At 36.6% G+C, this 141,245-nt stretch overlaps 16 protein-coding genes and 1 long non-coding RNA gene across 18 annotated transcripts; 10 read left to right on the top strand and 7 right to left on the bottom strand.

Annotated features, from left to right (window-relative positions):
* Positions 1–561: 561 nt before the first annotated feature.
* LOC133860684 (glucose-1-phosphate adenylyltransferase small subunit 2, chloroplastic) lies at positions 562–4,506 on the bottom strand. Its single transcript, XM_062296258.1, has 8 exons — positions 4,007–4,506; positions 3,610–3,906; positions 3,031–3,480; positions 2,410–2,513; positions 2,170–2,281; positions 1,887–1,985; positions 1,380–1,499; positions 562–929 (listed from the first exon to the last, which is right to left on the bottom strand). Exons 1-8 carry the CDS (start codon positions 4,274–4,276, stop codon positions 813–815), a joined length of 1,569 nt encoding a protein of 522 aa, XP_062152242.1. The 5' UTR covers positions 4,277–4,506; the 3' UTR covers positions 562–812.
* Positions 4,507–12,942: 8,436 nt separating this feature from the next.
* LOC133861134 (cytochrome P450 724B1-like) lies at positions 12,943–30,379 on the top strand. Its single transcript, XM_062296850.1, has 10 exons — positions 12,943–13,276; positions 13,382–13,706; positions 13,812–13,964; positions 14,173–14,269; positions 27,949–28,091; positions 28,188–28,274; positions 28,399–28,477; positions 28,612–28,718; positions 29,765–29,886; positions 30,025–30,379. Exons 1-10 carry the CDS (start codon positions 13,068–13,070, stop codon positions 30,116–30,118), a joined length of 1,416 nt encoding a protein of 471 aa, XP_062152834.1. The 5' UTR covers positions 12,943–13,067; the 3' UTR covers positions 30,119–30,379.
* Positions 16,644–20,862, top strand: LOC133861493 (uncharacterized). Its single transcript, XR_009899026.1, has 3 exons — positions 16,644–17,079; positions 17,221–17,267; positions 20,540–20,862. It is a non-coding gene; the product is annotated as an uncharacterized LOC133861493 (long non-coding RNA).
* LOC133861492 (uncharacterized) lies at positions 20,962–25,469 on the top strand. Its single transcript, XM_062297279.1, has 6 exons — positions 20,962–22,893; positions 22,986–23,243; positions 23,329–23,434; positions 23,530–24,176; positions 24,354–25,239; positions 25,419–25,469. The coding sequence occupies exons 1-4, from the start codon at positions 21,092–21,094 to the stop codon at positions 24,160–24,162; spliced, it is 2,799 nt and encodes a 932-aa protein (XP_062153263.1). The 5' UTR covers positions 20,962–21,091; the 3' UTR covers positions 24,163–24,176; positions 24,354–25,239; positions 25,419–25,469.
* LOC133861135 (uncharacterized) lies at positions 25,952–27,299 on the top strand. The gene is made up of 5 exons (XM_062296851.1): positions 25,952–26,001; positions 26,107–26,199; positions 26,314–26,415; positions 26,508–26,928; positions 27,036–27,299. Exons 2-5 carry the CDS (start codon positions 26,122–26,124, stop codon positions 27,206–27,208), a joined length of 774 nt encoding a protein of 257 aa, XP_062152835.1. The 5' UTR covers positions 25,952–26,001; positions 26,107–26,121; the 3' UTR covers positions 27,209–27,299.
* A 225-nt stretch (positions 30,380–30,604) lies between the features above and the next one.
* On the bottom strand, positions 30,605–36,191 carry LOC133860898 (subtilisin-like protease SBT5.3). Its single transcript, XM_062296555.1, has 11 exons — positions 36,029–36,191; positions 35,839–35,948; positions 35,658–35,755; positions 35,408–35,572; positions 34,728–34,842; positions 32,678–33,212; positions 32,371–32,468; positions 32,000–32,245; positions 31,769–31,883; positions 31,464–31,677; positions 30,605–31,283 (listed from the first exon to the last, which is right to left on the bottom strand). The coding sequence occupies exons 1-11, from the start codon at positions 36,137–36,139 to the stop codon at positions 30,748–30,750; spliced, it is 2,343 nt and encodes a 780-aa protein (XP_062152539.1). The 5' UTR covers positions 36,140–36,191; the 3' UTR covers positions 30,605–30,747.
* Positions 36,192–46,982: 10,791 nt separating this feature from the next.
* LOC133861860 (disease resistance protein Pik-1-like) lies at positions 46,983–47,746 on the bottom strand. Its single transcript, XM_062297676.1, has 3 exons — positions 47,624–47,746; positions 47,418–47,529; positions 46,983–47,290 (listed from the first exon to the last, which is right to left on the bottom strand). The coding sequence occupies exons 1-3, from the start codon at positions 47,627–47,629 to the stop codon at positions 47,070–47,072; spliced, it is 339 nt and encodes a 112-aa protein (XP_062153660.1). The 5' UTR covers positions 47,630–47,746; the 3' UTR covers positions 46,983–47,069.
* A 15,972-nt stretch (positions 47,747–63,718) lies between these two features.
* LOC133861694 (uncharacterized) lies at positions 63,719–65,173 on the bottom strand. The gene is made up of 4 exons (XM_062297489.1): positions 65,046–65,173; positions 64,674–64,938; positions 64,353–64,517; positions 63,719–63,811 (listed from the first exon to the last, which is right to left on the bottom strand). Exons 1-4 carry the CDS (start codon positions 65,171–65,173, stop codon positions 63,719–63,721), a joined length of 651 nt encoding a protein of 216 aa, XP_062153473.1.
* A 2,825-nt stretch (positions 65,174–67,998) lies between these two features.
* Positions 67,999–68,697, bottom strand: LOC133861682 (heavy metal-associated isoprenylated plant protein 46). The gene is made up of 3 exons (XM_062297475.1): positions 68,622–68,697; positions 68,431–68,539; positions 67,999–68,349 (listed from the first exon to the last, which is right to left on the bottom strand). Exons 1-3 carry the CDS (start codon positions 68,625–68,627, stop codon positions 68,087–68,089), a joined length of 378 nt encoding a protein of 125 aa, XP_062153459.1. The 5' UTR covers positions 68,628–68,697; the 3' UTR covers positions 67,999–68,086.
* A 12,685-nt stretch (positions 68,698–81,382) lies between these two features.
* Positions 81,383–82,169, bottom strand: LOC133861731 (disease resistance protein Pik-1-like). Its single transcript, XM_062297528.1, has 3 exons — positions 82,076–82,169; positions 81,876–81,984; positions 81,383–81,752 (listed from the first exon to the last, which is right to left on the bottom strand). Exons 1-3 carry the CDS (start codon positions 82,079–82,081, stop codon positions 81,499–81,501), a joined length of 369 nt encoding a protein of 122 aa, XP_062153512.1. The 5' UTR covers positions 82,082–82,169; the 3' UTR covers positions 81,383–81,498.
* A 10,468-nt stretch (positions 82,170–92,637) lies between these two features.
* LOC133861412 (uncharacterized membrane protein At3g27390) lies at positions 92,638–99,252 on the top strand. Its single transcript, XM_062297202.1, has 10 exons — positions 92,638–92,838; positions 93,161–93,269; positions 93,360–93,552; positions 96,780–96,916; positions 96,993–97,281; positions 97,401–97,507; positions 97,625–97,790; positions 97,871–98,066; positions 98,147–98,387; positions 98,637–99,252. The coding sequence occupies exons 1-10, from the start codon at positions 92,745–92,747 to the stop codon at positions 98,875–98,877; spliced, it is 1,773 nt and encodes a 590-aa protein (XP_062153186.1). The 5' UTR covers positions 92,638–92,744; the 3' UTR covers positions 98,878–99,252.
* Positions 99,253–100,078: 826 nt separating this feature from the next.
* On the top strand, positions 100,079–101,014 carry LOC133861697 (uncharacterized). Its single transcript, XM_062297492.1, has one exon. It carries the CDS (start codon positions 100,079–100,081, stop codon positions 101,012–101,014), a length of 936 nt encoding a protein of 311 aa, XP_062153476.1.
* A 905-nt stretch (positions 101,015–101,919) lies between these two features.
* Positions 101,920–104,013, top strand: LOC133860986 (uncharacterized). The gene is made up of 4 exons (XM_062296675.1): positions 101,920–102,078; positions 102,178–102,265; positions 103,051–103,446; positions 103,683–104,013. Exons 1-4 carry the CDS (start codon positions 101,978–101,980, stop codon positions 103,812–103,814), a joined length of 717 nt encoding a protein of 238 aa, XP_062152659.1. The 5' UTR covers positions 101,920–101,977; the 3' UTR covers positions 103,815–104,013.
* Positions 104,014–104,947: 934 nt separating this feature from the next.
* On the top strand, positions 104,948–113,099 carry LOC133861603 (uncharacterized). Its single transcript, XM_062297389.1, has 16 exons — positions 104,948–105,551; positions 105,771–106,381; positions 106,957–108,300; positions 108,579–109,055; positions 109,173–109,244; positions 109,376–109,456; positions 109,578–109,615; positions 109,728–109,815; positions 109,896–110,045; positions 110,403–110,594; positions 110,683–110,762; positions 110,897–110,969; positions 111,048–111,149; positions 111,448–111,553; positions 112,106–112,193; positions 112,636–113,099. Exons 1-16 carry the CDS (start codon positions 105,200–105,202, stop codon positions 112,841–112,843), a joined length of 4,062 nt encoding a protein of 1,353 aa, XP_062153373.1. The 5' UTR covers positions 104,948–105,199; the 3' UTR covers positions 112,844–113,099.
* A 3,716-nt stretch (positions 113,100–116,815) lies between these two features.
* Positions 116,816–121,317, top strand: LOC133860635 (zinc finger protein CONSTANS-LIKE 9). Of its 2 annotated transcripts, XM_062296205.1 has the most exons (6): positions 116,816–117,010; positions 117,977–118,669; positions 119,577–119,789; positions 120,151–120,455; positions 120,617–120,746; positions 120,857–121,317. In XM_062296205.1, the coding sequence occupies exons 2-5, from the start codon at positions 118,085–118,087 to the stop codon at positions 120,744–120,746; spliced, it is 1,233 nt and encodes a 410-aa protein (XP_062152189.1). In that variant the 5' UTR covers positions 116,816–117,010; positions 117,977–118,084; the 3' UTR covers positions 120,857–121,317. The 2 variants fall into 2 exon arrangements, with proteins under 2 accessions (XP_062152189.1, XP_062152188.1); XM_062296204.1 differs by having other exon boundaries at positions 116,817–117,010; positions 120,617–121,317.
* Positions 121,318–121,506: 189 nt separating this feature from the next.
* On the bottom strand, positions 121,507–131,024 carry LOC133860636 (uncharacterized). Its single transcript, XM_062296206.1, has 9 exons — positions 130,966–131,024; positions 130,360–130,864; positions 130,181–130,282; positions 129,961–130,042; positions 129,814–129,833; positions 129,609–129,669; positions 123,650–123,729; positions 121,848–121,955; positions 121,507–121,702 (listed from the first exon to the last, which is right to left on the bottom strand). Exons 2-9 carry the CDS (start codon positions 130,801–130,803, stop codon positions 121,640–121,642), a joined length of 960 nt encoding a protein of 319 aa, XP_062152190.1. The 5' UTR covers positions 130,804–130,864; positions 130,966–131,024; the 3' UTR covers positions 121,507–121,639.
* A 1,066-nt stretch (positions 131,025–132,090) lies between these two features.
* Positions 132,091–134,697, top strand: LOC133861710 (protein FAR1-RELATED SEQUENCE 5-like). Its single transcript, XM_062297505.1, has 3 exons — positions 132,091–134,336; positions 134,426–134,492; positions 134,575–134,697. Exons 1-3 carry the CDS (start codon positions 132,091–132,093, stop codon positions 134,695–134,697), a joined length of 2,436 nt encoding a protein of 811 aa, XP_062153489.1.
* The last annotated feature ends 6,548 nt before the right edge of the window (positions 134,698–141,245 follow it).

Genomic DNA, 141,245 nt, shown 5'->3' on the forward strand with positions numbered 1-141,245 from the left:
TTTTGTCCTGAAGGGAGGGGGGGGGGGGGGGGGGGTTGATGGGTGCAGGGTGGAATACCATACTCTGAGGTGCTACGAAGTAATTTTTTTAACCTTATGAGCAATTTGAAGAGCATCTAGTTGAAAGTTTTCATGTATGGTACTGGAATGGGTACACCTTATGACATTGTTCCTAGTGTTCCAGATAATATCTGAGCCAGAGGCTTTGGAGGGGGGAAGATGCTGGATAGAGTCTAATGGAAACAAATATTTTGGAGATGGAGGTTTGAATATTACCAAAGTGCTCTTTGTTCCAAGTTTTCAGGGCAGCTTTGACTGCTTTCAAGTTTTTGTCCAAGATTCGGTGACGATGACAGAGCTGGACTGGTCAGAGGAGGTGACTGGGAGATGAGACGGATGAGTTATCGGCACTGAATGAAACAAACAAGACCACTCAGCATTAGCGACTCCCCTATCCAACTGTTCCTTAATGTTGGCGATTCACGACCAGCTCATGCCTGCAAAACCCTACTATACATCTTATAATTATGTAAGCAAAAGATAAGGGGGAACATGCAGACATTTATAGACAAGAGCTTCTTATTCAAGTAGAAAAAGACTTTTACAAAATAACCTTTGAGGTCTCTTCCTCTATTTATACAACATACTACTGGGAAATATACATCATAATTAGAAAACGGAGCCTCGTGGAAGTAGACTTCCTATAACAGCTTCTCAAACCAATAACTAGGAACACGTTTCCATAGTCAGCAGGAACTGGTAAAAGGCGTTTCTAGATCACGGCTCCGCTGGGAATCAAGGCATCCTTGTTTCTAGATTATGGTTCCGCCGGGAATCAAGGCATCCTTGATCACCGTGACAATTCCGCTCTTAATGAAATACCCATCCGTTTCCCTTGCTGCTTCTTGCACATTGTCGCCATTGACAATCTGAAAAAAATAAATCTTTTAAGTAATCAAGGCACCCAGCATAATGAAAACAAGAAAAATGAAAAAGAAGCAAAAGAAAGGCAAGAGGAAAAAGTTAATCAGCATAAATGAGGGGCATAAGATTGCAGAAGAGTATGCATGTGGACATTTTCAAGTAGGGTCAGTGTGTATGTGTGTCTGTCTATCACTAGAATCATTTCTTTTCCATAGCAATTGAAACTGGGTAAATTTCAATTCTTTGCTGTCATTTTCAGTAACAATCTGATGTATTTTCTTGCTTAGGAGGCAGTAAATTTAATACCTAAAAATTTCACCAGTAAGTACCTAGGAACTCCAAGAACTAACTTAAAAAACACAAAACAAAGTGAAAAGAGGCATAAAAGCATCTACGAGGCTTCATAGTAGAAACAACTTAAAAGATTCATGGAAAGTTGATAAGATCATTATTACCTTCACATTGTCCCCAATTCGAGCATTCTTGTCAATTATAGCTCTCTTGATGTGAGAGTTCTTGCCAATACCTATTGGAACACTACCCTTTGCAGCTAGAAACCTCCTGTCTGTATCCGTCTGAAGAAAAAAAATTAACAAATTTACAATTATAATCGGTGCATCACTCAAGTCCACTCAACCCCAATATCATATTAATAGACAAAGCACAACATTTATGGGCGGGGGGTGTAAGGGGGCCTCCACCTAAAAAAAAGAAATAGCCTTTAAATTTGTTAAAAAAAAATTTATATTTCGGGTCTTTTCTCTGTCTTTCTTTTTTTTCTTTACCTTGGCCCCTAAAAAACTAAAAAATCAATGCAATCCAGCACCCACTAAATTATATTCCTAGTTCCGCCCCTGCAGCTACTTATCTTGATTTATACAAAAAAGGAAAAGAAAAGAAAAAGGATAAATCACATCTAAACTTAAAAACAACAGGTTGTAAAAAAATTTATCAGGTATTACCTCATAGTAATCAGCTCCCATCAACAGCGTGTCTTCAATGATTGCACCCTCTGATATGCAAGACCGAAGCCCAACCACAGAATGGTGAATTTTACAATTCTGCATAAGGATGAAAAGTAGTGTAATTCCCATAAATTATTTGGTCACCACCATATTTGCCGCAATAGAAAACATATAGCCTCAGTCATTAATGAGACAAAGGGACAAGAGAGTATGATGCAATGAAGATCCCATATAATACAACCTCTTAGCAGGTCGCAAAAGCAACATACCAATAACTTACCTTTATTACACAACCCTCGCCAATAACACTATCCGTGACATCAGCATCAAGCATTTTGGATGGAGGCAAATACCGAGGTTGGGTGTAGATGGGAGATGAACGATCATAGAAGCTGTAATGGGCAGTCCAGAAAGAAAGTCAAAGTCATGTAGACATATCAAATTCTAATATCAGGGTGTGATAACATGACAAAACCTCAATAGGTGTACAAAAAAATGTAACATCTAGAACAAGAAGTACCTAAAATCTGGCACTGGCTTTTTGGTGATCCCCAAATTCGCATTATAAAAAGCCTCAATTGTACCAATATCTTCCCAGTAACCATCATACAAGTAAGCTTGCACCTACAGAGGTTAAGAAGTTAAAAAATAATTAATCCTCCGGGAGTTGCAACTCTGGAGAAGCGGAAGCAGAAACAGAGGCAAAAAAATAATACTCCATATTGAAAAACCTCCTGCAAACCATGATGCATCAATCTTTCATTCAAGAGTTTCCATATAAAGCATTTACTCTCAGAATCTTGAGTGAGATGGTTGCAACCATCAAATAAATATTAGAATTTATAATGTAGCTCAAATTGCTGATCGTACACATAGAATTCACTAGAACTTGAGAAAATACTACTGGTTTTGCGTCTAACTGAGCACACTTTCCATACTTTTGCAGTATGTGCAAGCCTATCTATGATGGCCATACAACACCCATTGGGAAGAATGGGTGGCCCTGTAAATGCATACTGCAAACCTTTCAGCGGGATTTCTTCTAGAAAGATAAATTAGGAAATAGACAACTTCTTTTCCTTCTTCATTCTATTTGATAAAGAAAAAAATGATATAGTTGAGAGGAAACGATGAAACATACTCTCATCCCAATGGCAGTTGCACCGGGAATAACTTCACTTCCGAAATCATTGGCTCCAGGGAACTTGTTTCGAAGCAGATCCAGCATGACATGTTTGCTTACAACATATATACCCATACTCGCAATGTAAGGCATCTCCTTTGCTCTCTCATCGTCGAGACCTAAGATTGTAGTATCAACCCTCATGGCTTTGAGCTGGTCTCCTTTGGGCTTCTCGGCAAACTCAACGATGCGGCCTTCTTCATCAATCTTCATCAAACCAAAGGCAGTGGCGCGCTTCTCATCCATGGGCAGTGCGGCCACAGTGATGTCGGCATCGGTTTCCCTGTGCGCTTGGATGAACCTCTCATAATCCATTCGGTACAAATGGTCCCCAGCAAGGACCAGGTATTCCAACACGTTGTGCTCCTCAAACAGCCACAAGTACTGCCTCACGGCATCAGCAGTACCCTGTATATGTATATGTAGGTTGTATAATAAGTAAATCGGAAGCGAAAATTCTGATTTGATCAAAACAAATAATTATATCCAACTCAAAAAATCATTCATAATTTCTGGGAGGATGAAAACGCAAGTGACCTGGAACCAATTGGGATTCTCGGGGCTCTGCTGGGCGGCAAGAACCTCCACAAAGCCCTCGTTCTTGTAACCGCCCATGTTGCTTGCGTAGGCACGGGAGAGGTGGCGGTTGAGAGAGGCGGAATTGAACTGCGTGAGTACATAGATCTTGGAAACGTTGCTGTTGAGGCAGTTGCTCACCGGGATGTCTATCAGCCTGTAGTTCGCTCCCAGAGGAACCGCCGGCTTCGCGCGCTTCTTCGTCAGCGGGTACAGCCTCGTCCCTGCTCCACCGCCAAGAATGACACCCAGCACACTCTGAATAATAATTTAATGACACTCATCAATCCAATTAGTTGAGCTCGGATTTATTAAATACAAAAGAGAGAGAGAGAGAGCGAGAGAGAATAGGACAGACTCGGCTGGCGTCCGGGTCGAGACAAGTCTGGGAGTTTTTGGAGTCGGAAACGGCTTTGGGAGAAACGACTGTTGGAGCGGGGTTTGTGTTGCGGCGACGGACGAGTCTGGAAGCGGCGATCCTGTGGTCACCGCTGCAGAGCTGAGAAGCGGAGAAGGATAGACGAGCAGTAGCACTGTGTGTCCTCCTCCGACTGTCATTCGATGAGGAAGCGTTGGATCCGTTGGACGATGGCATTCTCATCACTCTCATCGCTGCCATGGACGCCATTTTGCTCCACTCTCAGGTTCCTCTACTCACTAGATTTTGAGTGAGACTTGAGAGCACTAGCTATCATTGATCATTGGTTTAAACTATTTCTGTTTTTGGCAAAGGGAGAGATGCGGCCTCGGGAATCGTATTGGCCACTCGTTTCCCTTGATATTACGCAACGGACCTTACTGCTTCCTCCTCAGATTTCGCACCTGCTCGCTCGCTCGCCTGTCCTTTCGTTGCCTGGCTGTGGCTGCATCTAGATTCTAGAGGGCAGATAGGGGTGTTTTAGGCATTACGCGCGTCCCTTTATTAATGATTTTCATGAAGAAAGAGTCGCAAGGAAAAAAATCTTCGCGACTGGATTGAGGACCGTCCATTTGAATCCTGCAAAAAAACAAAACTTAATGGATCGGGCTTCAAGCCTCATTCCAAGGCCCAACGTTCAAAACCCATCTCATCTCAAAAACTCCTCTAAAGCTGAAGTTTTCTCTCTCTATATTATAATTATATATGCCTCGTCCAACTCCATCCAAATTGGGCCAATTTAGGTGGGCCAAGTGACTTTAGTAGACTATAATTCATCCAAAAAAAGAAGACTATGGCCATAAGGCCTAGTAACCTTATTATACTCTAATTCCCCTCCCTCGCGGGATTAGCGTTTTCTATCAAATGGATGCAAACTCTAAACAAAAAAGAAACAGTAAATTTTATTTTTTTATTTTTTTTATATCAACGGTGTGTGCACCTTGTGTACATTAAGGGTGAAAATATAAATATCCACGTATGCATATGCATTCGAGAAATGATTAAAACACTCACATTACTCTCCATTGTGCCTTCGTGTTGTACCATTGTTGTGTAGTGTGAGTGTAATGATCACTCCCCTATGCATTCTCTTTAGGGGAGTGATTCTTGCACTCACAGTGTACAACACCAAGACAATGGAGTGGGGTCCAATGTGTAGGCCTACTTCATTGTGTCTTACTGTTGTGCACTGTGAGTATTTATATCATTTTCCTTCTCTTTATATATATATAATTAAATTCACTTAAACTACGTTATTTTGAATTTGATAAGTGTATAACATTTGTGTTATGTTAGGTTTTTTTCATTATTATCTTAAAGTCATACCTTATTGCATTTTTTTTTTTTCTTTGATAATCAAAATAGTCAAAACTCTATGAGGCAATGACATTTATATTGATAATCGTGAATTGTGTAACAAAGTTAAATCTTAATTTATTTAAGATTTCATACAATAATAACTGCATTATTTAATTTTACATATAAATTTAGATAGTAATTTAAAATGCTCATTATCCCATATGCGGATAGCGGATAGTGAATAATAATTACATTTAATAATCACAATAACCATGTACATGAAAATAGTAATCATATAATACAGATACATATATCTAAAATTAAAAATAATAACCACATTTTACGAGAGCGAATACAAATATTACTAATAATCTCATATGAATTTTTATCCTTATTGTATACAACCAGTACATCTGATGTGTGTTATTTTAGCAATTATTATTATTTAAAAAGAAAAAGAAAAGGCGCAAGGGTCGGGACCATATGTGGATTTGCGTCAGCTGCCTTATTAATTATCTTTTGTAACCGCAGCGGCCACCTATATAATTAGAGTCCATACCACACATGTAGCCTTTTCCTAACCACACGCACGCACGCACGGGTGACACCTTATGATTCCCTTTTATAACTCGTAATGATTCTGTGCTCGATCTGGGTTTTGGGACCACATGCTTGCACGTGCAACTACCACTAATTAAGATTGCCATCATAACTCCTCTCTCTCTCTCTCTCTCTCTCTCGTTGAATTTTCAATTGCTTTGTAAACCAATTAATAGATACGACTGACGAGACGTCGTTTATGCAGAGAAGCCATCTCCGAATTAAAGCTGGCGGGGTTAATATATACGTTAGGATCAAGTTTGTATGACGTTGGTCCTATTCTGGTGGTCCTATACGTGGAGAGGAGATGCCAAAATGCTTTTTGTATATATGATTAATTAATTTGATTCTTTTAAAGCAGTAACTAGCCAAGTGATCGAGGAATTTTTATTTATTTAGAACTTGAAAGACCCAAATATACATCGTTTCAATTAATAAGGCAAATAAATTAGCATTTTCTTTCTTTCTTTTCTTTTATAGGAGGCCAGGCCAGGAGGATCGATGATGAAGAATTTTATCACATAGAGACGAAGAAACTGCTACAAATAATAATAATGGTTTATTGACGGAGCACCCACAGCATTATTGGAAGTAATGATGGCAAACAACCAGGTTAACGTGATCGAGGTGGTAGGAGAGTGTCATCATGCCTATTATTATCACCCCTAAATATTGGAAGGATTCACCAAGACAAAACCTACTATATTCAACCCCTTTTTACATCTTCTTAATTCTCAAGTTTTTTTTTTTTTTTTTTTTATTATTATTATTCTTTTTGGTGCAACATCATCTCTCATCCCATCTGTTAGATTTACATGGACTAGAATAGAGTCAAAGAGTTTAAAGAGATGAAAACAAGTTGTTGGTCCAACTGACATCTCATCCTGCCATATATTTCTTGAACAATGTGTACGGTGACTGAAAGAGAGAGAGAGAGAGAGAGAGAGAGAGAGATGGATGTCCCTTCAATCTTCATTGAAGCTGGATATGATACCTGCTGGCTGCTGCAGGCCAGGGACACAAAGATGCATGGGCTAGCTTGCACGTCAATCTCAGAACCATCCCAAACTTGCAAGCTCTTTGAACGTTGAACCTTTTTATTTATTTTTATTCTTTTTGGCAATATGAGTTGATTGTAAGTTACCTTAATGAGTTTTGGTTTAATTAAATATTGCAGAGAGGCAAATAATATTATATAACAAAAGCGTTTTACTGGTCTCATGATATCCATCGGGTCGCAAGTCGATCTCTCTTAGTATAAATTAATATGCATGGTAAGAATTAAAGCAAAAATTAGTTTCCTTCATATTTATTTTAGAAATTATTTGATTTCACGAGTGAAATGATATAAAGGAAGACAATGGTCCCTAGGAAATAATACTATTGAGTATCCCAAGAAGAATATATTGCAAAATGTGCTTTGACTCGGTGGAATCATGTCCCATGGCCATGCCATTCAAAATTCTACCATCCTCGTTCCTTTTCTTTTTCCTATATATATATATATATATATATATATATATATATATATTTTACTTTAGCACTTTTGTCCTTCTTCTTTCTTTCTTTTTTTATTTTCTTTCTTTCTGGACATTTTTCACTTTTGTCTTCGATACGAAAATAAATAGGTGGCAACACGGTCTTGATTGATGGATGATGCAGGTAGATGACAGCTTCACGCCCTAACTGGCGTTGCTTCGTTCACCGTGTTCGTTATGAATAAGGATTCATAATCTCTTCTAACATCACTTGAATATAGACCCTTTATTCATTGAGCAGTGTAAAAAGTGATCATGTTAAAAATGTGACATCTTATCTATTAAATATTAAATATATTTTAATCAATTTCTTACCTTTTATATCATAAAAAAAAGTTTTGAATTAAAAATTATTTTTTTATTTAATAAAAAATAAAGATTTCTTCAAAAGTACTTTTTAAGAAAAAAAATTTGTTGCCTAGATAACAAATCACATTTTTAATAAATAATATTTTTTACACTGTTCAATATAAAAATGTCTTAATTCATATAATTTGAACATCTACAATTTTCTAATCCGTTTGTTATAGTTATATAATTGAGGGCGGCTACTGCTAGCCTGCTACGAGAACTGTACATTTTACTACAATTTTTTTTTTTTAAAATTGATATTGCAGTTTATAATTGATAACAAAAAAATTAAACAAATTCTAATCTATTAATTTAATTATAGTAGTTAATTTGTAAATCATACCCTTTTAATTATTTCAGCTATATAATCCCAAGGGATTGGCTTAAGGCCTCAAGTGGTAAGTTATTTAATCCTTGTACCTTATAAAGTATCAAGTTTACAGTTCGATTTTCTTTGAGTGCAAACAATTTTTTAAAGTTATGTCCACGGGTGAAAGTCCGAACTTTACCCGACCCGTGTGAAGAAAGCACTTAGCATAATAACAGTTTGAAAATCTAGTAGAAGCGAAAGCTTAAATACCCAATTTTTTTATTTAAAATATATATATATATATATTAACATTTTAACTACGTGAATTTATAAGAAATTTATAATAAAAGATCTAACATATATCTCAAACAGTTTTCTATTTAAGTATGCGGCCATCTACTAGGGTAATCATAATTAGTGGTTACCTTTCATGAGTTCATTCTATGTATCTGCTTCTCATAGCAAGTGTTCGATCCAGTCAAACAAATTGGCAATGAGCCTTGACCTTGACCTCCTTTCCGCACCCGAGGGAGAGTATATATATGTTAAGTCCTACTGGCCAATTAATTAAGAACGGGAAGGGAGACAAACAAAAAGAAATAATAATATAATAATAATAATAATAACAACAACAAAGACATTAGTTAAGGCCTCTGAGTATGATTAAAGAAGGGGAACAAGTGCTTCCCAACCCAAAAATCATGCTCTCAGACCCATCCTGACCTCTAGCTAATCTCTCTTTTTGTGCTCAACTTTAACTCCAAAATTTGCAATTATAGAATATAATTATGTCTCTAAGCGACAAAATTTAAAAAATCATTTCGTCGGTGAGAAGATCGTAGGGTTTACCTATCTCAGATAGATGAATTTTACATTTTAAAATGCTTAAAGATATATGAATATCTATCTAATGGATGCTTACCATCTAGAGAAATTTGCTCACCTTCTCTCTAAAAAAAATAAAAGAAAAAAATCATTCTTTGTACAAACCCAACCGCCCCCACACCATGGGAGGAGGTACTTCCCTCCCCCACCTCCTTTGAAACCTGTATTTGGCTGTAGTTTTTCTCTAGCTCTATTCACCTCATTGAAAGTATTTTATCCGCTTTCCATAATTACCATCAACACATCTCTCATCGGCAAATAATCTCTCATCCACTGTGTCTTTAGTGAAATTTGGCTAGGTTCTTGAGTCGAAATATTTGAAGCTAGATCTACGCTCCTCTACCTGATTTTTTACGGTACGTGCCTCTCCATTATGTTTGCCGGCGTCTTCCACTTATGTTGACATAAGTTGCGATCTCTTCGGATGTCCACACACCGAAGCGTGGCATGCATGCGCCAGCGAGTAATTTCACTTGCCGGCACGTGGTGGTCACACTCCTCCTCCTAGCCTTCCCCTACCTTTGTTGTCGGCTGTTTCAGGTAGCTCCCCATGTCCTTTGTTGGAGATAGGTATTCCAGTGCTAGCACGTGGTCTTCACGAGTCGCCACCAGCGACTCCCAGTCCTATCACCTCCGCTCAACTGAATATGTGTTGTTGTTCCTTTATTTTATGTTTTTGTTGTTTTTATTTTGTGTTTTAGGTTACCCGTTTGCAATCTGCCCTGTTAGATATTAGATTAGAATTGGACATTTTAAAGATGATTTTAGATCAAATATGCACTCTCTTAGATCCTTCCACATAACTCATGTGTAAAGATAGGCTAATTTTGTTATCCATGTTTTAGCTTAGACACCTGTGTTTCAAGTCAGAGTTTCAACATGATTGAAAGAAACCCCACCTCTTGTCATTGATTTTGTGTTAGAGAGTCTTTGTGCCCCTAATCATCAAACATCTGGGTCTCATATTTATAAGAATGTCTCTTTGTTAAAAAAAGAAAAAGAAGAGATAGATGAATATCACATTGGCATCTTAAGCTGGCCAAATTTTTATAAAATTTAGACAATTAAATAACAATGAATCCTCCCACTAGAAAGAGACATACGCTACTTTTATAAAATTAGCTTACAAACTTTTTACTATAGATTTATTAGTATATTTTTGTGAAATCATTACTTATCCTAAAAGTTTAAATGGATAGGAATAGGTAAATTATTTAATTAATATTTTAACATCTTTTCTCACGTGTGGGTTCAAACTCCATTTTAATAGATGAGGTACAACACGTAGAATATTTAATCTAAATAGGAGATAAATGAAGGTAACAGGGTTCGAACTTAAGACTTCTGCTCTGGTACCATATTAAATCACCATTCATCCTAAAAACTTAAGCTTTTGGAATTAAAGTCCTGAGTTTGAGCCTTGATTTCGTCATTTATCTTTCATTTCAATAAAATATTCTATGTGTTTGACCTCACCTATTAAAAAAAATGGAGTTTGAGTCAGCATGTGACGAGGAGTACTTTTAAAATATTGATTAAATTATTAAATTTATCCATTCCGATCGGGTTAAGCTTTTAGAACAAGTGTTGATTTAATAATTTTTACTAGAAGGAACAAACAAGTCATATATAGAATAAAGAGCAAAAGTGCTATTATCTAGCTAGTCTTGTAGTAAATTATAGCAGTTATAGCAGCTTATTTTTTTATATTTTTTCTAAAGTTAGAAAATATAAATATTTTTAATTTTCTATCAAAATACATTACACAATAACTTTACTTATGTTTTAATATAATCATTAAAATATTATTTATTTACAAAATATAAGTTATCTATCTATTTTCACATTTTTTATAAAATATCAATACACTTTTAAAGGCAAAAAGAGAATAAAAAAAAAGAAAATTAAATATTTTATGTTAAAATAATATATATAGAAATTAAAGTGGTAGTCAATACATTATGCAGCACTGCAACAGTTTAACCTACACAATACACAATGTTTAATAAATCAATAAGAAAACTGCTATAAATGATGACTTTTTGAGATTTCAATCTTTAGATTTTTTTAGTATATTTAAGAAATGGAAAAAAATTATAAAAAAGTTGTTTTGAGTGCTCTACATAAATTCATCATTTGATGGGAATTTGATGATTATTAGGCTTGGCAATTCGTGCATTCGGGTCGGGCTCGTGTCAACCCGGCCGATCGGAAAACACAACCGGGTCTAACACGAACCCGATCCGATTAATAATCGGGTTAAAACTTCAAACCCGAACACGACCCTATTGTTAACCGGGTTACCCGAACACGACACGGGTAACCCATTGTTACTTCGTCTTCGTCTTCATCTCAAGCTTCTCAGCGCTGCTCCTCGCCTCCTCCTCCTCTCAGTTTCTGTCCTGTACACGCACATCTCTCCCGCCCCATCTTAGCCTCACTGGCCACCACCACAGCACCACTACTTCAACTCACAAAACGACATGGACACCAATGTTCCAACCCCCTCCTCTCCGATGCCCAAGACAACAACGTTTCCACTTTCGAAGACAAAATCGACATCATCGAAGAAGATCCATAGCAACAGGACGAATCAGAGGAAGAAGATGCAGAAGGCGACTGATCGGATCGGACTCGGGTTTCAGGCAACTTTTTCGACCATCTCAGTCGACTCAGCGGGGCCATCAGGAGGGCGTTCAACCAACGCTCGATCGAGTGGGACAACGACGAACGATCGCTCAGGGTTTGACTTATGAGGCTAGGATCGGAGGAGGCATGAAAGTTTTGAAACCTCAAACCACTGAAAGTATGAACGGCTGAAGGAGAGGCGTGAAAGAAACTAAGAAAGTGAACTGAAAAGAAAAGATGCGGCTGTATGGTTTCTTACTTTCTTTTGGATTTTTTTTTTTTTTTTTTAACAAACGGGTTATAATCGTGTCTACCCGATTATGACCCGAACCCGATTACGTCAAATGTTATATTTTTGTGTCGTGTTCGTGTTGGGTTTACGGGTCGTGTCAAAAATTGTTAATCCTAATTATTAGTATAGAATATAATTAAAAAAAGAAAAGAAAAATATGTTAAGTATGACATTGATGCATTTTAAAATTGATGTGCGGATTCCAATATCATTCATCCGGCCTGATCATGTTGACCATCAATCAAAGCAAGTACTAGTAGGCTTTAAGGGCAACAGGCTACAATTAAAGGGTTCATCCTCAATGTTGACCATTTGTCAACTGCTTTTTGCTTTTTGCTTTTTTTCATTTTTTTTATTTTTTTATCTCCATTGTTGCTTTTTTAATTAAATCCTACGCCACTCTTTTTTATTTGAGAAAAATAGTGCATGCATATGTATAGGTTGTCCATGTGCATGCATGGGTCGCTCGTCAAATATATAGGTTGTCCATCTGTTGGGTTTTTAGAAAAAAAATAAAAAATCAAAACATTAACAAATAAATTTTTTCACAAAACACTGGTAAAAATCTTCAAATTACTTTCATTTTAGGTGTCAAAGACTCGAAGCATTTTTGTTTTGATATGTTTGAATGTTATTTTTTACAAATTTTTGTTATTTTTTTTTTAAAAAAATTTATCATTGTAGATGTAAAACAAACATTTTCCTTTTTTCAATAAAAACACAAATAATCTCTTACACACTCTCTTTCTTTTCTGCACACCTAGCACTAGCACAGTAGATCTTAGATTCTAGACCAGCTAGGTGGGTCTATAGGTGGGTTTCATTTCCTATGACCTCTGGTAAAGTTGTTTTTCACTGACTGTAATTATCTGTGGTAAAGCCTCTTTACTTTCCACTTTGGCGTTTGATCATAAGCATAGAATAATATTTGAAGTGTTTCTCTGGGGGTTTTATTTATTATAGGAGTGAGGTATATGGATATTTCTCTGCTTAACAATAAAATAAATAAAGAAAGAAGGTATATCTCAATAGCTCTCTCTCTCTCTCGCTATATATATATATATAGCTAGGGAGCCGAGGTTGATATAACTTTCTTCGATGGCCGGAGGTTTTTGGCTTGTTCTTATAGTTGGCACGTTCGGGTTTGTGTTGGGTCTCATTTTGAACCATTTCTTGCCATTGTTCTTGAGGCTTGGTCCTGTCCCAAGAGGGAGTTTTGGTTGGCCTATACTGGGTGAAACGCTTCCTTTCTTGAAGCCTCATCCTTCTAATTCTCTGGGAGCCTTTCTAAAAGACCATTGTTCTAGGTGAGCAAGCATTTGTTTAAAATATTATAGGCTTCCTTCCCATGAAAGGGATCGACAGAATAAAAAACCAGCAGTGTTAGGTTTTTTGAGATTCATGTTTTTCAGGTATGGGAAAGTGTTCAAGTCGCATTTGTTCTTGTCTCCGACTGTGGTGTCGTGTGACCAGGAGCTGAACTACTTCATACTTCAGAATGAAGGGAAGCTGTTCGAGTGCGGTTATCCGAAACCCATCCATGGCATTCTTGGCAAGGCCTCCATGCTGGTGGCTGTCGGCGACACTCACAAGAGGCTTAGAAGCGTCGCACTCTCCCTCATCACCATGACCAAATCCAAGCCTGAGTTCCTCAATGACATTGACTCAACAGCCCTCCGTATACTCCATTCATGGAAAGATAAATCACAAGTCATCTTTTGCCAAGAGGCCAGAAAGGTACCTTATGTATATTGATCAACTACTTGGAACAACAAATCCAGACAAAAGCAGCAAAATGACGTTTATTTTCTCTCTGACTCTTTTTTTTGGTTCCACATGCAGTTCACATTCAATGTAATAGTAAAGCAGGTGTTAGGTTTAACCCCAGATGAGCCACAAACTAGCAGAATTCTTGAAGATTTTCTCACTTTCATGAAAGGGCTCATATCCTTACCTCTCTACATTCCTGGAACTCCATATGCAAGAGCTGTTCAGGTCCTTAAGCTAAATTCTTGATTTCATTTGTTCTAGATCTTCACTATGCCAAAAGGGAGGAAAAAAAAAAAAACAGCAAAGAGAGAAGATAAGAAAAGTTTAGATAGCTTTGTTTTATACAAAACAAGCATATATAAGCTTCTTTTGTTTTGTTGCGAAAAGAAGGGCATGTGACTAACTTTTTATATTGACCAATGTCTCTTTACAGGCTAGAAGTCGGATATCCTCTACAGTTAAAGCAATTATGGAGGAAAGGAAAAGAAATTCTGGGAATTCTAGAAGGAGTGATTTTCTTGAGATACTTCTGCGTCACTACAAAAACACCTTCATTTTGACGCGTGTCTACAGTACCCGTTACTGTAGACACGCGTCCAAATTGACACGTGTCATTTTAGACACGTGTCAATTTGTGAAGCCGTCCAAAATGGACACGTGTATTAATACACGTGTCCATTTGGACACGCATATGCAATACACGTGTCCATTTGGACATGTGTATTTCATATACGTGTCCAAATGGACACGTGTATTAATACACGTGTCCATTTGGACACGCATATGGAATACACGTGTCCATTTTGGACGCGTGTATATAGACACGCGTCCAATTGGACACGTGTATTCCATATGCGTGTCCAAATGGACACCTGTATTAATACACGTGTCCATTTGGACACGCATATGGAATACACGCGTCCATTTGGACACGTGTATTTCATATGCGTGTCCAAATGGACACGTGTATTAATACACGTGTCAAAAATTTATTAATTCGCCAAATATATATTAAAAAAAAAAATTCTGTGTTGTATTAATTATTTAAAAAAAAAAATCAAAAAAAAAACTCCTTACATTATTAATCATACAAATCTAATCCAAAAATACGGTGTAGATTACCCTAACCTAATTTACATATTGTACTATATGCTATATGTAAATTTGTTGGTTGGAATTTATACTTTTTAGGTTCCTTATTTATATATATATATAGTATACTATTAAGCACGTAAACCCTAACCTAATTTACATATTGTACTATATGCATAATTATACAAATTTGATGCTAAATATATAATTAAACTAAATAGTTTAAATTAGGGTTTAGTTTTGTACACCATCTACGTTTAGAAACCAAAAAAAAAAAAAAATTAAACATAACAAAGTTAAAAAACCTATAATTAATACTATATATATAGATATGCATGCATGTAAACGGTTTAGAAACTATATACAGTAACCTTTTTATTTATGTCTATATATAGTAAATGCAATTATTTTTAGAGTTCTGCGCTACATAATGAATTAAATACTTATAGTTTAGTCCCTCGTAAATTTATGGCTATATATAGTACATACCCTTAGGGTTAGGGTTTATAGCATATAGTATATACACTTAGGGCTAGGGTTTATACCTATATATAGTATATATACTTAGGATTATGGTTTATCGATATATATAGTATATACACTTAGGGTTTGGGTTTTAGGGTTTATAGGTATATATAATATATACACTTAGGGCTATGTGTTATAATTTTATTGATTTTACGTTTAATGAATAATAATGTCAATATATTTTTCACGTGTCATTATTGTACACTTTTAAGTATATATATATATATATATGTTAAATCACGAGCAGTTCAAAATTAGATTGTTCCGATATATATATATAGTTATAGTTATAGTTATAGTTATAGTACATTTACTTAGGGTTTAGTTTTATAGCTATATATATATATATATATATATATATATATATATATATATATATATATATATATATATATATTATATACTTTTGGATAGAGGATTAGGGTTAGGGTTTATGACTAGATATAGTACGTACCCTCATGATTAGAGTTTATAGCTATATATAGTCTAGCACTTAGGGTTAGAGTTTAATTTTATGGTTAGGTTTTAGTTTTTATTTTTTATGGTTTTAGGTTTTAGTATAGTACGTACCCTTAAGGTTATAGTTTATAGCTATATATAGTATATACACTTAGAGTTATAGTTTAATTTTTTGGACCATTAAATTATTATTTTTTAAATAATATATTTATTTCTATATATAATTATTTTTTATTATATATATAGATATATTTATTACTTTTTAAATTAAATACAATTTCTACTATGGGGGACGTGTATTTTAGGGTTAGGGTTTTTTTCTATATATAGTACATACAGTTAGGGTTATGGTTGTTTGCTATACAAAATACATACACTTATGATTAGGGTTTATATGATGAGTTATATATATATATATATATATATGGTGTACTTATAAGTACGTTAACCCTAACCCTAAATTGACATATTGTACTATATGCATAATTAAACCAACTTTGTGAAGCATATATGTAGACCCAAAAAAATAATAATAATAATTAACATGAGTTCATGCAGTGCATGTACATGCAGTACATGCATTGCATGAACTTAGGGTTGCATGGGTTTATATAAAATAGATATATATATATATATATATATAAAATAGATATATATATAAAATAGATATATATATATATATATATATATATATAAAATAGATATATATATATATATATATATATATAATATATATATATATATATTAAATATTAAATATATATAGCATGTGGAGACGTGTATTTATAAACACGTCTCCAACTGTTTGGCCGGATGCCGCGCGGGAATTCTCCCGCGCGCCACCTGGCCAAACATTATATATTATATACGTAAAACTAATTAATAATATAAATATATATTATATTATATAAATTATATACTTATATTTATATATAAGAAATGGGTAGCTTCCAGAGGAAGCTACCCATTTCTTCTCTCTCGCTCTCTCTCTCTCTCTCTCTCTCATTTCTTCTCTCTCTCTCTCTGTCTCTCCGGCGAGCTCAGCCGGCCGGTGTGGTGAGCTCCGGCGTCGTCACGTCTCCCTCTCACCGACTGTCTCTCTCTCACCGATTCCCTCTAGCTCTCTCGCTCTCTCTCTCTCTCTGTCTCTCTCTCTCTGTCTCTCTCTCTCTGTCTCTCTCTTTCTCTCTCTTTCTCTCTCTACTGGGACGTCCCTCCGGCAGGGGTTGGCTAGGCCGTCGGTTCCCTTTCCTCCGGTCGGGTCAGTGGCTCTCTCTCTCTCTCTCTCTGTTCAGTCGCCGGTACTGCTCTTAATATATATTGCAGATAAATTTAGTGTTATATATATATACATTTGCTAACTTTTTTTTCCTTTCTCCATAATGTATATCCGAATATGCAGGTATATATATAAAGAAGGAGCCCTAAATCCACAACCTACCGTCGACAGTGAGTAATTTCCCCTTAAATTTGTATTTCATTTTTTTTTTCAACATGTAAATGAAATACTGATTGAATATATATTGTAATAATTTTTATTGTAATAATTTGGACATTTGTTCTTGATTGATAATTGTAATAATTTTTGGACTGTGTTATATTTTATTTTTTCAATTTTGCTGAATCAGTGTAAGCTTAAATTACTGTTTTTTTTTTTTTTTTTTGGGGGGGTTTTCTTGGAGTAGGTATTTCATTTTTGCTATAGTTTGTGTTTTTTTTTTTAACAATGCTGCATGTATTTTTGTGTTAGTACAGATTTGATATTTAGAAATTGTGTAGGCGTTTGTATTTTTGTGTCATTTAGTGTTATATGTATTTTTATTTTTTTGAAAGCCATGTTCTTTTTTGCCATGTTGTGTTTTTTATGTTTTTAATTTTTCCTATCCTAATTTTTTATTTGAGAGGTTATATATATATATATATATATTTTGAATGTGTTATTATGGATTACAATGTTTTTTTGTTAGTCAAACAAAATCAAACAATGTCCGATATTAGTTTAACGTTTAAACCAACGATGACACTTTTGAAAATAATAAATGGGAACAACCAATAAAATGGGTTTGAATAAAAAAAGAAAAAATATTAAAATTGACCGTCTACTTTTTAAGAAATACTTAAACTCCAACCCTAAACTTTATATCTTCAAATCATAACCATAAAACCAACACAATAATAAACCCTTAAATAAACTTTGAATCCTACACGTTCTTAAAAAAAACCCTTACCCTAAACTCTAAACCCTAAATCGTAAACCCTAAAAAAAAAATTCCTACACTTAAAAACCCTAACCCTAAACCTTAAACCCTAAACCCTAAACCCTAACAAACCCTAAACCCTAAAGCGTAAAAAAAAATATCATACACTTTCTAAAAAAAGAAACCCTAACACTAAAAACAAAAGTCCTATCCTTAAACCCTAAACCCTAAACCTTAAAAAAAAAAAATTATCCTACACTTTCTAAAAAAAGAAACCCTAACACTAAAAACAAAAATCCTAACCTTAAACCCTTAAAAAGGAAATTTCCTACACTTTCTAAAAAAAAAATTCCTAACACTAAAAACAAAAATCCTAACCTTAAACCCTAAACCCTAAGAAACAAAAACCCTAAACCCTAAACCCTAATCCTAGATCCTTTAAAAAAAAAAAAAATTCCTACATTTTCTATAACCAAACCCTAACCTTAAACCATAACGAACCCTATATCCTAAACCCTAACAAAAAAAAAATCCTACACTTTCTAAATTTATACCCTAAACCCTAACAAACCCTAACCCTAAACCCTTTAAAAAAAAAAAAATCCTACACTTTCTAAATTTATACCCTAACCCTAAACCCTTTAAAAAATAATAAAAAAAAATCCTACACTTTCTAAATTTATACCCTAACCCTAACAAACCCTAACCCTAAACCCTTTAAAAAAAAAAAAAAAATCCTACACTTTCTAAATTTATACCCTAACCCTAACCCTAACAAACCCTAACCCTAAACCCTAACAAACCCTAACCCTAAACCCTTTAAAAAAAAAAAATCCTACACTTTCTAAATTTATACCCTAACCCTAACCCTAACAAACCCTAACCCTAAACCCTAACAAACCCTAACCCTAAACCCTTTAAAAAAAAAAAATCCTACACTTTCTAAATTTATACCCTAACCCTAACCCTAAACCCTAACCCTAACAAACCCTAACCCTAAACCCTTTAAAAAAAAAAAAAAAATCCTACACTTTCTAAATTTATACCCTAACCCTAACCCTAAACCCTAACCCTAACAAACCCTAACCCTAAACCCTAACAAACCCTAACCCTAAACCCTAACAAACCCTAACCCTAAACCCTAACAAACCCTAACCCTAAACCCTTTAAAAAAAAAAAATCCTACACTTTCTAAATTTATACCCTAACCCTAACCCTAAACCCTAACCCTAACAAACCCTAACCCTAAACCCTAACAAACCCTAACCCTAAACCCTTTAAAAAAAAAAAATCCTACACTTTCTAAATTTATACCCTAACCCTAACCCTAACAAACCCTAACCCTAAACCCTAACAAACCCTAACCCTAAACCCTTTAAAAAAAAAAAATCCTACACTTTCTAAATTTATACCCTAAACCTAAACCCTAACAAACCCTAACCCTAAACCCTTTAAAAAAAAAAAATCCTACACTTTCTAAATTTATACCCTAACCCTAACCCTAACAAACCCTAACCCTAAACCCTAACAAACCCTAACCCTAAACCCTTTAAAAAAAAAAAATCCTACACTTTCTAAATTTATACCCTAACCCTAACCCTAACAAACCCTAACCCTAAACCCTTTAAAAAAAAAAAAAAAAATCCTACACTTTCTAAATTTATACCCTAACCCTAACCCTAACAAACCCTAACCCTAAACCCTAACAAACCCTAACCCTAAACCCTTTAAAAAAAAAAAATCCTACACTTTCTAAATTTATACCCTAACCCTAACCCTAAACCCTAACCCTAACAAACCCTAACCCTAAACCCTTTAAAAAAAAAAAAAAAAATCCTACACTTTCTAAATTTATACCCTAACCCTAACCCTAAACCCTAACCCTAACAAACCCTAACCCTAAACCCTAACAAACCCTAACCCTAAACCCTAACAAACCCTAACCCTAAACCCTTTAAAAAAAAAAAATCCTACACTTTCTAAATTTATACCCTAACCCTAACCCTAAACCCTAACCCTAACAAACCCTAACCCTAAACCCTAACAAACCCTAACCCTAAACCCTTTAAAAAAAAAAAATCCTACACTTTCTAAATTTATAACCTAACCCTAACCCTAAACCCTAACCCTAACAAACCCTAACCCTAAACCCTAACAAACCCTAACCCTAAACCCTTTAAAAAAAAAAAATCCTACACTTTCTAAATTTATACCCTAACCCTAACCCTAAACCCTAACCCTAACAAACCCTAACCCTAAACCCTAACAAACCCTCCTAAACCCTAACAAACCCTAACCCTAAACCCTAAACCCTAAACCCTTACAAACCCTAACCCTAAACCCTAAAAAACCATAAACCCTAAACCCTAAACTCTAACAAAAAAACTAAAACCCTAAACTCTAACCATAAACCCTTTAAAAGGGAAATAAATTCGTACACCCCATGTTGCGTGACATGCTCAACTTTTTTACACGTTTATTTGTTTGACGTATGATTTGTCTTGTCCTCTTAACCCTATACAGAGGAATATGGACAAGTCTTGGATGTCAGCACCTAGGGGTACGACAACGTATAACGACGGGTGTAGGGCGTTTGTGACATTTGCCGTTCGTAACTGTACGGCCGTCGATGGAAAAATTTACTGCCCATGCAAGTATTGTCGAAATAACCAGCGTCACACTCCTGATTACGTTCTTGCCCACCTGACTGGAGGTCGGGGGATGAATCCGGGATACCATTTGTGGTATATGCACGGTGAGACTACGACTGGATCCGCTATTCCTGGTCAGTGTTCGAGTTATCACAGTGGCACAGAGGCCGCTGACCATAGCACTGAACATGGTGAAGTCACAGAACAGGAGGGTGTCGCTGTGGAACAGGATGATAACATGCACGCCATGTTGCGTGACGCCTTCGGCGTGCACGTTGTTCCTGAAGCCGCAAGTACTCTTCCGCAACAAGTTGATGAAGATACGTCGTGCGAGGACGCATTGAAGTACCAAGAGCTGTTAAAGACTGCCGAGAAGCCCCTTCACCCTGGTACAAAGCACAGTAAATTGAGTGCTACTGTACACATGTACAACTTGAAGTGCGTTGGAGGTATTAGTAACAAGATTTTTTCAGACATTCTGGAATTCATCAATCAGTTGTTGCCTCCTTGCGATGAGGCATTGCCAGATAACACGTACGAGGCGAAGAAGTTCCTAAGTGGCATGGGTCTGGGGTATGAGAAGATTCCGGCGTGCCGTAACGACTGTATGTTATTCTGGAAAGACAATAAAGAATTAGATTCATGTACCGTATGTGGAGAGTCTAAGTGGAGGGCTGATACACATGTAGATGATGATGGTGAGATCATATCAGCGAGAAAAAAACGCCCGGTGAAGATCTTGAGGTGGTTTCCACTCATCCCACGGTTGCAGAGGTTATTCATGTCTGAGCATACTGCGCCCCATATGAGATGGCATGCAGAAGGCCGCACTAGGGATGGCGTATTGAGGCACCCGGCCGACGGTGAGGCATGGAGATCGTTCGACATTTTACATCCAAATTTTATGGCAGAGAGTAGAAACGTCCGGCTTGGTTTGACAGCAGATGGATTTAATCCATTTGGGAACATGAGCACATCTCACAGCACATGGCCCGTAATGCTTGTGCCGTACAATTTGCCACCTTGGATGTGCATGAAACAGTCGTCCTTCATCCTTTCCTTGGTTATCCCTGGACCGAGCTCACCAGGTATGGATATTGATGTTTACCTTCAGCCATTGATTGATGAGTTGGTGGAACTGTGGAATGTAGGGGTACGAACATTCGATGCTTCAAAGAAGGAAAATTTTATTATGCGATCTCAGTTGATGTGGACGATAAACGACTTGCCAGCGTATGCAGATTTATCAGGTTGGCCTAACAGGGGTGCGAAGGCATGTCCTTGCTGTATGCAATCGACGCGTTCTATACGCTTAAAGAACGGGTGCAAATTTTGCTATATGGGGCACAGGAGATATCTGCCGCCTGAACATCTGTGGCGGCTTAACAGGAGGACATTTGACGGTACCGAAGAATTTGCCAGCGCACCGATTGTGCCATGCGGATACGAGGTTCTCCAACAGTTGGACGGAGTTGCGTTTGGAGATGAGACCGCGGGTAAGAAGAAGAAACGGAAGAAGCGGAAGAAGGGTGCAGGGAGTTCCGATGTTATATGGAAGAAGAAAAGTATATTTTTCAGATTGCCGTATTGGAAAGACAATTTGCTTCGGCACAATCTTGATGTTATGCACATAGAGAAAAATGTCATGGACAATATACTTGGCACTATTTTGGATATAAAAGGGAAAACGAAGGACAACTTGGCAGCTCGGCTGGACTTGCAGGAAATGGGGTTGAGACCTAAGTTGCATCCGTTCACGGCCGCCAACGGTAAAACGTATATTCCCGCTGCCTGTCACACAATGTCTAGAGAGGACAAAGAAAATTTTCTGAAGGTTCTTCGAAATGTTAGGGTCCCGGACGGATACGCTTCGAACATTTCACGATGTGTTCGGCTCAAGGACCGTACAATTTCTGGCTTGAAGAGCCATGATAGCCACATACTGATGCAACAGCTTCTTCCAATTGCACTGCGTAAGTCATTGCCTGATAAAGTGGTTAGACCTCTTGTGGAGATTTCTGCATTTTTTAGAGGCATATGCTCAACAAAGCTATCACAAGAAGATATGGACCGACTGCAGGGTGACGTCTGTATCACTTTGTGCAAGCTAGAACAGATATTCCCTCCAGGGTTTTTTACCAGCATGGTCCACTTGGTTGTGCATCTTGTGCGCGAGTGTAGACTAGGCGGACCCGTGCAGTATAGATGGATGTACCCGGCAGAGAGGTAAAATTCGGCGTAATATGTAAATAAATATTTTTATTTAATTGTAATCCTAATTGACGACAATTAAATTGTCGTGTATGTGTTTAAACCAGGAGTCTGGGGAATTTCAAAAATAATGTGCGCAATAAAGCAGCTCCTGAGGGGTGCATTGCGGAGGGGTACATAGCGACCGAGCTGGTAACGTTCTGTTCAAGGTATCTGAATAACGCACCAACATTCCACAACAGACCTCAGAGGAATCCTGATGGATCCAAGGGAGCGGGCACGCGTGTTACCATGAACCGGTTGATAATGCACCAGATTCATCGTTATATTGTGTTCAACTCTGAAGAGTTTCACAATTTGCGGACGTAAGTAGTCCTAACCTTATATTTAGCAGAATTCGAGTAAAAGTATTAATAACAATTATTACATAATTGTATACGCTGAATGTAGGATGCACAAAGACGCGCTTAGGCGATCATGCACTAGGGGTCGCATTACGGAGGCTCTTATTGAAGCACAACATCATGAGCAGTTCTGCGAATGGTACCGTGCATATGTAAGGAAATAGTTGTAAATTTTAAATTGGATAAATTTATGCGGGTTCAGGATTATAACCCAATGTGATGTTTACTATTTGTAATTAAAACATAGGTCGATGGCCTGGACGATCAACGTAGGGAGGAATTGGGCCACAAGTTGGTTATGCGTTGTAGAGGGCTAAAGGAGACAGCGGTGAAGTACAACAGGTACGTGGTAAATGGAAAATTATTTCGCACGCTTGCTCATGATGTGGGAAGGAGGACTCAGAATAGCGGCGTCTGTGTTCCTACCGTTGAAGGCGAAACGTACTACGGACAGTTAACCGATATATTTGAGGTCGAGTACTATGACAGGACTACGTACGTCTTATTTAAGTGCAATTGGGCAGACCCCACAATGGACAGAGGATTCACAATAGACGAGTATGGCCTAGTGTTTGTCAACTTCAATCACCTCGTCCACAGGGGAGAACAGATTCAGGACGAGCCGTACGTGCTTACATCTCAGGTGGATCAAGTATTCTACGTAGAAGATGGAAGGAACCCAAATTGGGTTTGTGCGGTTAGGACCAAACCGCGCAACGTGTACGACGTTGGACAGGGGGATGGGAGTAATGAGGATGGTACAACCTACCATGAGTGCGTACCGCTCGTACTAGCCACTGCTGACCTACCAGATACGAATGACGAATTCGAGTACGACAGGCCCGACGTAGATCCTATTGAAGCTCCCGTGATACAATGATTGATGTATTTGTTGTGAGTATAATTAGCTTGAACTCAATACACTTGACTGATATATATATTGCTTGTACAATTCGCTTGTACTGAATACAAATTTTTATTAATTGTATAAATTTCGCTGTTCTTTAGTATGTTCATTAAAAATATATTAAAAAAACATATTCTAATTAATTTGTCTGCATTTGTTCGCAGGTATTGATGGACCAGAGACCCCCTCATTATGCGTATCGGGCACCTAGCCCACCCGTGCCCCCCATGACCACGCCCACTGTTTCGACGGCATTGTATTCTGCAGCGTGGCCACACCACCCAGACGGGCCTTATAGACCATTGTTGCCGGGTACGGTGGCCGTGCCCACGGCAGATCACGGACAGAGCAGCACAGCTGGACCTTGCAGCTCTCCATTGTCGGAGCTGCCGACATTATCTCAGATAGGGTTCACCCAACCGGGTAACGCATATCGATGGTGGCTGCGAGAAGGGATGGGGTCACAGGGTTATGCGCCGTACTTTCCGTATACGTATAGTGGACCTATGACGTGTAACCCTGATAGTGAGACGCAGGATGTAGGATTTCCACTGTCACAGACCGGGGAGATGCAGATGCCGGCTATGGGGTTGGGACAGATACCGGCACAGGCGGCGATGCCTGGCCAGATTTTGGGGCCGAGACAGATGCCAGCATCGGGGGCGAGTCAGGGCCCGGGCCCGAGACAGATGCCAGCATCGGGGGCGAGTCAGGGCCCGGGGCCGAGACGGATGCCAGCATCGGGGGCGAGTCAGGGCCCGAGGCATGTAGAGAGCCAGATGCCTTTATCTGGTGAGAGCCAGATGCCACTTTCCGGTGAGAGTCAGATGCCACTTTCCGGTGAGAGTCAGATGCCAGATGTGGGGGGGAGCCAGAGTACCCATGAGGAGGACGTTGCGATGTTGGGTACCGATCAGTTGGCCCCCGGTAGTCCCCAGGATATGGATTCAGATGATGATCAGCAGAATCCACAAGCCGGAGGGGTTGGGGAGGAGGTTGCGGGCGACCCAGCGACCCAGCACATACGGATTGAGCAGATTCGGTTGATGGGTAAGTACATATTTAGACATCCTTAAAACTCATATTCTCTTACCAAATTTTTGTTTTTTTTGTTTTGGTTTTTAAATAAATAAATATTTGATTAGAAATTGTTTATATATATATATATATATGTTCTTTAATCTTATGATTAAATTTTTAACATTAATGTTGAATATTTCTTTCATTAGGGTACAACCCAGACGGGACCATTTATTATGAGGTGATTGACGACCCAGCGAGAAATTGGGTCCTCCCGAGGGGTAAGAAGGTTGTATTGCAGTACAATGCTGCTATACAACCTGTAGGACGGGCCTGCAATCGATTTCGGCGGGCTGAGGGCAAGATGATCAGGAGTGGGTCCTACATACACATGCGGGACGAATGGGCGAAGGTAAATAGGCAGATTAAGCAGGCAATGTGGGACGCGCTGATGGTATGTCTATGAATATAATTTAATTATTTATTTGAATTAAACTTGAGATTAATGTATTTCTTGAAGTTTTTAAACCTATAAAAATGTGTTGAATGTGCAGGAGGAGTTCTATGTACCTGTATCAGTAGACGCGCGCAGGGCACAACAGGAGGCTTTATGTGATATTGGCCGTAAGCACCGCTCGTGGAAGTCGAGGTTCAAAACCAAACTACGTATTAGAGACGGTGACACGCCCGAGATTATCCGTGCGAGAATGCCAGACAATTTTTTTGGCAACTATGACGCAGAAGACGTAGAGTTCCTGCTGAGAGATTGGTGCCGTGAGCAAAAAATCGTATGTAAGCCAAGAAAATGTTGTGGTTTTTTAATAACAGTTTATTTAATTTTAGTTTTAATTTAAGTGTGTCAATGCTTACATTTTTATTTTCATGTTAAATGCGTAGGCAACCTCTGAACGGATGAAGAGGCTGCGTGAGCAGAATGACCTTCCTCATTGTACGGGATCTAAAAGTTATGCCAGATTTAATCACGAGGAGGTATGAAAATATATATGTTTATGTTATATATATTTGTTGATAATTGTTTTTATTTTTATTTATACTATTTTTATCGCTATCTGTTTCTTATATATGTCAACTGCATGACGACAGACATGTACATCTGGCACGCCCCCCACTCGCGCCGCGTCGTTCGTGAAGACCCACACAAGGAAGGACGGCACTCACGTGAACGAACGTACACGGGTCCTATGCGTATGCTACTGATTTAATTTACTATTATTTTTAAAATTATGTGTGATTTGTCATTATTCAATATATGACTTGTTCATGTTGACGACGTACAGGAAAGGATGACGCAGAGTTTATCCAGTGATCCAGCCGCCACGCAAAGCGTCTCCGCAGACACGGTGCGTTGGGCACCGAACGACGCTTACGAACAGGCGGTTGGGAGGCCTGAGTATGCAGGGAGGGTTCGGCAGGTTGGGCCGAACGTCACACCTGTTCGGGGGACATGTTTCTCATATAGGCCTCGGTCACAAGGGGGACCATCTCAGGGCACGTCTCGGGATTGGGCCGAAAACACTCGGAAGATGGAAGAGATGCAAGCGGAGCTACAGGCTGAGCGAGCGAGGAATGACCTGTTGGAGCAGCGCCTGCGACAGGTTGAGGTCTTCATGTCCTCCATGGGAGCATCAGCACCATGTCTTGGTACGCCTTCACCTGCACACGTAGGTAGTACGTCGTCTGTTAGTAGTGCATCTGCAGGTATGATTTATACTGTGTGTAGGAAAAAATTAATTTCAATTTATTTTAATTACTCCTTTAATTTTGCAAGTAATATTATATACTTTAATTGTCTATATGATTTGCAGGTAATTCGACAACGGTTGGTACGTTGTCGCCTGTTGGACGACGGCTAACCCAGCATTCCATTGTCGCTACACCTTCGCCCGCTACACCATTCCTTGCTCAGCAATCGCCGGTTGGCGATAACACGCCTGGGACGGTACCTCCTCATTCGCAGGGACGCCCTTCAGATTTGTAGATATTTTGTGTAATTAATTTTTATGTGTAAATATTTGCTTAGTTAACGAATACGTTATTAACTTATGATTTGTGTAATATTATTTTGTGTAGTTTTTCTGTAAAATCAATATTTTGTTATTTGTGGTCGGAAATAATAAAATTTGAAATAACTATTAAAATTATTATACCAAATAATTTTAAATAACCAATACCAAAACTAAATTGAAGAAAAAAAATCCAAATTGGGTTTTTTATTTAATTAAATTTTTAATTTAATTAATTAATCGTATTTTTAATTTAATTTAAAAATACAATTAAATAATTAAATTAAAATTTTATTTAAATGAAAAATTCGATTTGGATTTTTTTTAAAAAAATATAACCAATTTGACACGTGTATCTAAATACACGTGTCAAAACAAGTTGACACGTGTATTGAGATACACGTGTCAAATTTGACACGTGTATCTCAATACACGTGTCAAAGTGTTTTGACACGAGTATTTAAAATACTCGTGTCAAACGGTTTGACACGTGTATCTTAATACACGTGTCAAAACACTTTGACACGTGTATTGAGATACACGTGTCAAATTTGACACGTGTATCTCAATACACGTGTCAACTTGTACACTTAATGTCGTGCACATTTGACACGCGTCTTACGCGTGTCAAAGTGCACGTGTCTAAATGTTTGACACGTGTACAGCACTGTACACGTGTCAAAATGCACGTGTCAAAGTGCATACATTTTTGTAGTGCGTGTTAATAACTTATCTGAAGAAGAAAAAGTGAGTTTCGTTTTGGATTCCCTTTTGGGTGGCTATGAAACCACCTCTCTCTTGATGGCCATGGTGGTTCATTTTCTAGCTCTCTCTCCTCCTGCATTTGAACAGCTAAAGGTGACATTTCCTATTTGCCATGTACATATATATATACCTTCAGTTATATATGGCTACTTCTTGTTGATCACCTCAACTGTTTTGTTAAATATATAGGTAGAGCATCAAAAAATAAGAAGCATGAAGCAGAAGGATGAAAATTTGAACTGGGAAGACTACGAAAGGATGGAATTTACTCAAAATGTAACTACTTTTATGACGTGTTGTTTTTTTTCTGATATGCCTTAAGGTGTCAGACGTTTGCAAAGGATAAGATTTTATCACCTTTGTTTTTTTCTTCACATTTATACTTGTTGTTTTGATTAAGGTCATCAATGAAGCTCTTCGATATGGGAACGTTGTAAAGTTTGTGCACCGAAAGGCTCTCAAAGATGTCAAATTTAGAGGTATATATATTATATATATATGTGAGATGAATACATGCTTTACTTACAATCATGCTTGCATGAGCTTTTTCTACTGTCTAATACTTTTATGATCTGTATTGACAAAAGTTCCTCTTGTTTATTTCGTCTTACAGATTATCTAATTCCATCTGGTTGGAAGGTCCTACCTGTATTTAGTGCAGTTCATTTAGATCCAACTCTTCATGCAAATGCTTTCCAATTCCACCCTTGGAGATGGGAGGTAATTACATCAACCTCAAACCCAGTTGCAATTTCCTAACATGGGTTATGAATTTATAAATTTAACTTCACGCACTTGTCCTTCGGCTGATTTCCTAGTGATCGAAAGGCCTATATATGTTTAACAAGCCCATTATGGGTGATGAGCTAGCCGCTCGAGATCATTGTAAATTAAGACACTTCTATTTCACTTCATTTTTTCTACTCCTTGATGTGGCACTGCCGCGTCAGACAAATTTGTCCCCAATGTCCTTGCTGGGGTCACCCTCAATCTTGAATCGAAAGAACGTCCTAGAGAGAGAATGAAGGTTAAGCACGAAATGTTCTTGATGGGTCACTCAATGTCAACTAGAGAAGGAAATGATCTTAAGGAATTCCCAAAGAGTATTTTGCTAGAATGATGAGGCCCTCATGAATGAGACTCTTTCAGCTCTGCTCTTTATGAAATGTTTTCCCGCACTTGGTTGGTTAGGGAGGATGGCTGATTTAAGGAGAAATGCTACCCTACTTAACTTTTACAAATTGAGCTTTATTAAGATGATGTGTAGCTTATTTATTGATACCTATAACATTTATTTTTATTAGTTGTTTTGATTTAGGGTTTATGGTTTGTTTTACATCAGTTTAGTAAGGCTCCCTTTGTAAAAATTGAAGTACATATAATATAACATTTATCTGATTTAAATCCATAGCTCCCGCTCCGTTATCTGAGCATCCCTTAGCCCTGAGAAGAAAAGGATTTTAGGAGTCCAGCTAGCAGTGGTCCGGAAACCAACACACGGCGTCTTTCCATTGCTTATGTGCCAATCCATTAGGACATGGCCGAGTTCGATCAGTCAGTCTACAGGACTCATCAGAAATGGGCTTGTTGTGCTAACTTTGGGCTGGAAAAGCCCATTTCCAGATGTTTATTCTTGGGTACACCACCACTAAACCAAGACGTGCCAAATTTCATGTGAAATTTTAGGGTAGCTTCAATTCTGTGGTTTATATTGTTGGTAGTGTTACAAGAAAAGTTATTGAAATAATTCTCTCATAAAATCTCAGAGCCAAGATCAAATGCGCAAGAATTTTACTCCCTTTGGTGGGGGGTCTAGATGCTGTCCCGGTTCTGAACTTGCTAAAGTTGAGGTTGCATTCTTTCTCCACCACCTTGTACTGAGTTACAGGTAACCACTTTTGTTGTAAGGAAGTAAATTACTTCACCAACTCTTTGTGAAGGAAGGTATTTTTGAAATTAAGCTTTCATAGTCTATATAATACGTAAATTTGTGCTAAAAATGTGGAGGTTTTGCTTGAACTTGTAGGTGGAGATCAACAGATGATGACCTACCAATAGCATATCCATATGTAGAATTTCAAAGAGGGATGGTACTATATCTGGACCATTGTTCCATTTGAGCCCCCTGCTTCTCTTTATGCTTTGTTCTTTAAGTTGATTACGTGAAGGCTGAGAGGAGTTCCACATCCATGTCTCAACCCCCCCTCCTCTTTTCTCCCCTTGGTTGAAATTCGACATTCTCTTATGGGAGGCCTCTTCCATTCCATTTCTACTTTTCACCTCTGTTCTTGTACTATATAGCAGTGGTTTTAGGGAGAGACATGGATTGAACCAACATTTAATATTTCAAAGTGGTATATGCAGCGTGAAATTATCAGTGATGAAGCTTCCATATGTTATTGTTCTGTTATTTTGTCATTACAACATTATTTCATCCAATGGGTCCCCTCTATGGTTTTTGGAAGCATATATATATATATATATATATAGTATGTTATATGGATCGGGGGACTTGGAACAGATTGTGATACAAGAAATAATATGTTGTCTAATAAAAAGAAAGAATTGAACTCCACAAGATATAATATGGGAAACAAGAAAGTGAATTGAATGGTCAAAAGATTATGAAATATGATTTTTTTTTTTTTTTTCAATTCCTACTTTGCCAAACATTATTAATGTAAGCAATATCGATCCTTGAGGGACAAATATAGAAATACATAGAATTAGCTCGAATACATCAGTTTCTCTAGGCTGCCTTCACCACAATCGGACTCCTCACATGGTGCTTTTTGTCTGACCATATTAAATTTCCAAATACATAGTCCTTAGCGGCATTGGCTTCTTTAACCTTCAGGGTAACATTGAAGCTTTTCTCTTCACCAACCTTCTTAAATTTCAAGCTCTTGGGCTTGACAAGAACTGATATTCCACTTGGTTCTTGGATACGAGCTTTATAAGTTCCTGGGGAACCTACATTCTTTAAGGTTCGGGTCACTGTGATGGAATCTGCTAGTTTAGGGACTGTGATTGAAGGGTAGTTGAAGTTCGTGAGAGTGATAGGATTGGGGCAATTATAGGGGCTATCTGAAAACATTGACACTTGTGTTTCATTGTATCCCAGAGCACATATGAAGCTAAGGTAATCACTAACAGATAAGTCATAAACCAGCCCCGGATCCATAGCACCGTTTGGGTTAATGTGTCCTGCTCCATAACTGAATGGTGTTGCCTTAAAGTGAGAAGCATTAAGCAGTGGCTCCCTGCTGTTGTCCTGTATTTTAGCTGTAAAATTTGAGAAAAGCAAGGTCAAGAAAGAATATTGGAAAAATTAGACCCACAATAATTAAGAACCATCCGCTTTAAGATCCCAAAATTTGTAATCTCCGTACGTTGTCGGGAGTGGAAGGACTTGGATTCCTGGTAAAATAACATGCAATGCAGGCACTAGACTTGCTCTCTTACCCGTTGTCATGATTGCCGACATAATAGCTGCAGGACTCCAAGTAGGATAGAGGGTTTTAAGGAGGCCCGCAACGCCAGCTACATGGGGGCATGACATTGAAGTGCCTGATACCGAATTAAATTGAAGTCGGCGCTTGTCAAATACTTGGTTTGTTGGACCTTGTGCTTCAGTATAGGCTGCTATGACACTAACTCCTGGTGCAGTAATATCAGGCTGAACATACAACAGTTACTATAGAATACATAATCCACACATTTGACCCAGCAAATAAGAAAGACACTAATAGTATTGATGTAAAGGAAACCTTAAGGATCTCAGGCGTTATGGAGTTTGGTCCCTTGGATGAGAAAGCTGCCATGAAAGGTGCTGGCTTTGTGCTCAAAATTGTGGTTGCATGCGTAATGTAAGCTTTTGGAGACCTGTCAAAATTGAAATTTCTCTATATATTAAGAGAAAATAGCTAGGCTCCATGAGCTAAGCTACCCTTTAATTGGCTAATATAAAGTTTAATATTGTTACTGGCGTGTCATCTTACTTGGTTGAATTGCTGTAAGTGAAGACAGTGACCCCATTGGTGAAATTGATGTGGGAAGCAGGGAGGACATGTGCATCAGCAATAATTTCGTTCGCAGTAAGCTCGGTGTTGGCAAGAACCATCCCCACAGCTCCTGCCAGTAGAGCTTGCTGACCCTTGTCGACTCTTGCATTTTGACCTCGAAGACAGACCAAGATCTTTCCCCTCACCTTTCTGGGATCAAGAGTTCCATTCTTACATAGCAGACTGCGCGCATAACCAAGCTAGATCAGCTTGTTGATTAAACACATTTCACATAATTTACATGATTGTGTTGTGTTAAACAATATTAATAAATTTTGCATGATATATAGAAGGAGAATAATCCTTACGCATCTTCAGCTGATACGTTGGCTGCTTTGGCATCTGCAGCGCTAATAAGTGGGTAGAACTTGTTGCTTGCCAAGGCTGTAGATGACAAGCTTTGTCCCTTCATATCAAAGTCAATAAACTTAAATTGTATATATATATATATATATATATATATATATATATATATATATATATATATATATATATATATATATATATATGTAAGAATATATATATATGTAAGAAAGGAAAATGAAACAATGGGTACGTTACACATTAATTAACTACACACAAAAAAACTTGCAAAAGTAAAAACTAATGAGTTACCTCCAAGCGCATCTTGTTCCCAAGGACAACATAACTGCGGAAGTCCCTGTCCATGGTGCTGGCTCCCACTGTGATCTGCCATGGCGCAACATTGGAGACAGTAGCAGGAGTAGGTCCAGAATTCCCAGCTGAGCAAACTACCACAATGCCGTGCTTAACAGCATGGAAGGAGCCAAGAGCTACGCTGTCATTGAAGAAGGGAGTAGACTGCCCTCCCAGTGATACAGACAGAACATCAACGCCATCATGGATGGCCATATCAAAGGCTGCTACTATATCTGCATCAAAGCATTCATTCCCACCCACCGGAGGCCAGCACACCTTGTAAGCTGCCACCCGGGCTCTTGGGGATCCACCCTTTGCTGTCCCATTGCCAAACCCGAACACACTGGCCCCCGCTACAAAATTACCACCGGCTGTTGATAACGTGTGAGACCCGTGGCCTTCATTATCGCGAGGTGTGTCCAAGGTGGAGTTTACTGGACCAAACACCGTAGCATACCCTTTGTTGAAGTATCTTGCTCCAATTAGCTTCCTTAATTTGTTGCACCAATTTGGCACAAAGAATTGCCATATCAGTTAATTGGTGCTTTATAATTAAGTAAATTTTATTTTATTTTATTTTATTTTTAAAAAAACTAATAAAGATTTAGAAAACAAAGCACTGTTTTCTAATAAAGATTTAGAAAACATCTGTAGAGAGTAATTAATATTGTATGGCTTGAAAAATAAATGAATTAAGATAGTATGGATATATTAATTTAAGATATGATCACATGGATGATGCACCCCTAGACAACTAATTTTAGATTCCTTATTTAGCAGTTTTTTTCTTCTTCTTAACAAAGCACTTGTTGACTAGAAGGTACGTAGTGGGATCTTAGAAAATATTAAGTCAACCCAATCTACTATGTGACAACAGGCGCAGCCACAGTGCACTGAACCCCTCGACACTTAATCGAGAGAGCGTCTTTATATGACTTACCTGTTCAAATAAGTTTCGAATAAGTGAGTCCCATTAAAATCTTCTCTCATCCGATGGTTGAGTAGGCCGGTTGCAACTCATAAGTCCACAAATCAAGTGGCAATTTTTCGTGCCACTTACTAAATACTTATGTTCTGTTTGTTTCGACATAAAATGATTTTGACATTTTTTGGTATTTGATAGGTGCAAAAATAATGATCAACGAAAATCATTTTCAATTTAACCGAAAAAACCTCTTTAATTTTTTGAAAACGATTTACCATCAATCGTTTTCTGGATTTAAACTCTTCATTCTTGCACGCATGTTTGTGGGAATTCGTCACCGCCGCGCACTCGAGTTTGTTGATAACTCGACTTTACCACCGAAGATTCTCAAATTTTAGTATATGATTGTCGGAAACTGGCGACACTGGCCAGATTTCAGCGATGATCAACAGATTCCGAGTTTGTTGAAACTAACTAGTACAGTCGGATTCCGGCCGGTTTAGCCAGAATCTACTCTGCCAAAATCCGACGGTAGTTGCCGGATTCCGTTTTACATCGTTGGTAATTTTTTCGTACGAGCTAAATGCTAAAAAATCATTTCAGAAAAATTATTTTTTTAAAAAATAATTTTATCGAAAATATTTTATGACAAAAAATATTTTACGTCAACGGAGGATAATTCAAATAAATGAGCTCCATTAATAGTCTCTGGATCTCATGCAGCTCCAATTCAAACAACTAATTACAGCCAATCCCGCATATTTTTCAGTCTTCTATAAAGAAACGCAAATGACTTTTTTGTGATTTATGAAATGACAAAAGTGTCACCACCGCTTTCGGAGAAAATTTCAAATGAATATGCTTTATGGATACCAGTCAGTCCCCACAGGGCACATTCAAAAAGAGATTATTACCTTTGTGGCTTAGGTTTCATATAGTCAACTTTGTTGAATAGAAATATTAGAACCTTCAAGTTTGAGAGTGATCATAGATTCATATATAGTGGCTACATTTTTCAATGATCTCTAGTGAACCACAATAAACTTAATTACAATAATCATAGATTAAAGAAGGGAGTACCTGTTGCAATGAAAGGCAGTGGTATCAGCAGTGTCATTTTGGCAGATTCCTTTCCACTTTGATGGAATCGGTCCCAAGTGTTCATCAGAAAAGCTCTTGGATTCGGGCCACACACCTAGCATGATCCCATTCATCAAAAAGTTATTCCCATTTCAACATGTTATCCGGATTGTCTACAGCATGCATGATTCTGTTCCATTTCTTCCTACCGCCAAACTCAACTCCCATACCCAAGAGCTGCTTTAAACCCCACACTCCTCTAAACAGCTAAAAGTGATCGACTTCCACCAGATTCTCCATCAATATAGTTTGTCTATTTTCCCATTTTGTTTATGCCAAACTTGAATTATTGTACTCTTTTCTTTTCTCCCTTTTTTATTGGTTGGTTGTTGATATTGAGGTATATTGCAAGAAAAAAAATAAACAAAAAAATTATGACTGGTCAATTTTTGCTATCAAGGGAACGATTCTCCATTCTGACCCACCCATCAACCATGGTTTCAACAATTTCATGATAATTAAAGATCTTATTTGTATTGGTGCAAGTAGATCGAAGTCAAAGGTCCAAATTCAAATTATATAGATAGGATCGATTGAACAAATTAGTAAAAGATGATGTGGGCTTGAGAGTGAAGTAAAATGAAAGTTCAAAGTCGAAGAAGAAATTAAACACTACTCGCCTGTGTCAAGGTTTCCAATAATTGTATCTTCCCCATATCTTGCCTTGTTCCAAATTGAGTTTTTACCAATCACCCCATCATGCTCAAGTCCCAGGAAATCCCATGAACGAGTTGTGTGTAATTTTCTTCCCTTGTTGAGGAAAATGGACACCACTTTCGGATTCTCTGCATTTTGACAAGTTATATATATGTATATATATAAGCAACTCGAGCAGAAGAGAAGAGAACCAAGGAGACACGGATTTCTCACTAGCTATCTGAGCTGCTACTTCATCGTCTAATGTTGCAGCAAAACCATTGATGTGCCTTGTGTATGAGTAAAATATGGATTCTTTCGCCATAGCATGACTGCATGATCATTAAGATTATGTAAGGAAAGAAATGAAAGATGCTGAAACTAATTCAGTAATTAACTATATACGACAGTATACCTTCCCAGAAACGATCCAAGAAACTCATAGTGAGACTCGGTTGCTCGATTAAAATCAATGGAAGAGGGTTCTGGGCCATGTGAATGCGCTCCCAAGTATACCACATATGACTACAAGAAATCATGGAAAAGTATTACTTTTTTTATATATATATATTTGGAAGAAAGAATGCATATAAAATAATGGTTACCTTTTTGTTGGCAAAGGTGGATCTCTGCAGTAGAGCAAAGATAGATCTCTGCAGTAGAGAGAATAGAAGAAATGACAGGAGGAAAAGGGCAGGACCTGATAAGAGTCTCATTGCCTATTTCTTTTGGTAATATTACTCCCCTGTTTTCTGGCCCTTCTTTGGGTCTGAGCGCTCACTCTATATATATATATATAAAAGATCTCTCTCTCTCTCTCTATATATATATATATAAAAGAACACTAAACAGTAGATTTTTAACTATTTTTCCTAATTTAATGCTCCGTTTGTTTCGGCGTAAAATGATTTTCGGAAAATGATTTCGGTATTTTACGGGATTTGGTAGGGGGGAAAATAACGGTCAACGAAAACCATTTTCTGTTTGACCGTAAAACCTTCTTTAATTTTTGGAAAACGATTTACTGTTTTAAAAACCGTAAATCGTTTTCCAAAATTATGTTTTTCGTCTTTACACGCACGTTTGATATCTGACTGGTCGAATCCGGCAATAGTTGGTCGTTCAAAAATAGGCAGCACTGGAATCCGGCATCATCAAGTCACTAGAATAATGCCGGCGTCGGAATCCGACCCCCGGAATACTGCCGGCTGCCGAAAAACCGCCGGCCACCGGAATCCGGCAACTGCGTCGAATGCCGGCGGAATTTGGCCAGAATCCGGTCATGGACAGAAACCGGCCGGAATCCGGCCTGATCTGGCCAAAATGGCCGGAATCTGGCCGGATATGACCGGATCCGGACATTGATCTGGCCAAAATGGCCGGAATCCGGCCTGATCTGACCGGATCTGGCCACTGATCCTGCCGAGATCCGGCCAAAATGACCGGATCCGGCCGGATCTGACCGGGCCCAGAGGTGTCTTGCCGGAATCCGGCAATTTTGGCCGGATACGGCCAAACATGCTCGCCAGATTTCGGCGATGGCGACCGGTCGTCGCCGGATTCCGGCGACATTTACATTTTCAATTTTCGTAATTTTTTCGTGCGAACCAAACGCTGAAAAATATTTTCGAAGAAATAATTTCTTTTGAAATTGATTTCATCGAAAATATTTTACGACAGAAACCATTTTACGTCGAAACAAACGGAGCATAAGAAAAATTTAAGGGATTAAACTACTTATTTTTTTTCTTACGAAGTGTTTTTATATAGGATGAAGCCCTAAGACAACTGTTATTAGTGCTCTAAGAGTATTCACACCAGCTTTTTAACCATTTTTCTTAATATAAGAATAAAACTATTTTTTACTTTCCGTTAAAAAAATATCTCAAAGTAACTTTTCAATACTTTTTCCTGTAACATTAAAATATTATTTTTAATTTTTTTGTTTTGTGTTTTTATTCATTTATTTTCTTCTCTCTCTCGTTGTCTCCGTCTTCTCGCTCGCTCATCTTCTTCGTCATGGTGGCCATGGAGAGTGTTGCAGAGATTTGGGGATGTTAGATCGTGACTTATGATTTTTCGATCTCAACTGCTGGCGTGAGTCAAAAAGAAAAAGGAGCTTTTGTCAACCGGAGCAATCAACCGATCTCAACTGCTGGTTCAAGCTAAGAGGAAATCAACCGGAGGAATCAGAGAAATCAATCAGAGGAAATCAACACTCTCAGCCACCTCTTTCCCCTCAATCCTCTTCTCATATCTCTTCAAACCCGCCTGCGTCTCCAATACACCATTGCAATGTCATATATCCAACCAAAACTCCAAACGGGTATTTGTTTTCCAGCTGTTGGGGTCGAAGTTTCAGTTCCTTCTGCTCTCAAATTGGTTGAGAGCTTGGTTTTGGAAAGGATTTTTCATTTGGGTATAGGCTGATTAACGAGAATTTCAGGAGTTGTGAGGAAAATGGATGTGGGTTTTTAAGGTTTCAAGGTTTTGTAGATAGATTGAGGAGCTTCACTAGTGAATTGAATCAGGAGTCTATGGAGTATAATGTTTTAATTGTCGGGGCTTCACTAGTAAACTTCATTCAAATCATTTTTTTTTGGGGTCTGGTTCGAGTTCTTTCTCTGCTGGAGGTAGAGGAAGAAGAACCCACTATGGATCTGTCCTCTCTCATCACAACCCTCCAGCAAGAACTCTCATTCGAATCCATCTTCAGCTAAGAAGAAGTAGAAAAAACGATGAAAAAGAAGCAGGATGGCCATGGACGAGGAAGAAGAACGGATGGCCATGGACGAAGAAGAAGAAGAATCGACGAAGAAAAAGAAAGGAACATCGACGAAGAAGAAGAAATGAGCGTGAAAAGATGTGAGAGGAGAGAGATTTGGTCTTTTTTTTTTTTCTTTTTTTTTTTTTTAATTATTTTTTTTTTATCATTATAATAATGTGTTGGAAAATGAACAGTACATTGGGAAGCACCGATCATTCCAGGATATAGAAAATTTTATTGAAGTTGATGGGAGTGTCTTTTTGTGACTTTCTTAAAATATTTCCTAAAATTTAGGAAAAGATCTTCTTTAAGGAAGCTGTTGTGTAGAGCATTCCCAGCAGCTTTTCAACCATTTTTCTTAAATATAGGGAACAAAACTACTTTTTATTTCTCTATCAAAAAACACCCCACAGCAGCTTCCCTTCATTTTTTCCTATATCATTAAAATATTATTATTTTTCTTTAATTAAAAGTAGAAAAGAGAAATAAAATAGAAGATATATAATATATTTTATGAATAAACAATTGAATGAGAAGTAAATAGTGCTTCACAATGGAAACAAAAATTTTAGGAAAACTGCAGTGGAGGGGCTTTTATAACTTTTTTGAAAATTTTTCTAAAATTTAGAGAACAAATCCTTTTAGAGCACTAGCAGCAGCTTCTCAATCATTTTCCCTATATTTAGGGAACAAAACCACTTTTTGTTTCCCTAAAAAAAAACACCTCACAATAGATTCCCTTAACTTTCTCTATATCAATTAAATACTTTTTTTTACTCTTATTTTATTATTTTTTTCTCTTTCTTACTTTTTTGTACCAACCAACTCTCAACTAATTTTCAACCAACCATTCATATCTTTGTTTTTATGTTCATAAAACTATTTAAATGACCATTTAAATTGTTTGATCAAAATAGCTCTGAATGAGATTTTTTTTTTCAAGGGAAGTTTCTAGGAAGGTGGGTTGATTTATTGTGGATGATACCCAACACAGGTGGTGGGGAGCTTTGTTGAGATTCCATCAACTTAAAATGACGTACAGGAACATGCAAAAAATCCAAAAAATTCAATAGCCAAATTCAATAGTCATTAAATTGCATCAGGGTATGGCAAGAGAATGGGTTTTAGATGGAGGGAAATGAAAGCAACAGTGGGGAAATGAAAGCAGAAATGGAGGGAAGCGTGAAAGATGAGAGATATGTCCAATTTTTTCCTATTAAAAAAATTGATTGGGAAGCTAATTGGGTAGCACTGTAGCTATCCAACCAAAATGTGTAAAAATGGGGAAGCTATTGTGGGTCAATTTTTGATGTTTTTTTATTAAATTTTCCATAAATATAGGGAAGGGAACCATTATAGGGAATCTGCTACTAGTGCTTTTAGAGAAGTTACTGTAAATGCCCTTAAAGGGAAAAGAAGTTGGTAATATCGCATGGCCCCATGTTTTTGAACGATATGTAGAAATTGTAGATGTATTGTGTAGCATTTAGTGGAGAGATAGGAAAGTCGGAGAATAAATCTTAGAGTATTCCCAACCGTTTTCCCTAAATATAGGAAATAAAACTACTTTTTACTTACCTATCAAAAAAACACTTCACAACAACTTCCTTTCATTTTTCCCTATATTATTAAAATATTATTTTTTTACTTTTACTATAATTAAAAGTAGGAAAACGAAAATAAAGTAAGAGAGAGATAATATATTTTTGGAATAAACAATTGAATGGAAAGTGAATAGGGAAGCTGCTGTGGAAGGGTTTTTGTAACTTTTTTGAAATTTTTCCTAAAACTTAGGGAACAGATCTCCTTTAGGGAAGCTGTTTGTGAATGCTCTTAGAGTTGGTTTAAAATTGTGACATGTGGCGTGAACCCATTATTTTTAAGGGGAGTGATCCTTACACTCATACTACACAACAATGACACAACACCAAGGTACAATGGAGTAGGACCCATGTAGTATGAGTGTTTTAATCATTTCTCTATTTTTAAACATTGAATCGGTCTTTTAAGTAAAAAAACTGGTGAATTTTAAATGTTGAACCAGTTTTGTCATGATTTTAATAAATTTATTGTGCTTAAATGAAAATATCATGGGTGCGAATCTTCATGAGATCAAAATAAATTTTTTTTCGCATTATAACATTAAGCGGTGAGAATCTTTTTAAAAAAATCTAAAATTAAAAACTTTTCTTTATCATCACACACAAACACACACACACACACACCCACACATATAAAATCCAAGTTCTAACTTAAAAACGTAATACGTATCACACTAACAATATTAGAGATTCTTACTATTAATTCTACTATTAATGATTTGATAATCAGAATTCAGGTTTTTCTCTTGCTACTTTTTTCTCTTTACACTTATTTCTATTTTAAACTACACATCTGAGAATATTTTAATTTATATGAATTAAAACTAAAATTATAGTTTTTTGATAGTAAAACTTTATGTGATTTATATATCCATGCAATGTTCTATGTGCAATGCAGATTTTTTTTAAGTTTTAGAATTAAATTATAATTAATAATGCGCGGGTTATGAGCTATTTCTCTTGAATAATTAATGTGAAGGTTGCTATCAATACTGTAGTGTAGAGCTAGCGAGGGAGGGGAAATGCTTGATGGGGGACACTCATCCGTCCCCCATCACCCATTTATAATAAAAAAATGAATTTTTATTAAAAAGTTGACTTTGATGTGACATCAGAACCAACTTTTTAATAAAAAAACTAATTTTTTATTAAAAAAGGCTCACAGAGGACGGATGAGTGTCCCCTGTGTAGCAAGCCTCAGCGAGGGAGTATAAGGAGAGTTACATCAGGACGGAAAATGATTTGTGGGGGACGTTTTACTATCCCCATCACCCTCTTTTTAATTTAAAAATTAAAAAAATTAAAAAAATGTCATCTGATGTGGAAAGAGAGTGATGGGGGACGGTAAAACGTCCCCATGTATCAGTTCTCCATCAGGACAGGAAGCGCATGCAAAGCATTGGATACAATAACATCAATCGCCGTTGCTGGGGCCACTGCCGCATTACGTACCTTTCTTTCTCCACTCTCCAGGCGTGCAGCTTCCTCTTCCGATCCTCCTAGTGCAAGTGCAAGAGCAACATCCAAGCGAAAAGGCCTGATGCTCTCTCCTTTTGACTGGGCCTTTCTCACAGCCTGGATGCATGCATGTTGAATTCGTAACCAATATCAGATCGCAAAACCTTCCTTGATTTTGGAATTGAATTGAGTCTCAATTAAGTGAAAAAGAAGATTGATCGAATACGTACAATATCTGGTTTGATCTTTTGATCTCATAAAATGAACCCCAAGTGTAACGACTATAGTAAGAAAATAATGACAACCATTCCTGTAACTAGTAGAAGATGGACCCCATATGTCGCAATTAGGGATCAAATCAAAAGGTTGAATGTGAAGAAGAACTAACAGGAAATGAAAGTCTTTCTGTCGAGCTAATGGACATATATATATATAGTACATGAACTTGGATTTGATTCACATGAAATTTGAGGAATGGAAAGATTGCAACAATTTTACTCTTGAATGAGATAAATGGCCCAGTTTATAATTAATGCCAAATCTCATTACAAATTAACATCCTTGACAGAAGTAGAAAAATGGGAAAAAGAGAAAGACTTTGATGTGCATATGGACACTGGATTTTCTGAAATAAGAAGTGGCGGCCGGTTGATGTAGCTCAAGTTTTTGCAGCAATTAGTATAGTCCATCCTTTTTTTTACTCACTCCAATCGTCCTTCATGCTACCAGATTCTGTATAACAACCCACCTCAAACGATACAATATTGTCCTTTTTTGACTCTCCCGAACCAGACTTCTCAGGAGGTCACCTATCCCGATACTACTCTCGTAGTAGTACGCTTAACTGCAGAGTACGTTCTGATAGGTTCATGGCCATCACGGCTTTAAAACGTGTTGTGTCAAGAAAGATGCGTTTATACATATAAGCATATTTTCATTCCTAGGCGATGTGGCATATCACATTCTGTATGAAACAATAGTTAGCAAGAAAGATGAAAAAATAGTTGAGGGTTTTGATGATCTTGCTAGCAGAAAGTAAATTAAACGAAATAGATGGTACACATAAAAACATTTGTAAGAATTAGATGCTCAGAAGGTTTGACTATTCCAATGTGAGTGACATTGGCAAATTGTCCATTTGGTAATTTGACTCGTGTAGAAATTGTAGATGCATGTAATGGTTGTAAACAAAGAAATGGAGTTGATATATGTGATCAACAGTAGCTCCAATATCAATGATCCACGTATTTGTTTGAGAAATATAAGAAAGTGGGGAATCATTGCAAGATGAAAAAACAGAATGGCTCGAATTCAAAGAAGCAAGGGAAAGATTTATTGCAGAATTACTGTAAGGAACGCCTTTTATTTTTAATTTTTAATTTTTATAATTTAAATAATTTTTAAAATTACAATCGAATCAAAATTTAATAATAATTTATTACATATTTAATAATAATTTTAAAATCTAAATCAGTTTTAAAATTATTATTAAATTTTAGATAAATTAATTAATAGTGATTTTAAAAGCCACATCAATTTTAAAATGATATAAAAAAAGAAGATTCCTAGCATTACTAAATCTTATAATATTATATTTATTTTAAGATGTTAATATAATAATTTGTCTAGTTCAGAAATATGTATTGTGTTGTCCGATAATATGTTCGGTCACTTCATCAATAAACTGAAATTTCTTTTCTGTAGGTGAAATCATCAGTGCTGGCATTATATAATTATAAGGTTCTTGTTTATTTTTATTTTTATTTATTTTTGCCTAAATGTTCGTATTAATAAATTAATATTAATAGTAGTAGATGATATTTGAACTTTTCTTTTCGGTAAATTCGTAACTTGGATACGGTCGGTCCAATCCTGTGTTTGGGACCAAAAATAAGAAATTAAAAACAACGGGCCTTGGGCTTAAGCCTAGCCAATGAGCGTGTGATTAGGCATTACCCAACTTCCATAACCTATGAGAAGCCCAACCCAGCTGCATAAGGCTTGGAGTATTGGTCATGGTGTTAGCATATTATAAAACTAAATGCTAATTAATAATGTAAGCAGTGGAATAATTATTTAGTGTCTTATCTATCTTAAAACGGATAGAGTTTTCCTCTAAACTGGGTTTAAGGAACTTCCTCCTACCTAGTCTATAAAAATGCCATGTGTCCCTTTTACGGTGAGTGACCATTTTATCTCACAAAATCATTAGATTATAAATCCACTTCTTTCTTTCCATAAATCATGCAGTAATTAACAACATTTCTTTTCATATATCACCATTTAATAAAACATTTTAAAACATTTCACTCTTCACTCTTCATAAGTAAATACTTATATTAGTTCATAAAATAATTATGCTCCATTTATAAAACAATATCACATATAAAATTAAGTATAAAGTCTCAGTAGGTAATTATGCTTGCCTTTCACTGTAGACCGCTAAATTGGACTCCCACTCTTATTCTTTGATTCTATTATTCACTGCATTTAGTGCGCTCACGCCTGACAGTATATTAGTTCTAAATTATTTTAAAAAAGTTAAATTAACTGCCTCTAATTTTGTTATACCTATATATGTTCTGTCCAAAAATTAGCAGCACGTGACATATTTACAGATTGTAAATATTTCGCGAGCATGGCATTATGATAGTGCATGCATGATACAATTCAAGTTATGGATATAATCCTAGGTATTATTTTATTATCTTAAGCATTTTGCTATATTCTCATTATTTATTTCGACAAGCTAGGTAACAATATATCTATGAGGTCTTAATGTCCCTTAGGCGTGCATTATGACAACTATCGTAGCGTTTACTCATATTTTCATGCATGCATTATTATGACGTAGATATAAATATTATTAAAATATTCCAGTGTTCTCGGGCATTATAATAACGCTATTGTGAAGTTCTCAATATTATTCGGGTATTACAATGATTCTATCATAATTTTTTTTTTATATAATAAATTGAATATAACAACATTATATAAATAAAATATTAATCTAAAGTCTAAACTTTGTATACTAATTTGGGCATTATAACAACTTTTTTTTTTTTTTTTTTGAAGAAATCCCTTTCAATATATGAAAAGAGACCAAACTGGTCAAATGTGCAGGGTTACAAAGAATCCATAATACACTAAGTCAGAGACACCACGGTGAGAGTTTCCTCTACCAAGGTCAAATAGACGAAGACCAGAACAAAATACAGCTACTCAAAAACCTAGACAAACAGAAAGATACTTCTGCGTTAATATATAACGCTGCTAGATCTAGGAGAGGGCTTTTGCAGACCAGGTTTTAATCTTAAATAAACAACATAGTAGCCGCATTAACAACAACCAGACACAAACAAAGAAAAAGAAAAACTACAAATGCACAAGCCGGATCATTTCCCCCACTTCCCCAAATTGCTCGACGGTTTGCAGACTTCAGAAAATCCGGAAATCGCTCTTGGAAGATCGCCCTGATTACCCCTAAAGCCACACCCGAAAAAAACGCCTGAATCACCGTTACAGCACCGCCGAAAACGAAGAATCCAAAATGCCCAAATTGCCGAAACCCCTTTCTCCCTAAACCACCGTTCTAGAGGAAATCCCTAGACCCACACTGCTGCAAACAACTACGAAGAAACAAACAGAGCGAGAGACTTCGTCTCCAGCGTGGCCATCCAAACCACCAGCAGCGGATCAAAACCTCCTATTCAAAATCAAAACTGTCAGGCCGGAATATCCATGGAAGAAACCAAAATCTCGGATCAAAACGATTTCATCACTGGCGTGGCCATACAAAACAGCAACGGTTGATCCCGAACTCCTCGTAGAAATCAGACACTGTGTGCCACAAATTGGGAGAACAAACCCGCCTTTACACCTTACCAAACGAAAAACCACATCTCCATCCCTGACCAGGATGAGACAAAAACCAACCCTTCAACCCCTTCAGTTGCTGACGACCCTTAAAAGGAGAAGGAAAATTATTTATAAACAACAAAACTACCACAGCCTACTGGGGAGGAGGGAAACAGAAGGCTCCTCTCCTCCATTTTCACATTTAAAAGAGGTTTTTTTTTTTTTTTTTTTTTTTTTTTTTTTTTTTTTTTCTGAAAAGAGGAAAAAATCGCCGACGGTTTTTTCTAAGAAAAAAAAAACAGACAAACTTGTTTTTGGGCATTATAACCACTTAATTTGAAAAAATGGACATACGCATAATCGAAGAGAAAAATAAGAAAAACTCACTGAAAAACCAATTTGTAAAAATTACCCTTTTAATTTGAGCCCCGAATACTATATACCGAGCACCACCACATCAGCAGGTCCACAATTACTGCTCTTTCTCTCTCTCCCACGACTCCCTTTTCCTTTTGTATGGGGAAAGTGACCGGCCCCCAAGTGACCATGCGGTGCCACGTTGCAACACTTGCTTGGTGTCATACCCATCAAGTGGCTTCTACCATTTTTTTTTTGGGATTTGATTCCTACACTATACCAGTACAACAAGTGCACAACACCTCCTCATATGGAGGTGGGCCTCACACACTGGGCTCCACTTCCATGTGAGGGGGTGTTGTGCACTTGTTGTGGTGGTGTTGTAAATCTATCATTTTCCTTTTTTTTTTAACCTATGGATATACTTTATTATTATTCACACTCCAATTCTATTGATTCATTCTTAGCCTTCGATCCTCAGGAAATTTTATGAGAATGTAGATCTCTATGAGATGAAGGTTTTGACGCATGGCATGAAGCGGTCTAAGTCCATTTGACCCAAGCTTTAATTTAATTGAGGTCCAGATCAATATATAATTCCATTTCAATTTTCATATTTTATTTAATTAGACTCCAAACGGACTCCTATTACCTCCAAATTTTTATCACGTGCTTTCAACACATGAAATATCTTATGGCAATTTTTACATCGAAGAATTCATCTGAATTGACCTTTAATTTTTGAGTTGTACTCTTTAAATTCAGATGAATTCATCGCAGAATTCATCTGAATTGAACGTCCGTTGTTCGATCTCAAGTTTGCAGCAAAATTAATTGAAAATCCAGAACACGTGAGAAACAGAAGAGAAACGATATATATGGAAATTTAGGGATAATTGCACCGTTGGTCCCTGTGGTATGCCATAATTATTTTTTACTTCCTATAGTTTAAAAAGTTTATGAGAGATCTATGTGGTAAGCAATAATTACAAATCGATCCCTAGCGTCAAATTTCGTTAAAATTTTTAACAGATTTCGTCAAATGCCACGCCAGCGCCACGTGTCACCAATAAGATGGCGACACGTGTCCATCTTAATAAAAAAAAATAAATTTATTAAAAAATAAATAAAAATACTAATTTTTTTTTTTAAAAAAAGAAAACCGGGAAGCAAGGGGTGGCGCACCCCAAGACACTTGGGGGTGGCCGCGTGCCGCCGGGGCCACCCCCATAAGCTGGGTTGCTTCCGGTTTTCTTTTTTTTTTTTCTTTTTTTTTAAAAAATAAGTATTTTTATTTATTTTTTAATAAATTTATATTTTTTTATTAAGATGGACACGTGTCGCCTGGCGACATGTGGCGCTGACGTGACATTTGACGAAATCTGTTAAAAATTTTAACGGAATTTGACGCCAGAGATCGATTTGTAATTATTGCTTACCACATGGATCTCCCATAAACTTTTTAAACCATAGAGAGTGAAAAATAATTATAGCATACCACATGGACCAACGGTGCAATTATCTCGAAAATTAAATTACTCTCCCAATATATTGATAAATAAATAGTTACATGATGGAGCTAGAAGGAGGATTGCATGGGTACTCCTAGTAGATTGAGTAGGAAGGCACACCACTCACGTACGGCCACACCACTTCCCATTTCGCCTCAGGCTTTTTATCTTCTTTCTTGTCTTCCTTCACGCTTACTATCTCTGCATGCCCCACTTTCTTCCGGATCAACGTCGTAAGTTTGACGGTGTCAATCCCTTCCCCTTTCACCTCTATCTGGTCCTTGTCGTTCCCTTTCAAACTTGCTGCTTCCACCCCTGCAAATGGAACATATATATATATATATATATAATTTTTATCATTTCGATCGATCTCATTAATAAAAACTATATATATATATATATATATATATATATATATATATATATATATATATATTGTTACCTGGAACGCTAACTGCAATCTTCATGGCCTTGGTGCGGGCCTTCCGTCCAGCCATAATACAGAAACAAAATCGCTTCTGCCCATCCATGGACACCCTGAGCACCACAATTTGCTGCAGAAAGAATATCAATTAGAAAAAAAGAAAGAAAAGATTTCTTTCTTTTTGATTCATTGATATCAAGTTAAAAACAAAGCCATTTGTATACCTTCATGGTGTTAGTTAATTTGTGTAGGGGGGAGATCGACTGATCGAGAATGGTGAAGAAATTGAAAGTAGAATTGTGTTGTTAATTAACTTGTTATTGCAGGTCGTTTGGGATACGTCTATTTATAGGCCTTTGGAGGTCGTTTGAACAGTTGTTGCTGGGGAGTTTCCCAAGTCAACAAGCTAATTAAGTCATGAAAGGCCTCATGCATCGTACTATATACTCTCATTCATCTACTCCAACTTAGCCGGAGGTTTATGATTTTGCAATATTGTTTTGTAATCATTATACGTGCTTCACTTTGAGCTTGAGTATTTTAAGATTATATAAGTTAATTAATCATAATTCGACTTATTTAATTAAACGAGTCAGACCTTTCAGTTCTATATAACCCGCTAATTTTGTTTAAATTGGTTTGTGTCGAGTATGCAGATCATGTCAATAATTGTCAGCCATAAAATGTTGAAGCATGAGTATAAAATTATATATATAGGCTAACTTTAACTCGATTAATTTAATTAAACGGGTCAGACCCTTAAATTTGTGTCGAACTTCCGAATCATATAAAAAATTATTAACCCTAAGTGTGATCGAGTAGGATTGGAATAGCTAGTGGAGATAGATCCATTTTTTTGATTTATAACTTTTCCACCAATATCCAATGCAAGCCCTTATTCATTAATTTGTAATCAAACTGGATGATTATAGTTTTGTTTATTGTTGTGCAATTAAATTACATGAATAATACCGGTAACGTACATAGATTGATTGGTGTGGGTCTCGTCGGAGCACAGGTCATCGATCATCATCCAGTCAGGCAGCATCGCAGATGATCTCTTCATGCATCGCTTTAATTTCCACTTGTTTATAAAAATAAAGCGACTTTTCAAAATAAAAGCGACTTTAATTTCTTTAACCAAACCAAGATTTTCAACAAACGACTGCTAGCTACCGGCCGGCCACGCGGAAACCTTTTTCTTTTCCACACAAAATTTAATTATATTTATATTTCTGGAACCGTTGAAATAACATTTTCCATAACACGAGGTCTTCGACTTGGGTCCCTTGAAAGCCCATTGTTGTCGTGACTCCCGATCAACGCTAATTAATATTCCATGGAAGTCGACCTAAGCCTACCAGTAGTAATGGGTATATGAAAAGGAATTAGGTTAGGAATTATCTTTTTATTTTTATTTTTTTAAAGTTTACTCGACTTTTAAAATTATTATTGGATCAAAATCTAATAGTAATCCATGCTTTTAAAGTCACTATTGAATTTAAGGTGGATCACTATTGAATTTTGATCCAATGATGATTTTAAAAGCTACATATATAAACTTTGTGATGATAAAAATGAAATAAAAAGATGATCCCTACCATTGCTCATGCAATATGTAGAACGGATAAAGATTTTTAATAATTTTATTGTCCGGATTGAAAGATAATATAATGCGGAATAATAAAAAAATAGACACAGAATTCTTTAGTTCGGTCTATGACTTACGTCGAAAAACTGCAACGAACGGTTGAATCTCACTGTAAACCAATTAGGGGTGATCGAATTTCGCTGCGAAACACCAAGGGACGGTTGGATTGCACCATAAAACACCAAAGCCGGCAAGAGAATAAAGGGACAAAAAAAAAAAAATTGAAATTCATAGGATCGAACACTAAAGATAATATAATGCAGAATAATAAATAAATAGATACAAATAATTACGTAGATCGGTCTATAACCTACGTCCACATGATAAAGCTCAAAGGGCTACATGTTAGTTCTTATTTCTTTGAGTGATGTTATTTATAGTGGAATTAGATAATACAAATAAAATTCAACCACAACTAGGTAATAGTCTTCAAATGTAATTATGTGATAGACTTCAACTGTAGTTAGGTTACAATCACTAGGTGTCTTCAATTGTGACTATATGATAAACTTTAACTGTAGTTAGGTCATAGTCTTCAATTGTGAGTATGTAATAGTCTTCAAATGTAGTTAGGTCACAATATTCAATTATGATAGTATTTAACTGTAACTTGGATTCTTAAACTCCTGATATACCCTAATACGGATTGTTAAACAAATGTGTGAGCTATCTAAACAAGTTTCGAACAATTCGTACACTTGCCAGAATAATTAGATAATACTTTTCCATATTTACTATCTGAATTGCAATCATCTAGTTATCAAATAAGCGGACATGGAGATCTTTGTAGAATATATGGGTCAAATGGCCGTGAGACTTATGCTTGACTTGGGCAAAATACCCCCAGCACCACGGCAATGGGCCAATGGCCAATGGGGTAACATTTTTTGGGGGGCACGTACTTGTTCGTGTTTTTGATGTCTCCCTTTATTCATCAGTAAGCCATTTGATGCTAACTCCAATATTATTGTGCACCTCATTACTCTATTTAATTTTATTTATTTTTCTAAATTTTGTACCAATTGTATTTTTATCAATTTATTTTTGCACAAAAAAATAGACATTGCCATAATTAAAAGTTTGAAAAGACATTACAAATTACTTGTTGATATTTTTGTCATTGAATCTTACTTATCTCCCGCCCATGTTGTTACCTTTTTATTTTTTATTTTTATTTTTTTCCTTTGAGATAAGATATAGTATTATTGTTGTTCATGCTTTAGCAAAAGGGAAAAATAATTAAAACGTGAATAGGACATTTTATTTTAATCATGGCGTATAAGAATGTGAATTCAGAATATTTCTCTCTATCAATTGAGGGATCCATATATTGGTATTTATAATTAACCAGTAGACAACCTTACAACTTCTACATTAATAATGAGATGCTACAACTATTCATCTCCTATTTAACTATACATATTCTAACATATGAATTAATGAGAGGTGAGGTCTCTTCATCTAATCATTATCTTCAACTTTACAAATTCTATGAATGATCTCTTCATTGTCTTCATTGGGATCTTTGTTATTAACGCTGTGAGTTGGAACTTTAACAGTCTTCATTATAGAACTCTACTTTGAGTGGAGTTGTGCTTCAACACACCCCTTCAAACTCAACGGTAAGGGACGAACATTGAGTTTGGTACGGATATTGATAAACCGAGTAGACACAAGAGGCGTAGTGGAAGTGGTCGTGGTCTTCTTGGATCATGCCCTAATTTTGAACACAATCATCTCGTGTGCCAACTCTGTCAGAAACCTGGACATATCCGTCGTGCAGTGTTACCGTCGGTTTGACATCTCTTTTCAGGGCCCTTCCTCTCCCCCTGCTCAAGCTTATTTGGCTGCTCCGCAACATGATGTTGACCCGGCATGGTATCAAGATACGGGTGCCAATACCCATATTACTTCTGACCTTGCTAATTTGACTTTAGGTGCTGAGGAATACACTGGGCCAAACAAGGTTTAAGTTGGATCAAGCCAAGGTTTGCCCATTCACCACATTGGTTCCTCTCTTTTTCCTTCTCTTCATAATTTCCGTCTTCCTCATATTCTTCATGTCCCTAAAATTCAAAAAAAAAATCTTATTTCTGTTAATCAATTTGCTAGAGATAATCGTGTTTCTATAGATTTTCACCCTCCTTGTTTTTATGTCAAGGATCTAGCAACGGGGTCAATCCTCCCCACCGATCCAACTAAGAACGGTCTCTATCCTATGCCTGGGTCGGTCTCCTCGTCAACTTGTCCTCAAGCTTTTTTTGGTAAGCGAACTAGCCTTCATTAATGGCATAATCGGTTTGGTCATCTAGCTTTTCAAGTGGTTCGTTGGGTCCTCTCCAAATTTGGTCTTCCTTTTCAATCTTATAAAGCTTCGGGTGTTTGTTCTTCGTGCCAAGTAGCAAAGAGCCATAGTCTTCCCTTTAATTCTTCTACTTATGTTTCCGTTATCCTTTGGACTTAGTGTTCAATGACGTTTGGGGTCCTACCCCAGTTCTTTCTTCGAATGGTTTTTGTTACTATGTGTCTTTTTTCTTCTTCTTCTTCTTCTTTTTTTTTTTTTTTTTTTTAATTTTAGTAAATTTTGTTGGGTTTTTCCCATTGTTTCTAAGTCCGACGTGCATTCAATTTTCTTACAATTCCAGACCAATATTAAACGTCAATTTGAACGTAAAATTAAAATGCTTCAAATAGACAGGAAATTGTCCCGGTTAAATTTGGTATGAATAGTGTGGTAAATAGTGATGGGATCAGAAACAGTCGACGAAGAATTGGACTGTGAATTCTCTGTAGTGGTTGACAAATAAGTTGTAGAGGATGAAGAGGAAGCCATTAAGAGAGCCTTACAGAGGATGTTAAAAAAAAAAAAAATGACAATAGTGCGCTCTGATACCATTTAAGAAATGTGAATTCAAAATGTTTCTCCCTATCAATTGAGGGATCCATATATTGGTATTTATAATCACTAGACAACCTTACAACTTCTACATCAATAACGAGAGATTACAACTATTCATCTCCTATCTAACTATATATATATTCTAATATATGAATTATTGAGAGGTGAAATCTCTTCAACTATCTAATCATTATCTTCAACTTTACAAATTCTATGAATGGTCTCTTCATTGTCTTCATTGGGATCTTTGTCATTAACACTGTGAATTGGAACTTTAACAATCTTAACTATAGAACTTTGCTTTGAATAGAGTTGTGCTTCAACATGGCGATCAATGATACTTGTAGAATGGAATTTTGGTTGGAAAAAAAAAGGGTTGGGAGTCTTGTTCTTTTGCCGTTGACCTGAAAAAAGCCTATGGTGTTAAACTTCTTCCTCACAGATAAAAAAATGTTTGTAGCTAATTTATGTCCCAAATATTGTCTAGCCCACAAACTTCTTCCTAAGAACTCCCTCCTAGTTCCTCTTCTCAGTTGGTCTCTTCTAATAGAATCCATCGACAACTTCCAGGAAACACCACAATAGCTTTCGACAATCTTTGGTGGCGGCGACTGGCAACAAATTCCGACAAACTCTAGTAGTCAGCGTTCGATGGCGGACTCCATCGACCGAACATGGATTCCGGTGATGGCCAGTGGCAACAGAGAATGATATGCAAGAGAGAGTGCGTACTATAAGAAAAAAAAATTCAAACTCAAAAAATAGTTTACGGTTTTAAAAAATGAAAATCATTTTACTAAAATTAAAGAAAATTTTCATACTCAACCGAAAAAAATTCGGTTTGACCATGATTTTTGATCATATAAACACTGAAAAATAGAAAAAATGTTTTTCATAAAAAAAATATATGCCAAAACAAACAAAGTCGACAATATAAAAACTGTATATATATAAAAACAAAATAAAAACTAGAAGATGGGGGTCGAGCCACCTCTTTTGGCCAAATTGGTGTGGCCGAAGCACTCCCTTTCGACCACCCCTCCGAGCATATATGGGTGGTTCAACCACTCCTCATTTAGCCTAAAGAAGGTGGCTTGACCATCCCTTCTTTCGTTTTTTTTTTTTTTTTTTTTTTAAAAAAAAAATTAATTTTTAATTTGTAATTGATATATTTTATATATTATATTAATATAAATTTTATAGTGTGGATGACACGTGTCATAATTTTGGCTGGTGATTTTATCAAAAAATGACTCAGTTTGTGGGGTTTCATAAAATGTTGTTGTTAGTTGAAGGGGGTAGGAGTGTACAAGTGGTCGGTTATTAACTGCGTAATAACCACTTTTGTAAGTGATTGAAAAAAACCAATAACCGCCTAGGATGAGACAGGTAGCGATTTTAGGAGTCGACGGAGGCAATTAATAAATTGTTGTGCATGCATAAATGCCGCCCTTGCTTCATAAATTGTTATGCCATATAATATGTGGCAAGGGGGGGAAGCGAAAATTCAAAACTAAATAGAACACTAGAGGCTAATAGATACAAGAAGCTTCATAATTAAAGAAAGGGAAAAGTACACATAACCCCCTCAAACTACCACATCATTGTCAATGTACCCCCCAAACTACCAATTGTGTCAATCTTCCCCCTTAAACTACCAGAAAATGTCAATGTCCCCCTAATGACAAAAATGACCTTCATAAAATTATTAAAATAAAATAAGAACTTAAAAAAATTATTAAAAAAATATAAAATAACAAAAAATTATTCCAAAAAAAAAATTAAAATTAAAACTGTTTCTTTTTTTAAAAAAAAAATAATTTTCAGTTTTTTTTTTCAAAAAAAAAATTGTTCTTTTTCGTTTTTTTAATTTAATAAAAACTGGTTTTTTTTCATTTGTTTTATTTTTTTTTAAAAAAAAAAAATAAATTTCAGTTTTTTTTTTTTGTTTTCTTTAAAAAAATGTTCTTTTTCGTTTTTTAATTTAATAAAAACTGTTTTTTTTTTTCATTTGTTTTATTTTTTTTTTTACATAAATAAATTTCAGTTATTTTTTGTTTTTTCGTTTTTTTTCTTTAAAAAAAATTGTTCTTTTTCTTTTTTTAATTTAATAAAAACAGGTTTTTCTTTTTTCTTTTTTTTTTCATTTGTTTTATTTTATTTTTAAAAAAAATTAAGTTATTTTTTGTTTACTTTTTTTTAAAAAAAAAATTAAAAATTTGTTCTTTTTTTTAAAAAAAAATTCGTTTTTTATTTAATTTATTTAATTTTTTTTATTAATTTTTTTTTTAAGTTTTTTAGTTTTAGTTTTAATTTTTTTGAATTTATGAGGACATTTTTGTCTTATTCAAAAAAAATTAGGGTCATTTTTGTCTTTTTGTTGGTCTTAGGGGTGAATTGACATTTTTTGGTAGTTTAGGGAGGGACATTGACACAATTGGTAGTTTAGGGGGTACATTGACAATTGAGTGGTAGTTTGAGGAGGTTATGTGTACTTTTCCCTTAAAGAAAATACAAAAAAGTTACAACTACATGAGCTTAATAGTAGGCGGAAAGACAAAAAAAGACAAACTACTATAAAAGGTGTTAATGAGTTTTTATATATATATACAAAAGTTGTAATATACTCTTTCCCATAACTTCTCATACCAGACCAACCCACTAAAATATAAATAGGGATCAGAAATGTGGTCAATATCACGAAGAATAAAGAGATACCGTCTATACCCACTAATATATATATATATATATATATATATCACAAACTCAAATGTCTCTCATCCCTAATCTTTCCCATTCCAACATCTCATATTTTTACATTAGGCGACTACGCATAAGTCCACTATCACAATCAATCTGATAGACACCATCAGTTTAACTATGTCAAGAGAAGTTGCCCTAACTTGAATCACCTTCCACGCTTTGTCCAAGCCTAGGAAGAAGAGAATTTCATATCATAATCATGTCCATTATAACAATTAGTGAATGTGTAAAAATAAATTATATTGTAAATAGTCTTTGACATCAGAAGTGCCATTTGCATATCTATCTTCTCCTGCATCACCTCCATTCTTTGGTGACACTCTTCATTGTTGTTCACATGGATCGCGTCACGCAATTGAGATGAGGATGAGGTAGGTATGACACCATACCCCATGCCTCTAACGTGGCCAGATCGTGGCCCTCTTAGTACTTGTGTCATTATGGAAGCATCCTCCGTGCTGTCAGTGCCTTCTTCAGCTGATTTCTCCATCATTTGATTATGCATAATCAATATAAACTTTAATTAAATAATTCGTGCAAGTAAGCTAATTATATAAATACATTATGTGAAATCATAATTATCAAATAAATGTTTCATTTACTTACGTATAAAGTTTCACAATGTGGGTTCACAAAAGAACCATTTTTCTTCATTCCTGAGTAGTAGAGGAATCGCCTATATTAGGAACCAGAAATGTCCCTCTATGAACATCGTTTAACAAGTCTTCAATCTCATCAAGGTCCTCTACACTTGCATTGTTTGGAGTATGCTCAACATGCATATTATTTGTAGTAAACGGATCTTCCCCATGAAATATCCATTGAGTGTAACTCAAATCAATTCTGTTTTGATATAAGTGATTCTCCACCATGTTTATACGATCATAATATTGATTTGCACACTTACGGCATCCTCGTCATACCACATCCATCCAAGCAACAAACTGCCATTCTCATGAAATCAACAACACCTTTTTTATATCGTTCAGACAATCCTCTAGTTTCCAGCATCCAGCTCTTATCCATCTTGATATCCCTATAAGAAGTTAGGGTATTTCTAGCAGTTGGTCAAATGTTATATATGTTTATCATCATGGTTTCATTTAATTCATACTTAGAGCCATAAAACATCAAAGTCTTTCAACTCTAATAAATTAATTTTCTTCAACATCAAAGTCTTCTAGTACGTTCTCCTTACCTAGCCTAGGCAATTCTATTCAAAAATTTCATTTAGTATCAAATGCGCAATGGAAATTTCCATGATGACCAACATTTTCTTTCTCTTTAAATGAGATTATTTAATTGTAAGACCTCACCCAATCATATGAGAATAATCTCCATGGAATACATAAGAACCATAACCATAAAACAGGAATCATTGACACAAAATGCAACGAACATTCTTAACATACAACATAGGCCCCAAGCCTCCGCTCCATGGACTAAGCCTCAGAAAAAAAAAAAAAAAAAAAAACCGTAAACACTTCCAACGTCAACCTGGGTCGAACACAAACCAAGATCCACATAATCTAACACTTTCAACATTTCTGAGCTCAAAATCTTTTAGTTTGTAACTAATGAGATTCATCCTGTAGTTTACAAAGAGAAAGGCCAATTGGAAAACAGAATGTGCTTTTTCCTAGATATACTTGTAATTTTTTGGTGTTCTAGGATTCATCACCTGCTTCATGTCATAATATGCAAGAACATATGTTGAGATATCCATTATTGTGTATTTGGTTGAAAGATTGTAAGAGTAAAGTTCATACAAAACATTATTGTTCCTATTACTCAAATAGTAGAAGAGAATACTAAACAATCACTACCAATCTCCATGGAGGAAGAGAAGCCTTATTGATGAGATTGTTAGGATGAGACAACATTTTTCTATAAACACCAGTGGTATATATCTTTGGCTGCTCATTGTAACCAATTACTCACAGGTTTTGCAGCAGCCCTCGTGAAATTTCTGGTGGGGCATGAGGTTAAAAAAAAAAAAAAAAAAAAGACTTTCTACACATAATTTTACCTGTTAACAGAAAAAGAGGAAGCTGAATGAAACTTTTCTGTTCTTTGTCAGAAACAAAATCTCTGCAATCTTGTGGCACCCTGCAAAACTAAAGTTTTCATTCCAAGTCATCATCATCATCATTCAACAACAGCATATTATTGTGGAAGTGGAATCAATGAACAAGCGAGAAAATGGGTTCCAAACATGAGCAGAGTCTCTTCTAACAAATAGGGGATCAAGTAAGGACGCAACTACAAGCCAAGATAATTTCCAGCTCCATTCCCTCCTTCAAGGTTAAAAAAAGAAAAGAAATAAATAAAACAATAACAAATAAAACCAAAGGAAAAAAAAAATATCTTGCTTGAAGACTTTGACACAAGTGTCAAGGCAAGAGTTTAATCTATACTATATTAATTAAATAAGAAGTACCTTGTCTAATTGTATGACTTGGTCTCTTGGAATCGCACCTTAATTAAACCGATAAGTGGGTATGTTTCTCATATTGGTGGTCGATGTTTGAATTTTTTAACTTAGTATTTGGGTGAGGGACAACTAACGTGTTGGAAATTGATCTTTGCCTTAACACAATACAATCCTATGGTTAGCTGTGCATACAGAATTCATCGATGATCTCAATATCAGAAAAATAAATTGTATAATTACTTGAATTCCCTATATTAAGGTAGTGACCATGGCCCATAAATTTTTGAGAATGGTCAATATATATATGGTCCTTTGAGATGGAACAGAGTTTACATACGAAATCGGTAAAGACTATAAATATGAGATGAGACTAGAAACCAAAGTGTCATGCAAAGAATGGAATGCTATAAATGAAAGAGTGGCGGACATGTAGATTGAAAGTTCACAATTAAAAATGAATTGTTTTAATTGTTAAACCAAAAAATGTGCACAACATAGAGCATAAAGAGCAACAAAAATAAAATACGTTAAAAAGCTACAACCTTAAAAACAACTTGATATTGGAGCATAATTAAGGTCATGATTAATCAGTTTAATTGTCAATTCAGCTTCACTTTAAGACCAACCAAAAGACAAGTCCAAGTCAAGGTTAGAAGGTGCTTATTATTCCAGTTTTGTAGATTTTCAAGGTACGTATCTTTGAAAGATTTGATGAAGGAATGCTTGGCCAACTTAGCCAAACCATGTTAATGATAGTGTTAATATATATATATATATATATATACAATTTACAATTGAGAGTTGGGACAAGAATACACCACTTGATAAATTTAAATACAAAATTCAAAATAGATTACAAATTAATATTGTTATCCTGCATGTGTGTGTTGACGTTTGGCATGATGATAAACTCTTGAGTCCTTACTACATGTTGTGCGGCTATATTAGATAAGGGACACTACATTTCCACTATTTAATTTTCGACTTAAAATCATTTAACTGTGTTTGCTGATCAATGTCAATCGCAAATGCCTCACCCCCAGTGTAAGACAACGACCCGTCTTTATTCGTCACAAACTCCCTACCCGACTGACATATCGCCATAATTTTCTTTCCGGCCATGGCCTACCCGAATATTGGAAATTGTAAAAAACAAAGTTACGTAATAATATTGTTAAAGTTTTTACAGAAACCAATGCCTACAGTAGGAAGCATTTAGAACAGCATGTTTAACACACACACACAAATAAAAAAGAAAAGCATAACTAGATATGATATTTAACTGAAATTCACAACATTATTCATAAAGTCTGAAGCTTTTACACATAGCAATGAGAAAATCACTACATCAAAACACAATTCACACAGAATTGCAAATAAACCAGCATAGTCTGCACCAAGACTTCAAATTTACAAAAATACAACCCATAAAGCCAGAATTTGGAACAATCAGACGGAGCATACGAAAGAAATTCACAAGCTGCGAAGATGCAAGGAAGCTCAATTCTCCTATTTCAGGCGAACAGTAAAAAGAGAAAATGAAAAGGGAAATATCATAGTTGATGAAAGTCAAACAGAAAAAACCCTAAAAATTGCTTCTGAAACAATGTTACCTCTACTTCAATCTAAGGCGGTCCGAGAAAAGCAGTTCGTTGCTTCTGAAACAACATTACAGAACAGCACTGTTCATGTACTTTTTTTTTTTTTTTTTTAATATATTTTCCACTACTAATCAACATCAAAACATTCCCACTTTTTTCACTTTTTATATCACATCAATAATTTTTTATTATTATCCAAACAAAAAAATTCACTACAATACAAAACTTTTTCACTTTTTTTATACAAATTCCTTTTATTTTATATCACATCATCACTTTTTACTAATTTCAAAACTAACAACCCCACTACTCTGTTCTGTTTTGTTCTGTACATGTCTTTGCCAAACAAGCCCAATGCTTCTTCCAATTGTAGGATGAGATATATACTTACCTTTCACTGTTGACCGCTAAATTGGACACCTGCTCTTATTCTTTGATTTTAGTAATAACTGCATTTAGTGCACTACCTCGCGACAGTATATTAGTTTTAAATTATTTTAAAAAGGAAAATAATTGTTTCTAATTTTGTTATCCCTATGGGCAATCCATATATAAAAATAATACGTGTCTTTTAAGCATGTGAGAATCACGTATTTTTTTTATTAATGCTATTAAAAAAACATGTGAGAAGTACATGATATTAAAACAACATGTGCTTATCACATGTTAAGAGATACATGTCAATCTTATATGTGGGTTGTAGAAAATTTCCAACAAACCGATTTGTAGGAAATTTCTGTCTTATCCCTATACTTTGTCTTAAAGTTGGCAGCATAATGACATATTTACAAAATGTAAATATCTCACGAGGATGGCATCATAATAGTGCATGCATGATATAATTCACATTATAGCATGGACATAATCCTAAGTATTATATATTTTATTATCTTAAGCATGTTGCTATATTCTCATTATTTATTTTGACAATGTACATATACATATATATATATATATATATATATACACACACCATGAACTGCACCATCCTAAATATCCGCAGTTCGATCACCAATCTTTCAATCCTTCATCCTACAATTATCCGAAACCACAGTCATCACTAGAAGACACTCTTAAAGCATTCGTACAGGAAAGCAGCTAGGCTATACAAGAGCTTAAGAATGCCACTATGAGCAATGACCAGAATCTACAAGAGTTTAAGTAGTTCACACATCAAGCTTTTGCCAAGATTGAAGGACATATTGATTATTTGGTTGCTGAATTCAACATAATAGAGGAAGAAAAGCTTCTAAGTCAGCTAATGGCTCAAGGGCAGTACATGATGATGATGATGAGGATGATGCTAGCTATTCTTGTCATGAGCATGTCCCTGCCACCACCATACTTGAGAGTAAGGAAATTGTGGATAACAATGAGGAGGAAGAGAAAGAGGAGCATGTGGAGTTTGTTGAGCACCTGAAGCAAATTGAGCCCTCGTCAACTCCAAATCAATCCAACGACAAGGAAGTGAGTACTGAAACTCATTTCTTCATCACAGTCCCTTTTGAGACACTTCATGAGCCCCAAGATTCAATTCTCCAATGCCTCAAAGAGCCGTCTTGTGATAAATTTGTTAAGGATCTATGCACACAATGTCACAAATCTAAGAATCATCTTTCGAAGAAGATCCTTCGAAGCAAGCAAGTATGCTACCTAAGAGGGTGAAACATTATGCTAGAGGGGCATCAAATTCTAAAGAAGAAAAGGTGGAAGGGACTGGTTGGGCATCCAAATGATCGGGGAAGGTATAATAATTTTTCCATTTTATTTTCCGCATTTAATTTTTGAGTTCTTTTTCCTTTTTCATTTTATTTCTTGTCATTTTATTATTGTTTCTGACAGCAATTAATCTTTTGATGTTTGTTTCTATTGAAAAATATTGTTGTTAATGTTGTTGACAAGTGTTTTGGTGTTTAGGTTTAGGGGACGCCCTAACCTTTTTCACACCTTGATGTTTTCTTACTTCTGGTAATTTATTTCTATACTACACATTGAGGGCAATGTGTAATTCAAGTTTGGGGGTATGAAAAAACACTCTATCTATTTGTTTGTTTGTTTATTTGTCGTTTTGTTCCAAAAAAATTTCAAAAAAAAAAAAAAAAAACTTGTTTAATGTTGTTGATTGAGCATGATTACATCGCAAATGTGGTTTGCATGTCATTAGTTTGTTTAACATGTTTAACATTGCATGTGATTAAAAATCTGAATCTTTTGACTCATCTGTTGGATTAGAGAGACTTTACTTGTTTAAATTATTTGTCACGAGCACATTAACATTGGTTCTGTGAGGCATGAGATTTGAATTGAGGAATTTGTGTCTCAAGATTTGTAGGATGATTTGTTGATGAAACATTGGCTTAAATTCAAAAAAAAAATGAAATAGAAAAAAAGAAAATAATAATAATAATAATAAAATCATCAGTTTGAGTTCTCATTGAGTAACTAGGCCTTTTGCCTCACTAAGTATTGAGTGTTCGCGTAAAAAGATGAGAAATTCAATTTGGTTGATCGTATGGCTAGTTCGACTTTGTAGCATTTTTTACTTGAGTAATTAAGCCCTTAGGGATGTTTCTACATCTAGTGCCCTAAAACCATCTAGTTTGGGAGTCACTGACCCAACACTCGTTACATAGGTCAATTAGAAAGCTTAAGGGAGTCAAACATTGCACAACCTATATATACATAATAAAAATAAATAAAAAAGAGAAAAACAAATACACATTTTGATTTAAGCCTTGGTTATTTTCATCTGATGAGATTCTTATGAATTTTGGGGTACACAAACTTTGAGGAAAATTAAAATCTCATGAGTCTATGTTAGTCTCACTTTGTACTCATTTGAACATGAGTTGTCTCAATTTTTCAGCTATGAGTTGAATGATTTTTGATATCCTAATGATGTGAGTGTGATGTTAACTTTGTTAAATCGGCTCATGATGTTTGAACCATGTGTTTGTATGGAAGTCATTGTTTGTCAACAACATGGTGTTTTAAAATGTTTGTGAGTATCATTCCTGGCAAACTTTCACGAGACTTCACTCGTCAACTAGGGAGTCGTAGGGGTTTAAAAGGCTTGTTGCATATGATAAATGCAATCGTCTCTCTCACGAAAGAGGAATTATGTTTCATGCTTTGATTTTTTTTATTATTTTTTATTTTGTTTTGCTAAAGGACTAGCAAAATGTAAGTTTGGGGGTATTTGATGAGTGCCAAGTATTGAATATTTAAACCCCTTAATTTATATTAATTAATTCTTTAGACTGGGTATTCGGTTATGTCTGAACTGTAGATTGTACCTAGTACATTAAATAAACAATTGTCAAGTCTAAGAAATAAGCATAACACTAAAATAGGCATAACACCGAAATTTACCTCACTCCTTCCACGTCCTCTATAATTAATTGCTTCTCTTCTTATGTTGAGACATGTTCTGGCATTGTGTCCAGTGGCCCTGCATCTCAAACATCTCATAGCAACCCCACCCTTCCTCATTCTGTATTGATTTTTCCTAGGTTCATCTGGTCCTCTGGTCCTCTAGTCCTCACTACTCGCGGCCTCCCAGGTTGTATCCTCACTACTGGTGGGTCTACATGCTCATTGTTCGTTTTTGTCCGTTGTTCTTCACCAGGCATGAGATAGACGATCAGATTATATGCATTTCTAAGCACATCCACAGTATACCGATCAGAAATATAATCAACGGGCTCAGCACTATCAACCCATATTGCACTTATTGCATGTGCACATGGGATACCGGTTATGTCCCACTGTCTACACCCGTAAGTTCTTCGCACGAGGTTCACCACATATTACTTCTGCTTGAATGTGACTTCAAAGAACCCATCCCCAACATACTCGGCGTAGCAATGTCCAGCATCATGTGATAGTTCATCTAACCGCGCCATAATTTTAGGATAAATCCGACCAATCATGTTTCTTATGCCTTCCCGCTTTTTTTGGTACCTCTTCATCAGTTTTTTCCTCAGCATTTCTAGCAGTGATATTATTGGGAGGTCACATCGTTTCACAATCCACGCATTGAAGCACTCTGAGAGGTTATTCACAATTAAATCATACTTGGGGAAGGTACTAAACCAAGCCCTCGACCTCGAACTTGGGTCAATATCGGACAAGTAAGCATAAGCATTTGGGCTTATCCCCTTCAACTCCTCCATTTCTCTGCTCCATTCATCATCTGTGTTGGATGCAGCTGCTCTCCACAACTTGTTCTTCAACGCCAAACCTTTGTGGCCTACATCTCTGTAGTTACCATACAAATGCCTACAACAAATCTTGTGCTCAACATTGGGAGCCACCACTTCCAAACTTGAGACTAGACCCTGCAGAGAGTAAAAATAAAATAACAACCAACTATATATACACCATAAAAAATTTATTTGATCCATAATAAACATTGATTAAATGAAGAGCATAAATATCATACTAAACAACTTTACCTTCTGACGATCAAAAATGAATGTCCATCCCTCTGCGGGAGGAGTGCCAAGGTCCGAAAGCAAAGCTTCTAAAACCATGTCTAGCTCTCGTTCATTTCAGCTTCCACAACTGCAAATGCTAATGGGTACATCTGATTGTTTGAATCCTTTGAAATTGCGACCAAAGTTGGCCCTTATATGGGCCTTTTAAGAAGCATCCGTCCAAGCCAATGATTGGATGGCAACCAGCAAGAAAGCCACTTTTCATGGTGGCTAAGGACAAGTATAGCCTCTGAAATTTTGCTGGAATATCAGGTACAAGCCTGTCTACCTTCATCATCACACAACTTCCAACATTTGTTCTTCTTATTGGCCCCGTTTACTATCCCCCTTCCCCCTCCCCTCCCCCCCCTTTCCCCCTTTTTTTACTGTTCATGTCAGTACGAAACTGACGAACGTTTGAAATGTCTGGCTTCTTGAATAAGCCAATGCAATGCATTTTCCTATTTTACCCCTTTTTTACTGTTCATGTCAATCACTTGCGAAGAACTTCCTGCATCTTCACTGCTCTCTGTGTTTTGTGATTTTCTTCCAACCTTTTTCTATCTCCCCATTCACTTCCCTCAACCTTTAAACAGAACCCACAACAATAGCCCAAAAAGCAACCGAAGAGATTCGGTTGTGGATTTTCTTCAACTCTAAAAAATCGAAGTTCCAGCTTTTTGGGCGTTGAATAGTCCAAGCTGTTGTACCGTAGAGGGAGAGTGAGAGAGAGAGAGGGTCGCTTTTTGGGTTGGGTTCGGAGGGAAGTGAATGAAATGCAGAGAGAGAGAGAGAGAGAGAGGGGAAAAAGGTTGAAATGCCGAGAAATATTAGAGGGGGAAAAAGTTTCCTCATTGTTGCAGAAGGGTAAAATAGGAAATGAAATGTATTGAAGAAGTCAGGATTTTCAAAAGTAAAATTTTCGTACTGAGGCTGAACAGTACGGAAGGGGGAAGGGGGAGGGGAGGGGAGGGGGAGGGGGTTTAGTGAACGGGGCAAATTGTCTCCATATAATCCCAAAGTTTGTTGTACTGTTCGTTCATTTTGCCACAGATCTTATCTTTTGCAATTCTTCTAGCTTGATGCAACCTATGGTCTTCAACATCAACACCTCATCTATCATTTACCTCCTCTACAATTGCCTTCACAAGCATATTGGGTTGTGCCCTGAACTTGTCAATCAGCTTGTCCGCAATCCACTTTGCTTTCACAATCGAATTTTTATGTTTCCTCTTGCATGTGTGTTTGGACTGAAATGATCTAACTTCAAAGGATTCCTCATCCTTGCATTGCTGCCCATAAATCCTATTCTTACAACTTGTATCCCTGCATACTACTATACACTTAGCGAGGTAATTTTTCTTAAAATTCACATCTTTTCCCATATTTACATTGGACTCCCTAACTGCATCTCTGAACACCTGAATCGATGAGAATTTCTAACCTACCACAAAATCTGGGTTACCCATATCAGTCATATGGAACTCAGGCTGCCTTGACACATGTTTCCTCCGACTCTGGGAGGGTATCTCATACTCCTCATCACTCTTGGGAGGAGATGTAAGAATGTCACTGCGTGCCATGTTTGAGTTGGCATCATCATCAGATCTATTTTCATTCCCACCTTCATCTTCACCCTCGACTCTCTCTTCACCCTCCCCACAACCATCACTATCTTCCCTACCCTCCCCACCATCATTCTCTTCACCCTCTCTATTATCCCCCCCATAGATGGCCCAGGTACATCATTATTCTCAACGAATAGATCGGGTTCATCCACCTCATCTCAATATGGATCGTCTCTCTCGATCCTAGAATACCCCATCTCATCATCACCATCATCATCATCATCATCATCATTGTTCTCCTTACCAATGTCAGGTATGAACTCACTAAATGAATTGATGTACAACTCCACAATTGGAAGACTCGAGTGGGCTTTAACCATTTCTTGTACATCAAAGTTTGATGTAATTAATTTCAAGCCATCTTGTAGTGTACAACCTGGCAGTATGTAGTAAATTAAGTCCCCGGATTTGTACCCATAAGTTTTTGCAATACCTTCAACAACTGAAAATGACAACCTATAATGCTTAATGGCCTCTCTGTACACATCAATATCTCCACCAACATACGTATTCATGAACCTCCTATCAATATGCCCTCCATAATGTACCTTAAACACAAACTCTCGTCTAGCCATCTACACAACAAAAGAGAATAAAATAAAGCAATAAGTATATTGTATATGTAGGTCAAAGTGACTCAACTAGAAAAAGAATAAATCCTAAACTAAAGCATGTTGTAAAACAATCAAGATTTTATTTTATTTTATTCAACGGTCATTTAAAATTTTAAAACGATGTTGATTTTGATACAGTGTATTACTCTATGGTGGTGAAATTAAGGAATTGCTTGTGGTATAGTGTATTATTCTATGGTAAAGTTTTATGGTGTTAATGATTACTCTATGGTAAATTGATTTTGGTACTATCCCTCAGTTTTATCAACAAATCACAGCCTACCAATCTATTGTATACTGGAAAATACTATTTTCCATATGAATCTGACAAGTTTCTTTGTTTCAGGACAGTTGAGTCTAATTCTCTTAGTCTAAGGTCCTCACTTGGCATGCTTTCATTGGTTAGTAAACACAAGTTGGAGGAAAGGTGGTCTCATTAAGTTAAGGATCTCAACAGAGACAATATTATTAAAATACCTAATTAACAGTGTTAATATTATGGAGGGGAAGAGGTACCCTAAAACAACCATAGATATGAAATTATTTAGCTAAAAGTAGGTGATTTAAATATATGCAGAAAGGGACCACTAAACAATTGGGGTCATTGTGACTCACGATGAACATAGCTATCCGCAATCTACTAAAACAATTGTCAACTATGTCTGCATTATCAGTGGATCATTATTACAACCAAACCAATTGAACAAACACGCATACAACACAATCCCACCCACATGAACATGTCGGTATTGAAAATACACCCAATAAACAAACAATATGGCAAAATAAAAGGCAATATAAATACTGTCATGGGTTTGGGCAGCCTAAAAAACTCACAATGCTAGTGGCTTTGGTAAGGCAGAGCAACCCGATGAAAGAGGAGCTTGGAAATCACTCAGCAGTAGCTTGGAAATAACTCGGCACCCCAGTCCCTCCTTTGGCATAGTCGACACACTTGGCACCCACCCAAACTTCAATCGGCAAAAAAACCCAGGAAGGCAACCTCTCATCTTCAGTCAGCAAAACACCAGCAAGAAAGCCACCCAGAAACCGGCCAAAAAATGGCACCCTCGCGTCGGTTCGTTCTCCACAAATTAGTCGGCACAGTTGGTTCGTTAGGCACAATCGGCCGGCATAATCGTTAGGCACAATCGGCCGGCACAATCGTTAGGCACAATCACAATCCCGTCTTCAACCTCCTCGTCGGCACAATCTGTTCGATAACCCTAGAAAATAGCCAATGTAAAAAACCACGATCTTCGGCACAGTAGAAAATACCCAAAGTAAAAAACCAAATCGCATAGATTATTACCGAATGACATTCTTGTAATAACTATTTTTAAGTTGGCTATTTATTTCAATAATTTCTTGCATTATTTCGAAGGGCACCGTGAGAATTACAGAGTGTAGAGGGAGGGGTATTTTCATATTTTTGGGCTAAAAGGGTCATGTGCCATGCACGTGACCCAGTTTTTGTTGGCATTGACGGCATAAATGGACGGATGAGGCCAAAAAATCAGAAAGTGGTAATTTGAGGGGTCAGAATCCAAGCATTGGTAGTTCGGGGAGCCATCTGGAGAAAGAGTGATAGTTTGATCGGCTGAAATGTATTTAACCCTTTAAGAAAACTATAGAGTGTCCGTTGCAATTAAGAGGCTTTTTGTGATTTCTTTCAAATTTTTCTTATATTTAAGGGATGGAATAGACTTTAAGATATTTGCTGATAGTCCTTTATTTTCCTTTCTTATATAAGCTGCATGATGCAACACTTGCTGGCCGGTTGTCGTACCCATAAGGTGGCTCCTGCTGCACGTGGCCCCAAAGCAGGCCATTTTTTTTTTTTTTTTTTTTTAACATATGGTTATATTTTATTATATTTTACTATTGTTAACACTCCAATTTTATTGATTCATTCTCAGCCTTCGATCGTCGATCAGGAAATTTTATGAGAATGTACATCTCTATGAGATGAACGTTTTGACGCATGGCACGAAGCAGTCTAAGTCAATTTGACCTAAACTTTGATGTCCCGATGTATAATTCCATTTCAATTTCCATATTTTATTTAATTGGACTCCAAACGGACTCGATTTCCTCCAAATATTTATCACGTGCTTTCGACACATGAAATATCCTATAGCAATTTTTACATCGAAAAATTCATATGAATTGACCTTTAATTTTTGATTCGCACTCTTTTAAAGCAAAATGGAAAATGATAATATATTCTTTTATGATATTTGATTTTTCTCATGTGTTACATCTCGATCTCCATAAACCTCATACATAGTGCTTTTCCGATTTAATAATTTCTTATCTTGGGAAATAAAATTATTTAATAATAATTTATAATTAAATTGTTATTCTCGTGCGTGTTCCACGCATGCACTGGTTTGTGACGTACAAACTTGCTTGCAACCATTTCAACAAGTGATTGGTACCTGCAGGGTACGTATGAATTGAACGTTGTTCTCAAGTTTAATTTGCAGCAAAATTAATTGAAAATCCATATATATAACACGTACGTGAGAAACAGAGAAGAGAAACGATATATATATTGGTAAGAAAGTGATGACCGACAAGCTATATATATATATATATATATTGATAAATAAATAGTTACTGGATGGAGCAAAAAGGATACTCCTGGTTGATCTCGTGATAGATTGGGTAGGAAGGCGCACCACTCCACACCAGTTGCACTGCCGCCTCATCCTTTTTCTCATCCTTTTTCTCTTCTTTCTTCTCTTCCTCCACGCTTACTATATCTGCATGCCCCACTTTCTTCCGGATCAACGTCGTAAGTTTGACGGTGTCAATCCCTTCCCCTTTCACCTCTATCTGGTCCTTGTCGTTCCCTTTCAAACTTGCTGCTTCCACCCCTGCAAATGGAATATATATATAATTTTTATCATTTCGATCGATCTCATTAATAAAAACTATATATATATATATTGTTATACCTGGAACGCTAACTGCAATCTTCATGGCTTTGGTGCGGGCCTCCTGTCCAGGTATAATACAGAAAAAAGACTTCTGCCCATCCATGGACACCCTGAGCACCACAGTTTGCTGCAGAAAGAATATCAATTAGAAAAGGATTTCTTCTTTTTGATTTACTAATATTAAGTTAAAAACAAAGCCATTTGTATACCTTCATGGTGTGGGTTAATTTGTGATTATGATTGAAGGGGAGAAAATGGTGAAGAAATTGAAAGTAGAAATATTGTGTTGTTAACTTGTTATTGTAGGTCGTTTGGGATACGTCTATTTATAGGCCTTTGGAGGCAAGACTCCAAACGTGCAGTTGTTGCTGGGGAGTCTCCCCAAGTCAACAAGCCAATTCATAAAAGGCAGCATGCTTTTGTGTACATATGTATGCATCACTACTCTCATTCATCCACGTACTCCAACTTAGTTATGATGAGATCGAGGAAGGGAGGTTTATGATTTTGCATTGTTTTGTAATCATTATACGTGCATCACTTTGAGCGTGAGTAGTTGAAGGTTATATAAATTAATTATAACTCAATTTATATCCAATGCATATCTTCGGATCGAGCACAGGTCATCGATCATCATCCAGTCAGGCAGCATCGATCGCAGATGATGGTGATCACTTCATCTTAATGCATCGCTTTAATTTCCACTTGTTTATAAATAAAGCGACTTTTTCAAAATAAAAGCCACTTTCTTTGAACCAATAATGTTAAAGGCAAGTTGAATGCTTTCCGTAGAACGAGACTCCCATCCTAGTCTATTAATCTGGGTGTGTTGGGTGGATTAACGCGATTAGTCCGCTGACTCGTGAGTCAACCGTACGTTCAGTAAATATTCAATAACATTCAGATGACTCAAACCAAAATTCTTAACAAACGACTGTTACCGGTCTGCTACGCGTAAACCTTTTTCTTTCCCCACACAAAATTTAATTATATTTATATTTCTGGAACCGCTTAAATAACATTTTCCATAACACGAAGTCTTGGAGTTGGGTCCCTTGAAGGCCCATTGTTGTCGTGAGTCCCGATCAACGCAAATCCATGGAAGTCGACCTAAACCTACCAGTAGTAATGGGTATATCAAAAGGAATTAGGTTAGGAATTATCTTTTTATTTTTATTTTTTAAAAGTTTACTTTTAAAATTATTATTGGATCAAAATCTAATAGTAATTCATGCTTTTAAAGTCACTATTAAATTTAAGGTGGATCACTATTGAATTTTGATACAATGATAATTTTAAAAGCCACATATATAAACTTTGTGATGATAAAAATGAAATAAAAAGATGATCTATAGTATTGCTCATGCAATATGTAGAGCGGATATAGATTTTTAACAATTTTATTGTCCGGATTGAAAGATAATATAATGCGGAATAATAAATAAATAGACACAAAGAATTACGTGGTTCGGTTTATGACCTACGTCAAAATACTGCAATGAACAGTTGAATCTCGCTATAAACCAATTAAGGGTACGTGGTTGGATTTCCCCGCAAAGGGTGGTCAGATTTCACCACGAAACACCAAGGAACGGTTGGATTTCGCTGCAAATACTAAGGGACGGTTGAATCTCATCGCAAAACACCAAAAGACGGTCGGATTTCACCGTAAAACACCAAAGCCGGCAAGAGAACAAAGGGAGGAAAAAAAAAAATTTGAAATCCATAGTATCGAACATTAAAGATAATATAACGCAGAATAATAAAAAAATAGATACAAAAAATTACGTAGATCAATCTATAACCTACGTCCACATGATAAAACTCAAAAGGCTACATGTTGCTCTTATTTCTTTGACTTTGAGTGATGTTATTTATAGGGGAATTAGATAATACAAATAAAATTCAACCACAACTGTAATTACGTCATAGTCTTCAACTGTGAAATGTAATTAAGTCATAATATTCAATTATGATGTATAGTATTCAACTGTAGCTTGAATTTTTAAACTCCTGATATACTCTAACACGGATTGTTAAGCAAATGTGTAAGAATTTTTATAAAATTCACCTGTCTAAACAAGTTTCGAACAATTCATACACTTGCCAAAACAATTAAATATATAATGCTTTTTTATATTTACTATCTGAATTACAACCATCCAGATATCAAATAAGCGGACATGGAGATCTTTGTAGAATATATGGGTCAAATGGCCACGAGACTTATGCTTGACTTGGTCAAAATTTCCCCAGCACCACGGCAATGGGGTAACCTTTTTTTTTTTTTGGGGGGGGGGGGGGGGGGGACGTACTTGCATGTGCGTGTTTTTGACGTCTCCCTTTATTCATCAGTAAGCCATTTGATGTTAACTCCAATATTATTGTGCACCTAATCATTACTCTATTTAATTTTATTTATTTTTCTAAATTTTGTATCAATTGTATTTTTAACATTTTTTTTGGCACAAAAAAGAAAAAAAAAAAAAAAAAAAAAAAAAAAAAAAAAAAAAAAAAAAAGAAGAAGAAGAAGACATTGCCACAATTAAAAGTTTGAAAAGACATTACAATTTACTTGTTGATATTTTTGTCATTGAATCTTACTTATCTCCCTCCCATGTTGTTACCTTTCTTCTTCTTCTTCTTCTTCTTCTTTTTTTTTTTTTTTTTTTTTTTTTTTTTTTTTTTTTTTTTTTTTTTTCCTTTGAGATAAGATATAGTATTATTATTGTTCAAGCTTTAGCAAAAGGGAAAAATTAGGACATTTTATTTTAATCATGGCGTGTAAGAAATGTAAATTCAAAATATTTATCTCTAGCTATCAATTGAAGGATCCATATATTGGTATTTATAACCAGTATACAACCTTACAACTTCAACATCAATAATGAGAGGTTACAACTATTTATCTCCTATCTAACTATACATATTTTAACATATAAATTAATGAAAGGTTACAACTATTCGTCTCCTATCTAACTATACATATTCTAATATATGAATTAATGAGAGGTGAGATCTTTTCAACTATCTAATTATTATCTTCAACTTTACAAATTCTATGAATGATTTCTTCATTGTATTCATTGGGATCTTCGTCATTAACACTATGAGTTAGAACTTTAACAGTCTTCACTATAGAACTCTGCTTTGAATGGAGTTGTGCTTCAACACGCCCCCTCAAACTCAACGGTAAGGGACGAACGTTGAGTTTGGTACGGATATTGATAAACCAAGTAGACACAAGAGGCGTAGTGGAAGTGGTCGTGGTCTTCTTGGATCAGGCCCTAATTTTGGACACAACGGTCTCGTGTGCCAACTCTGTTAGAAACCTGGACATATCCGTCGTACAATGTTACTGTTGGTTTGACATCTCTTTTCAGGGCCCTTCCTCTCCCCCTACTCAAGTTTATTTGGCAGCTCCGCAACATGATGTTGACCCAGCTTGGTATCAAGATATGGGTACCAATACCCATATTACTTCTGACCTTGCGAATTTGACTTTAAGTGTTGAGGAATACATTGGGCCAGACAAGGTTCAAGTTGGATCAAGCCAAGGTTTGCCCATTCACCACATTGGTTCCTCTCATTTTCCTTCTGCTCTTCGTAATTTCCGTCTTCCTCATATTCTTCATGTCCCTAAAATTCAAAAAAATCTTGTTTCTGTTAATCAATTTGCTAGAGATAATTGTGTTTCTATAGATTTTCACCCTACTTGTTTTTATGTGAAGGATCTAGCAACGGGGTCTATCCTCCTCACTAGTCCGACTAAGAACGGTCTCTATCCTATGCCTGGGTCGGTCTCCTCATCAACTTCTCCTCAAGCTTTTTTTGGTGAGCGAACTAGCCTTCATCAGTTTGGTCATCTAGCTTTTCAAGTGGTTTGTCGGGTCCTTTCTAAATTTGGTCTTCCTTTTCACTCTAATAAAGCTTCGAGTGTTTGCTCTTCGTGCCAAGCAGCAAAGAGCCATAGTCTTTCCTTTAATTCTTCTACTTATGTTCCCTTTTATCCTTTGGACTTAATGTTCAATGATGTTTGGGGTCCTGCCCCTGTTCTTTCTTCAAATTGTTTTTGTTACCATGTGTCTTTTCTTGATAATTTTAGTAAATTTTGTTGGGTTTTTCCCATTGTCTCTAAGTCCGATGTGTATTCAATTTTCTTACAATTTCAGGCCAATATTGAACATCAATTTGAACGTAAAATTAAAATGCTTCAAACAGGCGAGAAATTGCCAAACCAGGAAATTGTCCTGGTTAAGTTTGGTATAAGTAGTGACGGGATCAAAAACAGTCATCAAAGAATTGGACTGTGTGTTCTCTGTAGTGGTTGACGAAAAAGAAGTTGTAAAGGATGAAGAGAAAGCCATTGAGAGAGCCTTACAGAGGAGCTTAAAAAAGAAATGACAATAGTAAGCTTTGATACCATGTAAGAAATGTGAATTCAAAATGTTTCTCCCTATCAATTGAGGAATCCATATATTGGTATTTATAACCACTAGACAACCTTACAACTTCTACATCAATAATGAGAGGTTACAACTATTCATCTCCTATGTAACTATTCATTGTCTTCATTGAGATCTTTGTTATTAACGCTGTGAATTGGAACTTTAACAATCTTCACTGTAGAACTTTGCTTTGAATTGAGTTGTGCTTCAACATGGTGATCAATGATACTTGTAGAATGGAATTTTGGTTGGAAAAAAAAAAGAAAAAGGTTGGGAGTCTATATCTTTTTTCGTTGATATGAAAAACGCCTATGGTGTTAAACTTCTTCCTCACAAAAAACAAAAAAAAAACAAAAAAAATGTTTCTAGCTAATTTATGTCCCAAATATTGTCTAGCCCATAAACTTCTTCCTAAGAACTCCCTCCTAGTTCCTCTTCTCAGTCGGTCTCTTCTAATAGAATCCATCGACAACTTCCAGGAAACACCACAGTAGTTTTCGACAGCCATTGGCAGCGGCGACTGGCAACAGATTCCGACAAACTCTAGAAGTCGGCGTTAGACAGCGAACTCCATTGATCGAATATGGATTCCAGCAAACTCTGGTGACGGCCAGCGGTAATAGAGAATGATATGCGAGAGAGAGTGCATACTAGAAGAAAAAGTTTAAACTCAAAAAATGGTTTGCGGTTTTAAAAAATGAAAATCATTTTATTGAAATTAAAGAAAATTTTCATACTCAACCGATTTTTTTTCGGTTTGACCATGATTTTCGATCATACTAAACAGTAAACACCAAAAAATAGAAAAAATGTTTTTTTATAAAAAAAATTTATGCCAAAACAAACAAAGCCTATATATATATATATATATATATATATATATATATATATATATAAACAAAATAAAAAGTAGAAGATAGGAGTCAAGCCACCTCTTTTTGGCCAAATTGGTATGGCTGAAGCACTCCCTTTCTGCCTCCCCTCTGAGCATATATGGGGTGGTTCGACCACTCCCCATTTGGCCTAAAGAAGGTGGCTTGACCACCCCTTTTTCCATTTTTTTTTAAGAAAATAAATTTTAATTTGTAATTGATATATTTTATATATTATATTAATATAAATTTTTTAGTGTTGGTGACACGTGTCATAATTTTGGTTGGTGCTTTTATCAAAAAATGACTATTAGTTTGTGGGGTTTCATAAAATGTTGTTGTTAGTTGAAGGGGGTAGGGGTGTACAAGCGGTCAATTATTAACTGCATAATAAGCGCTTTTGTAAGTGATTGAAAAAAAACCGATAACCGCCTAGTACGGGACAGGTAGCCATTTTAGGGGTCGATGGAAGCAATTAATAAATTGTTGTGCATGCATAAATACCGCCCTTGCTTCCTAAACTGTTATACCATATAATATGTGGCAAGGGGGGCAAGTGAATATTCAAAACTAAATTGAACACTAGAGGCTAACAAATACACAAAGCTTCATAATTAAATAAAATACAAAAAAGTTACAACTACATGAGCTTAATAGTAGGAGGAAAGACATACAAAAACAAACAAAAGACAAACTACTACAAAAGGTGTTGATGAGTTTTGTTTTGTTTTGATTTTCATTTTTTTTTTTTTTTTTTTTTATCACAAACTCAAGTCTCTCATCCCTAATCTTTTCCATTGCAACAACTCAGTTTAACCATGTCAAGAGAAGTTGTCCTAACTTTGAATCACCTTCCACTCTCTGTCCAGGCCTAGGAAGAAGAGAATTTCATATCATAATCATGTCCATTATAACAATTTGTGAATGTTTAAAAATAAATTATATTGTAAATATTCTTTAACATCAGAAGGGTCGTTAGCATATTTATCTTCTCCTTCATCACCTCCATTCTTTAGTGATACTCTTCATGGTTGTTCACATGGATTGCGTCACGCAATCGAGATGAGGATGAGGTAGGTATAACACCATACCCCATGCCTTTAACGTGGCCAAATCGTGGCCCCCTAGTACTTGTGTCATTATGGAAGCCTCCTCCATGCTATTAGTGCCTTCTTCGGCTAATTTCTTCATCATTTGATTATACATAATCAATATAAACTTTAATTAAATAATTCATGCAAGTAAGCTAATTATATAAATACATTATGTGAAATCATGATTATCAAATAAACATTTCATTTACTTCCGTATAAAGTCTCACAATGTGGGTTCACAAAAGAACCATTTTTCTCCATTCCAGAGTAGTAGAGGAATCGCCTATATTAGGAACCGGAAATGTCCCTCTACAAACATCATTTAACAAGTCTTCAATCTCATCAAGGTCCTCGACACTTGCATTGTTTGGAGTATGCTCAACATGCATATTATTTGTAGTAAACAGATCATGTTTATACAAGTGTAACTCAAATCAATTCCATTTTGATACAAGTGATTCTCCACCACGTTTATACGATCATAATATCGATTTGCACAAATATGGCATGGACACCTCGTCATAACACGTCCATCCAAGCAACAAACTGTCATTCTCATGAAATCAGCAACAGATTTTTTATATCGTCCAGACAATCGTCTAGTTTCTAGCATCCAGCTCTTATCCATCTTGATATCCGTATAAGAAGTTAGGGTATTTCAAGCAGTTGGTCAAATGTTATATATGTTTATCATCATGTTTTCATTTAATTCACACTTAGAGCCATAAAACATCAAAGTCTTTCCACTATAATAAATTAATTTTCTTCAACATCAAAGTCTTCTAGTGCGTCCTCCTTACCTAACCTAGGCAATTCTATTCAAAAATTTAATTTAGTATCAAATGCGCAATGAAAATTTCCATGATGACCAACATTATTCAAAAATTTCATTTAGTATCAAATGCGCAATGACAATTTCCATGATGACCAACATTTTCTTTCTCTTTAAATGAGATTGTTTAATTGTAAGACCTCACCCAATCATATGAGAATAATCTCCATGGAATACATAAGAACCATAACCATAAAACAAGAATCATAGACACAAAATGCAACGCACATTCTTAACATACAACATAGGCCATGCGCTGCGGCTTGGGCCGATAGGCCCCAAGCCTCCGCTCCATGGACTAAGCCTAAAAAACAAATCTATTTAAACTGTAAACACTTCCAACGTCGAACCGGGTCGAACACAAACCAAGATCCACATAAGCTAACACTTTTAACATTTCTAAGCTCAAAATCTTTTTTTGTAACTTATGAGATTCATCCTGTAGTTTACAAAGAGAAAGGCCAACTGGAAAACAGAATGTGCTTTTTCCTAGATATACTTGTAATTTTTTGGTGTTCTAGGATTCATCACCTGCTTCATGTCATAATAAGCAAAAACATATGTTGAGATATCCCTTATTGTGTATTTGGTTGAAAGATTGTAAGAGCAAAGTTTATACAAAACATTATTGTTCCTATTACTCAAAAGTAGAAGAGAATACTAAACAATCACTACCAATCTCCATGGAGGAAGAGAAGCCTTGTTGATGAGATTGTTAAGATGAGACAACATTTTTCTATAAACACCAGTGGTATATATCTTTGGCTGCTCATTGTAACCACTTACCCGCAGGTTTTGCAGTAGCCCTCGTGAAATTTCTGGTGAGCCATGAGGTTAAAAATTTATATATAAAAAAAAAAAAACAGACTTTTTCTACGCAGAATTTTACCTGTTAACAGAGAAAGAAGAAGCTGAACGAAACTTTTCTGTTCTTTGTCAGAAACAAAATCTCTGTAACCCAGGTGGCACCCTGCAAAATTGAAGTTTCCTTTCCAAGTCATCAACATCATTCAACAACATCATATTATTGTGGAAGTGGAATCAGTGAACAAGCGAGAAAATGAGTTCCAAACATGAGCAGAGTCTATTCTAACAAATAGGGGATCAAGTAAGGATGCAACTACAACTGATTCACAAAAGCCAGGATGATTTCCAGCTCCATTCCCTCCTTCAAGGTTAAAAAAAAAAAGAAAAGAAAAGAAAAGAAAGAAATAAAACAATAATAAATAAAACCAAGGGAAAAAATAAAAATATCTTGCTTGCAGACATTGACACAAGTGTCAAGGCAAGAGTTTAATCTTTACTATATTAATTAAACAAGAAGTACCTTGTCTAATTGTATGACTTGGTCTCTTGGAATCACGCCTTAATTAAACCGACAAGTGGGTATGTTTCTCATATTGGTGGTCGATGTTCGAATTTTTTAACTTAATATTTGGGTGAGGGACAGCTAACGTGTTGGGTCTTGTTTTCTTCTAGAGAGAGAGAGACTTGTGAGATGATTTAGTGCCGGGGGAGGGAGGCTTCACGCCACCCTCCTCCCGGAGATGGTTTACCTCTAGCTTTTCTAAGGCTAGGGTAGTTTTTTGACCCTCCATGGTGTGAACCAGTGGAGACTAGATCTCTCCCAGCCACTAGGGCTGTGGAGTTTTGTTTCCCCCTGCTTTTACCGATGGTGGCTGGTGATCCTCCTAGCCTTTGAGCTATGGAGTTTTTTCTTTCCTTTTCTGTCTTACTTTCTTTTTTGGTTTTCTTCTTACAGAAGCTTCACAAGTAGTCGGTTGAGGGGAATGGACGTTCTTGGGGTGTCTCCGATGAAGGTGTTCTGGCAGTGCTTTTTGGGTGATTTTTTTTAGCTAGATTTGTCGTTCTTTGGCTAGTTTTCTTGAGACACGCGCCCTTCCATGGTGGTCATCGGCTTCCTCTGGTCCGGAAGCATCAAGCCACAGCCATGATGGGCTGTCTTGCTCGGCGCATAGCCAGCACGCGCCAGGGCGTTCTCTCCCTAGATCCGCGTGTAAGGGCCACAGCTGTTGTTTTTCGGTTGTGGTTTGGTGGAGTTTGATGGTTCTTGGCTTCATCCGCTGCTGGGAGGGCTTCTGAAGACGGCGCGTGGCCTGCACACGCCGGCTCCAGCGATGACGTTTCCCGACACTGTTTGCTTTGTGGTTTCTGTTTTGTGTTATTCCTTTGTTTCTCATGTCACAGTCTGCTTTGTATTGCTCAAATTTTGCTGGGATATCTGTTGGCTTGGAGCTAGATTGGTCATCTTTTCTTTTAGAGTGTGCGTTATTGTAAAAAGAGGCTCAAATGTTTGTTGTTGTAAAATTTGTGTACTGCCTAGGCACTTATTTTTTAAGTCAGATCCTTATGGCTTAGAGTGTAGGGGGGGTCTTGTACCTCTATTCTCAAGATGTATGCTTTTGGACTTTTTCAACAATTTATAATAGCACATGCTATTTGTTAAAAAAGAAAAAAAAGAAAAAAAAAAAAAGGGACAGCTAACATGTTGGAAATTTATCCATGCCTTAGCATGATAAAATCCTATGGTTAACTGGTCATACAAAACTCATCGATGATCCTTGATATCAGAAAAATAAACTATATAATTACTTGAATTCCCTATGCTAATTAAGGCAGTGACCCACAAATTTTTGAGAATGGTCAATATATATATGGTTCTTTGAGATGGAAAAGAGGATACATACGAAATCACTAAAGACTATAAATATGAGATGTGACTAGAAACCAAATTGTCATGCAAAGAATAGAATGCTATTAATGAAAGAGTGGCGGAGATGTAGATGAAACGTTCACAATTAAAAATGAATGTTAAACCAGAAAATGTGCACAACATGGAGCATAAAGAGCAACAAAAATAAAACACGTTAAAAAGCTACAACCTTAAAAACAACTTGAGATTGGACCATAATTAAGGTCATGATTAATCAGTTTAATTGTCAATTCAGCTTCACTTTGAGACCAACCAAAAGACAAGTCTAGGTCAAGGTTAAAACATGCTTAATTTATTATTCCAATTTTGCAGATTTGCAAGGTACGTATCTTTGAAAGATTTGATGAAGGAATGCTTGGCCAACTTAGCCAAACCGTGTTAATAGTGTTGATATATATATATATATATATATATATATATATATATATATATATATATATAGATATATAATTTACAATTAAGAGTTGGGACAAGAGTACACCACTTGATAAATATTTAAATATAAAATTGAAAATAGATTACAAATTAATATTGTTATCATGCATGTCTATGTTGACGTTTGGCATGATGATAAACTCTTGAGTCTTGACTACATGCTGTGCGGGTATATCAGATAAGGTACACTAAAATCAAACATTTCCGTTCTTTAATTTTCGACTTTAAATCATTTAACTATACATGTTTGATGATCAATTAATGTCAATCGCAAATGCCTCACCCCCAGTGTAAGACAATGACCCGTCTTTATCCGTCACAAACTCCCCACCCGACTGACATATCGCTATAATTTTCTTTCCGGCCATGGCCTACCCAGATATTGGAAATTGCAAAAAACAAAGTTCAGTAATAATCTCATTAAAGTTTTTACAGAAACCAATGCCTACAATAGGAAGCTTTCAGAACAGCATGTTTAACACACACACAAATAAAAGAGAAAAGCATAGCTAGATATGATATTTAACTGAAATTCACAACATTATTCATATGGTCTGAAGCTTCTACACATAGCAAGGAGAAAATCACTACATCAAAACACAATTCACACAGAATTGCAAATAAACCGGTATAGTCTGCACCAAAACTTCAAATTAACAAAAATACAACCAATAAAACCTGATTTTGGAACAATCAGACCGCCGGAGCATACGAATGAGATGTATCTTTTAAAAATGTAGGAAACATGTGTTTTTTTTATTATTGCTATTAAAAAAAGAATGTGAGAAGTACATGATATTAAAACAACATGTGTTTCTCACATCCTAAGAGACATATGCCGATCTTATATATGAGTTGTATAAAATTTCCTACAAATCGATTTGTAAGAAATTTCTGTCATATCCCTATACTCTGTCTTAAAGTTGACAGCATAATGACATATTTACAAAATGTAAATATCTCATGAGCATGGCATCCTAATAGTGCATGCATGATATAATTCACATTATAGCATGGACATAATCCTAGGTATTATATATTTTATTATCTTGAGCATGTTGCTATATTCTCCTTATTTATTTTGACAATATATATATATATATATATATATATATATATATATATATATGTATATGAGGTCTTAATGTCACTTGGACATTATGACAATTATTGTAGCATTTACTCATATTTTTATGCGGGCATTATGAAGACATAATTATAAATATTATTAAAATATTCTAGTGTTCTCATGCATTATAATAGCGCTATTGTGAAGTTTTCAATTTTATTCGGATATTACAATGACGCTATTATAATTTTTTATTTTATTTTATAATAAATTGAATATAACAACATTATATAAATAAAATATTAATCTAAACTTCACATACTAATTTGAGCATTATAATAACTTGATTTGAAAAAATGGACATACACATAATCGAAGAGAACAACAAGAAGAACTCACTAAACCATTTTATAAAAATTACCCTTTTTTAGCCCCAAAATACTATTTACCGAGCACCACCACATCCGCAGGCTCACAATTTCTGCTATTTCTCTCTCCCATGGCTCCCTCTCTTTTCTCTCCTTAGTGTGCTAGCAGCACACACCCAATCATTTTCCTAAATTTAAAAAACAAAATTACTTTTTATTTTTCTATCTAAATATATTTCACAATACCTTCCCTTAATATTTTTCTATATTAATTAAATATTCTTTTTTTCTTTTCACAGTCGTTCTATACTTGCCCAGTCGCGTTGATTTTGCCTGTCGTTTCTACTTGCCCAGTCGTTCTTTTTCATTACTTTCCTAGTCTTTCTTTTTTTTTTACTCTTTTTTATTTCTATGATTAATTTAACGGCTATATTCATGATCACAGTCCAGATTTTGCCCAGTCCTAATTAAGGCATTGATTTTCATACGGACATATTGATTTCTCTCGAAGTGAAGGGCGTAAATACACAGCCAACCCAGATCGATCAATATATATAACACCAAAACCCATCTCCAAGTACTTTGTGAACCCCCTTGAAACTCGGGGGACTCCGTTCTTATCACGTGCTTTCGACACATGAAATATCCTATGACTGACAATTTTTACATCGAGAAAATCCATCAGAATTCACCTTTAATTTCTGAGTAGCACTCTTTTAACGCAAAATGAAAAATAATAATATTCTTTTATGATATTTGATATTTTTCATGTGTTACATCTCTCCATAAATCTCATATATAGTTTAATTTTCCGATTTAATAATTTCTTATTTTGGGAAATAAATTTTTTTAATAATAATTCATAATAAAATTATTATTCTCGTGTGTGTGCGTGCATGTTAGTTTGTGATGTACAAACTTGCTTGCGGCCATTTCAACAAGAAGTAATTGGTATGAGGGTACCTTCTTCTTCTTTTTTTACATGTCCACGTAAAAGGAAGAGGAGACATTCAAATTAGTGATCTCCACTTCATGAAGCATGGTCTCCAACCGATTGAACTATCCTTTAAAAATTGGTATGATGGTGCCTGGGTACGTATGTACGTACGTTGTTCTCAAGTTTGCAGCAAAATTAATTGAAAATCCATAACACGTGAGAAACAGAAGAGATCGAAACGATATATATGGAAATTACTCTCCATATATATATATATATATATTGATAAGTAAATAGTTACATGATGGAGCAAGGAGCACTGTACGGGTCCTCCTGGTGGATTGGGTAGGAAGGCACACCATTCACGTACGGCCACAGCACTTGCACTGCCTCAGGCTTTTTCTCTTCTTTCTTGTCTTCCTTCACGCTTACTATATCTGCATGCCCCACTTTCTTCCGGATCAACGTCGTAAGTTTGACGGTGTCAATCCCTTCCCCTTTCACCTCTATCTGTTCCTTGTCCTTCCCTTTCAAACATGCCGCTTCCACCCCTGCAAATGGAATATATACATATAATTTTTATCATTTCGATCGATCTCATTAATAAAAACTATATATATATATATACACACACACACACACACACAACATGTTGATAAGATATATATTGTTACCTTTAACGCTAACTGCAATCTTCAAGGCTTTGGTGCGGGCCTCCTGTCCAGCCATAATACAGAAAAAAGACCTCTGCCCATCCATGGACACCCTGAGCACCACAATTTGCTGCAGAAAGAATATCAATTAGAAAAAGGTTTCTTCCTTTTTGATTTACTAATATATATTAGGTTAAAAACAAAGCCATTTCTATATATACCTTCATGGTGTTGGTTAATTTGTGATTATGATTGTAGGGGCTGGAGAGAATGGTGAAGAAATTGAGAGTAGAAATATTGTGTTGTTAACTTGTTATTGTAGCTTTGGGATATATACGTCTATTTATAGGCCTTTGGAGGCGATCGAGAGTACTCCAAATTAACAGTTGTTGCTGGGGAGTTTCCCAAGTCAACAAGCTAAGTCATAAAAGGCTGCATGCATCACTACTCTCATCCATCTACGTTCTCCAACTTAATTAGTTATGATGAGATCAAGGAAAGGAGGTTTATGATTTTGCATTGTTTTGTAATCATTATACGTGCTTCACTTTGAGCTTGATTACTTAGTTTAAGATTATATAAGTTAACGATAATTCAACTTATTTAATTAAATGAGTTATACTTTTTTAATTCTAACTCGCTAATTTCATGTTGGTTTATATCGAATTTACAAATCGTTTCAATAATTTAATTAAACGGGTCAGACCTTTTCACCATAACTATTTAATTCTGTGTTGAATTTGTTTCAGACTTGCTGATCATATAAAAAATTATCAACCCCTAAGTGTGATCGAGTCGGATTAGAATAGCGGAGATAGATCCATTTTTCTGATTTATAACTTGTCCACCATCCAATATAATTAATGCAACCCTTGTTCATCAATTTGTAATCAAACTGGATGATTATAGTTTTGTTTATTATTGTGCAAATTACATGAATAATACTGGTAACGTACATAAATTGATTGGTGTGGGTCTCGTCGGACCACAGGTCATCGATCATCATCGCATTAAATTCCATTTTGTTTATATATAAAACGACTTTTCAAAATAAAAGCGACTTTCTTTCAACCAGCTGTAAAAAAGACACTATGAGGCACCTATCTGTGATGGACTGATTATTAATTTTTTTTTTATTTTTTTGTGATGGACTGACCAAGTAGGAACACAAATTAAAAACGGCAACACATAAAAAAAAGGGGCATATTCATTGGTGGGATTTAATTCTATCGATTCGTGATTGTGTTCATTATTATTATTATTATTTATAATAATTTAGATTTCACCGAACTCATAAAGATATATCTAGTAAGTTGCTCTAATAAAATTAAGTTAAAAATACAATTAAGAATTTATTCTATCTATACCTGATCTATTACTTTTAACAGTTGCTTTGGCTAATTCATAGGCAGCAGAATTTACTACTCTACTAGCATGGTCAATCTGCCAACTATGCATACAATTTAGCACTTCACGTATGTAATCAATAATATTATGACCATACTTGCATTCTCTAATTCCGACTGTGAGATTTGACAGCATTCATCTCTTAGAGCGCATTACGTTTTAAGAAAATATTTTTTAGGTCTAAATTTTTACTGAATTTTGTTGCATAAAAGATCGCCTAAATGCCCCCATTTAGGTTAATTAGGCTTCTCGCTCAAGGACAATGCAAATTAATGACGAAGATATTTAATCTTCTTCTTTTTATTATTATTATTATTATTTATTTATTTATTACATTTTATATTTTATAGTTAATCGTTAATGTGAAAGGTTGTATGCTTTCCTAGAACTAGACTTTTAATCTGGTTATGTGGACTGTTCTGTTCTGTCTGTACGTTCATTTTCCACAAAGACTGGTCTTTGTTGGATTAACATGCACGATTAGTCCGCTGGACTCTGGAGTCAACCGGGGTTAAGTCACGTTCAGTCAAATATTCAACAACATTCCGATGAATCAAAACAAACCTACGCGTAAACCTATTTCTTTCCGACCAAAATTTAATTATATTTATATTTCTGGAACTGCTTAAATAACATTTTCCATATATAACACCAGTTCGGAGTTCTTGGAAGGGAGAGCCATTGTTGTTGTGACTCCGATCCCGACCAATGCTAATCCATGGAAGTCGACCAGTAATGGCTCTATCGTATGGAAGTATATATATATATATATATATGGAATTATGTTAAGAATTATTTTTTAATTATTTATTTAAAGCTGATGTACCTTTTAGAATTATCATTGAATCAAAATTTGATAATAATTCAAGTTTTTAAAATTACTATTGAATTTTAATCCAACGATGATTTTAAAAGTTACAACAGCATTGCTCGTACGGTATGTAGAATGGATATAGCTTTTTTAATAATTTTATTATCCGAATTGTTAAGCAAATGAGTGAGAATTTTTATAAGATTCATCTGTCTAAACAAATTTCGAACAATTTGTACACTTTTTAGAATAACTAGATAATACTTTTTTTATATTTATTATCTGAATTGCCGATCACCTTGATATCAAATAATTGGATGTATGGAGATCTTTGTAGAAGATATGGGTCAAATGGCCGCGAGACTTATGCTTGACTTGGGCAAAATTCCCCCAGCACCACGGCAATGGGCCAATGGCCAATGGGGTAACCTTTTTTGGGGGGCACGTACTTGTTCGTGTTTTTGATATCTCCCTTTATTCATCAGTAAGCCATTTGATGTTAACTCCATTATTATTGTGCACCTCATTAATTACTCTATTTAGTTTTATATTTTTTTTTTTTCTAAATTTTGTATCAATTGTATTTTGGTCATTTTTTTTATTTTTTTTATTTTGCGCAAAACATAAGACATTGTCACAATTAAAAGTTCGAAAACACATTAAACTTGATATTTTTGTCACTTGTCATTGAATCTTATTTATCTCCCCATGTTGTTACCTTTTTTTTTCTTTTTTCCTTTGAGATAAGGTATAGTATTATTATTGTTCATGCTTTAGCAAAAGGGAGCAATGATACTTATATAATGGAATTTTGGTTGCAAAAAAAAAAAAAGAGAGTTTGTAGCTAATTTATGTCCCCAATATTGTGTAGCCCACAAACTTCTTCCTAAGAACTCCCTCCCACTTCCTCTTCTCATGTGTTGGCCTCTTCTAATAGAATCCATCGACAACTTCTGGTGAATTCCACAGTAGATTTTGGCAGGCGGCAACTGGCAAAAAATTTCGGAAAACTCCTGTAGTTGGCGTTCGATGGCGGACTCTTTTGACCAAAGATGGATTCTGGAGAATTCCGGTGGTGATCAGCGGCAATAGATAATGATCTGCAAGAGAGAGTGTGCGTATTAGAAGGAAAAATTCAAATTCGAAAAAATGGTTTATGGTTTTAAAAAATAAAAACCATTTTATTGAAATTAAAGAAAATTTTCTTAGTTAACTGGAATTTTTTCGATTTGACCATGATTTTCAGTCATACCAAACACTGAAAAAATAGGAAAAATGTTTTTCATTAAAAAAATTTACACTAAAACAAACGAAGCTTACAATATATATATAACAAAATAAAAACAAAAAGACGAGGGTCGAGCCACCTCCTTTGGCCAAATGGGGGGTGGCCAAACCACTCACTTTTGGCCACCCCTCTGAGCATATATGGGGTGGTTCGACCACTCCCCATTTAGCCAAAATAGGGTGGCTCGACCATCTCTTTCTTCGATTTTTTTATGAAAAACATTTTTCCTATTTTTTTAGTGTTTTGTATGACCGAAAATCATAGATGTATACTTAATTATAAAAAAGGAAAACCCTAACGAAACTGCCAAACGAGCAGCCAGAAAAGCAGCAGTAGCCTCACCATAAAAAGCAGAGTAAGGTGAGCTAATAATGGAGGTACACTTGATTATAGAATCAGTAGAATCTCTGCATACTGCAACTTGAGCAGAAATAGAAGCTTTGATAGCAATATCATAATTTATCTTGAAATAGGGAGGGGAGGGACTCTTCCAGACTTCAGGAGTTTTATTGTGTTTGGTTTTCAATGCTGAAAAGTGTTCCAGTGCTATCTTGTTGATAGTAGTTGATATGAGAAGAGCATTCGGGATAATGCCATCATGATAAGCTTTTATTCCTGATAAACCAAAGGTAGTCATAAGCAACGACACCAAATATTTGGAACCTATAAGTCTCTGTTGGAGGAATTCCAAACATATGGTGTGGATGAAGAATAATAATGAGTCAATCTGTCATGTTAGTAACATTTAAAGCAATTGTATCCAAAGGCTAAAAAGATTGGCACCAAACCACACGTGCATTGGGACAAGTAAAAAAGAGATGAGAAGGGGAGTTTGTGGGATAAGAGCAAAGGGAGCAACTAGTGTTTGATAGAGAAGAAGGCATGGATTGAGAAATTCGAAATTTGGTGGGAACAATATTCTAGACCATCTTCCAAAGAAAAAGTTTTAAACGATGGTTCAGCTTAAGTTTCCAGAGAGCTTTCCAACAAGATTTAGGGAGACGTGAGGGTGTGGAAAGGGAGAAAGAGCTAATGAGGTGATGTGTGGATTTGGTTAAGAAAACACCAGTGGTTGAAGGGGTCCAGAGAATGGAGTCAGAGTGGGAACGAATCTGAATTTTTAAAATTTCAGAGGTGGTAGTGTGATTGAACAAGAAATGCAAGATATTTTGCTTCCAGGATATGGTTGCAGAGCGAATAAGATCAGAAATGGCTAAGGGGTGATTAGAGAGGATAGAAGCCAATCTTGGTATAGGTTTAAAAAATGGGAATGTTGGAATCCATGGTGCGGACCATATAGGAAGGCTTGAGTTATTATGAGGAATAAAACAAGCTCCATCAGATATGATAGGGAGATGGTAGCGATCCAACCGATGATTTAAAAATAGGAATTTGGTTTTACACTTAATCGGTTTTCACAACTACGTGGATTTTAATATTTTTAACCACTCGCAATAGTACGGGACTTTGTAGTATAGTACTAAGGAGGGTATCGTACCACAAGGATTGGAAGGTTGTTCAATTTATGAAGTACCTAAAATGTTACCTAATTTAATTATGAAAAAGATGATTGTTTTGTTCTAACACTAAGCTAAACAAGTAAAAATGAAAAGTCTAAGAATAAGGAAAGTGTAGGGCATTGATTTCACTCAATCCTTAAGCACATGGTATATTGTATTCCTCTCGGATTTCTTTCACAAATGCAATACGAGCGCGTAATGATTGTCAATCACACGACGACCTCAATATGAAATTACTTTAGTTAAAGACAATGATAAACCATCTATTCATACACAAGTCATTCAACTCAAATCTAGGGTTGAATGATTCATGCTTCCTAGTATGGATTATAAGGTCTATTAATAAGCATACACATTCATGGAAAAAGCATAAATCATCTTAGTTCAACACATAATCTCCACCTAAACTTACACTAGAATGGAAAAACCTTTAAGCAATAATTAAACTAGAAAGAGTGTGGAGAGATATGTGTTCCCTAGCATGAGTTTATCAAATTCACATAAATTATGTCATGAGCACCATTACACAACCATCCTTAGGTTATGTAATCATTACACTTGTATAGAAATCCAAGAACAACACAATCTACCCCATGGCCCTTAGAGAGAGTTCATCAACACCCTACAACTAAATTAGCTACTCATGGAGTTATGGAATTCTCTTATAGAAGAAGAAGAACCCATTACTCTAGAGGATATAAAAACTACAACCCACACTAATAAGATGTAAAAACTACTAACTTTGATTATTGAATCTACTTTAACAACTAAAAAGATACTCAAAAACAAGCTTTAAGGAAAAGAAATTCTAAGTAGAACATTAAAGAACAAGCTATGGGCTCTGGAATCTAAGGATTCTAGAATTGTTTTCAACATAAAATAACACAAAAACAAAAGGAAGAAGAAGAAAGAAGTGCTGGAAATATAAGGAAATTATAAAGAACACTTGAATAACTCAAACTCCAACTTCACTTTACTATAAAAACGAGTTTAGACTAAATTACAGCATAAACATACCTTGAAACTAGCTCTCTGGAAAACATGAAGAAAAGAGTGCATCACTCCAATGCACAAAATACAATTTATCAACTAAACTAACTATATTATTAACCCACACGTCCATCCTCTATTTATGGAGGAATTGGTACGAAAAACCAAGCTCAAACAATCACTCTCAATCGCACAAAATGATGGTGACAACTTTTGATTAGAACCGCACAACTTGAGGATGAATTTGAGCCACACAAAAAGCTGCCGACATCTGCAGATCTTTCTGAAATATCCGAAGTCGATCGATCGACTTATTTTGCCTTGGAGATTTCGATCGATCGAATGTAGATCGATCGATTTATTTTCTCAAGGAAATGTCGGTCGATCGATCGAATATACTTGATCGATTTTTTCTCTTCTAGGCAGGAACACTTGATCTTCACATATCTTCATTAGGCTTAACTTGTTGATTTTTTTTCTTGTTTTTCAATTAAGACCTAAAAAAGAGATGAAACACTAAAACATATTAACACGTTATTTAACAACACAAACTAGGGTTTAACATTTGTAAATTAAGGGGCTTTGAATGTAAACATTCAACGCTTATCAGGAGATTAGCCTTGATGCCATTCCAAATCCAAGAACCAGATGTAAGAGGAGAGGATAAGAAATTACCATATCTGATGTACTTTTGCTGAAAAAGAGAAACCCATAAGCTGTTGTGATTTGAGAGCAGTTTTCATCCCAGTTTTGATATCAGAGATAAATTCACCTCTTTCATAAGTCTGAATCCAAGGCCACCTTGATCTTTTGGCAAACATAAAGAATTCCAAGATTTGAGTGAGAGATTACGGGTTTTGTCCTTTGGGAAACTACACCAGAAATTTTTAAAAGCCCTATCCAATTGTTTACAGAGACCATCCGAGAACAGAAAAGAACTCTTGGCATAGGAAGGTAGAGCAGAGACCATTGATTTTATTAGAGTAGTTTTACCTGCTCGTAAAACCATCAGGGCCAGGGGCCTTAGAGGCACCTAGGTTGGCAAGTGCAGCATGTATTTCAGTTTCAGTCGGGATAGCACATAACATACCATTTTCTTCAGCAGAGACAGAGCAATGAAAAAGATCTAGTAACTCATTGTCAGCAATAGGATTTGTGGAGGCAAATAGATGCTTGAAATTGGAAACAAAAAAATCACCATTAGATTTCCTATCTGAAATCCATCAATCATTTGGGGATTTTAGAAGATCAATAGCATTTCTCCTTCGCCGTATAAGGAAGCTAGTATGAAAAAATCGAGTGTTAAGATCCTTACAAGTCAACCAAAGTTTTCTAGATTTATGCTTCCAAAGGGATTCTTCCAGAATCATATATTCATCCAAGAGGGATTTGAGGTGAAGCTCTAAGGCTAAGTTGGAATCTCTGAAGGAGGGGCTTGTTGAGTGATGTCGAGCAGTTGATAAGTAGAATCCAATTTCCTTTTATAGTTAATCGTTAATGTGAACGGTTGTATGCTTTCCTAGAACTAGCTAGACTTTTAATCTGGTTGTGTGGACTGTTCTGTCTGTACGTTCATTTTCCACAAAGACTGGTCTTTGTTGGATTAACATGCACGATTAGTCCGCTGACTTGGGAGTCAACCGGGCTTAAGTCACGTTCAGTCAAATATTCAACAACATTCCGATGAATCAAAACAAACCTACGCGTAAACCCTATTTCTTTCCAACCAAAATTTAATTATATTTATATTTCTGGAACTGCTTAAATAACATTTTCCATAACGCGAGGTCTTTGAAAGGGAGAGCCTTGGGTCCCTTGAAGGCCCCATTGTTGTCGTGACTCCCGACCATGGAAGCTAGTCGACCAGAACTAATTAATGGCCGGGTCGATCGTGTATATGTATATATATATATATATATATATATATATATATATATATATATATGGAATTATGTCAGGAATTATTTTTTAATTATTTATTTTTTTAAAGTTGATGTACCTTTTAAAATTATCATTAAATCAAAATTTAATAGCAATTTAAGCTTTTAAAATTACTATTAAATTTAAGGTAGATCGTTATTAAATTTTGATCCAATGATGATTTTAAAAGCAATATCAACATGTGCGGTATGTAGAATGGATATAGCTTTTTTAACAATTTTATTATTCGAATTGTTAAGCAAATGTGTAAGAATTTTTATAAGATTCATCTATCTGAACAAATTTCAAAAAATTCTTTTTTTATATTTGCTATCTGAATTGCCAATCATCTCGCTAGTTCGAATGACCCCTCTTCCTCTTGTATGAACATGTTAAAAAAAATAAAAATAAAAATATCAAATAAGTGGATGTATGGAGATCTTTGTAGAAGATATGGGTCAAATGGCCGCGAGACATATGCTTGACTTGGGCAAAAATCCCCCAGCACCACGGCAATGGGCCAATTATGGCCAATGGGGTGGTAACCTTTTTTGGGGGGCACGTACTTGTTCGTGTTTTTTATTTCTCCCTTTATTCGTCAGTAAGCCATTTGATGTTAACTCCAATATTATTGTGCACCTCATTAATTACTCTATTTAATTTTATATTTTTTTTTTCTTTCTAAATTTTGTATCAATTGTATTTTTGTCATTTTTTTTTTTTTTTGTTTGCGCAAAAATTAAGACATAGTCACAATTAAAGTTCGAAAACACATTACACTTAATATTTTTGTCAATCGTCATTGAATCTTATTTATCTCCCCATGTTGTTACCTTTTCTTTTCTTTTTCTTTTTTCCTTTGAGATAAGGTATAGTATTCTTATTGTTCATGCTTTAGCAAAAGGGCCAGAGTGATGGTCAAATTTCCAAGATTCGGTGGGAGGTGGGAGGTTAGAGCTAGAGTGATAGTCAAATTTCCAGGTCGAATGGTTCACTGCTGCTGATATGTTTTTTTTTTTGTTTTTCTCTGGTTTGTATAGGTTTGGTTGTGTTTTGTCTGTTTGTTGGTGTTGCTCTGTTTTGAGCTTGAGTTTGCTGGTTTGCTACTTTTTTAGCAACTAGGTGGGTTTGTTGCAACATTGATTCTAGTTTTTACTGGAATGTAGTTTGAAGTGTTTGGTTATAAAGCTTTTAGTTCATAAAAAAAAAAAAAAAAGGGGTTGGGGGTCTAGGGCCCCGTTTAATAATCCCCGATGGAAGGGGAGGGGAAGGGAATTATTAAACGGGGCTAGATCTTTTTTCGTTGATATGAAAAACACCTATGGTGTTAAACTTCTTCCTCCAAAAAAAAGAAAAAAAAAGGTCAGTAGCTAGCTAATTTATGTCCCAAATATTGTCTAGCCCACAAACTTCTTCCTAAGAACTTCCTCCCACTTCCTCTTCTCAGTTGGCCTCTTCTAATAGAATCCATCGACAATTTCCGCGCGAATTCCACAAGATTTTGGCAACCTTTGGTGGTGGCGACCGGCAAAAAATTTCAAAAAACTCCAGTAGTCAGCGTTCGATGGCGGAGTCTTTTGACCAAAGATGGATTCTGGAGAACTCTGGTGGTGGTCAGCGGCCATAGATAATGATTTGCGAGAGATTGTGTGTATTAGAAGGAAAAAATTAAAATTCGAAAAATCGTTTACGGTTTTAAAAAATAAAAACTATTTTACTGAAATTAAAGAAAATTTTCATAATTAACTGGATTTTTTTTTTGTTTGACCATGATTTTCAGTTATACTAAACACTGAAAAAATAGGAAAAATGTTTTTAACAAAAATAAAATAAAATATTACACTAAAACAAACAAAGCTTACAATATAAAAACTATATATATAAAAGATGGGGTCGAACCACCTCCTTTGGCTAAATGGGAAGTGGCCAAACCACTCCCTTTAGGCCACCCCTTTGAGCATATATGGGGTGGTTCCACCACTCGCCATTTAGCCAAAAGAGGGTAGCTCGACCATCCATTTCTTTTATTTTTTTATAAATTTTATAATTTATAATAATTATACTAATATATAATTTTTAGTGTGGGTGACACGTGTCATAACTATGACTTTTTTTTTTAAAGAAAGACCATTAATTCGTGGGGCTTTATACCTAATAACCGCTTTTGTGGGATTGAAAAAATCCCTGACCACTTAAGACAAGGTAGTTAGCAATTTTAAGGGTCAATGGAAGCGGTTAATAAACGCTAGTCGCCTACCCTTATATATATATGATAACAATAATATACATGAAAAACAACGTTTTTACACGTTTGATATATGGTTTTCGTTTTGAGTTTAGTAAAGTAAATCTTTATTCATGAATAATAATTATAATAATAATAATAATATTCTTGAGCTTTGTTATATTTTGAATCCTTCTACTTATTTAAAAGAAAGTTCAAAACCATCTAAATTAGGCCTTAAAAATAAGGTTAGGAAATGCCCAAAATACTAAAATATGATCATTTATAAAAAGCGGTTATGTAATAACTAACCGCTAAATCAAAATCAGTTGTTAACAAAATTCGCTTAAAGAAGTTGTAGTCGGCGGCTAGAAAGCAAAGACATCTAACACCTGTACAATTCTGGAGGGGTAAAGTATATTTAATTCCGATATTTGGAACTGCAATATTAGAATAAACTATAAAGGCGGTTCCTTCCCGCCAAAAAGCATGATGTGGCGTTTATCCCAACTTTCTTTGGAGAGAGTTCACGGATTACAGCATCCGTGGGTGGCCACGTGTCGCCAGAGCCACCATCTTTTGCCACGTTTTACAGTGTCACAGTCCCCCCCGCCCCCTTCATAACAAAAAGATCTCCGATTCTTTCCTCTTTTGCATGCGCTTTTGCTTGTTGTTCAAACGATGAGATAAAAAGAGAAGCCGATCCTCTTTGTCTGTACTCCTCTCGATCATGGAGGTTCCCTCTAGGCTCTCCACCAAGCTATGCAGCTTTCTCTCCTTCCTGCCCTTCTTCTTGTTGCTCTTCGTCCTCGGCCTCCTTAAAGGTTTCATTCTCTGTAACTTTGCATTCCTTTATTTATTTATTTATTTTCTTCTTTTTCTTGTATGTTTTTATGATTAATCGAAGCGGGCACATATAGCCTTATTTGGTATGCGCAAACAGAATCTATTACGACATAGATATGATAGAGATTTCAATGCTGAATGCATCAGCAATTAGACATACATGCGCTATAATGGGTGATGGGTTAATGGATTATATGGTATATATATATATATATATATATATATATGTTTATTTCATATTGATGAAATGCATAGTTGAATGGATTTTTCATCTTGTTTGTCAATTAATTCCTTTGGCAGCGGCACTTGTTGGGCCGGTTGTAGCAGGCATCATATTGATTGGAAACTCAGCAGTTATACTGGGGCTATGGACTGCATATTTTGTATGGAGTTATTACTGTGTGGTGAAGTATGTGTATGGTTGTTCACATTCCAAGTACATGTTATGTTTTCATGTCACGTGCTTCTGATTGGTTACCTTTTTGGCCAATAATTTCAGAACCAAGAAGCTAGGGCCAGTTCTGAAAGCTGTGGTGCTGGTTTCATTGCCAGTGCCTCTGGTCCTTTGGCCAGTCTTCGGAATTGTTGGAAGCCTTTTAGGGGGAGTAGGATATGGATTTTTTGTGCCTCTTCTTGCAACTTTTGAGGCTGTTGGAGAGAATGTCACGGACAAATTCTACCACTGCATTCTTGTAAGTTTTTCTTTCTGCCTTTTGCTCTGTTTTTGTTTTTCGGGTCTAGCTTTTTTATTGAAATCCATGTGCATGTCTTACCTGAACACTTTGAAACCTCAATGACAAACATTAGGCCCCAATTATATCTAACTTCTAGGATCCTTTATTATGTGTCACCGAGTCAATTACGAAGATCATATCACCGGTTTAATCCATAATGCAGCAGTACAATCTGTAAATCCTGATCAATAAACTCATACTAAATCCTTGAGCTAACTCACAAGTTTAATTCTAACCCTCGATATTCTTCCAGGTTGCCACTTTAGTCCTATTGGGTAGGAGACTTATAGCTCACAACCTATCTTCTATCTGTAGCTAGAAAGTCCATTTTGATCTTTATCTTAACCACGGGACTAAAATTCCTCAAGTCAGGTTTCCTTCCCCTGAATATACACTAGGTCGGGTACTCTTATCCCTATTGTTTTTAACTAAGCTGACTCGTCTAGATGAATGTCCCTAAGTTGGCACAACGTCCCAGAGAAGATAAATGTGAGAATAATCTCCTTGTCCGAAGGTAAGTCGAGCAATCTTTGAGAGTGTCGTGGAGTTCCTCCCATGGCAGGGATTTCCTCTGCTTGTTGTCCACCCTACCATGAACCCTGTGGCGCATACCATTTATCAATATCCAAGTGAGGTTGGTGAAATTCCCAAGCCTTGGCCAACCAGACCTAAATGGAAGGAAGCGATCCAGGAAATCTTCTTGAAGTCGATCCACACGATGGAGGCCATTTCCCTAACTCTTGCAAGAGGTGATCCTTCTTCACAGTCCACCACCGCTTCTCTTCGATTGCTAGCTCGAAGGTAGCATCTCACACTATCTAATCGTTAGTGTTGTTTGGAACATTGCTCAATTACTTTGTCTTTTTGAGCCGGTTTGTCAGCCACCATGACGTTGTGTTGCCTTTCATAATAGGGGTGTACTGGCAGTTAGACGATTCAAACTGCTATGCTCCTCGCCTCCACAATTACTTGTGTCATCCCAACGTTCGCATTTATTCCTGCAACGAGTATATCCACTCATTTTCTGGTTAGGGTGTCAACAACTCTTGGATCTACTTCTAGCCTTGTGCTCTGTCAAAGTTAAAGTCTCCGATTTGTTGCGGCGAGCGTTGTGTTCAACAGGCGGATCCATAAACGGAACAAACACCGCGGCGTTAGTTCGTTAACATTGACTCAATTACTAAAAGCAGACTCTAAATAGAACCTTATAACCTTTGCTCCGATACTACATCTGTAACGCACCCGGCCCTTTTGGGTTAGGTTCGTCATCTTAGTCTCTTATGAAAAGAATTGAGTAACGGAATTTCTTGCTTGATATTGATTGAATAGTTTACACAGTATTAATACTGTTTTACACGATGCTACATAAAAAGGAAAAGCTTTACAATAACGACAGAATTGTTAAGTGATTATGCTGAGATAGGAATAGAAGGAAAGTCTCTTCCAATCTTTCCTCAAGTGTGCTGTAATTCAAATGTGTGCGGATCACGCCTATGGTCCAGGAATCTTGGAGAGTAAGGCAAGTGTAGACTTGCTGATTTGAGCCTTCAAGAGTTGCCTTTGAGGGCAAGCATGAGCTTGTGATGGGCTGCATGAGGCTGGCTTGATATGTTTCCTTTGACAGCATGCTTGATTGGGTGATTGGCATGATATGCGGCTGTTAGAGATTGAACATGATTTGCAGCTGCATGGAGATTCCCAGGATGCTGTCTTGGTTTACTTCCTGTGGTAGCATGATATGCGGGTGCAGGATGCTGTGTGATGTCGTTGTGATCTTCAATGGATACAGTTGCTGTGGCAGCTGTATCATGAGGTTTAACATCTTAGAGGCGCAAACTGCAAAGTACTACTAGGTCTACTAGAGCAATTAACTAAAAGCAGAAATAAATGCATGATAAGGAAATAACATTAATTGAAAATTGTCATTAAATGCAGAAACACTTGGTAAAAAATAGTTCCAAACCGTTGACACTTATTAAAGATCCATAACAACAATAAAGGTTTTACTTGTGTAACTGCACTTACTTAAAAAAAGTAAAGTTTCGTGTTGAACTATATTGATCTCCTATGTTCCTCTCTTGCCCCTATGACTTCATGCTCGTAACATGAAAACAAAATAAAAAGGGTGAGCGGAAATGCTCAGTAAGAAATATCCCCAACCATGAAAACCCAACATGTTGACATGGCAAAATAATGTGGCATGGGGGACACTTGTCGCGCTTTGATATGCCTTGGCGTGGCAGGCCGGTAGGTTTTTTGAAGGAATATGGACGGAGGGACCAACTTTGTTATAAGATGTCCGCATGTACCATTTGTGATGCTTTTGTAAACTGAGGTGGCTATTTGATACCAAGGCAAACTATGTGTACCAAAAAAGTATGTAACCCTAAAATTAAATTATTTATTTTACGCGTAATCTTTGTTTTGATCTACTCACTAAGATAATTCCACCTAATAATGGGTCTGCACAGACTGCACTCTCTAAGCCGATCTAATTGGGCTAGGCCTATAAATTACCTTAGCTTAGGATTGGGGTTATTACAATGTTATTCTCAAACATTTTTTTTTTATGTGCCTTTTGGATGGAAATGGTTTTTTACTTCGGTTAAGCTGTGCTCGTTTCTCTTGAAGAGACATAGTGAACCACCTTTTTGTGTGTGATGCATTTGTAAATACATAAATGCAACTAATTCTGCTATAATATCACAGCTTTGTCTATTATATGAGATTCTAATAAGGAATACCCAACCAAGAGCTGGTAAAGTTCCTGACTTATTCTTATAAGCATGATAAAGGTTTTAACTAAAATTTCTTAATTGCTAAAAATTTCATCGTATCAATATCTTTAACCTTTTGGCTTATTTGTATCAAAAATGTAATGACCTAGGAAAAATGCTAGCCATATCTGTACTATCACTCCAAAAAGACTAGTCAAATTGCAATTGAAATTTACTATAATCATTTATAAAACCCAATCTCACTGAGCAATGAATCAATGTAGGACTTCACATACATGACATACATTAGCATCTTTATAATGCATCAATCCAGTGTAGGCAATTTATTTTTCCAATGTAAGATCAACTTTCTAGGGTGTCACAAAATAGCTAGTATAAAGCTTTGCTAAATTGAGTTGTCCTTAAGTTTTAGCAATTCATCTGGGTAGCTTCCTTTTTTTACAACAGGATGGTTGGTGGTCCACGATTAAAGGAGGCTGCATGGTAGTGCAGGATTTCACAGACTTTTGCTTCCACTCATACTTCTCGTACATGGATGAGCTAATTGAGACCGTGCTTCCGGATGAAAAGCCTATGGACATAAAGTGAGAAATATTCTTTTTGGTCCTATGCTGTATGGTGACAGATTCTTTAAGACATATTGCATTTTTGCCTTGCTAGATTATCAAAATTGCCTAGTTGTTTGCTAGCAAGCCTGATTGGTGTGCCAGTAGATATGCTTTTAATTACCACTGTTGCTCTGTGGAAAAGCCCTTACATGCTATTCAAGGGCTGGAAGAGGCTGCTAGAAGATTTGATTGGGAGAGAAGGACCATTCCTGGAGACAGTATGTGTTCCATTTGCTGGCCTTGCTATCATCTTATGGCCTTTGGCTGTTGTGGGAGGCGTGATAGGTGCTATTGTCTCAAGCTTTTTTTTGGGACTCTACAGCGGAGTTATTGTCTATCAGGTCTGTCATAAGTCGCTTTTCTCATCATGTCAGAGAATTTAGGTTTTGATGTTGTAAGAAATTTATATGTTGATGAATTTGTATTGGGTTTGAAGTTTTATTTGAAAGGATTTTTCCAGGAAGGCTCGCTGCAATTGGGACTTGTGTACACCGTGGCTGTGGTTTCACTGTTCGATGAATATGTAAATGATTTACTCGCCTTGAGGGGGGGATCCTGCCTTCCGCGGTACATTTTGTTGCAATGAATTTTTTTTTTCTTAGATTCCGCCGTATTCAAGTTGTTTTTATGGCTCGTGAGTATAAATATGGATTCATTTGATTCTGTAAAATTGTTGACAGCCAGGCCTAAATACCGTAGAAACATGAGCCCCAACTCTGAGAAAAAAAAGCCAGGTGACAATCATAACATCGACTCAAAAAATGGGAGGGAGAGCCCATGCACTTCAAAACTCATCTCGGAGAAATCAAGAACTTTGAAGTGGACAATTCAACAATACAGACCTATGCAGGTAAGAACTCATGAGGTGCTTCTTCTATTCAGTATCAAGCCAGCCTTGTGTAGATTTCGTTGATTTTGTCAATGTTACAGGTATGGGATTGGTTGTTTAAATCCTGCGAGGTTAATGGTCGGATTCTCCTCCATGATGGTCTGATAACTGTCAAGGACATTGAGGAATGCATTCTGAAGGGTAATTGTAAGAAGTTGGGCATTCAATTACCTGCTTGGTCTATATTACAGTGCCTGCTTGCATCAGCAAAGTCCAACTCATCTGGGTTGGTGATCTGTATGTCTCTCAAACTTTTGTCCATACATACACATACGTATCTAGAGGTCTAGTCATGATCATGCAATCGAATTTTCCAGCCGACGGAGTGGAGTTGACGAGGATGAACGGGCCAAGGGATAAAGTGTTCGAGTGGTTCATTGAGCCCCTATTAATCATGAAAGAGCAAATAAAGGGACTCCAACTGGATGAAAATGAAGAAATCTGCCTGAGAGAGCTTGTTATGAGAGGCAGAAATGAAAAGCCGGAGGAGTGGGATGACACTGAATTTGCATCCAGTGACAAAGTCAGAAGAGCACAGTTGCAATCCATTATTAGAAGGTACACTTTTTAATATTGTATCTGAAATGGACCAAGTGCTCATGTCTTTTCCATTAGAAATAAAAATCTCAGTGTGCATTTAATCGAAAATTATAAGAATTATCCGCGATTTACTCAAGAAAACTTTAGCTCTTCTATTTCATCAGTGATTCCTATTTGAACATAAAAAAGCCATGGCCATAATTTTCTAATGTACCTCCAAACTAGGCAAATAATTTTGCTTCCCCCTCTCCCTCTCCCTCTTGTCAGACTACAGGGAATTGTAGCTTCAATGTCCCGGATACCAACCTTCCGACGTCGCTTTAGGAATTTGGTGAAGGTGTTGTACATAGAAGCAATTCAGGCTGGTGCTTCAGGTAATCGTATTGGGGGAATCTTGAAAGACAGATGTGGCAGCAAGAAGTGCATTCAAAGTGAAGACACAAACAATGGAGACGAAACTGTAAACGAGGGAGAGCGTTGGACATATGACAATGGGAATGTAGTATGAACGAGCTTGTAGGATTACATTTTTCAAAGGATTTAGAAGGGGCTTTTGATGCAGGATTTCATGTTTGGAGGAAATGATCTTTCTTTTTGAAAGAAAATATTCAAACAGATTATTTTGGTGGCAAAAGCATACGCACCTCACAGCCGGGCTTGGTTCGTATTATTTAAACCCTAATCTCTAAGGACTTTGCTTACAATGAGTGTAGTTTGAAAATATTGACGAGCTATGTACATCAAAGGGATGATAAAAACAGTAATTTGTATTTTGACTTTCATCTTGTAAGCTCCTTGAAGTTGGTGTAAAACAGGGGATAGAGTCCTGCTCTTGTTTGTTATTCTCCATCTCTTGTCAACAAATGTTTTTGTTTAAATTTGTTAAAAAGTATTTTTTAAAATGATTAAATTTATTTTTATTTTATTAATTTGTTTTGACTATAAGTCTATAACAAATGCATTTATTGTATAAGAAATATTTAATTAAAAATATAATGAGAGTATACTGTCTCTTGTATTATAGGAAATAGGGTTGGCTCAAGTTAAGGGCTTTGGTCTTGGTTTCCTCCCTATTGCTGACTTGACAGGTGGAAAATGGTAAACACGTTAAGGATTTGGGTTTTAAGTGCTGTAAATAATTAGTTGTAGTTTTTTCAACGGTCTAGATTTATTTCTCTTTTTCATTAGAAGAATTAGAATTGAATTTAAATCGTTGAAAAAATTACAATACAACTGCTATAATATTTTTTTACAGCACCTAATGGGTTTGATATTGAGTGGACAAATAAAATGTGTAAGGACGTTTCCATTGCCCCTTGTCTTTCGGTACCCCTGAGTTTTTAGCCTCAAGAAGGAGACTTTTTCTCCAACAAAACAAACTTCCATGCCTATCCCTCCTACCTTTCTCTCTTCGTCAAGAATCTCTGGCAAACAATTTTCCCGAGAATCCTCCATTGCCCTTTAGCTTTTCAACAGCATATATTCGATCGCCGGCCTGCAGATTCACGGTGGTTGAGGTAACATGCAAATCTTTACGTAAAGCTTTCATGTTATGATCAATTAACGATATTGTTATGATTGGTCTTGGCGCAACAAGAAATGGAACGCAAATGCAAATAGGTTGTCTTGCCGGATGTTCAAACTTGCTCCCAGAAAAAGAGAGAACCTTTCCCGGCCTAGCCTTTTTGGCTTAATTTCCTAAGACAAAAATGTCTTTTAGTCGTTCCATTAGAGCTAATTCATTGAATCAACAATTTCCATTAGCAGAGAGAATAACTGTTGAAGAGCCTGCGGCAAACAAAACCGCTCAGAGCACCGTCACGTGTGTCTACCAGGCCAACATTGCGGCGTATTGGCGTAACGTGACGGTGCTGTGGTGCAAGAATCTCATGAACCATTCCTTCAGCATCAGGGTCGATAGTCTAGATAGCGACTTTCATTACTCGTGCAAGATTGACCTCAAGCCTTGGCATTTCTGGAGCAAAAAAGGGTACAAGTCCTTTGAGGTAGAAGGGAATCAAGTGGAGGTCTACTGGGATCTGCGTTCTGCCAAATTTGCGGGCGGCCCCGAGCCGTGCGCGGAGTATTACGTCGCCCTGGTATCGGACGAAGAGGTGGTGTTGTTGTTAGGAGACTACAAGAAGAAGGCATACAAGAGAACAAAATCCAGGCCTGCCCTTGTGGATGCTTTTCTAGTTTACAAGAAGGAAAACGTATTCGCCAAGAGAAGTTTCTCCACCAGGGCTAAATTCGACGCCAGAAAAGAACATGACATTGTTGTGGAGAGCTCGACATCGGGGCCTAGAGATCCGGAGATGTGGATTAGCATAGATGGGATTGTGTTGATTCATGTCAGGAATTTGCAGTGGAAGTTCAGAGGGAACCAGACTGTGTTGGTCAACAAGAACCCGCTGCAAGTGTTGTGGGATGTGCACGATTGGCTGTTTACCAGCCCTGGCATGGGGCATGGTTTGTTTATATTCAAGCCAGGGGCACCAGAAAGTGAAAGTGACATTGAGGGCAGCAGCCATGGAGAAACTATTGACAGCGATGGCAGCACTAGTGGGTATTACTCTACTCGGAGCAATGCTAATGTAACATCACCTGAATTCTGCCTTTTTCTTCATGCTTGGAAGATTGAGTAGTACTGTCACAGTTTTACTTTTACATATATACATATATATATATATATATATATATATATTTATTCATGAAGTCAACATTAATTTTGGCAAGATGACAATGAAGAGCAATATTATTAATTAACTTGAAAAGAGTTTTTGAATGTTTTGAGAGGAAATTTCTTTGTTAATATTTTTATTTTTGGTAAAAAGATCGGAATAGGAAATATATAAGTGTCAATTTTCTCGTTAATTTAAGATAAGTGTTTGGTGTCATTCTCCTATGTATATCTTGTCAATCTCTTTTTGTGGATCTCACATATTCAATAATAGATTTACACATCTATTTTATGGAGATGGATAAGAGATGTACAGGATAATGAAACTAAACATTTCTCTTAATTTAAATTTGACAAAAAATAATACACATAATCTTCTACATATTTTTTACATATCTTCATACAATAAAGTGATTTGAAAATGAGATGTATAGGAGAAATATTTATATCATTTCTCAATTTGGACTAATGTTACTCTTTACACTTATTTATCATACTCATTTTACATCGGCTGATGGAACGAGTTTTAAGTGGTTTCTATATTAGTAATTTAAAAAAATAAAAAATAAAAAATAAAAAATAAAAAATAAAAAAAAAAAATAAAGAAAGCCACTTAAAATGCATCACTTTAACCGATATAAAATGGATATGATAAATAGGTGTAAATAGTAGCATTTCTCTTTAAATTTCAATGTCAAATTAGGCAAAATTAAGATCAAGAAAGAAATAATCCATGTCAATGATAAACAAATGGTACCATCATTTAAAGACGATTCCAGAAATACTAAGGAGACAGAGAAAGTGCTGAACGGTGCCGTTCTGAAGACCACATAAATGATAAAACAAAGAAAAAGGAAGGAAAGGTACTCTCTCCTATATATGTAGTTGTCCTTTCATTCGGGTCGGGGGAAGAAGGAAGAAAGAAAGAATGAAGGTAGTCCTCCTTTTCAGAGATTCAGAGGGATTGGGCTCTGCCATCTACGATTCTCTCCGCCCTAACCCTAACTCCTCTCTCCATCAGGGCCCACTGTAAGCCAATGCTCTTATAATACACCCTCCCATCTCTCTCTCTCTCTCTCTCTCTCTCTCTCAGTTGCTTAGTTGCTTCCTTTGTGTATGCGTGTGCAGAGAAGAGTCGTTGGAGCTATCATTGGAGCGGTACGGAATTAAGGATCAGAAAGCGTCTGCGAAGGTCATCCACTATGTCGATCATCAGGTACTCTTCTCACCACCCCCAGAATCGAATTTCTTACAGAAATAATTTTTTTTTTTACTCAGTGATTAACCTTTTAGAAATTTGGACTTTCTCTGATAGGAATTACAATTAGGCCATCGATTCTATTTAATGGGTTCCCAATGTTTTAGTATTGTTGATCATCGATTCTATTTAGTACTGTGCTTGGATTGCAAAGTGTGTCACGTTTTAGAATGAGGGAGTTGTAGTTGGTTGAAATAAGGGAGTTTTGATGAATAACCAAGGTATTCTCTGTGCTGTCAAGGCATCCCAAATATGATATGGCCTGTCCAAACGTAGCTTTTTTCTATTATTTGTGGCATTTGTTGTGTTTGGACGGACGGCTGTTTTCTCCTTTGCTCTTTTGACAAGGGAATTTCACTTTGACATTGTGACGTGAGCAATGCAGTTAGAAATGATGTTGCACTGTCCAAAAACTACCTAATAGAATTGAAATATATCTGGGTTTGTAAGATTTATGTGAAATCTAGAGGGGATTAGCTATTGGCGTTTTCCATGAATCATCCAGTTTTGGTCTTCATGCCTAGAGAGAATAGGAGAGAACAACAACCACCTGCAAAATTTTGTTACTTTGCTCCAATCCCACCTCATGCTCCTTTTTTCCCTTGATATTTTAGTTAATTATGTAAACTCTTGCCTGACCACGTAGACAGGCAATGGCATACTATGTAACTCAATCTTACACCTTAATTTTGTAGGAAATACCCTTACTTGGATTTTTTTTTTCCCTCTTTATTTTCGTTCAGGTGTCACTTTTGTTAATGCAAACTTATGGGCCACCAGTATTGGCCTGTGCTGTTAATGAAGTTCTGTCACATATAACAGGAGAAAAACCATCCTCCATGCCCACACTTATAGTCCCACTTGTCCTGGCATCATCAAAGTTTAAGTGGGAAAGCAAACCTTTAACAACAGATGAAAGCAAAGCTTCCATTTATGGAATACAGATAGGCCCAGAAACAGATGTAACTCAGGCCATGGCTGCCAGAACCCAGAAGGTGCCATCATCGTTGCAGATTCATCACGAACCTTCATCCTGCCTTCTTCATTTGGTCCGTGTCTTGAAGTTGCCAACTTTTGTTCTTATTGGGCCAATAAGAGGTCGACGTGTTTCTGATAAAGCTCTAGGAGAAGAACTTGAGGTATTCATACTCTGGTTACTTTCAGCTAATGCACCTATAATTGGTGAAATTGCTCATATCGTAGTTTAGTTATATTTAAACTAAGACTCAGAAGCCATGTTGAGATAATGGATTGTGAAAGCTATTGCGACCTTTTTCATGTTTTCCTGTTGAGATAAGAACTGCTTTTCTCTTTTCTTTTCTTTTTTTCTTCTGGTTATCTGGATTTACCATCTGATTCGTGGCCTCTTCTCCAGATACTTTATGAGATGGGAGAGCTTTTGGCAAGCACTTCTGGCCTGTGCTTTTTGAGAGACTGTGTCATGTGGCAACCAACAGCAAATACATCAAAGGATAGCGAGGAGCCATGGCGTGCATTATATGGTTGAATCTCAGGTGTGAGTAAGCTTTAGATGCTGAGATGCAACCTATCATTTGATGGATCTGGTTGAAACTACTTTAGACTTATTTTTGAGATTCATGTATCAAAGCACAATGCTTTTATAAGTTAATTTCCTTACTTAGATTGTCTAATTTGTCTGGTTCTGAACTGCCAATAGAAAAAAAGGTGCTTAATGTTGTATGCCACTAACTATTCACTAGTCCGTTTTCTTCATTGCAGTCGAGATGAGTAATCATTTCTCGTTTCAGGCTATCAGTAGTGTTAATTTTTATTTATTTATTTATTTTATAATAACAAATACATTAATAAACATCACAAAACACTCCTTAAAATACAAAATACTTTTTAAAATAATTTTTACCACTTTATATCACATCAGAACATTTTTTTTTTTTAGTGTGATATCTATAAAGTTGGAAATTGACTTATCAAAAAAAATATCTATAAAGTTGGAAATTGCCTTGATTATATAAAGGTTGCTGTAGTACATTGCAGGAGAGGACGTTCTCGAATTAGGATATGTCGTGGGGTAGTGAAGGCAGCCATGTGTGATGTCATCCCTTATATTAGGGATTCAACTGTAGCAGAAGCCATTGGAACCCGTCTGAGTAGTGCAATTTGGAGGCGACATGGGGTTCGACTCGATTGAGCTGAAGGGTGATGCTCGTGAGATCATCTTGGCCTTGGGGAATTCCGTGGAGTCTGATAGCATATATGGAAATATGGTGCTGGAGACAAGGCAGATGTTGGAGAGTTTTCACTCTTGGAGAATCTCTCACGTGAGGCGAGAGGGGAATATAGCTGCTCACTTACTGGCTAAATTTGTTGTTTCTCACCCGTCCAGTGTTTGTGGCTTAATTCTTGTTCCAGTGTGTTGGTGAATGTTGTTAATGCGGACCTTAATTAATGGAAATCAAAAGTTTCCTCTAAAAAAAGGAAAAAAAAAAAAAAACAAAGGATATGTTTGAGTTTGTGATTTCAAAATGTAGGGTTTAAAAATATAATTTTTAAAAATGTAGTTACGCATTTAGTAAAATTGAGGTTTTAACTTTTAAAATTATATGTTTTTAAAAGTGTACTTCTTTACAATATTTTTACATTATTAAGTTATAATTTTTAAAAATACAACTTGAATCGATACATTTTCTATAATTTAATTTAATCACACATTTTCTTTAAGAATATGATATGGAAAGCTATGTGAACAAAGAAAAGCCCAATTCATTTTTTTAATTGCTAATAAATATCATAAATTCAAAACACTTATGAAACAACACATTGCTTCATCATTTCCCGCACAAAACCCCCAAATCTCGCACACCCTCGTACTTGGCCCTTATCAAGAACAAGTGCAGACCTTTCCGTCGAGAAATGGCGTCCGAAGAGCCTGGCAACACGGAGACCGAGGGCGAGGTCGATACAGTTGTCTTCAAGAAGAAGCGTGCGAACCGCCGCGTGAGCTTCGCGGACGTCGAGATCACCTCCGTCCACATCTTCAACCGCGACGACGACTTCTCCGAGGACCAGCCCGCCACCCCAAACTCCTCTCATTGTGGGCCTGACCGAGAGTTGCTAGGGTTTTTCAGGGACCTCGCCGACAGCGACGATTCCCCGCCCAATCCAGAACTCGACGATCCGCCCAACTCCTTCTTGCGCCCCATCGGCTCGCCCTCTCCCGGAAGCAGCACTGTCGGCTCTGCCTCCGCAGCTTCCAATGATGACGGCAAGTTCCCCCACCTTCTATTTTTCCTTCTTACCCCTCTGTTTGGCTATGAGGGAAAATTCTAACTCATGAGTACTAACAAGTATTTTTTAAGCAATTTGCTTCTGTTTTGTACTTTTGTTATGTTACGGTATGTTATTGTTCGGTGCGTGCATACGTTGAATCTCTTGAAAATGACAATGAAAATGCTGAAGCATTTGCTCCTCAAAATTTTCGCAGAAGACAATTTCTTTGGGCCTGTGTCAGCGAATTTCATTAGACCCGGAAGGTTATCGGACTCTGGTGCATCGGATGATATTACCATGGATTCCACCGCGTTCTCTATGCATTTCCGTAGTCTTGCTAGGTCAGACTCTGGAGGAGGAGGCGATCTCAAGACCCCGACGATGAGTACGGCACATCGTCTTCTTGCCTTTGAAGACAGTGCTACTACCCCTTCCCACAATGCTACCTCTACTGATTCAGCAAGTTTTATGGTACTAACTAAAGCTAAGAAGTCTATGGTTCCTGTTGATAAAGTAAGCAGTGCTGGTGTTGGTGGTAACGATTCAAACGACATGAGTATTGTAGGAGAAAACGCACGTAGTTATGATTATGGGAGGATATCTCCCAGATTAGATGCACTTTTGGCAGAAGGCAGCAACATTTTGAATTCTATCTCTATTGACTCAAAGTGTATAATGGCGAGTGAGGATATGCATGAAATGCCTGCTGAGGCAGTGTCTCTGCCTCGTACAAAGATGAGCGAGGCAAGCGGTGGTTCTACTGATATTCCTGTTGATCAGATTACTTATGATCACCAAATCCAAACTCCCAAGCAGTTAATTGAAGTGAGTACAAAATGATTTTTTTTAAGGATTTTAAGTCAAATTGGTTTCCTTCATATTTGATATTTCGTATAGAGTATTATCCACCTGGGGAGTTCTTTAATGACTGTCTGGAGTGCATTCACTCAGTTTCATTGGAGACCATTACGTGCTTTGGTTGTCTCATTAGGAGGGCATTGTATCATGCGCCGAAATTATTTCATTCCATTCTTACAGTTACTGTTTCTTGTACTTCTTGTGTCCTCATAACATGTTTTTAATGGACTTACTCTGTGCATGAATTGTAGTATAAGTTCAATGTTATAATCATTGAGGTTGGAAGTTTGTGACTGGTCACTGCTGACTGTTTTAGATGTTAAAGGTGATACATTATTTGTGCTGACACAAAATACGTGGTTTCTCTTCTTGAATTTGCTTATCTGTTATCCAACATGCTGGCAGCATTGCTAATGAATGAACTGTAAAGTGTTAACAGATACTTGTTTGGATTTACCTATGATTTTTGGAATTCATGTGGGAGTTTCTTCAAGGGGACTAAGTGACAGGTTTGCTTGCATGTTTTATCATTTTAATTGCAGGGGGTTAAGGAATTTAGTGAAAATGCAATTGAAATGTTTAGGCCAATACCTCAGTTCACTGATGATAATAGAGGCACTCCATCAAATAAGGATGGTATTTTTGAATTCAGAAGAAGCGACTCTGATATCAATCAGAAATCTGGTGAAAGATATCGATCTTTTCTAGAGGAATCCATATCTTTGCTATCTTCTAAACAACAACAATCATTTGTGAATACTCCTAATTCAGCCAAACATATGGGGATTGTGACTCCTTCCTCAAAACTGCCAGGTTTCTTTTCAAGTAAGGAAAGCATTAGACATGGTGAGAGTTTGTCTTCCCTTCAGAAAAGCATTTCCAAGTTTAAAATTCCCGAGCCTTCTCCCAGTTCCTCTACTCTCAAAGAGGGAATTGAGAAATTGAAGCGCAGATTATCAAATTATTCTTCCATGCCTTCCTCCTTCAATACTGTTCTGGCTGGAAATAGCAAAGATCCTCAGGAAGGACATGCGGATACCCACATTGCTCATTTAGAGGAGCACTTGTGCACTGCTGATTTGAAGAATGAAGAAAAAAATTTGATTAACATAGATGGTGATGGAATAGAGACCCCCAAAAACATTGGTAACCTGAGCCAAAATGAAGTGATCTTGGGCTTTGCAAAAGATGGGGAATCTCCAAATCACACGTCTCTGGGCCTTGTTTCTAAGTATAAGAAGCCAATGACAGCAGCGGGTTCACCTTCTCAGTTCACTCGGTCAGGATCGAAACTGGTTCAGAATTTCTCAATGTCAGAAAATCCCACAGAAGGGACTTTGGTTACTTCTGGAACTGATTCCTCATCAGTTGAGATCACACTTGATTACAGGAAAAACAAAAAAGTAGCTGGTATGCCTGATAACTTTGTTTCATCTCCTGTGAAAGGTCAGGACTTATCAGCATGCATGGAATATCAAGATTGTGTCTCCCGTGATTTGAAACAGCTGGGTCAATATAATAAACTTTTTTCTGGTTCGGGGCAAGGTGGAGATTCAATTCAACATGTTAACGGTGATAGCCATTCTAGTTTGGTAGCTGACAAACTGGATTCGTTGCTTTCTGAAATGAGAGCAGAGTCTGATGCATCCTTCTTGAGGACTAACCATGTCAAAGAGTTTGGCAAAGTAGAAAGGGTCCTTGATAATAACATCGGTCATCTTTGCAATGAATCTGAAAAGTTTATAAATATCCAAAGCCCTTTGAGGGACAAGGTCACTATGAATTTTCAGTTTGAAAGCACTGATAAGAACCTTCAAGCGGGAGCAGACCCTCGCCAGTTCAAACTGTATTCCCCTAGAAGGAAAAATGAGCCTTCTCTTGAAAAGGTCAGTCTTTCTGTATATTCACTCGCACTTTCATAGACATGCACATGCACATATATATTTTGGTTGTATGTTGTAACTGCACGCAGCTTCACACATGGGCATATCAACTCTGATCTTATTAGACTGGCTTATAGACAAATACCTACTCAAATTTCAATTGCCTTGTACATTACTGTGGTGAAATTACTAGGATGTTTCTTTATGTGAACGGTGTTATTTTTTTTACATATATTCCTACATAAATACTTGCAAAATGTGACATTGATTTTGGTGCTTAGAGCCCATCCAAGAAAGATCTGGCCCATAGTCTTACCTTGAAAGAGTCAGCTCAGAGCTCCTACAGGAAAAGGCCGACTTGGAGTCCCACCAGCAAAGAGTCAACTCCAAGCCCCTCTAGGCAAGACCCATCAAGTGCATCACACAATTACGTGATGCCACCTTTTGTTGGGAAAGTTGTACTATCCCCCAGGTCCAGTTCAAGTAGACGTGATAATAACTTTCATGATGAAGTTCATATTTCACAGAGTCCTTTTCCTGCACAAGATATTGATATTTATTCTGGACGGAAAAGAAGAAATGTTGAAACAGCTTTTGGAGATGGAGACCATATAGACAAGTTAACAAAAATACAGAGAAGTCCAAAAGGTGATAAAAGTGGGGGTCATAATTTAGAGTTCATGTTGGAACATGCTAATGAAGTTAACAATGAAGGAGAGACGATTGGAGATGACAAAACTCGGATGCATTGGGCTGATGTAAGTTTACCACTTTTGCTTTTTTGTATGTTATTTAACTGCATAGCAGTTTTGCTGATGGCCTGTAAAATTTTCAAATCCTTGGTATTACTTTTAACTTTGGAACTCATCTTGCAGATTTTAGTAAAATTCTTGGGTGATACAAAACAACTGCTTTCTGGATCTATTGATAACCTAAATTTAAAGGCGGTATATTCCCTTCTGTTCTCTGTTCCTTATAACAGAACTTAGATATGGGATGTGGAATTAGATAACCATGATCATTGATTTAATTTAGCTTTTCTACTTTTCCTTTTGCTCACATTCTTTTCCATGTATAGATTTGGTTGCTGGAAGATTTTGTGGCTCGCCTATTGAAGGTTAAAAAATATGAGATACTTTGTTCTGAAATCCAGTCTCAGGTTTGTTAAAGATACAATATCATACTTTATGAACATATTAACATGTTACTGCTTTACAAGTACATCACCTCCTTGGACACTAAGCTTTTGCTAACCCTGTTCTTGTATTCGCCTTCTACAGGGGAAAGTTGACCCCTTCAGTAGTGTTAGACATAAAAGGTGGTTTCATATTATGAAAGTACCGTGGATGTAGATGAAATTGGTTCTTATAAATGTTCAAGAAATGGTTTAGCATATCAAGTTCTGACATTGGTGAGTTTATCCACTGCAGAGTAGCCGAAACAAGATTGTTGCTGTATGAAATTGCATATAAAAAGGCAAACCTGCAATTAATGGGTTTGAAGCGCGACATATTGCTGGTACATTATTCCTCTCATGTGTTTTCCTTTTTGTAGACATGCATACAGTTTGTCATCTCTGCCCTTACACTTGCATGCAGAAAAGAGTACAGCGATTGAGCTCTGGAATTCAGGAGTGTCGAGTGTTGAAGTTGAAAATTGAACATCTATCTAAATATGGTGCAGGAGATGCTCAAATTGACAATAGTCTTCATCAGACTTCTTTAGTTAATTTTGAGGGCATGCATGAGGTATATGTATGGGTTTATTAAGATGTCAACATATCTTGTATGTTCTGTGGCCTGCAAAATTCACTTTAACGATCATTTTTGTAAATTTGTCACAAGTCAGATTTCTTCATGGTATTTTGACAAAAATGAATTTAGAATTGATTTAAAAAAATATATATAAATAAACGAAACAAGATGTTGGTGAAAAAATAATTTACGGGTGGCATCAATATGTATTTTCATTTAATTTCCCCAATTTCTACCATGCTTGTTATTCTTCATTTGTGCCTGTTCAGGTTGTAGATTTCATATAGTTTAAGCAAAAATATAAGGTTGAAGTTTTGGGTTCCTTATAATGCACGTGTTGTACTGTGCCAGGCTTGCTGTGATGAAGTGGCCACAAGAAGGCAGGAGTTTGAAGATTTAGATAGAAAAATAGAAAGTCTGTGCAAATCTTTTCACTCTAACTGTAGGACGAAAGGAGAACCAAACTGTGCCAACACTCTTGCATTAGTTCATGATCAGCTGAAGAATAGAATGTGTTGCAGGTTTATACGCCAGGATTTGCAGGTCTTTCTACTATTTCTGTGATTCTTGTAAATGCTTACAATAAAATGCCTCATGTCACTGAGGGACATATTGTCTGTTACTTTGTCAGTTATGGGAAGTTGATGATTTTGAGAGAAGGAATGGCCATTATGATATTCTCCTCAATTATCAGGGCTACATCAGCCAAAGGTTTCCTCTTTTTATTGGGTTCCTTTCTTTATTTGACTCATATCTTGTGGTTGAGTCCATACTAGATGCCATTGTTTAGATGATCACATTGCAAAAAAAAAAAAGTTTAACATCGTTTGCGTGATGATGTACAGATTCACAGTAAACACAGGTCCGTTATCAAGCATAATCATCTCAAACAAATTGAATGATATAAACATCTTAAAGGTATGAACAACAAGAAATTCGTGTATGTTTTTTTTCTTTTTTTAATGTTTCTATAATCCAGTGTTTCTTGTTCACTAGAATTTTCCAAACATGGATGTTGGCATTGCATTTTCATTTTTGGTAAATGCTGAGACCACGAAGAAGTATGTTGGTTCAAGATGTTTGGCACAAGAGACACAAGTAAGTTACACCAGCTCTTTATTGCATTTTTGGTTCCGCTGGTCCATTTTCCTTATCTTTTTGTTTCTCTTTTTTTTCTTTTTTCTTTTTTTCTTCAGTAATAACACCACTGATTTAAATACAATAAGCATCATTTTCAGTTAATCCTCTGCAGTCCACACTAGCATTAGTTCTTATGTTGCGATGTCTTTTTTTTAAATGATTTATAAAAAAGTCTTTTTTTAATGGAAGTATGTATTAGAATTTATTATCTCCAGTGTTAAAGGATGTTCCATTCACTATGGTATGTTATATGCAGATATCCACTTCACTTCTATCTAATCTGCTAGATGTGGTTGAGGAAGTACAGTTAACACAGATAGAGATTAGAAATCTGGTCCAGACAGGTTTTCATTCTCCATCTGGTAATACCTTCTGTGTCCCCTCTCCCCCTTTCTTTTTGTGCTTCTGCGCTATAACATTTAGTCACATGTGGTTTCCATTCAAATTGGTTAATCAAAAAGGTCTCCTGCCTAAACAAAAGTTTAGTCAACATCTAATTGTAGTCTAATAAGTCATCTTGACGATAATGCAAATTTTTTATGTTTCTGTTATAGTTTAGCCATTCCATTCATATTTGGGCTGCAAAAGGTGCAGTCACATATTTTCTGTTCAAGTTAAATACATTACTTGCTTTTAGGCCTACCAAGTCATGCACTTTTGATTAGCACCCCTACTTCTTTGATGAATCTCTCAAGTCAAGATAAAGGAAGTCAATTTTATGTGGAAGGGCAGGGAGATTAATTATTCTCTGTATATTATTTAGTATTATCTCAATTTCGGAGAACTTTTCTAATTATGGTCACTTATTTTGCTGTACAAACTATAATCATACTGAATGAATTCTGACTTGAGTTGTATTCAGAGTTACGTTCTGGAGTTGAAATCTCAGTGAATGTGGTACTTTTGATTTGCAGTTAATCAGCTTGATTTGCAGCTTTGTTTCATTGAATTTTATAGTGGTGGGAAGGTGACATTGACTCTTGACATGACATGTTTGAATCGGTAAAGTCCTTTACAACTCTATTCTTTATTCTAGTCACTAGTAGATTTTGCATTCATGTTACTAGACAAAACAGAGCCATGTCATAAGTTTTAGGAATTCACTGCAAGGCGATATGAATGTTAGAGCTGTTGGAGCTGTTGGGTAGCTCTCTGATAAAAGATTTTAATTATTCTCTATATATTGTCCTGTGGTTAGTTTTTGGAATGCTTAGATAAAAGGTCCTGTGATTGATGTATATTGTTCTCACCTTGATGAGTTTCGGCCCTGGACCTCAAACCTGAGGTAACTGGGAAAGCTTCCATATAGTGCTAGCCACAGCTGACGGATTATATGTTGTCATAATTTTCTAGGCTATTCATACATCAGATGAGCTTTATATGTAGACAAATTTCATCATAGCATGTTAAAGGATCACTGATTGCTCTGATTGTTTCTGAGCAGAGGTGTTTATCCTTCGGAGATCCTCCCAAACGAAATACAAGCTGCCACTGCGGGTCCAGAGAAATCATGGCCTCAGTCAATCATTGCTGAAATAAGAGCTGCAGCCGAGAATCTCACAACTGGATATTCAAGAATAATGAGGCTTTGTAGGTCTGTTTCCGAGGTTGTGCAAGCTTCAAGCAGATGTATGGTGCCAGGCGGAGTTTAGAGGTTTCACCGACAATTTCTTCAATTTGTAGACTGCTCACCATCGCAATATGTTGCGTTTTTTGGTAGATTGTACAGTTTGCATGCATTATGCCTGAAGATGGTTCAACAGACTTAAAGCTTTTCACTAAAATCATTAGTGAGATTTTGATGTGAATTGTTGAGTTTGTGGCATGATTAAAGTGAAGGTTTGTCCCTTCAATGTTAAGAGCAATTCGGTCATTCGTCCTTGTTTATTAGAAATTTTCCTTCACCAAGCAAGGCAGCAGCTTCTTTTTTTTTTTCTTTTTTATGTTGCTTTCTTTCATGGATTTTTTTTTTTTTTTTCCCAATTATTTGTGCTCACAGAAGAAGGCTACTTCCGATTCCGAAGGAGGAATAGGAATCAATTTATAGTCAGGATTATATTTCACAGCATTTTACGGTATACATGGTATTATATTATTTAAATATAAATTGAAATGATCTTATTCCTTGCTCGTTGGTGAGGGCATGGGCATTTTTATTATAAAAAATGTTATTTAGTAGATTATTATATGATTTTCACATGACTGGAGTCTTTAATTTATCTTAATTATAAAGTAGTCTATGAAATAACATCACTCTTTTACTATTAATTAATGTTATTTATGATGAAAGTGCTCAAGAAATTGAACGAGCTTGTTGGGTTTGATTATTCGTAAGATCTTGTCGGATTTGGTTTGGCTTGGCATATTCTGAAGTACGTCTTCCTCAGGGAAGGGGGGGGGAGGGCGGAAGTGGGTACCTGCTGGCGTGCTGTCATGTATGGCTGTATCTGGGTTCAGAAATTGGTCTTCTTCTTCTGTCTTCCATTGGGCTTGGATCGTTCATTGAGGATCTCCACTGTTGCTGACTTGCTGTCCTACTCAATTTGTCCTATAACAACAGATGACTGCACCATGCGTTGCAGAAGAAGAAGCTCCGGCATTCAACAAGCTATCTTTTCACCCTTCAACAATTAATAAATAATTCACAGGTATAAACTCTTGCATTTCCATTACATGTTCATTTTAGGGCTCTAAAAGTCTGATCTAAATCCGACACAAAAATAATAATAAAAAAAAATTGCTTTTGTCCTAAATGCGGGGGCATAAAGCGTGTATATAGATGGTAAAGGGTCTACTACATGATTAAGTCAAAACATTTGTGTGAGTTAAGTGGGTCGATGATATATAGGTGTCTGCATCAAAACTAGTTTTGTCCATTTCTTTTTCTCCTCCTAATTATTCGCCCCCCTTCACTCTCTCCCTCTTAATTTTTGTTGTTAATAGATTAAAACAGATAACCACTTGGACCATATATCATACATGTTTGTTGAGCTTTCTCTTTCTCTTTCTCTCTCTCTCTCTCTCTCTTACATGGTCAAATAGGGTCTCAAATCTCCATTGCCTTATCCATCTACAATTAACAAAAGGAGGAAAACACGTGTCGCCCTCCCATTCGCCGCTGGGTAGTTTCTGAAAGAAAAGCACATCCCAATGATCCCATCATCCCGTGCTACCAAAAAGTATCAATTAATAAGAATGGTCCAAAAAAAAAAAAGAAAAAAAGAAAAAAAAAAAAAAAAGAGAAGATATTTTTTTGAACGGAAAGAGAAGATATTTTTGTCAAATGATTTGGAGAGGGAAGGGTAGTATGGGAATCGGGGGGGAAAGGTCGAAAAGGCGACGCTTTTTGTGAAGGTGGGACTGAATCTCACGTGTCCTTTCTTTGTCTAACTAGTGGGCTTTCATTGCCTACAAATTGCCCCTTATCTGTGCATATACTTTTAGGTGCTTCCCTTGCTGTGCTCCACTTTCTCGACTGCACGCAGCCTCATCTACTCGCTTTCCTTCACCGACACCTCTTCCGCCCCCCTTTCTGTAAAGGATTGACGGTTTACCTGCCGTGAAAAAATTAAATAATTACACGTACATTTTTTATACAACTCTATAAAATCAAAATTTAAATTTAATATTGTATTAAAAAATGAGATGTGTAAGAGATTTGTAACAGATATATTAATATCATTTTTTTTCTAAAAAAATGTTAAATTAGTCTATATAGTTTACCTGATTTGCAATTAGTTCCACGTGATATTAAAATTAATTCATATGTCTTTGATGTATGCCAAAAGAATAATTTAATCCATACAGTTAAATTTTGTCCATTGAATTAACAAATTTCGATAGTGCGACACGTGAGAGCCAATAAAATTATGATACGTGTCATATTTATGCCAATGTCATACTAATAGAACTTATTAATTCAGAGGTTGAAATTGCAAATCAAGTAAACTACATGGACTAATTACAAATCAAGTAAACCACATAATTTAATTTTGCATTTTTTTTTCAAAAATTATTAAGAGATGTTCTATAGTTTTTTTTACTAGTAATGTTATTTAATTGTCAGACGTGGCAATAAAAACTAGCTTTTAAATCAACATTTGTAAAAAATAAAAATATAATTACTGATTAAGAATAAATATTTTTTTGTTATGTTGTTCATTAGTTGTATGATAATTGTATATAAACAAATCTAATTTTAAAAAGGTGATAAAATGAAAAATAATGGGATTTTATTGTTTTTTAATATTTTAGTGAAAAGGGTTCTATTCCTATATATATATATGATGAATGGCAGTGAAAAAAAAAGATTAAAAAAAAAAAAGAAAAAAAAGAAAAAAAAAAGTGTAGAAAACATGTGATACTGTTTTGTCAAAGTGTGCTTTTCTAAAATGACATCATTTGATCCACGTAATGATTTGTAAATATCGGAATGTAAAAAGCAACATCATAACGTGGCAGACATATGTTAGTGTACGTGGGTAACTTGGCACTGAATATTTTACTATTAATGTAGATGAAGAAAACTTTCTTTTATAATAATATTATATTTATACCTAAATCTAACTGTCACCTCCCAAATCAATTTCCTAAACTTGCACTTTTCGATGCCTCTGGATTTCAAGCTGCTTGGGTGGCAGAACGGATAATGAACAGCCGCCCCGTGGAATACCTAACGAAACAAAGCCTAACATTAGGGTTTGTCGGGTTTGTATCGAATTTGTAAAAAATTAGTAATTTTATACTTAAAAAAGTAAAATAAACAAAACAAGTGACACTTCATACAACATTCGGTCACGTTAATTATTGAAATACAAACTGCTATTTAGCTGTGTATTATATAGGAGCGACAATTCGTATTCGCGTGTTGAGTTCGAATCGTGTTAAGACATGAATTTTTAAGACTATATATGTCAACCCTAGCATAACCCATTTAAATAAACGGATCAAACACACATAAATGGGTCGAATTACGATTATAAGTAAATCGTAATCCGACCCATTTAATTATATGTATCAAATTCTTCAATCCTAACTATTTAATTTCAAGTTAAATTTACAAAATCGTGTCAAAATTGTCGCCGTTTATGTGTGTATACATGCATGCTAACTACTAAAGATTAACATGACACTTATAATGTAGTTTTAACATAAAAGGTCCCTTAACAGTCCACTCACATTCATCTTTATAACTTTCGAAAAGCAAAAAATAAAAATAATTTTGATTTTATATATATTATTGTGAAATAGTGATAAAAATTGAAATAGTAAACAATTCCAACAGAAAAACAACTGAGGTAGTATTAGTCCAGGACAGAGAGTCTGAGAGAGAGTACAAGAAGCACTTTTATTGCCAAACATAGATATAATATTTAAAAGAAGAGAAAATATCTGAGAGAGGAGAGAGAGAGAAATTATGATATTTATTATAGGAGGGGCCCAGATAGGGACGGCGACGCTTTATTTTCTACGCCTTTCACTACCAAAAGCCATAGGGCCCCACTCTCTCTACCCCACTCTATTCACACACTCTCTCTCTCTCTCTCTGTGCACTTTTTATCAGCTTCCTCTATGATGATGTCACATATCCCCCCATACACATATACATACACTATACATACACATATACCTTCTCTCACACCCACCCCATTTCTATCCTCCTATCTTTCTCAACATTCACACACAGAAAATAAAAAGACACACAAGAGTGAGATTCTCGAAATATCTTCTTCCCCAGTGTTGCTTGGCTTTCTGTACTTTTTCCATAATTTATTTTAGAAACTTAGCTCTTTCCGATCTTGTCTACTCTTTTCCGCACGGTAATTTTTTTATTCTTATGCATGATTATCATCATCATCATCATCATCATCATCATCTTCTTCTTCTTCTTCCTAATCCCTCTTCTGGGTTGTGCAATATGAACTTAAAGAAAAAAGTTTGAATTGTTACCCAGTTAGGTTTGTTAGGTTTAACCCTTAGTCTTCTTTGCGGGTGTGATCGTATGTATGTTGGACATGCTGAGAAATAATCACTTGGGGTACCCTTTATTTTCACAATAATGAACTTAATTTTGTGCTGTGAGTTTTTATTTTTTATATTTTTGTAATTCTGAAGATTTAATCTTGTGATTCTTTTTTTCAAAAATTTGGAGTGAATTTTGTGATATATTCTGTATATAGGTCGACTTGGTCGTTTGATTTTATAACAATTTCTGTGTCTTCTATACTGATATTTTATTTTTCAAGCACCCAGCATGTTTGATTCCCTTTTTCGTTTTTATAAAGTTGGTATTTTTCTTTTTTCTTTTTTCTTTTTTTATCCAATAAAGTTGGTATTTTTCCTGGAATCTCTTGAACTTTTCTCTCTTTTTATGTTATTCTCGGGAAGAAAGATGTAATTTTATTTCGAAAATATATTGTTCTCATGGATCACCTTTTGTGATTGATGAAAGCCTTTCACTTTACCCTTGAATCGTGATAAAATAGAGTTCTTTTTCTTTTTTCCTCGTTAGTTTCTCGGAGCTAAACGGTAATTAGATTTGCCTCGCTCCTTGGGTTTGTTATATCACAACAGAAGATTTTGTCTTTTTTTTTTTAAAAAAAAAAAAAAAAAAAAAGAATTTGTTTTTTTTTGAACTTCTGGATGAAGAACGGTTTCTTCTGAAATCGACCTCTTTCCTTTTATGTATAGAGAAGAAGTAAAAGAATCTAACCCTCTCATGAAAATGCCTTTATGTTTAATGTATACTGATTTGTTGTGCTTGTTTCTGTATGCGTGATTTGAAGGTTGTTAGGACACTTGGAAGAATAGCTGTACGTGCAAGGAGCTACTTTTGGTGGGCTGATATATAATTTGGCAAGAAGTTCAGTAATCTGAGAAGAATAGGTTGAAACATGGGTTATTTATGTGATTTTTGCGGGGAACAAAGGTCCATGGTATATTGCCGGTCAGATGCTGCTTGCTTATGTTTGTCATGTGACCGAAATGTCCATTCTGCTAATGCCCTATCCAAGCGCCACTCAAGAACACTACTGTGTGAAAGATGCAACTCGCAACCTGCATTAGTAAGATGTCCCCAAGAGAGTGTCTCTCTTTGTCAGAATTGTGATTGGATGGGTCATGGAACTTCTACCTCAAACTCAACACATAAGAGACAACCCATCAATTGTTATTCTGGATGCCCGTCAGCTGCAGAACTTTCTTCAATATGGTCATTCGTTTTAGATATCCCTTCTGTGGGTGAATCTACTTGCGAGCAGGAACTGGGATTGATGAGCATAACTGAGAACGGTGCAAAAACTGATTGGGGCCCTTTAGAAAACATCACCCAAAGTATATCTAGTTCAGTCGAATTGAATGATGTGCCCAGTACGGAGAAGTCCAGTGTCTGGGTTGGCTTGTCTTCAGTGCCTGAAGTTAACTCTGGGCATGACATTCTAGACCAGCCGGGTGGATCCCCATATGCATCCTTGCCCAAGGTATATATCGATAGTTTCATTGTAATCTTCTATAGAGAAATCTCAACAGTTTGATAAATAATCTACTGCAATACAATGATACATTGCTGAGCATTGCAGGCTTGCTGGGAGTTGGGTTGTTTTTTTCAATCCGTTTTGTTGACCATCTGTTTCCTAAATGGCTGAGAATGTTATGTATTTTAGCTTGAATTCATACTATGATAGGCCTGGCCTTTACACAGGTTACCTACAGCAGATGCCATTAATTAACTTGAGTTACAATATGCCGCAAAGGTATGTAGGATTTTTTTTCGTGCTTCCACCAGTTGTTGCTTATGTACCATTCATCAAAATGTCCAATTTGTGATGAACAAAAGAGTTCGATTGATGATGATACTCCAAAAAACGTTATCTTTTTCAAACCTGACCACTGAAGCAAAACTAGTTTGGGAGTGTGATGAAATAGACGTGTAATCTTTGCGGTTCATTTTTATGTGGTTCCAACAGTATCTTCCTGCTTTGCTTAAGGACTCTGGTTCTGCCTTATGTCCCGTAAATTTCCCTTTCTGTGATTCATTTTGGGATGTTTCTCTCCCTGTTGCTTATAGTGCAAGATCTGCTCTATGGCATCCAGGCCTTCCCTCTTTTCATGGCTGTGATGACTCAAATGAATTTTAATTTTGAGCTTTACATCATCATGATGAAGACTGAGAAATTAATATTTATGTGAAACTTTTTTGTGGTCTTTTTGGTGTTCAAAATTAACATAAATTGCATGCTTTGTCAAAGTTTTCCAATTCTATCTAGTTTAACAAATTGAAATTTTTATCCAAATTCTAGCTTATGTGTGTCCATAATTGGTGTATGGTGAAAGTTTCGTGGTTTCTTCATCAAGGACTTATGCAAATTTTACATTATTAATATGCAGTTAGGCTGTCCTGGACTCTGTGAAGAAGATTTTCTGTGTGATGATTTCGATATGGATGAAGTGGATTCGGATCTTGAAAACTACGAAGAACTCTTTGGTGTAGCTCTCAGTCATTCTGAAGAGCTTTTTGAGAATGGTGGGATTGATAGCTTGTTTGGGATGAAGGACATGTCTGCTGCTGATTCCAGTTGTCAGGGTGCAGTTGCTGCTGAGGTACACTCAAGTCTCATCTAATTGTATTATGCTGCCTGACCGTGATATATATCCTCCTTCTCATATGTTATATTTATTGGTGCTTGGTCTGTTGTGTCTGAAAGTCTGCCAATGCCTTGTTTCGAAGTTTGTGTTTCTCTTAATGTATTGAGGATATTGAACCATGCCATCTTTCTTGTTCGATCAATAACTAAAGGACAAAGTAATACTTGTTTATTAATTTCAAAATATTGGACTTCCAAACATGGTTCAGTATACTTGCTTGCATGGCAGTGAAGTAGATACAATTTTTCTTTTGAAGCTTTTTCTGATTCTTTTTGCAAAATGTACTCATGATCAGATCTAAATGTTTCTTCTCCAGGTGTCATCAGTTGGACGTGTCAATGGAACACAGCCAGCATGCAGCAATTCAGCGTCTGCTGATTCTCTGATGAGTGCCAAAACTGAACCGGTACTTTGTTTTACGGCAAAGCAAGGGCATTCAAGCCTTTCATTTTCTGGTCTTACTGGAGAGAGTAGTGGTGGGGATTATCAGGATTGTGGGGCTTCTTCAATGCTTCTCATGGGAGAGCCTCCATGGTGTCCTCCAGGCCCTGAGAGTTCCTTCAATTCTGCTAACCGTAATAATGCTGTTATGCGTTACAAGGAAAAGAAGAAGGCACGCAAGTAAGTTTTTTGCTAATAAAAACAGATAATATATACATGTAAATATATATATATATATTTGTATAACAATTCTTCGATAATAGAATAAATGGATATGTTTTTCAATGTGCATGTCTATTCAAGGCTTTCGTATTCTCAACTTTGATCTAATTGTTTTCTAGGTTCGAGAAAAGAGTGAGGTATGCCTCCCGCAAAGCAAGAGCTGATGTAAGAAGGCGTGTTAAGGGACGCTTCGTCAAAGCTGGTGAAGCTTATGATTATGATCCATTGATCCAAGCCAGAAGCTACTGAGTACAATTTTTAACCATGCTTTGTAAAAGGACAGAATACTATCACCTAAACAATGGATGAAACTAATGCATATTTCCTGTGCAATGACAAAGTGTATGATTGTATCTCAGGGGCCTTGGTTTTCATCAGGAGAAAATGGTGGATATGAAATTGCTGGGTTACAATGTTTCACCAAGAAGTTAAGGAGCAGAATTTTGATCCTCCATCACTATAAAGGATTGATGGATTGTGACACCATCCAAAATAGACCGCGCCATGCACCCTTGACTTTTAGGCTATGGGTTTTTGGTTTCCTTCTGTCTTTGTGCAGTCACTCTCTAGGAAAGGATAACCTTATTGGTTTGAAAACCAATAAGACAACAAATTTGTACACTTCTCTTTCATTTCGTGAAACATGTACATCACGGGATTATATATATGCTTTTGAGAGGGGATAGTCTAGTCTAGTGGTTTTACATCAGTGTAAGAATTTATCTGTTTTGAGTTGCCGTGAAAAGACTGAAGATGGTTTACTTCTCTTGTATATTTTGTACTTCTGTTCTAATTATATGCTCATCTTGTTCGCTTCCAATGTATGTTTTCTGTGAGATGGTCTGGTCGACATATTTTATGCAGAACTGCTTGTTATTATTCTCGTGCATGCATACAATCAAAAACACTTCGCACCAGTGTCTATGGTTGTTTCCATGTCTCGCCCTACTTTCAGCCATCCATTATGGTTAAAGTCGTACTAGTGGAGAGTTAGGGAAAAAGAGGAAAGTGTAAACATATTTTGGTGTGAGCATTGATAAATAAATAATGCATTACAAAGATAACTTCCTCTGCAGTAACAACAGAACGACATTTCAGTTTCCCCAACCTAATAGAAAGTTTTCCTACTGAGTTCCAAAACATTAATCATCATCAGAACTACCATCTTCTGACATACTTCCCACATCGTCTGCTACAGTTGTTTCCTGCATGCACATTGCAGAAAAAATGTTACTTGGAGAAATAAAAAGACTTACACATGTATCTGCAAGGAGGGAGAGAGAGAGAGAGAGAGAGAGAGAGAGAAAGCAACTAGTGCAACATTTAACAAGATATAGAAAAATATCTTACCGGCACCTTATCCCAGTCCTTCAACTTAGAATTTGTTAACATATAATTATCACGCAATGGAGCCCAGGCAGGCCCTTCTCCCTCCGCCTGGCCTGTAGATGTATGACCCTGCATATTACAAAAACCAAACAAACAGTCATTCAAATTTGTTTAAGCCTCAAAAGAACCTAAATGATGGAAGCTGTCACTCCCAGCTTACCATACATCCAATTGCACACTTATATGAACAATTGTGCAGTACGAAAATGACCATATGTACAAATATAAAAAGTAGATGACAAAAGAGATATTCAATAGGGCATTGTATGTAGGGGTGTACAAGCGGTTGCGGTAGCGGTTATGCGCCGGTAGCGGTTATTTGCGCATAACCGCTACCGCAACCGGGGTCCCCGGTTTTACCTATTTTAACAACCGCAACCGCAACCGGCCTACCAGTTGCGGTTGGTAAAAACCGCCGGTTTTCCGGTTATTTTAAACCGGTTATTAACCGGTCAACCGGTTTTTTTTTTTGTTGCAATTTTTAATTTTTTTTATCCGAAACAAGATCAACAATGCGGGTTTGGATATGCAACAAAGCTTCCTAGGCAGTGGGCAATGGGCGACGGCGTGGTACTGGGCATCACGTTGAATGATGGCTATATTGATTCTTCTTTCAACAAAAGACAGCTCACAGAGTCAAATAAAGAGCAACACGTTGATTTTTCAATAATGTAGAAGACTTGGTATAAGTGTAATAAGGTGAAGGAGTAAATTATTCATTCGTGTCAGACATTGTAGAAAGAAGGGATAGAAAGTGTTGCTTGAAATTCCAACAGATTCAGAAGGTAGAAGCCAGACTTGAGGATGAATTCTCTTAAAAATCCGGAAAGAATTGACACAGGACACGATCTAGGATGAAAAATTGTGATGTAAGTGGGTACTGTAGTGGTGCTGCTTATGACAGTGTGTAGTCTAGAAGAGCTGAAGATTGGAGAGAGCTAGCCGAGAGAAGAAGAAAAATGAGTGACACTGTGACAGGCCAACGGCGTCTTCGGTGACTGAGTGACTCGGTGTGAAGAAGAAAAATGAAGAAGAAATTAGGGCTACAGAGTACAGGGCCTACAGGCTACTTGAGCTGTCTTGAGCCTTGAGGTCTTGAGCAATTGAGGGCCTGCAGCTCAGACTGAGCAAAGTGAGCACTGTGAGCCCAGTGAAGAGTGAAAATTGAAATCAATGGTCTTTCTTCACTCTTTAGTTTATACTCTGTATTATAAATTATATAATATATATTAGTGTATTATAAATTATATAATATATATATATATATATATATATATATATATATATATATATAAAAATTATAATTATATATAAAATAAAAACCGGTTGCGGTTACCCGGTTATTAACCGGTTTTTTAAGGAGTAATAACCGGTAACCGCAACCGGGTACCCGGTTATCCGGTTATCCGGTTGCGGTTATTTCCGGTTTTCCGGTTTCCCGGTTTTTCCGGTTAGCGGTTATCGCCGGTTATCCCCGGTTACCGGTTATTTGCGGTTATTAACCGCACCGCTTGTACACCCCTAATTGTATGCACATATATTATAAAATTTCTCCAACCAAAAATTTTGGGAGTGTGAATCTATAATTCCATCTTAAAAGTAAAAGATTCAGGAAAGTCTACAGGTCCAAACCACCCCCATCCCCAAAAATAAAAGGAGAACTAAATGAAATCCACAGATTAAACCGAGTTATATAAAATGAAATAAAAAAGAATGCAAGAAACTTAAAAAAAGGGAAGGAAACGAAAAAAGAAATGGACAACCTCAGTGGGAGTATTGGCTGCTGACTTTGATGTCCTGCCCAACTCTGAAAAGAAGGTTTCTTTCCTCCGCTTCCTTATTGCTGGCAATATTCAAAGATATTCACTTAGAATCACTTTAAAAGAGCTAGTATTAGTGACAAGTGTGGACCAATTCAACGATTACATAGTGAGGCTTAAACATTGGGCCACAGAATAAGCTCATAGTTAATTGTCTGAAGTCAAATATGGCAATCAACATCAACAAAACATTGATTTGTGAGCAGTCTCACCCAACAAAATTAAAAAGGGCATAAAAATGTAACGATCAAATTGTAGTTGAAAAGTGTAATGACCAGACTTGAACCTCTACAACCACGGCCTTCTTCTTTCCTGTTTTTGGTAAATGAGATAATTTTATGCAAGAGAAACAAGTTTAATAAGCATAAAATTGCTGACTCACTTGAGAACCCACATGACAACAATGCCATTCCTGCTTTTGTGTAAAAACCACATGGGTTGCACTTCTTAGCATAGGGAAAAAAGAAAAAAAGAGGAGTAAAAGAAGATGGATATGAGGATGGCGTGGCAGCTTTCAACAGCAATCACATATGCATCTTTCTTTGATGTCAGGTCACAGACAAACCCTTGGGCACTATGACCAAAGCAGTTAAGAGCTAAGGTGTAAAATTAGATGTTTGTGGATTGACAACATAACTTGACATGGTGATGGAAACTTTTGGAGATGTTGATAATAATGGGAATTTGTACGCACCAGTCATATTTGTAGTTCACATCAAGGCTTTTGTGGGCAGTCAAGAGACCAGAAAATAGAAAATGTCCAGAAAAAAGGTTAAAATATTTTATTTGGAAGTTCAAAAGAGATGTACTTACGTTTGATAAGAAAAGAGTTACTTACGTGTATACAAAAGATTTATGAATATAACAAAAGCACTAGTTGCAATCTAAGAACACCCCATGTACATGCTAGTATAATTTGACATGCCTACATGGGTCTGAAATACTTGATAAATTGCACTGACAATGAGAGTAATTCCATAATTTTTCTATGAAGGTGTGCATTTTAGCTATTACTATTGGATTAGACTTGTTATCCGATAATGATAAGTGTAAAGTGTTAGAGTTAGATCAAGATTCTTCCTCTATGGATAATCTTTAGACTAGTTATATTCTATTAGTCTAGGTCTCTTTAGTCTTGTGATAAGATAGATAGTTATCAGTACTAGAACTCTTCATGTAAAAGATATCTAGTGTAACCTAGATGATCTATTCTCTATATATTCTAACACTGTCAATCATACGATTGAAGTATGCAGTTTTACCTACATATCATAAAATCCTATATGGTATCAGAGCCGGTCAAGACTAACGTCTACGGCTGCTCCCACATCTGAAACCAATTCTACCACCACCTCAAACCCACCTCCTATCTCCATCCCAGTTACTTCTCCTATTCCTATTCAGAATGTGCACCATCACGTCTCTGAAAAACTAACCCAGGATAATTACATCCTATGGCAATTTCTCATGGTTCCGTTTCTCGAAGGCCACAAACTCTTCGGTTATGTTGATGGCACCTTCCCTCAGCCTCCAAAACTCATCCCTAACCGAACCTCTGGTCTCCTCATCCTCAATCCCGATCATTCTCCATGGTATCATCAAGATCGCATTATCTTCAGCGCCATCATCTCCACGCTCTCAATGGAAACATTGCCCCTTGTTATTGGCCTTACAACATCTCGGGAAGTCTGGGTCACTCTCGAAACTCTATTTGCTAGGCAATCCCAATCCAGGATCCTCCAACTCAAGCAACAACTATCAAATCTGAAGAAAAATGCTCAAACTGTCTCTGATTATTTCCAAAAAGCAGATGGAATTGCAAACCTCTTGGCTGCCATTAGTAAGCCCGTCAAAGATTCCGAATTAATCTCAAACATCCTTCCCGGATTGGGTGCTGATTATGACCCCCTTGTTACCTCTGTCACAACAAGGCAAGATTCTATCTCTCTTACTGATCTTTATGGCTACATGTTATCATATGAACTGTGTTTGGAAACTCACAAAACAGCTCTTGAAATCAACATCTCTACTGCCAACACTGCTCAATGTCAAAGTCCCAGCTATCCAAGGAACAATCGTGGCTCCAATACGGGCTACCACAACACAAATTTCTCTCGTGGCAGGGGGCGTGGCCGTGGTCGAGGACCACCTCATCAATATTCCTTTTCTGGTCCATCCCAACACCCTACATGTCAAGTCTGTCACAAGCTAGGCCACACGGCTGCCACTTGCTGGTTCCGGTTTGAACAAGGATACCAATCTGAAAGCTCTCCTCTGAATTCAAACTTGGCTTCCCTCCCTACTGCATTTGACTCTCAATGGTATCATGACACCGGATCTAATGTCCATCTCACGAATGAGCTGGCGAACCTCAATATGCATGCTGAGAATTACAATGGCACTGATCAGATCCGAGTGGGCAATGGACAAGGTTTGCATATTTCAAATTCTGGTCGTGGACTCTTACCCACTCCCTCATGTAATTTTCATTTATTCTCTCTTTTTCATGTTTCTCAAATACAAAAATAATCTTATATCTGTAAATCAATTCACACGTGATAACCATGTTTTCATTGAGTTTCACCCTACCTTTTTCTGTGTTAAGGATCTTCGAACTCGTCAGCTGCTCCTTCAAGGCCCGAATAAGCTCGGTCTCTATCAATGGCCATCCCTTGCTGCTGCTTCTTCCCAGTCACCCGCTGCCTTCCTTGGTGAAAAAGTCTCACTGGATCAGTGGCATCTAAGGCTTGATCATCCTGCCTCTCCAATTGTCAATCAAGTTGTCCATTCAAATAAACTGCCCGTGTCTTCATCAAAGTCCTCTGTCTGCTCTCCATGTCAACAAGGCAAAAGTCACCGTTTTCATTTCAGTTATTCACCTTCTATTTCAAATTCTCCCCTTCAATTGTTGTTTCTTGATATATGGGGCCCTGCCTCTGTAAATTCTGTAAACAACAATCGTTCTATTTAAGTGTGGTTGATGATTTTAGCAAGTACACTTGGCTCTTTCCTCTTGCAACTAAATCTGAAGTGTGTTCAACTTTTCTTCGTTTCAAACACCTTGTTGAAACATTCTTCAATACTAAAATAAAATCTGTCCAAAGTGATAATGGTGGTGAATTTCGCCCACTTCAATCTGCCCTTAATTCCATGGGAACCTCTTATAGATTAAGCTATCCACACACCCATCATCAAATGGGAACCGTTGAAAGAAAACATCGCCACATAGTTGAAACTGGCTTATCCCTTCTTGCCACTGCAAATGTTCCTTCAACATTTTGGGATTCAGCTTTTGAAACAGCCACTTATCTCATAAATCGTCTCCCATCTAAAGTAACCAACCGAAAATCTCCCTTTAAGTCTCTCTTTCACACTCCTCCCGACTACAAATTCCTTAAAATATTTGGATGTGAATGCTGGCCCTTTCTTCGACCTTATAACTCCTCTAAACTCTCCTTCCGATCTTCCTCTTGTGTGTTTATTGGATATAGCAAACAAAAACTTGGCTATAAATGTCTTCATCTTCCCTCTGGTCGAGTCTATATTGCAAGACATGTTGTCTTCAATGAAAACAGCTTCCCCTTTTTCAACTCCTACTCCCACTACAACATCTATTGTTCCTATAACACCTTCCTCGATCTCTATTCCCATTATACCCTCCTTAACTCCTCAATCTCCTGCCTCATGTTCAAATCCACCTCTGCTAACTTTTCCAAACACACCACTTACTCCATCACCTTCACCTACAGTAAACACACCGCCCTCACCTTCTCAATCCGAGCCAGCCTCTCCTGCCCCCTTGCGAATTCCTCCAACCCGAGTCCATGACATGACCACTCGGTCACAAAATATGGTCTTCAAGCCATCCAAGTTCACTGATGGCAGGGTAAGGTACCCTCCTCAAGTTCTCATGGCTTCCATTGCTTCCAATGAAGAAGAACCTACTTGTTTCTCTCAAGCCAGCAAACATCCGGCCTGGCGTGCAGCAATGAATGCTGAATTTGATGCTCTCCTCAAAAATGGAACATGGTCTCTAGTTTCATCTCTTCCCTCAATGAATATTGTCGGCTCCAAATGGGTTTTCAGAATTTAAAGAAAAGCTAATGGAGATATAGAACGGTACAAGGCTCGTTTGGTGGCGAAAGGGTTTCATCAACAACCTGGAATTGACTTTGCTGAAACTTATAGTCCAGTGGTCAAACCCATTACTATTCGTACTGTGCTTTCCATTGCTGTCTCTGCAGGTTGGGACATTCGGCAAGTGGATGTTAGCAACGCATCTCTTCATGGTCACTTTCAAGAAACTGTGTATATGGCTCAACCTCCTGGATTTCAACATCCTCAATATCCAGCAGCTGTTTGCAAGCTTCGCAAAGCCTTATATGGCTTAAAACAGGCCCCCCACACCTAGTTTTCGCGCCTAAGTACTCGACTACTTGATCTAAAGTTCACTAGCTCCAAATCAGACTCGTCTCTGTTTATATACAAAGCTCACGGCATCACTGTCTTTGTCCTAATATATGTCGATGACATCATAATCACAAGCTCCCATCTCTCAGCTCATCAGTGACCTTCACGAATCCTTTGCACTTAAGGATCTTGGACCTCTTCATTTTTTTCTTGGAGTTGAAGCTACATGGCACAATGATGATCTTCATCTTTCCCAACAGAGGTATATTCATGATCTCCTCACCAAGACAAGCATGCTGCTTGCAAAGCCAATAGCTACTCCTATGTCGGCTTCCACTACTCTCAGCCGTTTTGAAGGTTCTACTATTACGGACTCTACTCAATACCGAAGCACGTGGGATCTCTTCAATATCTCTCCCTTACTCGGCCTGCCATTGCCTTTGCAGTCAATAAAGTATCACAGTTTATGCAAGATCCTAGGGACACTCACTGGTCGGCAATAAAACGTATCATTCGGTACTTAAGGTCCACAATTTCACATACCTTCTGCATTTCAAAGAATTCTACAAAGCATCTTACTGCTTACTCAAATTCCGATTGGGCTAGTTGTCCTGATGATCAGCGCTCTACTTCCAAGTATTGCGTCCTTCTTGGTAAGAACATCTTATCTTGGAGCTCCAAGAAACAACCCACAGTGTCCCGACCTAGTACCGAATCTGAGTACAAGGCCATTGCGAATACAGCTGCAGAGTTAACTTGGATCCAAACACTTCTTCGTGAACTTGATGTAATATCTCCAGAACCACCGATTTTGTATTGTGATAACATTGGTGCCACGTCTCTCGCTTCAAATCCTATCTATCATGTTCACACAAAGCATATAGAGATTGACTATCATTTTGTCTGAGATATGGTCGCAAAAAAGCTCCTTAAAGTATGCTTCATCTCTGGAAAAGATCAATTGGCCGATATCCTCACGAAGCCACTTGTTGCTACCCGGTTCATCATGTTCCGATTCAACCTCAACGTTCATCCTCCCACGTCGAGTTTGAGGGGGCGTATTGGATTAGACTTGTTATCCGATAATGATAAGTGTAAAGTGTTAAGAGTTAGATCAAGATTTGTTATCTGATAATGATAAGTGTAAAGTGTTAGAGTTAGATCAAGATTCTTCCTCTATGGATAATCTTTAGACTAGTTATATTCTATTATTCTAGGTCTCTTTAGTCTTGTAATAAGATTGATAGTTATCAGTACTAGAACTCTTCATGTAAAAGATATCTAGTGTAACCTAGATGATCTATTCTCTATATATTCTAACACTGTCATACGATTGAAGTATGCAGTTTTACCTACATATCATAAAATCCTATAATTACTAGAGGAAATTATTCACATTGATGTGAAGAAAGATGGATAACTGAACTAAGAAATATGGTAGGACAAAGAATAAGGGGATCTCAAATTGTAGCCGGGTCATCTATCAGCATACCTTTTGCATCTTTAGACCTCGAGGGATTTAAACCTTTCTGAGCATTTTGTGCCTTGTTGACCTGCACAAGATATCAAGCACAGAAGTTTAGGTCTGAATGTGACCGCAATAGAAACAATCTAACAAAACAAAATTGAAAAAAGAAAAGAAAAAAAAAATTCTTAAAACGCAATGAAACATGGTTAAATCTTCATGGAAAACTTACAGCATTGAACAACTTGACCACTGAAACTCCAGCAACGCACATGATAAATGTGAACTAAATTAGCATTATTGTAACGTAGGCAAAACAATCTGATAAAACCAGTGCCCTTGTGACATAAATTTCAAGTAACAAACAGAAACGCATTACCTCCTTTTGTAGCAACGCCAATTAGAAACTTTTCATGCGAATCCAAATAATTAGCAGGTTTCACATGCCCCTGTTCTCCCATCTATATCAGATGAATGAAAAGTACAAAACTCATGAGCAAAAAATCATATATTATAGGGGAAGAATAATGATTTAAATGCACACAAACACATGCCAACACTTATGCTTGTCATAACAACTGGTTTTGAAAATGAATTACCAAGTGTTTTTCTTTCTTGGCCTCCCCCTTGACCTTCCGTTCAGCCTCCTCTTCTGCAAGCTTCTCTGCAATGAGCTTCCTGTCCGCCGACAACACTGGACCCTGCAAAGCAAAACACAAACTTTATACAAATCCCATTGTATTAAAAAGAAACCAAACAGTTATCCTGGCCTACTTACGAGTGAATCGTTAGTCACGCTCTTGTTGATAATATTGCTGAATGCCATCCTGAATGCTCTACAACCCTCCGCAAACTTCGTAATTCCGAGTTGAATTTCACCATTTTCTTCGTCATCAGAAACCCCCTTATCCACATCCACATCCACATCCACATTCACATCCACATCCACCTCCTCTGCTTCTTCATCATCTTTGATCACGGGCAAAGGGTTGTTGTCAACATGATGATCATCATCATCCTCGTCCGAATTGTACTCTCGTGCCCGCTTGCGATACAGTTTCTTCATTTTCCTGTCAATCTTCTTAGCCTTGTTGCCCTGTTGAATGCCCTGTAGCGTCATCGCTTTATTGGGCTTTTTCCTAGCCTTAGAGCCCTTCTTCTTCCCTATATTCCTCTTCATCGGAACCTTTGCCGGTTCTGCCACATGGGTTTCCTCAGCCATGCCCCAACTCACTGATATCTCAACCAGTTGTAGTCCAACTTTCTCAGAGCCAATCGAAGACCTATACCACCGATTCCAAATAAGAAAAAAATTGGGTCTTTCCAATTATGTGAAATTTCGGTCCGAGTGTATAAATCAAAGGCAATCTAGAGATAGGGTTACCTGTTATTGGACTTGGATGCAGAGGAAAACGAGAGAGACCGTATGTCTGTGTTGGGATACAAAGAAAAGAGTGCCCCTTCTATACGGCAGAGGCAAAAACCAGGGGTTTTTTGCCAACCAATAGCCACTTGACACGTCATCAAAAAGCAAAAAATTAAAATGATACTGAAATTAGCTAATCCCTCCCCATCTCTCTTCTAAACTCTCTTCTGAGTTTCTCCCTTCTTCTAAGCCTCACGATTCCAACAAAAGAGACAAACCCCACTTCCCAAATCACGTCCGCCGGTCCGCCGGTCTGCCGTCCGTCGTCCTCCCGTCAGCCGTTCGTCGTCCGCCTGTCAGCCGTTCGTCGTCCGCCCGTCAGCCGGCCCTCCGGTCCTTCCCTAATCTCTGCACGTCCGCCTGGGCTGAACCTCGCAGGCCGCTCGTCCGTCCGTCCGTCCTCCCCAAATCCGTCCGTCCGTCCGTCCGCCCGGCCCAAATCTGTCCGTCCGCCGTCCCAAATCCCCAAATAACTGCACGTCCGTCCGTCCTCCCCAAATCCGTCCGTCGGCCCCAAATCGGTCCGTCCTCCCCAAATCAGCCCGTCCGCCCCAAATCATCGTCTGTTGAACTCCAGAAATTGCACTCGAGGTTAGATGAGTTGTGCTTGGTTGCTTGGTTCCTTGCAACCGGAAAATATGGTCCTTCATGTGGCATTCTCTTTTGTACATGTATTTCATGTATCAGTGTCTAAAAATGAGAGGAAATTGGTAGTTTTTAAATTAGAGGATGCTAATTCATCTTGCAATTAAATTTAGAGTGCTAATTCATCTTGCAATTAATTTAGAGGATGCTGCAGATTGTGTTGTTTAACAACGTTTGATGTAGGGAATGCCAAATACAAGAAAGCACATGTAGAAATTTATAACCTATTGTGTAAATTTATTTTTTTTAACACAAATATTTTGTGTTATATAGTTGCTGTCAATAAAGCTTTCATTCACTCAAAAAAAAAAATGTTGGATGTGATGCTAGAACATGACCCACATGACCCAATAATTCTAGTTTAAAGTTGTGTTTGTGTTTAAATATTTCAGTATTTATACTTGAAGAATATTGTTATCTTCTTGTAGGATCGCTAAAATGAGTCCTAATAGTCATGCTGAGAATGAAATGGTAGAAGATAGACATGCTGAGAATGAAATGGTAGAAGATCAAAATGATTTGAAGCAACCAATTGTCCGCCTTTCTTCATTTAATGGTCCGAGGGAACCATGTCTTAGTATGGAATTTGATGAATTAGAAGATGCTCATGCATGTTATAATGCTTACGCAAGGCGAATAGGTTTTAGCATTCGAAAAAATCATTCTCGACTATCAAAAGATAAGTCATTAATTGGGATAGAATATGTTTGTTCAAGAGAAGGATTTCGTCATCAAAGTTGTCAAAAGAAAATCTATACAAATTCAGAGCCTGCCGAAACAAGGATAGGATGTAAAGCAATTATGGGTTTAAAGAAAGTGGAGTTAAAATGGACTGTATGTAAGTTCATAAGTGAACATAATCATGAGCTCCTTTCTCCTAGAAGTACAAGTTTACTTCGTGGACATAGAGTGGTAACACGTGCCCAAAAAAATCTTATAGATACTCTCAATGAGTCTGGTGTACCCCCAAGGAAGATAATGTCAGTGTTGAGTAAAGAATCAGGTGGCGACTATAATGTTGGTTGCATTTCTAAAGATGTTGAAAATTATGTGAGCAATAAAAGAAGATTTCGTTTTGAAGAGGGAGATGCACAAAAAATGTACAATTATTTTCTTGAGAGACAATCCCAAAATCCAGGTTTTGTTTACGCAATCCAAGTAGATGAAAATGGATGCATGGGCAATTGTTTTTGGGCAGATGCTAGATCACGAGCTGCATACCAATATTTTGGAGATGTTGTTACTTTTGATGCGACTTACTTGACAAATTGTTATAAGATGCCTTTTGTTCCCTTTACTGGAGTTAACCATCATCACCAATCTGTGATGTTTGGATGTGCTTTGCTCGTAAATGAAACGGCTGAATCTTATACATGGTTGTTGAAAACATGGCTTGAGGCAATGCTTGGACGTGCTCCTTCTACAATTATCACAGATGATGACAAGGCCATGGGTAAGGCAATTGCAGAGGTATTACCAAATGTCACTCATAGATTGTGTTTGTGGCATATTTTACAAAAAGTTCCAGAACATTTGGCTCATATATATAATAAATATCCGTCTTTTCAAAGAGATTTCCAGCATTGTATTCATAGCACAATCACAATTGAAGAGTTTGAGACGGAATGGAGTGAAATTGTAGGCAAGTATGAGTTGGTAGAGAATGATTGGTTGAAAAAACTCTATATGCGGCGTGAAAAGTGGGTGCCGGCTTACTTGCGAACCACATTTTGTGCTGGCATGTCTACAACTCAACGGAGTGAGAGTATGAATAAGTTTTTTAAAGATTATGTTCGTTCGAGCACAATGGTGAGTGAATTTGTCTATCACTATGAAAAAGCCTTGGATGCACGTTATTTTAAAGAGAAACAAAAAGATGTGAAGACAAAAACTTCTAGACCGATTTTAAAAACATGTTACAAGATGGAAGTAGAGGCAGCAAAGGTTTACACAAGAGAGTCTTTTTTGATGTTTCAAGAAGAGTTATTTAATAGTCAAAATTTCAAATCATCTAAACATCGGGAAGAAGGAGGGATGAAGATATATAGGGTGACTCTTCATGGGAGAGAAAGTCCATTTTATGAAGTTTCATTTGAAGTTCTTGAGAAGAAAGCTACTTGTACATGTCATAAGTTTGAATTTGTTGGAATTTTGTGTGCGCACATTCTTCAAATTTTTTTGAAAAAGTCTTTGGTGGACACTATTCCCCAACATTATGTTCTAGAGAGATGGACGATCAATGCCAAGAGTCGCATTATACATGGCATATCTAGTGATGATATACAAGTAGAAACACAAAATTCTTCCACCTTGATGAGAAATAGCTTGATGTTGCAATTTTATGAAGTTGTCGAAGTGGGGTGCCAATCAAAAAGAAAATATGAACATCTTGGCATTGGTTTACAAAAGCTTCATCGCGAGCTTTTGATAATGGATGATGGTAGTGATAAAGATATAAATGATGCTAATGAAGGAAGTGCCGAAGATCTTGTGTTAAACAACCAAGTACTATCAAACCTTACATTCACTTTGCAAGATCCTCTACATGTTCGATGTAAAGGAGCACCCAAATCTGTGAGACAAAAAAATCCAAAAGAAAAGCAAGCAATGACGAAAAGGACATGTTCCATTTGCAAGAAAACAGGGCATGTGAGAACCAATTGCCCTTCACATAAGCAAACAAGGTATTCTTATACATTTTTTTATTTATTTACAATAATTTACATTAACATGCATTTTGATTTAATTCGTATTAAAATCTTCTTTTCTATAGGAATATTGTGAATACCAATATGAGGCCAGCTTATTTGGGGTTGATAGATGAACAAAGTTTAGTAAAGGTAAATTTTTATTATAACATATCCTCTATTAAAGAAATTTTTTTCCATTACCTAATTTTTGTTATTTGTCAATAATTTACAGTGCTCTTTGCCAACTATGGAGTATCCCTCTGCAAATACATTTGCCATGTCTCAAGATTCTGTATGTTTATCTACTACAATTGATATTGGTGCAGACAACATCAACGCCTATGAAAATGCTTGAAGTTGGTAATCGTTGTGTGGTGTAGTGTTTTTTGTAAGATTGTAATGCACAATCTGTGATTATTTTTTAGTTATGAACATTTGTTATATAAATCAATCGGCATATGTAAAAAAAAAAACAGTTAAATGGCTATGTAAGCACATCATGTTCTATGTACTTGGGTTTAAGCTAAAAAAAACTCGTGCCCAAAATTTATTGGTTTTTAGAGAGTTTAATCAGAATTTGAATCTAAGTCAAGTTTGGTTAAGGGGGAAATGATTCTGTTTTGAAGCTTGTTAAGTGGGGGGCAGGCTTTGAGATAGAATTTTGGTTGTTGTAATTGCTTCATATTCAAGTTTTCAGTTTTCTTAGTATGGTTTATTCTTCTTGAGCACTGGCTTATTATGTTCATTGTATCTGAACAAAACTTCATGACATTTGGCAGGAACTTGAGTGAAGGTCTTTGAGGGTAAATGCTAGAGGATTCCTCCTTTAGAGCTACTAGAAGTGGAGCAGGTTATGGTAATGCCAGTTTTGGTTCTTCCAACCGTGTTCATGTGGGCAACCTCGCAGGGGGTGTTGATGACTTGGCACTTGAGACTTTGTTTAGTGGCTATATGTGATTGGTTTTTCAGTTATGAATATCTATGGTAAATGAGTACTACAGGTGCTTTTGTATATGGTTACAACTAATTAGTATTTTGGGAAGTTATTAATGCACTGAAATTGTAATTTTCAACTTGATTTGTTTATTCATTTATGATATGAGTTTTTTTGCTATTGATTTTGGTAGATCAGCTTGTAAATTCTTATTGATTTTGGTGGATCAGCTTGTATAATGGCCACAAAATGGCGCATATACTGCACAATGATTCTTCAGAGAAGACTTGTTTGATCCTTGATAAAATATGACAAATCTTGTTGCCTTTTGTGCTACTCACGTGAGGGCCAACATACACCCTAATATCTTGTTCCCTTATTGCATCTCAGATACTACATAAAACCTTAAAATCAACTGGTGGGATCATCTACCAAAGGAAAGTCAGAGATTGAAACTTCTGTAAAGAGCACCCAAAATCATCATATTTGGTTAGTTTTGGTTAGATTCAAAACTGATAAGAAACTCAAGTGTTATGAACTGAAATTTAGCGACATTCCTGACTTTTTCAATATGGCCCCCAAGTCAAACCAATTGGTTGTTCATTCTTTGTCGATTCTCGGGAGTTTTCTCCAATTAACCAGTAAACTTGGAATGGACTAAGTCCTGAAAGTGATGTTGCAATAATGCAATTCACTGAAGAATAATTGGAAAATATAACCTGTTTTACAATACAAAACAGAGCATCAAATTTCCTACAAAAATCCAACAATCACCAATTGGTTGTTCATTCTTTGTCGATTCTCGGGAGTTTTCTCCAATTAACCAGTAAACTTGGAATGGACTAAGTCCTGAAAGTGATGTTGCAATAATGCAATTCACTGAAGAATAATTGGAAAATATAACCTGTTTTACAATACAAAACAGAGCATCAAATTTCCTACAAAAATCCAACAATCACCAATAAAACCCAAGAACATCAAGCGGCACCCTCGGATCACGACCATCAGCATTTTGTGGTGGAACAAAACACACAGAGAGAGAGGACCCCGACGTCAGCTCTGAGTATCAGATGTGGGGAAACTAATCAGAGAGAGCGGCGGCGTTCGGGCATCATCTGCGTTCGTCTAGGGCGGCGGCGTTCGGGCCTGGGCACCGTTTGTCTTGGGCGGCGGGAACAGCGGCGTTCGGGCATCATCTGCGTTCGTCTTGGGCGGCGGCGTCGGGCCTGGGCACCATTCGTCTTGGGCGGCGGGAACAGCGGCGTTCGGGCATCATCTGCGTTCGTCTTGGGCGGCGGCGTCGGGTCTGGGCACCATTCGTCTTGGGCGGCGGGAACGGCAGCGTTCGGGCATCATCTGCGTTCGTCTTGGGCGGCAGAGGCAGCGGCGTTCGGGTCTGGGCACCGTTCGTCTTGGGCGGCAGCAGCGTTTGGCTTCCCTGGCGATACACCTGTTAAGAACATGAAGAGAGTGAGAGAATATGAGGAGGTGAGTGGTGAATCGAGGGTTTTTTGGTTCTATTTCATTTTGACTTGTTCTAAGCTGACGTGTTTAACTCTCATTGGAAGGGCAAAAAATGCCTGCTTTTTGCCACATCCTGATTGAAGTTTCTCCCCAAAGAAAATAGTATTAGGGTTTACCAAAACCCCTTTTTTTTTTAAAAAAAAAACATATAATAATATATTCCGGAGAACAAAAATTTGGAACACTTACATGTCGTTTAAGAAAAGTAGTAGCAAAAGAAAAATGGAACACTTACATGTCGTTTAAAGATCTTACGAGAAATTGTCATCTCAAAACGTCATAATTCAAGGATGTTAATGCAAAGAGTAATGCTACACATCATCCCCTTGTCCTCTTTTTGTCCTCCTAAATTTGATGTGGCTCTTAAAATCACCATTGAATTTATGATAGATTATTATTGAATTTTGATTCAATGGTAATTTTAAGAGCCACATCAATTTTAGGAGGATAAAAGGTGGACAAGAGGATGATGTGTAGCATTACTCTAATGCAAATGCTGTGATTATTACTTTTAGTTGGCCACGTACTTTTTATTGTCGGTAGCCGCATCAGTATCGTTTGGTTAATATTTACATCCGTATAATTATTGTAGATATTAATTGTATTGGTTATTATTCACTATCTACATATGAGGTGATGGGTCTTTTATTATGACTTATTTTAAACATTTTGAAAATAGTTTGGACTTGTTTTTAGTGTTTTTGGCATGTTTTAGTTTTTTTTGGCCCTACTATTTTTTTTTAATTATTATTATTTTGGTATAAAACACCAAAACGATGTTGTTTTAATGAAATATATACCTAATGCAGGTGTTATTATTAACCGAATTCGCATATCTTAAAACACTATCCGCATCCGCATCAGCATATAAATTTTATTTTTAATAACCGCATCCGCATCCACATATGCGAATAGCGGATAGTTGCGATTAATATCCGCCTGTATTAACAACCATAGGTCATATCGTCAAATTTTGTTTGGTATTTTTACCCATCGACAATTGACATGATTCGGCCTATTATAAAATTATAATTTTATTTTTAAAGTAAATAATATTTAAAAAAATAAAGTTAGACGTGACCTTTCATTTTCCGTACATGATTTTTTTTTTAATTTTTTTTTTTAAAAAAAAGAAAAGAAAAGAAAAGATAAAACTATAATTTTATTATAAATTGAATCATCAACTAGGTCACGTATCAATCACTGGTTGTGAGTGACTGGCTTCTCTCTTTCTTGAGAGAGAGGCTCTTCCTACTCTCTATAAAAGAAGTTTTCACCTTCTTTGTGAGGGTCTCTACCGCTTCTTGCGATTGTTTTGGCGGAGGATGGATGAATTTTCTTCCTCCCTCTTCCCTTCCCCCATTTCCTCTTCCCATTTCTCTAGTTTTCCCCTTTTCTCTTGTTGTTTTGGTGTCTTCCCTCCCTCTCCGGTAGTGTCACCTCTCCAATCGTGCTCCTCCATGCCACCAATACTGCCGAGGCAGACCATCACCTCGGACTTCCGCTTAACGTCGTCTTTTTCCTTGGGGACCTTTGCCCAGAGTTGCTCATTCCTTCCAAGCCAGATCTACTTTGGCTCATTTAGTTTACGGAATAGACCATTGGAATATAATGACTATTTCTTTGTAATAGCTATTGTTTTGTTTGATAGCACATTATTCCAAATTATAGTTATTTTCATTTACGAAGAAGAATAGATATTCATCTAAAAACATGAGATAAATAGTTATTTTTTTACAAATAGACTATGTTTTTCAAAATAATAATAAAAAAAATACATTATTTTTTTATTTATTTTCAAACCCAAACATTAAAATTAAAAAAGAAAAGAAAAGAAAAAAGAACGAAACCACCCATAACATTTTTGTTCTTTGTAACGATGTTGCATAGCTTCAACTTTCATTGCCTAGGCTATGGGACGGGGTAAATGGTGCCATTAACACAATCATTTGAAGAGACGAGAACACAGAAATTAGAGAAATGATCCTTACACTACAATTACACAACACTTACTCTCTCTCTCTCTCTCTCTCTCTCTCTCTCTCTCTCTCTCTCTCTCTGTTGAGCTAACTTTTTTACTTTATGGGTATAATGTTTCTCCATGTTTACAGATCTCACTGCCGTCCTCTATCTCTCTCCGCTATCGTTCTTCTCTATCGGTGCCGTCTCCACTGCTGGTGACTCTCTTTCTCTCTTTGAAATTATTGAATCATATTGTTTGAATTTTTTGATGGGTTTTGATTCGGTTTGAGAGGGAAAAAAATTCAGTCTTTTGTTTGTTGTTGGATGGTGTTAGTGATTTTGCTAGTTCTCTCTCTCTCTCTCTCTCTCTCTCTCTCTATCTCTCTCTCTCTATCTCTCTCTCTCTCTCTCTCCATTGAGCTAACTTTTTTATTTTATAGGTATAATGTTTCTCTATGTTTACAGATCTCACTGCCGTCCTCTATCTCTCTCCGCTGTCGTTCTTCTCTGCCGGTGCCGTCTCCACCACCAATGACTCTCTTTCTCTCTCTGAAATTATTGTTTGAAATTATTGAATCATATTGTTTGATTTTTTTGCTGGGTTCTGATTCGGTTTGAGGGGGAAAAAAAATTCGATCTTTTGTTTGTTGTTGGAAGGTGTTAGTGATTTTGCTGGTTCTGATTGCTAGATGGTGTTGGTGATTTTGCTTGGTTCTGATTCGGTTTTAGGGGGGAAAACAAAAAACCGATTTGTTGGCCAATTAATTTGATTTGTACGACTTTTTGCTACATGTTGCAAGGATTTTGAGGGGGTTTTACTTTGTGGGTCGTTGAAGATCTGGGTATTTCAGGTGGATTTTGAGTGGGTTTTGTTTCGTTCCTCATGGTTTTCTTGTTGGGGTTACTTCTTCTTGTTTTTTTTTTTTTTTTTTTTTGGGTCTCCCTATCTATATATGTGAATATTTTTTAATTTTGAGTTTTGTCTCAAATGGTTCAGATTTGTGCAAATTCTTAATATGTGGTGGGTAATAGGCTTCTGGGTTTCCTCAAAATTTGGATTATATTGTCAAATTAGATGCTTTTAAGGTTATTAGCTTAGCTTTTATATAGTTTAGTTTTCATGTGGAGTCTGGATGCAAAGGTTTTTGACATTCAGTGTGTCATGATTGATTTTCTCTGATGTAACTGAACGTATGCAGTCGTCATAGATTTAGATTGTTCAACATTGGTGAGCTTATGTAGTTAAAGCTTTCATGCAAGTTTTGAAAGTTTTTGGGAGTTTTGGTTAATGTAGTATGGAATAAACACGTTTCTCTGATACTGTCTGCCAATACTTTTTATAAGTATGTTACAATCCTAGTGTCTTACTCCTTACCTCATCTTTCTTCATTTTTCTCATTCGTCTCTCTCTCTCTCTCTCTCTCTCTCTCTCTCTTTTCTTTTTCTTTTCTTTTTTTCCCTTATGGTGAAGATGTCTTGGTTAGGTAAAGGTACTCTTAAGTTCGACCAAAACCAGATGTGCTGGATGAATTACATCAAAATTCCTGTGAAGAGTAAATCCCAACAAAGCTATAACATGTTGTAAGGATCTTATAGCCTTTATAATGAGCACCTGGTCTAGTGTTTCTTTTTTCTACTTTGAAATTTATTTAAAGATGCCTATCACTTAGAATGCATAATGGTGATTTGATGTTATGTGACGATATTCAAGATTATTCGAACAATGGAATACGTGTTGTTATGATTGTATTGTATTGTATTTTGTAGAATGTTAAAGTACTAATTTATTATTAACAAATTCTCACATTTTCTCATTCAATTAACTTATATTACTGAAAATTATTGGACTTCTAATTTTTCAAGTGTGTGCAATAGTGTGCAACAAAACATCACAATGCAGAAAATAAAAAGGCAAATATTTTGTTGATGAAGTGAAAACTCAATTAAGAGAAAAACTACTCCGGGCAGACAAATCCAAGATATCCACTATTCAGAAGGCAAAGCTAGTTACAAAGCAGTAGCACTCACATATCCTTATGCAGTGGTTGTACCTTGAACTCTAACGTGTAACCCAACACGAACGCCTTCCAACCAAGTCACCTACTTGAAGAGGTCTTCAATGGAATCCTTTACCTTGGCCCTAAGATAGACTTCAGTTTCAACACAGCAATAGCACTTGGCAACGGCTTGAGAGAGACTAACTCAGCACAATAACTCTAAAATATATCTCTTTAAGCATTATCGAATTCAATACCGAATTCTTGCAATTCTCAAGCCTAGGGGCCTCTATTTATAGCCTACAGGTTCAAATGAGCGTTTGGCTTGAAATACCTAGGTGCCGTCTGGACAGTAGATATAAGGCTTCCGGACGGACAACTGTGCGATCGGCTTTCCAAATTTCGTTGAAATTCTTTCCTGAATTGAGCCGCGTCCGGACAGTGTTGCCCTAGCTTCCGGATGGTTGAACTTTAGCTGCATGCAAT

The sequence above is a fragment of the Alnus glutinosa genome, chromosome 2 (genome assembly GCF_958979055.1).
Source record: "Alnus glutinosa chromosome 2, dhAlnGlut1.1, whole genome shotgun sequence".
Lineage (NCBI taxonomy): Eukaryota > Viridiplantae > Streptophyta > Magnoliopsida > Fagales > Betulaceae > Alnus > Alnus glutinosa.

Bases quoted from the DNA above. Each gene is read 5' to 3' on its own strand.
- LOC133860684 (XM_062296258.1), bottom strand. From the start codon at position 4,276: ATGGCGTCCATGGCAGCGATGAGAGTGATGAGAATGCCATCGTCCAAC. The intron at 2,282-2,409 runs GTACTTCTTGTT...TGCCCATTACAG, and splicing joins AAGCCAGTGCCAGATTTTAG to CTTCTATGATCGTTCATCTC. The intron at 1,500-1,886 runs GTAATACCTGAT...TTTTTTCTTCAG, and splicing joins TGGGAGCTGATTACTATGAG to ACGGATACAGACAGGAGGTT.
- LOC133861134 (XM_062296850.1), top strand. From the start codon at position 13,068: ATGGCCGGAGGTTTTTGGCTTGTTCTTATAGTTGGCACGTTCGGGTTT. The intron at 13,707-13,811 runs GTACCTTATGTA...TTCCACATGCAG, and splicing joins TTTGCCAAGAGGCCAGAAAG to TTCACATTCAATGTAATAGT. The intron at 29,887-30,024 runs GTAACCACTTTT...TTGAACTTGTAG, and splicing joins CACCTTGTACTGAGTTACAG to GTGGAGATCAACAGATGATG.
- LOC133861492 (XM_062297279.1), top strand. From the start codon at position 21,092: ATGTACAACTTGAAGTGCGTTGGAGGTATTAGTAACAAGATTTTTTCA. The intron at 22,894-22,985 runs GTAAAATTCGGC...TGTTTAAACCAG, and splicing joins TGGATGTACCCGGCAGAGAG to GAGTCTGGGGAATTTCAAAA. The intron at 23,244-23,328 runs GTAAGTAGTCCT...CGCTGAATGTAG, and splicing joins GAGTTTCACAATTTGCGGAC to GATGCACAAAGACGCGCTTA.
- LOC133861135 (XM_062296851.1), top strand. From the start codon at position 26,122: ATGAAGAGGCTGCGTGAGCAGAATGACCTTCCTCATTGTACGGGATCT. The intron at 26,200-26,313 runs GTATGAAAATAT...GCATGACGACAG, and splicing joins CCAGATTTAATCACGAGGAG to ACATGTACATCTGGCACGCC. The intron at 26,929-27,035 runs GTATGATTTATA...TATGATTTGCAG, and splicing joins TGTTAGTAGTGCATCTGCAG to GTAATTCGACAACGGTTGGT.
- LOC133860898 (XM_062296555.1), bottom strand. From the start codon at position 36,139: ATGAGACTCTTATCAGGTCCTGCCCTTTTCCTCCTGTCATTTCTTCTA. The intron at 35,949-36,028 runs GTAACCATTATT...GATTTCTTGTAG, and splicing joins CCACCTTTGCCAACAAAAAG to TCATATGTGGTATACTTGGG. The intron at 34,843-35,407 runs GCGAGTAGTGTT...GGATCATGCTAG, and splicing joins TATTGGAAACCTTGACACAG to GTGTGTGGCCCGAATCCAAG.
- LOC133861860 (XM_062297676.1), bottom strand. The intron at 47,291-47,417 runs GTAACAATATAT...TTCCATTTGCAG, and splicing joins GATTGCAGTTAGCGTTCCAG to GGGTGGAAGCAGCAAGTTTG.
- LOC133861694 (XM_062297489.1), bottom strand. From the start codon at position 65,173: ATGGTTAAAGCCCACTCGAGTCTTCCAATTGTGGAGTTGTACATCAAT. The intron at 64,518-64,673 runs GTAGGTTAGAAA...ATTTATGGGCAG, and splicing joins TGGGTAACCCAGATTTTGTG to CAATGCAAGGATGAGGAATC. The intron at 63,812-64,352 runs GTAAATGATAGA...TTCTGTTTAAAG, and splicing joins TGAAGGCAATTGTAGAGGAG to GTTGAGGGAAGTGAATGGGG.
- LOC133861682 (XM_062297475.1), bottom strand. The intron at 68,350-68,430 runs GTATAACAATAT...TTCCATTTGCAG, and splicing joins GATTGCAGTTAGCGTTCCAG to GGGTGGAAGCAGCAAGTTTG.
- LOC133861731 (XM_062297528.1), bottom strand. The intron at 81,753-81,875 runs GTAACAATATAT...TTCCATTTGCAG, and splicing joins GATTGCAGTTAGCGTTAAAG to GGGTGGAAGCGGCATGTTTG.
- LOC133861412 (XM_062297202.1), top strand. From the start codon at position 92,745: ATGGAGGTTCCCTCTAGGCTCTCCACCAAGCTATGCAGCTTTCTCTCC. The intron at 97,282-97,400 runs GTCTGTCATAAG...GGATTTTTCCAG, and splicing joins GCGGAGTTATTGTCTATCAG to GAAGGCTCGCTGCAATTGGG. The intron at 98,388-98,636 runs GTACACTTTTTA...CCCTCTTGTCAG, and splicing joins TTGCAATCCATTATTAGAAG to ACTACAGGGAATTGTAGCTT.
- LOC133861697 (XM_062297492.1), top strand. From the start codon at position 100,079: ATGTCTTTTAGTCGTTCCATTAGAGCTAATTCATTGAATCAACAATTT.
- LOC133860986 (XM_062296675.1), top strand. From the start codon at position 101,978: ATGAAGGTAGTCCTCCTTTTCAGAGATTCAGAGGGATTGGGCTCTGCC. The intron at 102,079-102,177 runs GTAAGCCAATGC...ATGCGTGTGCAG, and splicing joins TCTCTCCATCAGGGCCCACT to AGAAGAGTCGTTGGAGCTAT. The intron at 103,447-103,682 runs GTATTCATACTC...CCTCTTCTCCAG, and splicing joins CTCTAGGAGAAGAACTTGAG to ATACTTTATGAGATGGGAGA.
- LOC133861603 (XM_062297389.1), top strand. From the start codon at position 105,200: ATGGCGTCCGAAGAGCCTGGCAACACGGAGACCGAGGGCGAGGTCGAT. The intron at 110,970-111,047 runs GTATGAACAACA...CTTGTTCACTAG, and splicing joins ATGATATAAACATCTTAAAG to AATTTTCCAAACATGGATGT. The intron at 111,554-112,105 runs GTAATACCTTCT...TTTGATTTGCAG, and splicing joins AGGTTTTCATTCTCCATCTG to TTAATCAGCTTGATTTGCAG.
- LOC133860635 (XM_062296205.1), top strand. From the start codon at position 118,085: ATGGGTTATTTATGTGATTTTTGCGGGGAACAAAGGTCCATGGTATAT. The intron at 118,670-119,576 runs GTATATATCGAT...ATTAATATGCAG, and splicing joins CATATGCATCCTTGCCCAAG to TTAGGCTGTCCTGGACTCTG. The intron at 120,456-120,616 runs GTAAGTTTTTTG...ATTGTTTTCTAG, and splicing joins GAAAAGAAGAAGGCACGCAA to GTTCGAGAAAAGAGTGAGGT.
- LOC133860636 (XM_062296206.1), bottom strand. From the start codon at position 130,803: ATGGCTGAGGAAACCCATGTGGCAGAACCGGCAAAGGTTCCGATGAAG. The intron at 130,043-130,180 runs GTAATTCATTTT...CATCTGATATAG, and splicing joins CCAAGAAAGAAAAACACTTG to ATGGGAGAACAGGGGCATGT. The intron at 123,730-129,608 runs GTATGCTGATAG...GAATATTGCCAG, and splicing joins GAGGTCTAAAGATGCAAAAG to CAATAAGGAAGCGGAGGAAA.
- LOC133861710 (XM_062297505.1), top strand. From the start codon at position 132,091: ATGAGTCCTAATAGTCATGCTGAGAATGAAATGGTAGAAGATAGACAT. The intron at 134,337-134,425 runs GTATTCTTATAC...TCTTTTCTATAG, and splicing joins CCTTCACATAAGCAAACAAG to GAATATTGTGAATACCAATA. The intron at 134,493-134,574 runs GTAAATTTTTAT...AATAATTTACAG, and splicing joins ATGAACAAAGTTTAGTAAAG to TGCTCTTTGCCAACTATGGA.